The sequence below is a fragment of the Mesoplodon mirus genome (genome assembly GCF_964341445.2).
Source record: "Mesoplodon mirus genome assembly, chromosome: 6".
Taxonomy (NCBI): Eukaryota; Metazoa; Chordata; class Mammalia; order Artiodactyla; family Ziphiidae; genus Mesoplodon; species Mesoplodon mirus.
The window spans coordinates 44,253,644-44,397,822 of record NC_138982.1 but is presented as its reverse complement, the minus strand read 5'-3'; the positions used below and the strand labels follow the sequence as shown (position 1 = coordinate 44,397,822).

Genomic DNA, 144,179 nt, shown 5'->3' with positions numbered 1-144,179 from the left:
CCAATTTAATAATAGATCTGCAGAGAGGAGACAAGTTAGTCTTATATCCAGCATGTTTGTTCAACATTCTTTTCTTATCGATTGTTTCAAAAAATTTCTTCCAGCTTCACAACTCATTATTGGAAATGCCATGCAAATGTTTCAGATTGCTGTCAATTTGGGGAAAACTTCCAACAAAATTTCTTTCCATATGATTGCTAGACTTCAGAGCATATCAAGTTTTCTTCAGCAGTGACTAATCTTAAACACTCGTTGAATTGAGAATTACTCATTGATTCATTAATCAGTTGGTCATCCATGTCCTCGTTACAGAGGCATATCATGAGTTATATGTTATCCTCATAGGTGTCAGTTTATCAACAAGGAATGTAAATCTTTCCCCAACGTGTTCATATGATTCACTCCTCTTCATTAACTGGATTATTAAACAGTCCAAGAATCTATTCATTATTATTCTATTGAAAAGTTATCTCTTCCACTTACTGAATTACTGCTGTAGATATGATTAAACATTTTTTAGTTATAGTTCTATCTTTGATGTCAGAATAATTTCCATTTATTTCATTGCTTTTCTTTTTTCATTGACTTTTTCCTGAAATTTCTCTCAGTTCTTGAATAAATGTATTTAAAGATGATAAATGAGGGACTTCCCTGGTGGTCCAGTGGGTAAGACTCTGCTGTCCCAATGCAGGGGACTGGGTTCCATCCCTGGTTGGGGAACTAGATCCCGCATGCATGCTGCAACTAAGAAGTCTGCATGCCACAACTAAGAGTCCGCATGCCACAGTGAAGATCCCACGTGCCGCAACTAAGACCCGGTGCAGCCAAAATAAATAAATAAATACACACAAAAAAAGATGATAAATGAATGTCACCTTCACATATGCCAACATTGGGAGTCTATTCTACTGTATTTCCTTTATTGAAATGTTCCAAAATCTTTCCAAATTGAATTAAAATGACATATTGAGCTTTATGAACTTTTAAGTAAACACCCTGCTACTTATTTGTATTTGAGTTTCTCTTCTGAGTCTTCAAAAATATATTGTAGAGTCTTAAAGGTTGTTGTATCCATGTAGTGAGACTAAAACAGATTTATAATGGCAGACCAGTCATTATGAACATAATTCCAGTGTTGTGTGCTGTAGGACACATTCACACCGAAATAAAACCTCTGGTCCTGCACATTTTGCACAGTAGAAATATTCCTGGAAGCCATTCCTACACCAGATAGCCAACAATAACTCAACTATACATGAAAGTGATAGTGATTTCAAACCACATAATTATATCCCATTAAGTGGAATAACTAAATTAAATATGTCCCCAACTCAACTTCCCCTTAGCCAAATATCCAAAATGCCCATCAGTACCACAGCATTACCTGGGATGAGGGAGAACGTGATGGAAAAGAAGTTGCAGTGCAAAAAGACAATGGTCTTCACCAATTTCAATAAAAAGTGTTTACTTTTAAGGAAGTGCTTGATTTGAAAGAATCCCAATGGCTAAATCTGGGATAACTTGGGCAACAAAATAAATAATGATAGTAATGGATTGTAACCTATAGGAAAAGCTCATATCCATGAGTTTATAGTGGTATAAATAAAATAATTGATTAAATAAAGAAATGACGGACAAGAGATAGCTCTTACTTACAGAAGACTTTCAATTAATAAAAGTAGAAGGGAATATAGAAATAGAAAATCACCATTTGACAAATACCACAGTACTAATTGTTGCAGGCAAGAAACATTAATGGATGTTAAAATCAGGGGGTGAAAGTGTGATGATAAATAGGATATTTACATAGTATCAAAGTGTCTCATCACATACTTATTAATTACTTGGGGGGAAAAATCAAACTTTACAGAGGAGAAACCTGGCAGCAGCGCCTTAACCAAGTAGTCAGTTAACGTCACCAGGGGGCAGCTTCAAGATGGCGGAAGAGTAAGACGCGGAGATCATCTTTCTCCCCACAGATACATCAGAAATACATCTACACGTGGAACTGCTCCTGTAGAACACCTACTGAATGCTGGCAGAAGACCTCAGACCTCCCAAAAGGCAAGAAACTCCCCACGTACCTGGGTAGGGCAAAAGAAAAAAGAAAAAACAGAGACAAAGAATAGGGACAGGGCCTGCACCAGTGGGAGGGAGCTGTGAAGGAGGAAAGGTTTCCACACACTAGAAGCCCCTTCGCGGGCAGAGACTGCGGGTGGCGGAGGGGGGAAGCTCCAGAGCCACGGAGGAGAGCACAGCAACAGGGGTGCGGAGGGCAAAGCGGAGAGATTCCCGCACAGAGGATCGGTGCCGACCGGCACTCACCAGCCCAAGAGGCTTGTCTGCTCACCCGCCAGGGCGGGCGGGGGCTGGGAGCTGAGGCTCGGGCTTCAGTCGGATGCAGGGAGAGGACTGGGGTTGGCGGCGTGAACACAGCCTGAAGGGGGCTAGTGCGCCACGGCTAGCCGGGAAGGAGTCCAGGAAAAGTTCTGGAACTGCCGAAGAGGCAAGAGACTTTTTCTTCCCTCTTTGTTTCCTGGTGCGCGAGGAGAGGGGATTCAGAGCATGCTTAAAGGAGCTCCAGAGATGGGCGCGAGCTGTGGCTAACAGCGCGGACCCCAGAGATGGGCATGAGATGCTAAGGCTGCTGCTGCCGCCACCAAGAAGCCTCTGTGCAAGCACAGCTCACTCTCCACACCTCCCATCCCGGGAGGCTGTGCAGCCCGCCACTGCCAGGGTCCTGGGATCCAGGGACAACTTCCCTGGGAGAACGCATGGCGTGTCTCAGGCTGGTACAACGTCTTGCTGGCCTCTGCCGCCGTAGGCTTGCCCCGCACTCCGTGCCCCTCCCTCCCGCACCCTGGCCTGAGTGAGCCAGAGCCCCCGAATCAGTGGCTCCTTTAACCCCGTCCTGTCTGAGCGAAGAAGAGACGCCCTCAGGCGACTTACACACAGAGGCGGGGCCAAATCCAAAGCTGAACCCCAGGAGCTGGGCGAACAAAGAAGAAAAAGGGAAATCTCTCCCAGCAGCCTCAGGAGAAGCAGATTAAATCTTCACAATCAACTTGATGTACCCTGCATCTGTGGAATACCTGAATACACAACGAATCATCCCAAATGGAGGAGGTCAACTTTGGGAGCAAAGATATATTATTTTTTCCCCTTTTTCTCTTTTTGTGAGTGTGTATATATATGCTTCTGTGTGTGATTTTGTCTGTATAGCTTTGCTTTCACCATTTGTCCAAGGGTTCTGCCTGTCCTTTTTTTTTTTACTTAAAAATTTTTTTTCTTAATAATTATTTTTTATTTTAATAACTTTATTTTATTTTATCCTCTTTCTTTCTCTTTCTTCCTTTCTTTCTTTCTTTATTTCTCTCTCTTTATTCTTTCGTTCTTTCTTTCTTTTTCTTTCTTCTATTTTTTCTCCTTTTATTCTGAGTCGTGTGGATGAAAGGCTCTTGGTGCTCCAGCCAGGAGTCAGTGCTGTGGCTCTGAGGTGGGAGAGCCAACTTCAGGACACTGGTCCACAAGAGACCTCCCAGCTCCACATAATATCAAATGGCAAAAATCTCCTAGAGATCTCCATCTCAACGCCAAGACCCAGCTTCTCTCAATGACCAGCAAGCTACAGTGCTGGACACCCTATGCCAAACAACTAGCAAGACAGGAACACAACCCCACCCATTAGCAGAGAGGCTGCCTAAAATCATAATAAGGCCACAGACACCCCCAAAACACACCACCAGACGTGGACCTGCCCACCAGAAAGACAAGATCCAGCCTCATCCACCAGAACACAGACACTAGTTCCCTCCACCGGGAAACCTACACAACCCACTGAACCAATCTTAGCCACTGGGGACAGACACCAAAAACAACGGGAACTACGAACCTGCAGCCTGCAAAAAGGAGACCCCCAAACACAGTAAGATAAGCAAAATGAGAAGACATAAAAACACACAGCAGATGAAGGAGCAAGGTAAAAACCCACTAGACCTAACAAATGAAGATGAAATAGGCAGTCTACCTGAAAAAGAATTCAGAATAATGATAGTAAAGAGGATCCAAAATCTTGGAAATACAATAGAGAATATACAAGAAACGTTTAACAAGGACCTAGAAGAACTAAAGAGCAAACAAAAAATGATGAACAACACAATAAATGAAATTAAAAATTCTCTAGAAGGGATCAATAGCAGAATAACTGAGGCAGAAGAACGGATAAGTGACCTGGAAGATAAAATAGTGGAAGTAACTACTGCAGAGCAGAATAAAGAAAAAAGAATGAAAAGAACTGAGGACAGTCTCAGAGACCTCTGGGACAACATTAAACGCACCAACATTTGAACTATAGGGGTCCCAGAAGAAGAAGAGAAAAAGAAAGGGACTGAGAAAATATTTGAAGAGATTATAGTTGAAAACTTCCCTAGTATGGGAAAGGAAATAGTTAACCAAGTCCAGGAAGTGCAGAGAGTCCCATACAGGATAAATCCAAGGAGAAACACGCCAAGACACATATTAATCAAACTATCAAAAATTAAATACAAAGAAAACATATTAAAAGCAGCAAGGAAAAAACAACAAATAACACACAAGGGAATCCCCATATGGTTAACAGCTGATTTTTCAGCAGAAATTCTGCAAGCCAGAGGGAGTGGCAGGAAATATTTAAACTGATGAAGCAGAAAAACCTACAACCAAGATTGCTCTACACAGCAAGGGTCTCATTCAGATTCGATGGAGAAATCAAAAGATTTACAGACAAGCAAAAGCTACGAGAATTCAGCACCACCAAACCAGCTTTACAACAAATGCTAAAGGAACTTCTCTAAGCAGGAAACACAAGAAAAGGAAAAGACCTACAATAACAAACCCAAAACAATTAAGAAAATGGGAATAGGAACATACATATCGATAATTACCTTAAATGTAAATGGATTAAATGCTCCAACCAAAAGACACAGACTCGCTGAATGGATACAAAAACAAGACCCTTATATATGCTGTCTACAAGAGACCCACTTCAGACCTAGGGACACATACAGACTGAAAGTGAACGGATGGAAAAAGATATTCCATGCAAATGGAAATCAAAAGAAAGCTGGAGTAGCAAATCTCATATCAGACAAAATAGACTTTAAAATAGACTATTACAAGAGACAAAGAAGGAGACTACATAATGATAAAGGGATTGATCCAAGAAGAAGATATAACAATTGTAAATATTTATGCACCCAACATAGGAGCACCTCAATACATAAGGCAAATACTAACAGCCATAAAAGGGGAAACCAACAGTAACACATTAATAGTAGGGGACTTTAACACCCCACTTTCACCAATGGACAGATCATCCAAAATGAAAATAAATAAGGAAACACAAGCTTTAAATGATACAATAAACAAGATGGACTTAATTGATATTTATAGAACATTCCATCCAAAAACAACAGAATACACATTCTTCTCAAGTGCTCATGGAACATTCTCCAGGATAGATCATATCTTGGGTTACAAATCAAGCCTTGGTAAATTTAAGAAAATTGAAATCATACCAAGTATCTTTTCTGACCACAACGCTATGAGACTAGATATCAATTACAGGAAAAGATCTGTAAAAAATAAAAACACATGGAGGCTAAATGATACACTACTTAATAACCAAGTGATCACTGAAGAAATCAAAGAGGAAATCAAAAAATACCTAGAAACAAATGACAATGGAGACACGATGACCCAAAACCTATGGGATGCACCAAAAGCAGTTCTAAGAGGGAAGTTTATAGCAATACAATCCTACCTTAAGAAACAGGAAACGTCTCAAATAAACAACCTAACCTTGCACCTAAAGCAATTAGAGAAAGAAGAACAAAAAAACCCCAAATTTAGCAGAAGGAAAGAAATCATAAAGATCAGATCAGAAATAAATGAAAAAGAAATGAAGGAAATGATAGCAAAGATCAATAAAACTAAAAGCTGTTTCTTTGAGAAGATAAACAAAATTGATAAACCATTAGCCAAACTTATCAAGAAAAAGAGGGAGAAGACTTAAATCAATAGAATTAGAAATGAAAAAGGAGAAGTAACAACTGACACTGCAGAAATACAAAGGATCATGAGAGATTACTACAAGCAACTCTATGCCAATAAAATGGACAACCTGGAAGAAATGGACCAATTCTTAGAAATGCACAACCTGCTGAGACTGAACCAGGAAGAAATAGAAAATATGAACAGACCAATCACAGGCACTGAAACTGAGACTGTGATTAAAAATCTTCCAACAAACAAAAGCCCAGGACCAGATGGCTTCACAGGCGAATTCTATCAAACATTTAGAGAAGAGCTAACACCTATCCTTCTCAAACTCTTCCAAAATATAGCAGAGGGAGGAACACTCACAAGCTCATTCTATGAGGCCACCATCACCCTGATACCAAAACCAGAAAAGGATGTCACAAAGAAAGAAAACTACAGGCCAATATCACTGATGAACATAGATGCAAATATCCTCAACAAAATACTAGCAAACAGAATCCATCAGCACATTAAAAGGATCATACACCATGATCAAGTGGGGTTTATTCCAGGAATGCAAGGATTCTTCAATATACGCAAATCAATCAATGTGGTACAGCATATTAACAAATTGAAGGAGAAAAACCATATGATCATCTCAATCGATGCAGAGAAAGCTTTTGACAAAATTCAACACCCATTTATGATAAAAAGCCTCCAGAAAGTAGGCATAGAGGGAACTTTCCTCAACATAATAAAGGCCATATATGACAAACCCACAGCCAACATCATCCTCAATGGTGAAAAACTGAAACCATTTCCACTAAGATCAGGAACAAGACAACGTTGCCCACTCTCACCAGTATTATTGAATATAGTTTTGGAAGTTTTAGCCACAGCAATCAGAGAAGAAAAGGAAATAAAAGGAACCCAAATCGGAAAAGAAGAAGTACAGCTGTCACTGTTTGCAGATGACATGATACTATACATAGAGACTCCTAAAGATGCTACCAGAAAACTGCTAGAGCTAATCAATGAATTTGGTAAAGTAGCAGGATACAAAATTAATGCACAGAAATCTCTTGCATTCCTATACACTAATGATGAAAAATCTGAAAGAGAAATTAAGGAAACACTCCCATTTACCATTGCAACAAAGAGAATAAAATATCTAGGAATAAACCTACCTAAGGAGACAAAAGACCTGTATGCAGAAAATTATAAGACACTGATGAAAGAAATTAAAGATGATACAAATAGATGGAGAGATGTACCATGTTCTTGGATTGGAAGAATCAACATTGTGAAAATGACTCTACTACCCAAAGCAATCTACAGATTCAATGCAATCCCTATCAAACTACCACTGGCATTTTTCACAGAACTAGAACAAAAAATTTCACAATTTGTATGGAAACACAAAAGACCCCGAATAGCCAAAGCAATCTTGAGAACGAAAAATGGAGCTGGAGGAATCAGACTCCCTGACTTCAGACTATACTACAAAGCTACAGTAATCAAGACAGTATGGTACTGGCACAAAAACAGAAAGATAGATCAATGGAACAGGAGAGAAAGCCCAGAGATAAACCCACGGACATATGGTCACCTTATCTTTGATAAAGGAGGCAGGAATGTACAGTGGAGAAAGGACAGTCTCTTCAATAAGTGGTGCTGGGAAAACTGGACAGGGACATGTAAAAGTATGAGATTAGATCACTCCCTAACACCATACACAAAAATAAGCTCAAAATGGATTAAAGACCTAAATGTAAGGCCAGACACTATCAAACTCTTAGAGGAAAACATAGGCAGAACACTCTATGACATAAATCACAGCAAGATCCTTTTTGACCCACCTCCTAGAGAAATGGAAATAAAGACAAAAATAAACACATGGGACCTAATGAAACTTAAAAGCTTTTGCACAGCAAAGGAAACCATAAACAAGACCAAAAGACAACCCGCAGAATGGGAGAAAATATTTGCAAATGAAGCATCTGACAAAGGATTAATCTCCACAATTTACAAGCAGCTCATGCAGCTCAATATTAAAAAAACAAACAACCCAATCTAAAAACAGGCATAAGGGCTTCCCTGGTGGCATAATGGTTGAGAGTCCGCCTGCCAATGCAGCGGACACAGGTTTGTGCCCTGGTCCAGGAGGATCCCACATGCTGCGGAGCGGCTGGGCCCGTGAGCCATGGCCGCTGAGCCTGCGCGTCCAGAGCCTGTGCTCCACAACGGGAGAGGCCACAACAGTGAGAGGCCCGTGTACCGCTAAATAAATAAATAAATAAATAAATAAATTAAATAAATATAAAAACAGGCAGAAGACCTAAATATACATTTCTCCAAAGAAGATACACAGATTGCGAACAAACACATGAAAGAATGCTCAACATCATTAATCATTAGAAAAATGCAAATCAAAACTACAATGAGATATCATATCACACCAGTCAGAATGGCCATCATCACAAAATCTAGAAACAATAAATGCTGGAGAGGGTGTGGAGAAAAGGGAACCCTCTTGCATTGTTGGTGGGAATGTAAATTGATACAGCCACTATGGAGAACAGTATGGAGGTTCCTTAAAAAACTAAAAATAGAGCTACCATACGACCTAGCAATCCCACTATTGGGCATATACACTGAGAAAACCATAATTCAAAAAGAGTCATGTACCAAAATGCTCATTGCAGCACTATTTACAATAGCCAGGACATGGAAGCTACCTACGTGTCCATCGACAGATGAATGGATAAAGAAGATGTGGCACATATATACAATGGAATATTACTCAGCCATAAAAAGAAACAAAATTGAGTTATTTGTAGTGAGGTGGATGGACCTAGAGGCTGTCATACAGAGTGAAATGTCAGAAAGAGAAAAAGGAATACCGTACGCTAACACATGTATATGGAATCTAAGAAAGAAAAAAAAAGGTCATGAAGAACCTAAGGGTAAGACAGGAATAAAGACAGAGACCTACTAGAGAATGGACTTGAGGATATGGGGAGGGGGAAGGGTAAGCTGTGACAAAGTGAGAGAGTGGCATGGACATATATACACTACCAAACATAAAATATATAGCTAGTGAGAAGTAGACGCATAACACAGGGAGATCAGCTCGGTGCTTTGTGACCACCTAGAGGGGTGGGATAGAGAGGGTAGGAGGGCAGGAGTTGCAAGAGGGAAGAGATATGGGAACATATGTATATGTATAACTGATTCACTTTGTTATAAAGCAGAAACTAACATACCTTTGTAAAGCAATTATACTCCAATAAAGATGTTAAAAAAAAAAAAAGTAAATGTCACCAGTCATGTGAGACATCAACATCAGGTACCACCTGATACAATGTCTGAGAAGAACAGAATATCACTATCACATCAGTGAACTCTTTAGGGGTCCAGTGGTTTTGGGCTTGCAAGGCCATCTCTTGAAAATAAGGGACAAATTATTGCATCTCACACCTCCTGCCACTAAGGTAGAAGCGAATACCTGGTAGGCCTCTTCAGGATCTGGAGGCCACTTAGTGATATTGCTCTGATCCATTTACCAGGTAGCATGGAAGGCTGTCAGCTTTGAGTCACGGCAAGTCTTGGATGCAATGCAAAAACCATATTCCTTGAGTCAAATGACTGATCAAACCCTACTGATATTAGAGTTATCTGTGATGGAAAAAAAAATCATGTGGAATTAATGGTATGCTCCAATTGGAGAATCACAATGCAGACCCCTGGGGTCCTGCAGCAAGGCCATGCCATCTGCAGAGGAGAGCTATACACCATTTGAAAAATAGCTCCTGGCATGTCACTGGCCCTGATAGAGATGGAGCATCTGACAAGTGACCATATGGCCAAAGCTGCCCATCATGATCTTGGTGGTGTCCAGCCTGCCAAAGCATCAAGTCGGTAGGCCCAATAGCCCTCTGTATATAATGGAAGTGGTACATCTGGGATTGGGCGTGAGCAAGGCAAGAAGGCAAATGTAAGCTGCACTAGCAGATGGCCCAGATCCCCATGTCATCCACCATTGTTGTACCAATGTCTCACCCTCATAAAATTTATGACCACATGGAGGATGAGTTTTGGCCAAGCTGACAGAGGAAGAAAAAGGCTGAGATTGGTTCAAGGATAGGTTGGCTTGATTTGGAGATACTTGCCAAAAATAGACTGCTGTGGCACTCAGGGCCATCCTGAAAAACAGTGTTAAGGGGAAACCCCCTCATTGGACAGAACACATGGTTATTCACTTTGTATGGAGTGGGAATTGAGGTAGGAATATACAACTCATGGCTATGGAAAATGACTAGGCTGGTTAGCCGGGAGCGCCGGAAAGGAGAAAGATTATAGGACTGGAGCCTGGGGAAGAGCATGTAGATGGACCTATGGGAGTGGGTAAGTTGAGTGAAAACCTTTGTATTGCATGTTAATGTCCACCAGAGAACATCTACTGTAGAGGAGGTGCTAAACCCTGTGAAGGAGGGGTGCTATCCTCTACAATGCAGTTAACATCCTAAATCAAAGACTATTGTTCGATTTGGTATCCCCAGTAGGTAGAAAACAGGGGTTTAGGAACCAAGGGGTCGAAGTAGGAAAGAATGATGGTAAATTGATGGTACCAATCAATGGTAGATTGATAAGTGCAGCAGCCATGAACAGAGAACGGCATACTGACCGTCAGCTCAGGGGTGATGGTTTGGGTCATCCCCTCAGATTAAACACCTTGACAAGCAAAGTCAGCAGAGACAGGAATATAAAACGAGTAATTGTGGCCTTGAACCCAACTGCAGCCTCTTGGGTTACAGATCATCCCTCTAACCTTCCTCTGGCAAGTGGCAAAGGGGACCAACCAGAATCCCAGAAGAGTTGTTCCCAGATGGATTGAACTTACTAAATAAAGCCAGTGGATTTGATCAGTGCCAGCAGTGGACTGTAGTGCATGCCCAGATCCTTCCATTTTGGGCCGAGGCTCCCATTCCCTGAGTTCCCATGAGTGTTGGCTACTGACAGTTCACATCTGAGTCCCTCTTAAGAATTGCTCTCCACTAAAGGGAGCTGTGGGGAGAACAAGTTGGGGCTCTCTTGCCTCAATTTGAAACAATTCAGAAGGACTAACCCAGCATCAGAACTCCCCATAGAATTGGCTGAGGCCTCTGTCGTAACTATGTTACAATTCAGCTCCTCCTCGAGCTCATTCCTGCTTCCTCACTCCCTTACAGGGGTTGTTCCCAGGAACAGTCATCCTACACACAAATGTCTACCACAGTCTGTTTCTCAGGAAACCTGACTCCAGACTCCAGAATTTTCTGCATGCTCTTGACATGAGTAGGAGTGCTTGCCTCTGCACCAATTGGTCCCAACTACTGTAGACGTGGGAGGATGATGTGAAGCAGAGTTCCCACTATCCCTATAGGGACATACAAGCGAACAAGAGGTCAAATTTGTGGTCTTAAGTCACTGAGGTTTGACGGTTGCTTGTTACCACCGTACAATCTAACCCATCCTAGTTGATACAGAACCAATACAATAATTCTGCCTTTAAAATTTTATAGATTTTGGTCCCAGAGGTGATTAGAGGTGGCCAAGGCCAAACCTCACTTTAGGAGGCAGTTGCAGGTCTGAGCTTATCGGTGCCAAAATAGAATCAAGCTAGAAAGAGAGAAATGGAATCAAAAAGGCTAGGTGCCATCTCACTGGACCTTTTCCTGAGTCTGGCTGAGAGTTGCAGGATGGAATGCACTTAGAGTTGCTTGCAGCAGTTGCTGGACGAGTCTGGAACACGAGGATGAATTACTAGTCAGCAGGTCATGGTTAGAGTCGATTGGCCAGCTGTCCGTGTGGTTTCAGGTCATTGCCAAGTGCTTCTGTGGATAATTCAGATGAGTCTGGACTCAAGTTGGAAGTGAGTTGATGCCTGTATCTATGAGAAAAATGAAGACTAATAATTCAGGGCTGTGTTCCATGTTTTTGTTCAGTGGGAGGCGTGGATCCAAGACAAAGGCCTTGGCACTAGACAGTACATTCACACACTATAGAACTTATTAAAGCCCTTTCCAAGGAGCTTTAGGCAATGGTTTCTGCTGATGAAACTTGACCAGGCACGAGGCTTTATGTCATGGCCATGTCTATCCAGGTGGGTGGTAGGGTTTCTTGAGCCTGTGAATGGTCCCTTGACACCCTTGTTAATGCCCTGGAATATAACACAATGTTATCTGGCTCAGGAATGTTCTGTTGGTCTAGCTGCTGAGGAAGAAACCAGAGTCTCACTCATTAATATTTCATGAGGGTAAATTCTTGGTAATTTGTGTGTTGTAGACCTAATCAACCTAAGAGCCATAGGCAGTGCATCTGGACACTTCCATCCAGTTTCTGCACAAATCTTGGCCAGCTTATTATTTTCAATCTCATTTTTACATTTCATTCCCTCTGTTGACTGCAGACAATGTGGGCTTTGACAGCATTAATTATTCTGTAGCCTTTACAACTGTAAGACCTGACCTGTTAAACATATGTCCCTATGGTTGTAGAGTGTTTCAAACCTGGGGATGAGGATATGTAAAATCTTTTGCTGATCATCACAGCATCAGCCCGGGCACACAGATATGCTTCTATCCATCTTGAAGAGATCCATAAATTACTACAACATGTCCGTATGGATAGCTTTTTCTTTATCTGGATAAATTCGCTTGAATATTAATTACAAATAACCCCCAAAGGAGAAAATAAGCTGCTTTCTTTCCTTCTTTTTTTTTCTGACAGTTGCCCTGCTTTCCCTCTTCAGTTGTGAGCCTGATAAATAGGACAGCTCTTAGTATACTGTCTGGCCAGCCTAGAACATTTTGGACATCCTGGTCAAGCCCCATGTCTCCTACCAGCCCCACTTTGTTCCCATAGTCATGTCATGGGCTTTGTAAGCAAGATAAGGAGGAAGCAATTCCTTTTGTGCCAAACAAGATATGGATGTAAAAACCCCTGTCCATCTGCAAAGGTCCTGATCTGAATCTGGGACTCATTCCAAAGTGCAGTCTAAGGAGTGCTCAGCTAAGAAGGTGGGAAAAAAGGTGCAGTCTGAGAGTAGTCAATGGCCAAGGCTGTGCTATTAGCCAAAGCAAACATCTTTTTATGTAGCACCAAGACATTAGACCTTTTAATTCCTCCAAAAGTTCCTCCATTGTCATAAACTGCCCAAAGGCACAGAAAGTCAGACTTTAAAGAATAAAGTGTACTTTATTCTTGGGCCCAAGGCCCAAGTGAGGGCAGCAGGTTTGCCCCCCAGGAGGTAAAGCAGGGCTGCAATGTCCTGTGGAGAACAGATTGCATCCCAGAGACTAATCCTGTTCTGTTCATTCTCTTTCTTAAACTGATGACTGCCTTACATTGTGCTAGGCATTGCTAAGCCCTCCTAACACAATAACCCTGTGAGATAATCTTATCTCCGTTTTGTAGATGAGAGAAATCACAGAGTTCAAGAGGCTGAATTGCTTTGGCTGAGCCTGGATTTGAACCCAGGTCCATCCGCCGCCTAAGCCCTTGCACTTCACCTTGTCTACAGCCCTTCTCTTCTATGCAAAATGGTCCCTTTTTTGCAGTACAAGCCTTAGCAGGAGACTTACTGATGAACCTGTGTGTCTAGGGAATGTAGCAATAGGAAAGAGATCTATTTTATTCATCGGTTGGTTCATTCTTTCATTCATTCCTCCACCCGTTCACTTAACAAATATTTATTGAGCTGTTACTTTGTCCCAGATACTCAGCTAGGTGCTGAAATAGAGAGGTAAACAAGACAGACGGTCCACTGAGGAAATCAGACACTAAATAAGTAAACACACAAATAAATATATAATTCCAAACTGCGATAAGTGCTTTTTTATCCAGCCCATTACCATCTGCAGCAGCAATATTGGAAAAGCAATTTCGGTTTCATGGTTTGTGAATCGGAACTGAGCGAAGGCACTGCTCAAAAGAAATATAATGCAAACCACACACGTGAGTATAAATTTCCTAGCAGCCACATTCGGGCACGTGAGAACAAACAGGTGAAACTGATTTTAATAATACTGTATGTTATTTAAGCTAAGATATCCAAAATAGCTCTTTGACAAGTATCTCACTATTAACGAGATATTTTACATTCTTTTTTTTCAGGCTTTCTTCAAAATCCAGTGTGTGTTTTAGGCTTATAGCACATCTCGATTCAAACTAGTCTCATTTCAAATGCTCAGTAGCCACGGGTTGACCATGGGGACTGTGGATACCGAGAGTGCCGCTGTTGCCTGTACGTCCAGAGTTTTCAACCTTGGCTGACATGGAACGCACCTGGAGAATCACAGAGTCTCATTTCATTGGTGCGGGGTAGTTTGGGATGCAGGAGAGGGCTTGCCCTGGTACCAGTGTATTTTATTTTATTTTATTTATTTATTTTTATTTTTATTTTATTTTAATTTTTTTTTATTTTTGCGGTACGCGGGCCTCTCACTGTTGTGGCCTCTCCCGTTGCAGAGCACAAGCTCCGGACGCGCAGGCTCAGCGGCCATGGCTCACGGGCCCAGCTGCTCTGCGGCATGTGGGATCTTCCCGGACCGGGGCACGAACCCGTGTCCCCTGCATCGGCAGGCAGACTCTCAACCACTGCGCCACCAGGGAAGCCCGTACCAGTGTATTTTAAAACTCCCAGGTGATTCTATTGTGTGGTGAGGGCTGAGAAGCACTGCCCTAAACAGTGCTAGTTTTGCACCCAAATTCTTCAGATTATGCAGGATGTCAGGCTGGAAGCTCCTCTACCCAATCCAGCCTGATATCTTGCCCCAGCCCCCCACCTCTCCTGCAAATCCAGCCCTGACCCCAGGCTCGGGGCCAATGACCTCAGTCCGGAAAGCTGGGTTGAGGAGCTCTAGGGCAGCTGTGGCGGCCCAGCATCCACACCTAGGCTGCCACTCCCCCTCTGCCGTTGTGGCCCTGGCTCTGATTCCACCTTCGCTGTTGGATTCTATACTGTGTCTAAGTCTCTCTTGTCCTGAGAATCTGCCTGGTGTCTCTAGCCCTGGACCTGCCTAGATTTTGTCTGTTCCCTTTCCTGTCCCCCTACTGTCCTGTCCCCTTGCCTCCTCTGTGAGTACCTATTGCAGGACTCAACCCTTTCTCCCACCTGCTGGGATGCCTACCACCTCTTATCAAGTCCTCCTGAGGATTCAAACTCACTGCTCCCCTCCCTTTCCAGGCCCCTCATCCTCGGGATCCCTGGTCCCACCGGCCTCACTGCTTTCCCCTCATCCCCTCCCACCTCCCCCCAGCGCCTGACCCACCTTCCCTCCCTTGGTGGTTAAACCTTCCCTTCCCAATCCATATCAGAGCACCTCAAGCCCAAGCTTCTTTAACATCCAGTCACAGGCTCATTAATCTTTGTGTCCAGGTACTTCAACCTGCTCAGGAAAGAAGAACCTCTGCTTATTTTTGTGCCTCTCTTCTTATTTAAAGTTTTCATTTTACTTTCTTTCTTCAGCCTCCTGCTGCTTTTCCTGCTCCAGGCCTGCCATCCCCAGAGGAGAGAATAGAAAGTCTGATAAACAGCGGAGCAAATGCCCCTACAACCCTCACAAGAGGTGTTTGCTCCTGAGCTGACTCACTACACTTGACGGCTTCAGGGAGCGCAGACAGGGCTGCAAAACCAGGGGAGAAAACTTCTCCAGGAAGTTTGATTTCAAGTTCAGTTTTCCCTTGCTGTCTCTTGTGCAGAGCTTGCACAAAGTTTTTTGTTTTTGTTTTTGTTTTTTTTCTAAGAGTCCTGAGGACAGCTTTGTTACAATCAGCCCTGCAGTCCTGTTAGGAGGGTAGCAGAACCCTTGGCTGGAAAGTTAGTAATTTCCATGCTGTTTTGCATAAGCTTACAGCTGCTGTCTCCAGGGCCAGACTTGTCAGATAAATAAAATTAAGGCTGTGAGGCTGTTACCTAAAACCTACCATAATTCTATTCCCACCAGGGATTTAGGGAAAGATGAAGACGAAGAAGAGAAGAATTTTTAAATCAGTTCATCACACATTCAGAGTCCAGGACTTTGGCAGGCGGCCCTTCTAGTGTGTGAGGGCAGGAGGGATGACTTTTCCCAACTGTGGAAAATTCCTATGGCCCCAGGACACTAGGTGAGATATCTGGGGGGGGGGGGTGGCCACTCTGGCCCTCTCCTTGGCCCTCTCCTAGAACTACTGTACCATAAATTGTCCTGGTCATTGGGCAAACATCAAGTTTATCTCTAGATCATTCAATATTGTCCATTAACCTGAAATGCTAGAGTTTAACAGCGTTAACTGGTGGAGTGAATGTTGTAGAACAGTAGCACAAGGCTTGTGGGGTCCTAGATGGATGGGTTGCTCAATGGATGGTAGGATGAATGGATAGGTGGATGGATGGATGGATGGGTGGGGGCCTGCCAGGCCAACCATGAATAGAATTTGTGTTTCTCTCTTATGTGTCGTGGGATAATATTTGGAAACACCAATCAATATACATTTTGCCCCTGATAATATATTTTTATTTCTTGGCTTTTCCACTATTAAAAAGTAAGAGATAAAAACAGTATCTTCTTCACTGGATTACTGTGAGGATTAAATGGGGGTAATTCCAGAAAGCTGTTTAGTCAGAGTATTAACTCATAGTAAGAGATCAATACCTGGCAGCTCTTGTTATTATTCCCCCCTTTTATGTTAGTGACTTGCCCAAGATCACACAGCTAGTGATGTGTAGCCCAGCTCTGCCCCATTGGGAAATAGCTGCTGGCTTAGATTTCTCCAGGACATCACTTTTCCCCCTTAGAGGAAGAACATCACCACTGAGGCTTCCCAACACCAGTGTAGACCAGTCCTCCTCCCCTCCTTCAACTGGTCACACTGTCTGTGCTGGAAGGAAAAAAGAGGTGTGTGTGTGTGTGCGTGTTGGGGGCAAGGGAAGAAAAGAGGTCTGCTATCCCATCTGGATAATTATGATATATGGGAGGACACAGGTATGATTTCTTGAAAAATCTTATAGGAATGGAAGCTCTCAGTTTTCATTGTGGAAGTCCAGCCCCCATGGCACTGATGGCCCCTCAGATAGGAGGGAAATGCAGAGCCAGGCAGGTGAGGAAGAGGAGCTAGAGGTTCAGCTCTCCCTCTGCTCCTCTGTGAGTCTTTAAATAAGCACACCTGCAGTGAGATTCTATGCAAATGAGGGGCCTCCCTGGCTCCCTTCACCCCCAGGCTGGTTCCAAAAGTCCCTGCTTGCCCTGAATGTCAAGTATGAACCCACAGGAGGAAGACCAGCACTGGAATCTGTGTGTTGAAAGCTGTGTCTCTTGGGCAAATTAATTCTCCCCTGGGAGCCTCTGAGTTGAGGGAGAAGGAAGGGCAGGGGGCGGCCTCTGAGAGGTGGTGTTATTTGAGTCGGGTAGAAAGTTGCTGGGGAAATCTGCATTTTCAGCCAGAGACACAGGGTATAGCTCCGCATTGGTGTTTAAACTTGACCTTAGGGCAGCCTCCAGGGCCCTTCTAAGTCTGAGGCCCCAAGACAAGGCAGGGCCTGAGACTGTCAGAGCTGCTCAGTGGCTGTACAGATGGGGGCAGCTTGGTGAGAGCCAGGCCCCTGCTCCGTGTGTGCCACCGTCCTGCGCGCGCAGACAGCAACGCATGGTCCTGGGCACAGAGGTGACTTGTTAAATGGGCAACCTCCAGACTGCTTGAGACTCAGATTTGTTCTTCGAAAAGTACATGGTACCAATCCCAAGAGGGCTGTTCCTGAAAGTAGAACAGCCACTGCATTTTCTCCATGAAGATTTCGCTGTAACTCATAACTTGCATTTTCCTGGTGCTAAGCAGCAACAGCGAAATCATCATCAGGAATCACAGTTAATTTGAACATTTTAAAAACTATATTTCAGAAAGGGCCTTGAATCTTTAAACACAGCATCTGAAAACACTGGTTTTCCATAAATACATAGATGAGGTAGGTAGAACATGCAGCTTGGATGAGATCCATGAATCATGGACATACGCTAAGAGTCTAGCTAAGCAGGCAATGGAGAAGACAGGTGACAGAGAACCCAAGTGCCACTTAAAGGACCCCCCTACATGAAAATTCAGCTCTGGGAAGCAGTTACATTAGTGCAGGTAAGATTTTCATTATGCGAGATTTTTCTCAGGATTCCTTTTGATAAAGAGTTTTTCTGGATCACTTACAATATAGTCTGATTTACAAAAAACCCATCTGTTCACAACACTCAATGTTTGTAAAAGCAAAATAGTTGGGTATGGCTACAAAAGAAAGGATCTACTGTTCACATGACAGCGACAGGGGCAACACCCAGTTGACCCAAAGGAGCACATTTCCTAGAATTCTCAAGAGAGTCTATTTTCTAACAGGTTGTCCCAGTAATTCAAGACTATGGCCAGTACAGATGAGGAGGTTGTGTAGCTTGGATGTAAAATGATGAGGAAGGAACAGGAACTATTTTGTCACACCAGCATCAAAGATGATGGAGGATATTGGAGATGAACCAGGACAATGAAGTCACGCTTGTGCTGCAATGGAGACGAGGCTTAAGCCTGGAGAGAGGTTACGAGTCAGGAATCAGGCAGTTAAGAACCAGGGGAATCCATGGATGCCAAAGAACAAATCAAAGCTGTGGTGCTGAGATCGGTGAAGAACTAGGGGATTCGTGGGTTCTGAGGCTTCAGCCAGGCATAGGTTCAGAAACCAGAGTTACAGGTAATGTGAAAATTGAAGGGGTCCTCAGCTCCAGCCAAGGAACCCCAGACCCTGTAGGTGCGGGATAGGTGAACTTGAACTCAGAGGTGTGAGATTACTTGTCTGGAAGGTAGAGCCCAAGGTCAGGCTGGAAACAATGACTCACATGTAATGGTTTATAGTTAGAAGAGGTGGTGCTAATAGTGTCCAAAGAAACAGGAAATTAAATCTTACTCTCTGCTGCCTCCCGTCTATCTATAGTCCCAAGCTCTCATCTTTTTGCAACTCTTGTTACCTGAGTGAGGTACATAGCCAACTTGTCAGAGATTGGTAAGACAGATAAGATGCTCTTCTCAAAGCCAGGTCTCTGCACAACATTATTGGACGGAAGGAAGTTCTCCCAGAAGGGAAATTAAATCCCGAGGACTTCAGCATTTGATTTGCCTTTTTCTTCCTGTTGCTGCAAAGCTGCATATTTGGTAAGTGATACCTCAGCTTGAAGAAGACCCAGGCTGCTTCCAACAATGAGAACCGCAAACAGCAGTGGCCTCGTCTGCCTGCCCTATGAATTTGGGGGTTGAAGACATGGGAAGCAGGAAGAGAGAGAGCTCTGCACTCTTCACCATTTTACCCAGAGTTATTCCTGAGTGCAAGTATCCTGAGTGGAATGCCTAATAGGGGGAAGATGATGAAAGATAAGGCTTTCGAGAGGCATCATGCATATTTGGGTTAATGGGGGCAGGAGCAAGAGGGAGAGAAAGGAGCAGGGAGAGGCAAAGGGCCCCAGCCAAGTTAAAGCCTTGTAGGTACTGCCTTCTCCTGTATTAGGTAGCACCCTCTGGCAAGTCCAGTTTTATCAGTGGCCAAGATAAGAACAGAGGAGGCATAGTGATCACGGAGCTATGACGAAAATCTAAAGCATTAGAGAGTGGAATTTGGGTCTAAAATCATCTCAGCAAGATGGGAAAATTTGGAATTTGACCAGATAAATGGAAAGATCTTCACTAGGGTCCAAAAAGCACCCTGACACATACAGAATGGGTGAGGCATAGCTTGACAGCAAGCACGGAGGGTGGAAATCTGGACTTTTTCAGTTGGCTGCAAAATTAGTCAGGACCAGCAGTGAGAGAAGGCTGCCAACACCTTCCCACAGGCTCCTGTTGCCTCAAGGGAAGTGCTGCTCCCGTGGTTGTGAGTTAGTAGTCTTCATCTTCTCCATGCCGGCCAGAGCACCCCAGGGGTCTGCAAGCAGTTCTTTGGAAGGACTTCCACAAAAGGAAGGTAGCAAGCATGAAAGTGGTAGGAGGATTCAAAACTATACCTCATAAGGGAAAACCGAAGGACCTGGGGGGAAGAACGCTGGGGGCAGAGTGGTCTACATAGTTTGTAGGGCCCAGTGCGAAATCAAAGTGCAGCACCATTTGTTCAAAAAGCAGGAAAAGGGGGCTATTAAAGGTACTAAAATATAAAGCTTTTTCCTTAAAATTTTTTTACTTATAAAACTTAATGAGGGTGATGGGACTTCCCTGGTGGCGCAGTCGTTAAGAATCCGCCTGCCAATGCAGGGGACACGGGTTCGAGCCCTGGTCCGGGAACATCCCACATGCCACGGAGCAACTAAGCCCGTGCGCCACAACTACTGAGCCTGTGCTCTAGAGCCCAGGCTCTGCAATAAGAGAAGCCACCGCGATGAGAAGCCCGCGCACCACACGAAGAGTAGCTCCCCGCTCTCTGCAACTAGAGAAAAGCCCGCGTGCAGCAATGAAGACCCAACACAGCCAAAAATAACTAACTAACTAACTAAATAAATAATAACATAATAAGGGTGATAAATAGTAATATATGAGTAGCAACATAAATTTACAAGTTGCAAAAGAACAGCATCTTGGTGTCATAAGTCTATAGAATACAATAAATAATAATACTTTATTGATGTGATATATTGACGGATCCTAAGATTTTTCTGCAAATTCACTTTTACTTTTAGCGATTTCATTTTCAATATAGTTAAAGGCAGTATGAGTGGCTCTTGGCAAATGCAGGACTACAAGCTGACGACTGATCTTTTTCATTCTGAGAATAATCTTTCTGCTGATGTAAGTATTACTGGGCGATTAAGAGTATTTTACAGGCTGTGGCAACATTGGGGTAAACTCCTGATGAATTATTTTGAAATGTATATTGTAGTACATCTAGCGCTGATGATTCTTGTGAAACAATTTTTCTAAAAAGATTTAACTCTTTTTTTTTTTTTTTGTGGTACGCGGGCCTCTCACCATTGTGGCCTCTCCCATTGCGGAGCACAGGCTCCGGACGCGCAGGCTCAGTGGCCATGGCTCACGGGCCCAGCCGCTCCAAGGCATGTGGGATCTTCCCGGACCGGGGCACGAACCCGTGTCCCCTGCATCGGCAGGCGGACTCTCAACCACTGCGCCACCAGGGAAGCCCTAAAAAGATTTAACTCTTAATACAAACCAGTTTCGTGTAGTCTGAGTTTCATTTTAAAGGAATTTTATATAATGACATTTTAAAGTTTCCTCTTGCATTTCCTGTAACTTGTGAAATTCATTCATGAGACTGAAAGTGGCCTCGTGATTTTATATAATTCAGAACATCTGTTTATGCATTCTATCACTGTACCATCAGTTACGAGGAAAATTAATTTTATAATTGTCTTCTTTATTTTAAATTGGTTTATCTAAAGCTTCGTATGAAAATAGTGGTTTTTCCTTGGAATGCAATAACCTCTAAATATAATTTCTACTCTAAGGCTGTGCATATTTGCCTTGCAATTTTGCATCAGTTTTCAAAACCAGAGACCGAACTCTGAAGAATGCTGTAACTCCCTGATATGCTTTCTTGCCATGTGCATGCTTTTATTTTGTAACAATTTACTGACAAAGTTTACTGTCTGAGCTTTGGCTGCTCCTATCTTGGCGTTTGGGCCTCAGAGTTATTATTTGTGCAGATGCTGCAGGGATGGGTTCCGAGGACAGACAGGCAAGCTGGCCTCCCACCAGCAGTCTTGCTGCTGCTCTCATACCGAGTCCCTCGTTTCTCCCAGGGCCTGGCTGCTGCGGCCACCACTGCTGCTTCTGCTGCTACAGGCACTGTCATCACTACCAGCTCCTGCCCCAGCTGCCCAGCCAACCTTTGGGCACACGTGCTGCCTGCTGTCCACTGTGGCAGTGGACTTGGGACCGTCCATATCCTGCTGCACCCTGGGGCGTCTCCTCTGTTCACACTCACTTGCTCCACTGTCCCATCAGACTTCATTTACAAGGCATGAGTTCTAAGATAAAATGATTAAGAATTTATGACAGCAACAGCAGAGCATGAAACCACGTGCAGAGTCCTTTGTGAGGATGAGCCCTGTGTGACTGCACAGGTGGCCCATGCTACTTGTGGGAGAGGGTTAGGCCTGTGATTGGGGGTCCCATGCTGGACTTAAGCATGTCTGGGCATGCATGACTGAGTAGTAGTGTGGGCCCTGCACACTGATTTGCTTGTTTTTTTCTTGTGTAAAATGCACAAGGAAGCTTGTGTCTCAGAAGGGAGGGGGCTGGGAGAACAAGATGGATCAGTTCCTGGACCCTGGCCTAGCCTGCGGCCAGGCACTCAACTGAGCCCTTTGCAGAGGGAAGCTGCAGGCAGAGCTGAAGGAGCCATTTTTCTCAGGGACCCTGTGAGATGTGGAGAACCGCTCTGGGCTACTCAGGGGTTCAGGTGACTGCAGGGCACAGAGCCCCTCACAGCTCCGAAGGGAAATCAGCCAGTTGCTGGACCACCAAGTTCCTCAGGAAGACCCAGCTACTCTGCCCTGGGAGCCACCAGGAGCAACTCTTCCCTGCAGACACCAATGGCAGTAGTTATGGGGTTATCCTGACCTCAACAGGCTTCCTGCTTTGTGCCGAAGGGGCTGGGCAGGAGAGGAGAGACCTGCAGGAGCCCCAGGGAGTGGAGGACGATGTGTGAGCTGGTGTGGGACATGCCTCTCGAAAGGACAAGAGCCAATATGGTTGGGCTGGAATCATTACTGGACTCTGTAACCAGAGGCTGCTGAGGCCTCGGGGTTACAGATAGAATCTTGGTTTTCAGTATTTGCAGTCCCATCAGATGGGGAGGGAGAAAAAAATAAAAAGACCAGCTCTGTAAAGAACATCAACAAAACAGAAATAGAGTCACAGATGTAGAAAACAAACTTATGGTTACCAGGGGGTAAGGGGGGGAGGATAAACTGGGATATTGGGATTGACATATACACACTACTATATATAAAATAGATAACTAATAAGAACCTAGTGTATAGTACAGGGAACTCTACTCAGTACTCTGTAATGGCCTACATGGGAAAAGAATCTAAAAAAGAGTGGGTATATGTATATGTGTAACTGATTCACTTTGTTGTACACCTGAAACTAACACAACATTGTAAATCAACTATACTCCAAAAAAAAGAAAAAAATGAACATCAATGTGTGTAAATAGTGGGGAGATACTCTTTAACCAAGTGTGAACCATCCTAACTGTCAAAGCTGGCCAGGGCAGGAGTGGGCTACCTTGAATCAGTTCCAGCCGAGACTGTGTGACTCTGGGTCCAAAACCTTATACAGAGGATGTAAGGAAGGGACAAGGTTAGGGGAGGGGAGGGAGTGCTTTTCAAAGTGCTGCTGGAGGACCACCTGCATCAGACACATCTTGGAGGGAGGGTGTTGAAATGCAGAGTCCTGATCCCCCCAGAAATTGTAATTCAGTAGGTCTGGGTGTGGCCTAGGCATCTATATCTTTAGCAAATGCCCCCCACAATCCCAATGTGCACTAGAGTTTGAGAACCACCATAGGGAAGTCTTTGCAGCTGTGAGACTTGATGGCCCTACATCCCAGCATGTTTGCCCTGCCCTTGCAACGCCACAAATAACCACAGCAGAGAGAATCTCTGAGTCTACAACCCACTCACGTCCCCTGAGCCTGAACATTAAATATTAGAAAAATGAACAGGAAAAGGAATAAATCTCCCATTAATTTCTTTAGCCTGAATTAAATCTTTTTTTTCACAAAAACTTAAAGGTTTTTAACATCTTTCTGTGCACTAAAATGTGTAAGCAGCTTTCCCCACGGTGGGTGTTCAAAACCCTCTGAAAAGGGGACCCTCCATGCCTGGGGACTGGCCTGGGTCTGAGCTACCACTGCCCACTCAGCACAGAGCTCACACTTGCCCATCAGACGGCTCCTCGGTCCGCTTTTACTCTGTCGTGTCTAGTCTGCACAGAGACCCAACATAATAGGTGGTATCATCCACAATTTGCAGATGAGCAAACTGAGGCTCAGACAGACGGCTTAAAATCCCAGAGTAAATAGTGGAGCCAGGATTCAAGGCTCCACTTGAATCTTGTGGAGGAAGGATTCAAATCCTTGAATCCCGAGCAAAATGGGTTCAATTCCGGGGCTATTCCCGGGGCTCCCTGCAGGAACGCCAGCTCCCACCCTCTGGCTTCAGCAGAGCTTTGTGAAACAGTAGTTACATCCTACCTGCTCCCTCCCCGTCTCACAGAGAGAAAGAACGAAATTGCAGATCGTCTTGTGCCTTGTCAGTAAGATGCTATTAGCTACCGGTGCAAATGTAAACTTCTGTAAGGGTCAGGCAGACTATGTAAATGAATGAATTAATCAAGGTTTAAAAAATAACAGATCCACTTAGCATATTAAGCATATAAAAACAGTTTTTATTTCACAAAGAAATACTTTCTAGTTTTTTAAGTACATGGCTCCTCTGGCTAGCTTTCATTTTTACCACTTTTAGGGAGACATGAGAATATGAGTACAGAAAAATATTTCACTATCATAAAAAAAATACCATTTACAATTGTTTGACAATAGGAGGATGATAATAAAAGGCAACCAATAGTCAACCCCAGTGTTGAGTAGGCAATAAATACTGGTAGGGATCGTGTCAAACTAAAAAGTCCTTGTCTAAAGGGTAGCATAGAATTTAAGATTCATAATTCAACATGAATCCTTTTTGTGTATCAAGAATGTGATTTCAGAAATGATGGAGGATGTATTCACCAGCCAGTAGCTGGACAGCCACTATAGCCCATTTCCCTAATATGACAAAATTACAGGTTTTATTTTATAAACTAATACAAATCATGACCCCCTCCAAGAATCAACGGGGAGGTGATCATCAGGGGAGGGAGGGCCTCCTGACACTCAGGTTGGAAAAGCCAAGCAGAGCATTAGAATCGAAAGCTAGCAAACTTTACAAGGGCATGAAACAGCTAATCACAAAATAGATTTGAAAAGGGCCACAAAGTTCATGCCATCAGATGTTAAGGACCTATCAGCTGGATGACTAACTTCCTTTCTTGCACTCCTGACAGGCAATGCTGTGGTTTTGTGGATGAGCTGATTTATTCATCAAGAGGAGCAGCTGCTTTCAGCCCCAGTTCAATACAGGCCCAATGTTACCAGAGTTCCCTATTTTTTTAAAGAGAAACTTGAGATCAGTATTTTTATATGAAACTTCTAAATTTTCAGAAGTTGGCTTGAATTAAAAATAAACGAATAAAACCCCACATGGACCAAACACAGCAGGTCTGGTGGTCACCATCAAGCCCACCACTCTGCAGCCTCCACATGGACCCCAGGGCAGTACACCAGGATGTCATTATTGGGGTCTCAACATAATCCCAGGGCTGGGAGGGGCTGTTGTTCGAGAGGTGGAGAACTAGACGATGGATTGGAGGACGGAAGAGAAAACTACTCTCTGTGAAGCTTGTGTATATGTCCCCCTGGTTAAATTATGATTCTCGAGAACAAGGACCATCTCTAATTTCTCTCTTCCACCAGCACCTGTCACAGCAAAGGCTCCTGGGATGAAATGGAATGAATGGAACAGAGGGAGGGGTCCCACTTTGCTGACAGGCCCTCTGCGGGCAGATAGGTGTGAAGCAGACCCCTTTACCGAGAGGCATTCTGAGTCTCACCACCTCCTGGAGGTTATGGGAAGGACCCAGATGCTGTTGTCTTCATGTCTGAGGTGGAAAAGAGGAAGACTTTTTGCTGAGAAGAGGGCCCAAGTGAGGCAGCTTCCTAACAGCAGGCTAAGGGCCACCTCTGAACAATCTGGGGAACATTTCCATTTTTCCAGGTTGGGCTGGAGGGACCTGGCCCATCTGCAGATCCCAGGGCAGCAGGTGGTTGGAATGAGACCTGGCCCTCCCTCGAGGTTCCACCGCCAGCAGGAGCGGCCAGAATAAATCAGGCAGATACGATCAGGTGAAGCCACGTCAGGGGCTGTGCCTGCTTTGTGACCGGAATATTTTCCCCCAGGTCTGCTGCTCCCCATCTGAGGAGGAAGAGTGAGCCCTGAGACTCCTTGTTCCTGGACTTCATTCTAGCTGGCTGTGAGACCTGAGAAGTCCCCTCGCCCCTCCAGGCTGATGTGTCCTTGTCACAGAGGTTTGGGAGACATGAGCTCTAAGATCCCTCCCAAGTTTCATGGTTTTTTGATCTTCAAGAGACAGATGCTTTTTCAAGCATCCTTGTGGAGTTCTCCTGGGGTTTTTTACCACCACCACCCCACCCCCGCCTCCTCCAGCCTCATCAAAGATCTGCACCATGTGTCTGTTCCCTCGACCTACTCCCCCCATGGTTCTCACCTGCTGCTCCAGCTGGGTCCCCACAGGGTGTGAAACCACCTATTTTGAGGTGCAAATTTTCCAAAACTTTGGCAAGAAGGAAGCAGTTGTTACATTTGTTTTTTCCTCCTTCCCCTGCACTGTGCTCAAAAAGCCTCTTTTAATTTTTTTCCCTTCCCGAACAGTTTTTCAGAGATTTTATTTAAAATTTGATTGATTAGCTTCCCACTGGAATGGTTCCCCATGCCCGGGTTTCTTCCCTCTTTTGTGTAATAAGAATCACAACATACTCCACATCTACTGTGTGCCTGGCCCCTCTCCCCTCTCCCCTCTCCCCTCTCCCTCCTCCAGCTGGTCCCTTCATCTCACTTCACTCTCACTACCTTGCAAAGCAAGTATGGGGAGTCCAACGTTGCAAATGGAAACCCTGCCAGAGACTCAGAGTGGCCGGCACACACCCAGGGTTCCTCTCACATACTAGGGTGGGACCTGGGTTAGAAGGGGGTCCACTTGTTTCTAAAGCCTGTGATGTACCCCCAAGCACCTGTGGGTGCAGCATGAAAAGACAAGTTTCATAAAGGCTGATATTTTTGTCTGCTTAGTTCAGGGCTCAGTCCCCAGCACCCCCAAAGGAATGCCTGGTATATAGCAGACACTCAATAAATATTTGCTGTAATGAGTGAATGGAAAGTGAAGGTCAAGACCAGTGGTTCTCAACCCAGGCTGAGCATTACAATTACTTGGGAGCTTTAAAAAATGTTGTTGCTTGGGACTTACACCAGGAGATTTTTTGTTTAACTGATCCTGGAGACCCAGGAATCAATATTTTTCAAAGGTTTGCCAGGTGATTCCTATGTGCACATGAAGCAGGATTTTCTATCATAGGCATGAACCAAGGAGACAAATGACCACCAGGGACCTGGCACTCTCACCTACAGCCCCAGAGCAGCTCTTCCCACTTTCTTCCCATCCTCCTCTCCTGTCATCCAAGGAAGAGTTGTGAATTGGAAGCTTTGTGGGATGTGCTTGGGGTGCACCCATTGGTGAAGGGTGGCCTTCTTTCTCTGGAATCGTCCATCCTCAGAGTTAACTGAGATCCTCTGCCCGAGATTTTTTCCTTTGTTGAGAATATCTAGTCACTGTTCCTGTGACCCTCATGCCTAGGCAGTGTAATTTCGACTGGGAAACATTTAAGAACTATATTATAAATAGAAAATAGACATCAGTTACTGCTGAGGAAGGCAAATTCTAAAAGGCATCAAATCCCTCCAATCACAAACCATAAAACACTGATTAAGAACTTGCTGTGTTCTAGACACTGTATCTTGCCCTAAGAAAAGCCCAGAGCTTGCTCTGAGGTCCTCTGTCATGTGGCCTGATATTTGAGAAATTTATCTCAGGATGCTTCAGAGAAATAGTCTGACCTTGATGTCAGAAGCCAAGTAACACCTGAAATTGCAGTAAAGCATTGCCTTTCTGTGTAGAGAAGGCCAAAGGGTGACTTTTATTCAAAGATTTTCCATGCCACATAAGAAAGCACTTTATCACCCACCGTGCTGGACTGATTCCTAATTGTCCCCTTGTCTGCATCTTGTACCCGTAATTTTACTTTTTTACTTTTATTTTTTATTGAAGTATAGTTGATTTACAATGTTGTGTTAGTTTCAGGTGAACAGCAAAGTGATTCTGTTATACTTATATATGTAGATATTCTTTTTCAGATTCTTTTGCATTACAGGTTTGTGTGTGTGTGTGTGTGTAATTTTAAAGCCTTTGAGGGCAGGGTGCATGTATGATATTGATCTTCTTCTAGCCTCCAGCCCCCACCAAAGCCTAGGCATGAGGGTCACAGGAACAGTGACTAGATATTCTTAACAAAGGAAAAAATCTCAGGCAGAGAATCTCAGTTAACTCTGAGGATGGACAATTCCAGAGAAAGAAGACTACCCTTCACCAGTGGGTGCACCCCAAGCACATCCCTGGATTTGCTCCCTGGGCTCTAGGCTTTTAGCTCTAAAATCCTATTATTTGAACACACTGAGAATTAGTTTACTATTTAAACCTGGATGGATTTATTTTAAAATGTTGTGTGTTTTCTTCTTGAGATCTTAAAAGAATGAAAAGTCTTCCCCTGTATGGAATGGTTTAAATGTGGTTTTGTCTAGAAGCAGGATGAGTTCTTAATTCTTCATTAATTTTCTTGCCTCAAATGGTTTGAATAAGCAAGTCAGTTTTTTGCACTTCTCCTTCTTGGTAGGGACCCACTCATTATTTTATTTAACCCTCACAATAACCCTGCAGGGTGTTATTATTCCCATTTTACAGACAATGAAATTAAAGATAAAAAATGTTAAGTGCCTCCTTCCTTCTTTAAATTACATTAATTTTTGACAATGTACAAAAGGTCAAAAAGGGTGGACAATAAGAATGTGCATTACTTAAAGCCCTTGTGTTATGTCAAACCAATACAACTCACAATTTGGTTGTGGTTGTTTGCTTTGTCTCTCCCAAACTTGAACCCTCTGAATGCAGCTCACAATATCTCTTATATAAGGAAGTCTCCCAGGATTCCTGTCAGTTTCCTTTTAGGTGTATTCTCATAGACTCTCATAGCCCTCACCTAGGTAACACAACTATTTATCTGGTGTCTCTGTGTCCCAGTGGATTGAAAGTTTCCCGAGAGCAGAAGCCTTGCCTGTTTTGCTCACCATTATAATCTCTAGCACTTAGACAGTGCTTTTCACATAACATGCACTCAATATTTGTTAATTAATGCAATAGGTATCCTGGTACATCTAAATTTATACTCCTAGATATAAGGTGCACCTAGAGGTGCAAAGGCCAGATCAAAAGCATGAACGATTTCACTTTCAACTGATACTGCAAATTGTCCTTTTAAAAAGATGTATTAATTTATTTCCCTACCAACAATGTATAAGAATGCCTGTTTCACCCCACCCTTGCCAAACCAGTTTGATCTTTGACAATCTAAGTGAAGATGGAATCTCCAAATATTTAGTCTATATTTTTCTTATTGTAAATAAAGTTGAGCACTTTTCAAATCATCTAAATGCCCTCTGTATTTCCTTTTATGTGAACTCTCTGTGGCCTTTGCTCATTTTTCTGTTGGATTGTAAGTCTTCTCATTGTAGTGACTCTTTTCATGTAATAAGGAAAATAGCCCTTTCTTATACATGTTAGAAATAGTTTTTGCAGCTAGTCATTTGACTTGGTTCATGGCATTTTTTTCATGGAGTTGCAAAAAATATATAGTTGACACCTCAGAACTTTAAGTTTTCTAGATATTATTTCATCATTAGAAAAAACATTCTCCACTCTAACATACAAAATTCTCATGTGCTTTCTTCTAGTACTTTTATGGCTCTTTCTCTCTTTTAAAATTAAGTCTTTGACCCATCAGAAATTTATTTTGGATTAAGATACGACATCATATCTTATTTTATTTATTCAGCAAGGTCCTTCAGAGCTGACTCTATAAGCACTGACCCAGGTTGGGGCTGAACTCCACCTCTAGGCCAGCCCCTTAGTTGAAAGCTTTTTTAGATACCCCATCCAGATGATTCCTTCCTAAATTCATTCTTTCACTTGCTCAGTCATTCATTGATTCATTTTTTCAATACCGTGCCTATTATGGGCAAGATACTTTGTTAAGTGATAGAAATTCAGAGACCAAGATGCAGTTTTCTTCCCTTGAGAACCCCAGATTAGGGAGCACATAGTAAACAGATAGCAATTTAAATGCACACAACAAGTGTGGATATAGAGGCACTGGTTTTGACAAAAGCCCAATGAGGAGCACCTAACGCAGCTGTAGAAGTGGTGGTGGGACTTCCCGTGGGGAGTGAACGATGTCTGAGCATCTTAGAGAAAGACCAGGCATTAACCAGGCAAGAAGAATCCCAGGTTGAAGGGAACACATGAGCAGAATTGCATAAGGAAAAATTACAGGGAGTTCATGGCAAGAAGCAGAGAAAGATGAGGCTGGAGAAGCAAACAGGTGCCAAGTAACAGAAGGCCTTGTATGTCATGGGAGTGACTTGGCCCTCATCCTGAGGACAATGAGAGCCAATAAAGGACTTTAAACAAGATAGTGACATAACCATGTGGAAGATGGATTTATGGGAGCCAAGACTGAAAGGAGGAGTACCTGTTGCAAGACCATTGTAATGGTCCAGGTATAAGACAATATAAGTGTAAGTAAAGACAGTGATGTTAAGAACGGAAAGTAGGAGAGATTTCAGGAATAAAGTGGCACTGAACTCTTTGTTCCTCTCATCTCCTCCTGTCTATATAATCTCTCATTGCTTCTTTGGCTCCCTTCCTTACAATGCCTTGCAGCATTTCATTTTCTCCCCCCCCCACTCCCCTCCCAATCCCCTCCACTTGTCAATATAGCAGGATATGTCTTTTAGTTACTAAAGTCTACCCACTCATAGCTCTTGGTCTAGAAAATTATTTCCCTGAGAAGTAAGTAGACAAATTGGTGTAGGTGACAAGGATCTTCCTGGGAGAAAGAAATCAAGTCCCTAATTGCTTTTGTTTTTAAGGCTCAATGTTTTCAGAACTCATGTGATGAATTTCAGTCTTCAAACGTCAATTGGCCACAGGTGTTCATTTCTCTGCCTTACCAAAATTTTGCAAAAATGTTAACAAAGGAGTAAAAATGGACACAAGAACATAGAGAACAGGAGAGCAACAGCCGACATGACATTTAAGTGAATTTTTGGAGGACGGAAAGCAGATGAAATAGTGGTCACTGACTTAAGCAGAGAGGAGCAAATTATAACTTAAGGGTCTATCATAGAAAACTCTGGCATTAGGTAGAACCACAGACTTCTGAGAGGCTAAGGATTTGGAGGCTCTGCTGAGAAAAAAGGATGAGACTGGTTGGAAACAAGAGTCATTGTGTGAAAGTCTGCATATGGTGTGTTGGGATTCCTGATCCCTTCCTCATTCCACATAGCCAGAAAACTGATATTTGCATCCATGCCTCTGAAAATTGTGGCTCAGTGTTTGAAAATCCTAAAGAAAAGCCAATCAGTTGATAGGCTTTATCCACATACCCTGGAGCTTTCTAGTAGTTTTCAGTGTCTCCCTCTTAAAGTGAATAGATAGCCAAAGATATGACATGTTGAGGAATGCTTCCAACTGAGAGAGACAAAATCTTCAGAAAACAAAAGGTGATTGAGGAAAACAGACAATACTGGGAGCATAAGAAATGATATTGCATCATAAAATAAGAACATGGTGCTATGAGAAAGGACCAATCACAGAACAGGGGAGTCTCTAGCAAAGAATAAATAAATGGAATTGATGTGATTAAGCACATGGAAAACTTAATTGATTGGAATAAGTTAGGGATGATGGAACATTTGGGGAAATAATAATGGATTGTAGAAAAACAGGTAAATGTAAAACAAAGTAATTATAAACCTCAGGAAAATCCAAGGGCCATGCAAGGGTGGAAGCATAATCTAACTCATTATTTGGCTCAACAGTGAAAAATATTTGCATAGTCAAAATAACGAAATATGAGTATCAATTTAACCAAATATTGTGATGTAACTATGTTTAGGAGGAAGGGGAGGAAAAATGGGGAGGAGTGTTTGTATATGAGAGGTAAGTAAGTCTTTACCTACAATGGTAGGAAGTTGATAGGAAATGGCTAATAAAATTGATAGATTAAGAATTAGGGAAGAATTGGAAGTCAACTACTAGCAAAAGAGTTGTGGGTAGTTGCCTCTAGAGAGCAGGATTGGAGGATAGGAGGGTTGCAAAGAATGTTTAAGGGACTGGTATTTTCACTATGGGCCTTTTAGTATCTTTTGACTTTCAAGTCATGAACATGTGTTACTTTGATTTAAAAAATTAATATTAATAAAAAGACCACTGCTAAGGACTGAGACAGACTTACTTGAAATCAATGAACAACAGCAACAACAAGACACCATAGGCTCCCTAGGGCATGTGGTAAGCACTCAAAAAGTGTCAGCAATTATTACAATAGTGAGTAGAGAAGTCAGCAGACTTTGCAAGATCATTCCCGTCCATGACTGGCCTTTGCCTACAACTTGCAGGGATTTTTTATGTGCTAACTGCAATACTTAGATTTGACTTGAGAACTGGGCACTGTAGCTCAGCTGAAGTCAAGAGAAACCCTTAACTTGGGGAAAGATAGTTTCTCTTGCAGTGGAGAAACCTGGTAGACACCACCTTAGCCAAGTAATCAAGGCTAACGTTTCCAGTGACATCAGGTGACTCTCTTCTGTAAGTGTAAAATTATTTCAAATTAAAAGTTAAAAAAACCCAACCTTATAGAGAAGAAAAAGCAAAAGCTGGGAATAGACAATTTATAGAAATAAAAAATGATCAATAAACATAGGGAAATAAGCCTAGCACCCCTAGAAATCAGAGAAATGCAATAAAGATTATGAGGTATCTCAGGAGCTCCACCAGAATGGCAAAAAAGTTGAAGAAAAGAAAAACAGCTACTACTTATGAGAATGTTCTGGAAGGACCTCCTCCCAAATGCTGTCTCTCATTATAAGTAGAACTATAATAGTAATCCTTTTGGAGATCAACTCCGCTTTATCTTTTAAAATAAAAATTCCACATGTTCTTCCGTCCAATAGTCCTTTCTCCTTGGAACCTATCTGATAGAAATAGAAGCAAGAATCCATGGGGATATAATGACCATATATTTAATGAATTTTTCCAAGTGGCCAACCAAAACCACAATTAAAATCCAAACAAAAGGAAAACAAATAAAAAAACAAGACACCAGGGACTAAACCAATGAAAGGAGGCGTTAGATCTGTACAAGAAGAGCATTTTTTCATATTTTTCCCCTGCCTCCCTGGTGTCTGGCCCAGGGCCTGGTCCACAAGGTGGTTATCGTGGGTTGCGTGGAATGAGAAGGGGGTTGATGTGGTGGAGGGCCGGGGGAGACATGCAGAAGGGGAGCAGGGAGGTCAGAGAGCAAAAGTCTGCAGTTAAAAAAATATCACCCCCAATAAAAATAGCATGCACAAAAGTCTCATTTATGTCAAATGATACATACATATATACAACATTTATGCGTATGCAAACTACTGTCAACAAATGGTTAATGGGATCATCTCAGGGTGGTGGGATTTTCAGTGATTTTTTTTTTAAGTTCTTTCTTCCACTTTACACATTGTTCAAATTATTCCAAAGAGCATACGTTAATTATATAAACCAAAACAGCAATGAAGCTGTTTTCACAGTGAGGAAAAAACAAAACAATTTGCCAAGTATCCATCATCCATGAAGCTACCTGATGATTTCTTGAAAACAAAATCGTAACCAGCCCTGCCCTGGAGCAGACACGTTGCTTTATTTTACTATGTGATGAAGGAGGTGGTGTTCCTTTTACATATTTGAATGCTCCCTCTGTCTTGCTATGAGGAGGGTTCCTTGGCATTTTGAGAATTGTTAAATGAGTATATTGTCCCCATTTCTAACCCTGGGATCATTTCTCTGATTTCGTTATAGTCTGCTCCATCAATTGTGCTATTCCCCCACTGCAAAACAGGACACTAGCCCTGAGAGGATTAAAGCCCCTGCCCAGGATCACACAATTGACAGCGCTCCAGACACAGCCCTCGGGAGCCAGAGATAAGCTGGAATGACAATTCTGAACCTTCTTAGTCTCCCAGGCCAACTTCATCCTGCTGCAGTATAAGCATCTATGCAAAGCCCCCGTCCCCTCCGCCCTTCTCTGCAGTGGAGCTGCAAGGGTGGGCTGCAGGCCCAGGACCCTCCACGGATGCTCTCTGATTACAGAACCACCATTAGTCTCCTTCCACTGGCCATGCAAATTCAACTTAGGCCAGTCAGCAAGACTTGGAGAGTGATGATGTTGGCTAATTTCAGACCCCCGTCACCGCTGCAGCCTGGCTGTGCTTTCCTTGAGGCTGTTTCATCATAAGCTGCTGAAAATGAGTTATTTAAGCCAGCAAAACTCCCACAACTGGAGGAGTGCCAGGCAGAGGCCTTGACATCAGTGTTCCGGGCCCTGGGAAGGATGATACTGAGACCAGAGCAGCAGTGACCAGTTCCTCCAGCTGCCCACAGCTGCTGCCCTCGGGCTTACTTTGCACTCAAGATAACAGGCTCTTAGAATAATAAAATCAGGGCATCTTGGGATGTAGAACCGTTGATTCTTAGATTCAGACTCTTGAGCGCAGGAACCAGGGAATCTAGAATCTCTCACTGGAAGGTACCCGGGGGGTCACCTGGTGCTGGCTCTCCTCCTAGGTGACAGGTGTTTATTCTGGGGAAGCTGAGTGCAGCAAAGGTGTGGCCACCGTACCTCATGTCTGTGGGAACGTGCCCAAGGCAGCAAACGTAAGAAGGATTGTTGTGGCTCTACCTTCTGAAATAGTACATGAGGCCAAAAAATGTCCCTCCTTCTTGGTCGCTACCTGAACTACCCTGCCCCAGAAGTCTCTGGCACTCTTATACTCTCTTGAACCACTGGAAAAGGTTTGAGGAGGAAGAGGAGGCTTTGGAAACTCTGTAATATGCCTTTAGCACTTTGTCCAAGGAGCTAGTCTTACAGACCATCCCTCAGAAAAGCAAGAGAAAACGGTAAATTCTTACCTCTCTCCACTTCAGAACTACGGACTATTTTCGTTGACATTTTTGCCCTTCCCCCCAATTTTTTTTTTTTTTTTGGCTCTTATATCTAAAAACAAACAACTAAAAACAGCCTGTTCTGTGAACAGTATAGAATCTGAGCTAATTTGGTCCTCTCCTTCCTCCCTTGCATCGCAGGCTCTGGACACAGCCCGTGAGCATTAGAAACTAGCTTGTCACCCACTCGACTCCCCAAGTCTCATTCTTAAAGGAAAATATTTATATTATGCTACAGAGAGAGTTTCCATGGCAGTGACGACTGGAACACTGTTGCCCTGGCAACCACATGAGTCCATCTTGAATGATCTGAAATCCCCTTCATAGACAAATAAGGAAAGTCTGTCAAAAGTGCTGTTCAGCTGGTTCAGGAGGGGTCCTGAAAGACAGCTTTCTCGCCCCCCAAGTTCTCCCGCTGAGGCCTTCTCCTCGGTCTCTAGCTCACCTTCTTCTGTACACTCTCTCGGGAACTTTCTCTATTTCCTGCTCTTCCAGGGCTGGTGTTGCCCTTTTCCTGATCCTCTGTGGAGACACTGCCCAGAGCTCCACAAAGGGCTAAGGACTGGCCTGCAAAGACACGCCAAAGATAACAGGAGGCAGAATCGACACACAGTTCATCCTTTTTATAGAGCTTGCTGTCTGTCCCCTGGAGACTGGGGGCACGTTCTTCTCTGTCAGCCCAAAGCAGCTCTGACGAGAGAGCTTTACAGGAAAAGACAGACCAGTCTTCCCTGAGGTCCCACTTCTGGTCATCACACACTGGCAAGTCACCTCTCTGGGTCTTGTCTGTAAAATAAGGGAGATGCATGGAGCATCCTCTGGCTCCTACATTCTAGGAATTTTTATGAATCAAGAATATACCATCCTCCATCTCCCAAAGGCACCTGAGATGCCTCTTGGCAAGACTGCTGGGGATTCAGACAGGACCTTGGGACAGGAGAAGTGCTGGAGGGGAAGCAGCCTGCCCACACTGCATGCGTCAGTGCCTTTTAAACCAGAAAACACAATGTGCACACATATGGAAGCATCATCATCGTTATCAACCTCCTTATTAGCACAGAAAGCACTAAACTATAGACCCCCATCTTCAGGGCCACTCTACCTCAAAAGCTTTTCCTACAGAAGGTGCTCCAGCAAGCTGAGTAAATAGTTAAATGAGCCTCCTGTTCTGGAGGAAACCTCTTCAGCACAATTCGTGCCTATCTCTGGGGCTTTCTTTGCTGCCTTCCTTATTGAAAAGCAGCTTGAGAAGCTAGAAATGCTGACTTGTTTTGTTTCGTTCTTCCTGCTGCTTCTAACTGATGGGGAGAAAGCTTTTTCAAGAGAGGAAGAAAGCAGTTTAAATCATCTTTATCACCATACTAGCAGGCAAGGACTCCACTCTACCAGTCTGGTATGGAGGCTAGGAGAAATGCAAGGAATCAAGGAAAAAGAAAAAAAGAAGAAAAAAAAGGAGAAGCAAACACTCCCACGAAGGAAGCTGAGATACCATTTTCACAAAGCCCTTCTTGGAAAGCAGAAAGTCCATAAAGCCAGCTTAGACTTTTTCAGACTTCAGACCTAACTGAAAGGCAGGAGATGCAGGAGTTAGGTGTGGGCTTTGGAGTCATTCAGAGCCAAGCTAAGTAAACCATGCTTCCAACTTTAATCTCTCTAAGTCTTGGCTTTTTCATCTGTAAAATGAGAGAAGCAATATCTACCTCACAGGGCCGTGTGATGGTTAGTTTTTTGTGCCAACTTGGCTAGATTCTAGGACCCATTTATCTAATCAAACACCAGCCTTGGGGTCTCTGTGAAGCTAATTCATAGGTGTAGTGAGCGTCTATAATCAGTTGACATTAAGTCAAAGAGGTTATTCTCAGTAATGTGCGTGGGCCTCATCCAATCAGCTGAAAGCCTTAACAGCAAAACCTGAGGTTTCCCGCAGAAGAAATTCTGCCTCCGAGCTGAGCACTGGCTCCTGCCTGAGGTGTCAGCCTGCTCGATGGATTTCAGACTCGATGGCAACATTATGTCCTGCCTCAGCTTTCAATCTGCTGACCTACCCTAGGACTTTGGATTTGCCAGTCCCCACAATTGCATGAGCCAGTTCCTTAAAATAAATCTCTGTGTGTGTGTGTGTGTGTGTATACACTCGTATATATACTTGTCTAATATGAATATATATTTATATAATATGAATATGCAGATACTTATAGAATATGAATATACAGACATACCTTGTTTTATGGCACTTTGCTTTATTGTACCTCACAGATACTGCATTTTTTACAAATTGAAGGTTTGTGGCAACCCCCTGTCAGGCAAGTCTATCAGTGCCATTTTTCCAACAGCATTTGTTCATTTCATAGCTCTGTGTCACGTTCCGGTAATGCTTGCGATATTTCAAAATTTTTCATTATTATTTTATTTGTTATGGTGATCTGTGGTCAGTGATCTTTCCTGTTACTACTGCAAAAAGATTACGATTTGCTGGAGGCTCAGATGATGGTTAGCATTTCTTAGCAATAAAGTGCTTTAAAATTAAGGCAGGCACATTTTTTATACATAATGCTATTACACACTTGATAGACTACAGTATAGGGTAAACAATAAAGGTAACTTTTATATGTACTGGGAAACCAAAGAAGTTCTCGTGACTCTCTTTATTGCCATATTCACTCATTGAGGTGGTTTGGAATGAAACCCCCATTATCTCCGAGATACGCGTGTATATGCATGTATATATTGTGTTTATATATGTTCTGTTTTTCTGGAGAACGCTAACAGATACAGGCTGTTTTCGGGATTGAGATAGCATACAGGTACTAGACATGTTTGCAAGGCCCACCCGATGGCAGTCCTGCTGATCGAGAGAGCGCACTTTGCCCCCCATCCCTTCACACCTGCTGGCCACAGCTGATTGCCCTAGACAGGAGTAGGCACCTGGCCTAAAGGCAACCAGTCACGGCCTTGCCTGATCTGACCCAAAAGAAAGATCCAGGCCAATTCGTTTTCTTGTCTTAGGAACTTGAATAGAAACTAAAGAAAGAATTCGCCAGCTGGTAGAGGACAAGTCAGGTCAATGGTAGAGCAATTGCAAAGGAGCATAACTGGGAGTCGTGGAATAAGACTCTCATGGGATATGACCACATAATGGTCTGCATTTTTGTGAGTCTGTTACCAATCTTTAAAATTTGGGAGATTTCACATTAAAATCCAGCCAGTCAGAAAAGAATTAAAAATTTAAAAAACATCCAGCCAGAAGCTCTGTAACACAGGGTCTGCATGGTGGCAATCCACTGGAGCTGGGGTGCCGCCCCTTTACACGGGCTATGTGTTTTCCCATCTGCCCCACCACACCCTGCTCTGCTCTGTCTGGCCAGCCTCATGCTTATGTTACCTGCCTGGCACATGTAGGTATTGCTGCTTGCAACCCCTGAATTAGAGGGCAGGTCCTTAGACAATTGCTTCTCAGGAACCAGAGTTGCTTTGAATCCAGAACCTCCAGAATTATGGAGGCAAAACCCCAGTCAGATTTCCTTGAGGCTCCCCTTAATCTTCAGCATGGAGCCTTATAATAAATCCTCTTTACTTGAACTAGTGTGAATGGGTCTCCATTCATTGTACTAGCAAAAGTCCCATGCACACAAGGGTAATAATGAAAACTCTCCCTTTCTCTGCCCAAGTCTCTCAGAGGCTGCAGTTTGCACAATGGGCTGCTCTCTAAGGAGAACTCCAGGGAACATTGGCTGGTGATGAGGAGCTACAGCCTCAGGGATCAGCTGGGCACTAGGAACTGGTTGGGTCCTCTTTTGCCAGAAGAGATACAAGGGTAAGAGCTGCGGCAGGCTGGCTCATGGGTCAACAGTTTGGTGACTATCAAATGAACTCCCATGAGGTACCTACCTGGGGTTCCCTGAGACCAGGTGTAAGCGAGGCACAGATTGGTCTTCCAGATACCTGGGGAAGCCAAAGGTGGTGCCCAGCAGGACTTTGGGAAAGCTGACCCATGCCAGCAACAAGAATGAACCTTAGCCCTAGCACAGGAGCTGGGGTGTGGAGGACCCCAGCTAGACTGTGGAAGGGGTCCCGAGGAAGCTGGGGCAGTGGGCTGTGGGACATTTGAGGGGTGCTGGCAGAGGCTATTTATCAACCAGTAAGGAAGCACGCTGACCACTGGCATGGCTGACCCTGTGACTATAAGGGCTTTAACTCACAGACTAACCATCCATTAAAGAGTCATCGCGGATACTGGGGCCTTGTCATTACTAGTTTGCTGAGAGTGCAGCACTGGCACCTTCGTGGGGCACTGCTGGCACTGCCCCGAGAGTCTTCCTGTGCTGTCTCTGCACAGCCATCTCCAGCAGCTCTGCTTTGGCAAGGGTTTAGGTCCAGAGACACATGGGCTCCAGGGGACTGCACTTTGCTATCGCTGAGTCCCAGGTGCTCTGGACGTGAGCCCCCAACCTCAGTGCGCAGTGAGGTTTTTATCCTGCCTTCTAGAGACAGATGGTGCTGCTGACAGTCATGGAGGCCTGACCCACAGCCTGGACCCAGAGTGAGAACAGGACCCCTATACTGAGATCGCGGCAACAATGTCAAGTTTTCAGTCAGTAGCGGGAGTAAGGAGCATGGTTATCCGTGAAAGGAGGAAAACAGGGTAGTCTTCTTGACATTGTCCATGATCGGATGAGTGGTAAACCACTGTACCTGAGTTGGGTCTCTCTCATTTGAAAACAGGTTTTTAAAATTCAGATTATTTTCTGAATCTAAAATAACTTTCAAGGTAGAGAATTTGGAGAAGACACAAAAGAATAAAGAAGAATGTAAATATTAATGTTGCATGGTGTAAAGGATATTGCAGCAGTGAGCTGCTGCAATACTGATCCATCTCAGGGCAGCCTCAGAGCTGGCAAGTAGTGCTGGGATATAGTTCAGTCTTAGGTGAAACCCACCGTGAGCTCTTTCCCCTGTGGAGCCAGCTGCAGACTCCTTGGACTTAGGTTAGCCTGGGAACACCCAGTAGCATCCATCATGCGCCAGGGTCTGCTCAAGCTCTGGAACAACAATAACCTCCATTCCTGAAGGCAATAATTACCTTCTCTCAGAAAACTCCAGAACTGGCTCAGCAGCCAGATAAATCCCTAAATTCCTTCCAACATTGCCTTAAGTCAAGCATAACCTTCCAGGAAGCAGCCTCTACCTACCCACAAGCAGCTGTAATTAATTCCTTCCATATTGTGGCACACAATACACCCCCAAAGCCAATGGCTCTTTTTAAATCCGAATGGCCCCAGTGCGTGTCTCCAAGTCAGCCCACTACACCCAGGTCTGTGTTGGGAAGGCCGTGGCCTCCCTCCCAGCTCACACCTCTGCCTGGTGTGTGTCCCTACACTCCCTGGTCCGGCTCCAACAGCTTGTTTTAGGTCAGCCAATTCAGCACATGTTCCTACAGGGCCCTGTGACACGTGATAAAGCAAGTTCTGAGACACTACTTTAAATAAGTTGCTCATGTAACAAATCTCCCAGGAGAACATCTTTTCTTTCCTATATGTCAGCAGCCCCTGAGTCAATCTCTAACCAAAACATACTCCCACAAGTCCTGCTTAAACCTCCAAATTAATTTCATCTGACAATAAACCTCGACTAAGCACCTACCATGTTCCAGGTCCTACATGGGTGTGGTGAAAACCAGCCGATTAAGACGTGTTTACCATCAATAAGTCACAAGACTCCAGAATGTGAGTGAGAAAGGGCCCAAGATCATCGGGTGCAACCACTCCTTATGCTGGGGAGGAAAATAAGGCCCAGTGTGAGGACATGTCTTATTTCTCCAGGGTTCCACAGTTATTGTCAGAGCCGGGCCTAGAGCCCAGTTCTTTGAACTCTTTGGCCAGGTCTTTGCCATTCCACCACGAAGCGGCAAACTTGAGGTTTCCAGGCAGGTGACATAAAGGAGAGAAGTGGGCTGAGTGGGGACCCCTCTAAAGGCAGACTCTTCTCAACCTTTCCTACCTCATCCAGCCTGCTTATCCACCAGACAGGAGCCTCCCTCCAAGATACAAACTCTGCAGGTAGGGCCAGAAGAGAGTGGATAAAGTCAAGCTAGGTCCATCCCTTAGCTCTGCTGGTTTACAACCCTAATCATTGAAGTTTTTTAACCTCACTTATGTGATCTACCCAAAGGTCTCACTTTACTATGCAAAAGAATCATCGTGGCGGGTGTTTTAAAATGTGGATTCCTGGGGTTTCCCTGGTGGCACAGTGGTTGAGAGTCCGCCTGCTGATGCAGGGGACACAGGTTCGTGCCCCGGTCTGGGAAGACCCCACATGCCGTGGAGCGGCTGGGCCCGTGGGCCATGGCCGCTGGGCCTGTGCGTCCGGAGCCTGTGCTCCGCAACGGGAGAGGCCACGTGTACTGCAAAGAAAAAAAAAATGTGGATTCCTGGACCCTCCCTGTGATGCTGAGCAAGAACTGATGACTCTGATGTGGCTGATACCCGGGTGAAACCATGGGTAATAATTAGTCAGATCTCACCTGCTTTCAGTAATCAATGTCGTTTTAACACTTGCATGCCCTCCAAGTGGCATGGAGTCTAAACAATAAGATGTTTGCCTGAGTTATTTTCCAGGAACTTGGAGTCAGCTCTGTCTAGTTCAGCTGAGCTGAGAGTCAGCTATGTGTGTCTAGTTCTAGCTGAGCTGGTTAAGACCACCAGCTGGATAGGACCACCGACCCTCCAACTGGGCATGCGTGAGTGTCCGCTTGGTGACCTTTTGACATCAAAGGTTGAAAACTCCACCCTCAGGATGTGCAGAGGCCTGTAGCTTAGTTATGCCTGCGCAGAACCTCGATTCCCACCTCTTTTTGCAATCACCTTTCCTCGTGCTCCCCACGCCTCAGTCCACCCTGATGCTTTATTCCTATAAATAAGCCTATAAATTTAAGCCTATAAATACCCCCGCCCCTTGCCTTTGGGGAGGTGGGTTTGCGACTTGTTCTCCTGTCTCATTGCTTGGCTGTCTTGTGAATAACCCCTTTCTTTGCAGCAAACCCCATCGTCTCAGCATTTGGCTTGCTATGTGTGGGCAAATTGAACCTGGGTTGGTGACACCGGCTGGGGAAAGCCACTGAGGAGGGGACAGTGGACTGGGTGGGTCTCGGGGAGGCTGGGAATCTGGAGCTGGCTGGTGAACCAGCTGTGTGACTTCACTCTCCCGAGTGTTGTCAGATGAGGAGGCCGGGTGGGATAACCCCAGTAGACCCTCCAGTTCTGACATCCTAGGGTGGGTCATGTGCTGAGTCCCTCATGCTCAGACCCCTTGGCTTGGCGGGGCAGACACATGCAGAGTGACTTGGGGGTGTCGGCCACACTGAAGTCCACCTGCACGGGGCTCCTTGGACAGTACTCTCTCCTGCAGAAGAACCTGGAGATGAGTCTCTGGCCCAGTCGAAAGATCCCAAGCCTGTTGACAATTTCCCAATGTGTGTGTCCTTCCTGAGAACAGAGCTAGGCCAAGGGGGCCTATCTGTCCAGGTGGGTCAGGTCCTCTAGACTCAGACATCTTGTTTCCTCCTCTTTCTCCCACTGATGTGTCTTTACTTCTGAAATGTTCACACACGTAGGAGGGGATGAGCCCATTGACACGATCCTCCAAGGGGAGAGGAAAGTGGGGTCCTGGGGGAGTCATCTTTGGACCAGAGAGCCCAGAGGCACCGTGGAGGCGAGAGAGGGTCAGACCCCAGTTCCAGTCCCGGCTCTGCCACTTACCAGCTGAGGGTAATCCAGATGACTCAACTTCTCTGAGCCTCATCTGAGAAAAACAAGTGGGAATAATCAAGTTTACCTGCAGGGTTGTGGTGAGAATGAAATCTGATTACACACATGGAGCGCCTGACCCTTAAAAGGGGCTCAGTAATCCTGCCCCCGCTCCGCCTGCAACCCTCTCTCTCGCCCCCAGCCTCTGCTGGGGGAAGCTGTTGCTGCTTCATCACCCCCTCCCCACCAGTTTAGGAGTCATAGGGAATAGAACAGGAGTGGGGGAAGGACACCTTCTCTCTTTAGTGTTATTGAAAAATATTCAAAAGAGACGTTTACACCAAAGCAGCAAACTCTGGGGAAACAAAGAGAAATGAACAAAGCAAATATAAATCCATAAAATGAAATGCAAATTACAGCTCCTACAAGAGCCTCTGATAAACCCGCCATGGTTCCCAGGGACAATGGAGCCCGTTGGAGCTGCAACCTGTCCCCAGCTGAAAATTGAAGCCGTGTCCCTCCCGTGGGGCCTCCTCTGCCTCCGGGCTGCTTTCTCAGCTCAGGAGGGTGGGAGGTGCCTGAGTTGGGGGCCCAGAATGCACTTGACTCCTCTGTGGCTCCAGGCCCAACACACACAACCCTCTCCCACATCCCTACTCCCCCATTCCTATGGTGGCCCCTAAAAGGACGAGGACTACAGCCCGCCCGCGCAGAGCTGCACAAAGCCTGTCACGACTCTGGGCTCAGGGGGACCGGCTCCTGAGTGGTGGGCGTAGGACAAACAGCGGGAGCAGAAGGCTGACAGCACTGCCTTTTCTGCATCTGGACCAGGCCCTGCGGCGCAGCTGCCGGCGTATGGAAGGACCGAGAACGAGGGCAGCAGGACCCCATCCTGGAAGGCAGGCATGGCTTTTGCCACCTGAACTCAGCCTGGCAGGGTTGCAGGGCTTAGAGGGCCGGCTCTGGGCAGCAGGCACCTCAGTGGCAGGGCTGGTTGAACCACGGCCCTGACGAGCTTGGGACAACTGGAGAGGAGGACACCCAACCCCCAGCTCACTAAGACTGAAGGAGGAGACCCTCAACCACCAAATGCTTCCAGGCAGAGAGGCAGGAGTAACACCACCCCAAAGGCTGCCTTTGCTGGCACAGTGAGAGTTAAGTAAGGCCTCCGGGGCCCGGGCCTGAAAACGTGGCCTGGATCTACTCGGGGATCTGGAAAACTGGCCAATGAGAGATTTAGGGAGCTGAGGATGCTTGGCAGGGAGAAAGAAGCCTGGGGCACATGGGTTTACATTAGTGGGGGTCCATCTGTGGAAGAGGAATTTGCCATAATTAGGGACACCTCAGGGTAGAACCAAAAGGTAGGAGGGGCGGAGAGAATTTTCCACCACTCTGAGCCGTTAACGATGGAGCACTGAGGCCTTTAGAGGCCTGGTCTGTTTTGAAGTTCAAAGAGAGATGCCCCAGGTGAGAGATATTGATGGGCATTATACCAGTTATGAAGCCAACAATAGGCCCAGATAGAGCCCTCTGTGATATTTTGAGCAGGCTAGTGGTGCACAAGCATGGCTGAACACGTGCGTGTGATCTTTCTGGTCAGAATATACAAACGAGCATCTCCGGGAGTACAGTCCAGACCCCTGCCCTTGGACATTACCAACTCTGGACTCTCAGAGCTGCTCCTGAATCGGTCCAGCTCTCAGCTCAAAGGTGTCTGTTTGCAGACAATGCCTGGTAATCTGATGCTCTGCCTGGGCCTTCCCTGAGCCTGGGGAACAAGCTACTGGATCACAGGAGTGCAACCACGTTCCCGCCGATGGGGGCACAGGCAGACTCTGCCAGAAGGTAGGGATGGTGTGTCATCCGCCATGGAAAACTTTCCTGATGGGACCTTCTCTTTGCATCAGGCCCCAGTCCAGTGGGTCCAGCTGCTCATCCAACCCAACCCCCAGCCTGTCTGAATACCTGTTGTTTATAGTGTCCCAGCTAGGAGGCCTAATCACCTATAAACAGAGCGAATCCCACGAAGAGACAGTCCAAATGGCTACTCCTGTCCATTCCCTACATACCATTGCTTTTCCTTGTCTCTTGGCTGGAGACAGCTCTTTCTATAATCTTAAACAAGGACGTCTCGTATCATGATGTTTCAGACCAGACATAGGGAGAAAAGCAGTTTCTACCTTAGAAACACAAGTAATAGGGAGAACCAAACATTAATTGCGTTCAGAGATGTGCATTATCTAATTTACCTCTCACAACAATGCCTTCAGATGGGATACATTCCATGGGCCTTTGGATCAAGTAACTGTAGCAGGGAATGGTTCTCCAATTTGTTTTGATAAGGCAGCTCAACTTGTTTGGACTTCTTTGCTGCATCGGGAAGTTATCATCTAGATTTCCCCAGGATGGGATGAAACGTCTTCCAACCCTTCCAGGGAGGGGAGACAAGATGGCTGTGTTCTCTATGCCAACCCTCTGTGCCTTCAGACAAAGGGGATCCTGGTCTTTCCTTCTTTTATTTTGAATGACTAATGATTTGAGCTTTGGTTTTATGGATGGAGTAGATATTTGTGGGTTTTTTGTATGTTCACTTTGGCTATCCAGTATTTTTTCCTGAAAATGCCCTGGTTTCCTTTTGGGGAGTCACCTCTCCCCCATCGTGGGCAGAATGGTGCGTGGTGTATTGGTGTGTTTTGCCTCCAAATACAGAAGCCAAGGAGTTCCAGGAGATTCCCTTCATCAGATTCCTCCTCTGTTGCCTCAGTATAGCCAAGGAGGTGGGTCTGTGATCTAAGACCAACCAATCAGACTCTCGCCAGGGGCTTTGGCTATTGAGCAGAGTAACGCAAAGACGAGACACCGCAACCATCAAGTACGTCCTGTCCTGGCTCCTATCCTGCTTCCAGGCTGCCTTCAGAATTCCCATCACTTCCATGAGCTCCCTGACAACTTCCCAATACATTTTCTTTTTGGCTTAGATCATGCTTTAGGACTTGGTCAAAACCAAGGATGACTCCCTTCCCTGGCATTATTTTGTTTCTTTATAGTAAGCGATAGTATGGAAGAATCAAGTCATCAAGAGATTAAAAAGTCAAGGTACTTTCTGCTGTCCCCTTCCTTCACCCTCTGAGACGTTGCTTAGTGAATGGGCTGAGAGAAGCGCAGCTTCGATGGACACAGTCAGGTAAGTGCTGAGGGGCAGAGCAGCACAGCAGCGAAGAGGGCTGCCTGAGGGAGGCTCTCGGGAAAGTATACAAGAGTGCGGGGAGGTGGCCACCTGGTCAGGTCCCAGCTCTATCACAGACGGTTGTGTGACCATGGCAAATTCCCTAACCTCTCTGTTCTGTAAAGTGAAGGAAATAATGGTAACTACCTCCTGGGCCCATCATGAATGTTAGGAGGCAAAGTTTGTAATGGACATTGAACAGTGTCTGACACATAACATGCTAGAAATTCACTAGGAGTATTATTGCGAGGCTGTGAGACCTCACTGCTGGAATCAGTGGAACCTGGGCTGGAAGATGAGTGTCAGGGATGCTGGACGTCATCCCTGCCCTGGGTGGGAGACTGGACTAGACCACGGTACTGAGAGCAGAACATGGGCTTTGGTGACAGATGGCATGCAGCGAATGCTGTGACTTTGGACAAACCACAAAACCTCCAAGTCTCAGTCTTCATGTCTGTCAATGAGATGATCTCTCACTCCACAGTATGGTCACAAAGATTAAATAGTCACATGTATAGATTCTGTCTTATCATGTGTATATTTTGGGTGTCTTTAAAATTAGTGATAATGAAAGGTATTTAAAGAATGATCATCTATAGATGGTCCCTGACAAACAATGGGGGCAGAGTTGGTATGATTATGACTCCCTTCCCTCCCCCACAAATGCCCGGTGGCTCCTGACACCAGAGCTGGTCTTCAGCCACCTTCTGGCTGGTCTTCTTGTCCTTTTACAAAGAGTACTCTCTCTTCTCAGGCTGCTTTGTGTGACTCACTCTTCTTTGCAGTGAATGTTCTGCTGGAGGCTTCCGTTACAAATGATGAGAAGAAAACGACCACATTGGTCTAAATAGGGTTTGACAGGCAGGATTGTTTCACATTGAGGTTTACTGCTAAAGAGACAGAAGACGGGCCCCGGGGCATGCTATGGCTGGCCTGCCTCTCTCCCCCTGCCCAGCTCTTTCCCTGGCCTGTGTCCCCAATATATTCAGTTCCAAGGACCAGGCCTACTCACTCATGCATGCTCACCTGCACCTGGCTAGCTGACTGGAGAGAAATGCTATTTCTTCTCTTGGAGTTTGTCTTCCACTTAATGTGGGATGCTTTAATTGAACACCTACTCTGCGCAGGCACATGTTGGAGATCCAACATGGATTTGAAGCCATCCTCACTCCCTAGAAACTTAGAATTCATCAGGAGATGAAGGCAGATCCATGCACAGCTCTGAGCCTCTATGACGGCACAGAGCAACTGCTGTGAAGTATAAAGAAAGAGACTTTCCAACCAGAGAGGCCCTAGAAAGGCTTACTACAGTTGCCATTTGTTGAGCACCTACTATGTGTGGGTACTTCCTTTATCTCATTTAACCTACGCAATCGGTGAGGCATGGGATTATTACCACCCCCAAATAAATAACCACACTACTGATCCATATAGTACTGCCTGCCCACTGGAACAAACAACAACCCAGATTGATTTAGCACCTGCTGGGAGCTATTACTCAGTTATGCACCATTAATAAGCCCTTCAACTCTAACTAGCTGAGCACAAACACATCCTTCATGCTACCTCAAGGCAAGTTTGTTCTTGCCTCAGTCATTGTACACTATCAGAGCTGCAAGATAATGACTGAGTTCAAGTGCCTCTTCTTACAGATCCCATACTGAGGTTCAGAGAGGGGAAGTGTCTGGCCCAGGGGCTCCAAGAAAGGACCGCAGAAGAGACGCTGTTTCTCCACATTCCATACCCATCGAGGGGCAGAATGAAGATGTGCTGAGCACATCTTCTGTAGATATTTGTCCTGAGCATGTTGCATTTCATCCTCACCACACCCCTGATTAGAGAGCCTGCACCCCATTTTCAGATGAGAAATCTGATGAGCTGAGGAGCCATGGGACGTGCCCAAGGTCATATGAGGAGCACAGCCAAGGTGGGGACATTGGCTGTTTACAACATCCCACCACAGAGTAGGAGGAGCCAGGTGTTTTTTCCCCACCCCTTTTGGGCTTGCAAAGCAGGCTGAGGTTTGGCAGGGATCCAGGAGGTCTAAGCTTCAGTTTCTCCAGCACTGGACCTTCCCACAGATGGACATCCTCAGATCTGCCTGAAGTAATGACCAGCCCTGGGCAGGCACAAAATGACACACTGAGGGCTGTGCAAAGTGCATTTACATCTCTTGCTTTGTTCCTGGATGACTCATGCAGTGGCCCACACAACAGAATGAACGTCTCCTCCAGCTCTGGCAAACTGCTTTGCTTTCTTTAAACAACTCACAATCAGCTTGTAAATGGCCCTGGCTTATTCTGGGGACATGGAGCCATCCTGTGGTCACTTCCCTGGACAGGCTGGAAGCTGTGGTCAGAACCCCAGGAATGGGAGGCCTCCCTGAGGCCAACCCCGAGTCCTGCCCTCTGTTTCTGGCCAGACTTTCTGCCCCCGCCAGTAACATTTTGTCACAGCCCTGTCTCCTCCGAACTGTTGTTCTACATACGAGCAAGTGCTCTGGAAGCCCCGTGACCGCTGCCCTCACATGGCCCCTCTCCCCTGGGTGGCCAGGTTACTCACCTCTAATGTTTCAGCTCCAGGCCCCACTCTGCAAGCCCTCTCTGCCCCCGCCCACCCCCAACTCCATGTACACATCTCATAATAATAATAACCAGCCACCAGTTACAGAGTATTTGTGATGCGCCAAACACACAAATATTTTTTTCTAGGAAAAAAATATATATACACACACATTTTATATGTGTGTGTGTGTGCGCATATACAAACACATACGCACACATAGGCACATTCATTTAATCGCCACAATCCTATAAGATAAGCATTATTATTATCTCCATCGTACAGATAGGGAAACCAAGGCATAGTGATTTGCTTGCGATCGCTGTGCTAGTTAGTGGCAGAGCCAGAACCTGAGTCTCTTCCGTCAGGCTCCAAATCCCTCATCCTAACCACTGCACCTATGTTCTCCAGCACAAGTCACACCTTGTTGTACTTGCTGATTTCTCTGGGTGCATCTATTCTGCGGGCTACTTGAGGTGAGGGCTTCATCTTCTTCTTCCCCTGGGTGTCTCTGTGTTCCGCTCAGTGCCTAGACCACAGCAGGGTTCCATGCGTGCTCGCCGAAGGGGTGCATTGAGTTGACGTTCCTGGGGCAATAGCCACTTCACGTGGCTCCCACTCAGCTTCACGCCTCTTGTTTTTCCAGTTCATCCACGACGTGCCCCTGGCCCTGTTCTCTGTGCTGAGGATGGTCGGTGCTGCTTCTAGCCCTGGCCTTGCCTCTCTGTTTGGGGCTGAGTGCTTCATTCCGTGGGGGCCTAGGCGTGCAGTGGACACAGACAAGCATGCACTCCATTCCTAGTTCAATTTTTCTTTGCCTTACCAAGGCACTAGGTGTATACACATACATCCAACAGATACATTTTGGACATTTACCTTAAATCAGGGGCAGTTCTAGGTGTGGGAACATAGGGGTGAACAAGAACCAATCCTCACAACCATGGCAATTATGTTCCTAGCAGGGGAGACAGTAAGCAAATAGCAACTGAGCCTGTAAATCAGCGCCAAGTGATGGTAAGTCTGTGAGGAGGAAGGAAGCAGCAGAAGGGGAGAGAGCTGGGATGGTGAGGCAGGCTTCCCTCAGAATACGTCGGAGCAGGGACCTGATGGCCCGAGTGAGGGGGACAGGCTGAGATCTGCGGGAAGAAGGCTCCAGGCAGAGGGAAGAGCGAGTGCCACGCTCTGCGGTGGGCTCGTGCGTGGAGTGATGGAGACACAGCCGAGCACCACTGCTGCTGGAGCTGAGCGAGGGAGGCGGGAGCGGCGGCATGTCCTACAGATGCCCGCGGACCTGTGCTGAGGACTTGAGGCTTCGTCTCAGTCGATTAGGGCTGCTGTAACAAAACACCACAGACTGCGGGGCTTATAAACAACAGAAATCTATTGCATACAGTTCTGGAGGCTGGAAGTCCGGATCAGGGTGCCAGCGTGGTCGGGTGAGAGCCCTCTCCTGGGTCGCAGACTTCTCATTGTCTCCTCACGTGGCGGAAGGGGCCAGGGAACTCTGTGGGGTCTCTTTTATAAGAACGTAATCCCACCATGAGGGCTCCACCTAAGCACCTCTCAAAGGCCCCGCCTCCTAATCCGCCCCATTGGGCGTTCGGATTTCAACCTACGAATTCTGGGGCGGGGACACAAACACTCAGACCATAGGCGGGTTTCATTCCAAGCGCCTTGGAAAGTTCTGCAGTGGCTGGCACAATCCGACCCATGTTTTACCATGTGAGAGCCTGGGTTTCTGTGTGTGATGTCTCCCTCAGTTACCGAGATCAGTAATGACGTTCGGGTGTTTACACGTAGTCCTTTCTGTTACCACTGCCTTCTCTCCACAGCTTCCTCCCTACACAGCCCCCTTGTGTCTCCACGTGCCACAGCCAGAATATACAGTCTATCGAGGGACACAACTAAACAAACAATGGCAGTGCTGCTGATAAGGGCTGTGGTCGGGGGGCGGCGTCGGGGTCTCTGGGGGCCCAGAAAAGGGTCAACTCAGTCAGACCCGGCTTTCTCAGCTGGAAGGTCACATGGCTTCTGGAGGGGGCAGCTATACATGAGGCCTGAGGGATAAGCAGGAGGTGGCCAGGAAATGAGGGGTGCAGGCAGGGGAACCACACATGAGCAGAGAGGCTCCTGTAGCGATGGGCTTGCCTGCACCCCGATTCCCTCACCTGCTTCTCCTTTAGTTCCTACCCTGCCCGCCCAATGCCAGACCCGGCCAGACCGGGTCAGGGCTCGTCTGCTGCTGAATATTGCTGGAGAAATTCACCAGCACCGGTTCCAACACAAATTCACACTCTCATCCCAGCTGGAGCCTCGGCCTCTCAGCACTTCTTTCCTCAATAATTAACTGCTGCCATACTCCCAACTGCACAGACGCCAGACATTCTTTTTCTGCTTCCCTCACTTGCTGAGGCTGATCTGACCTCAGGTTATAATGTGAACTCCCCTTCCTCTCTTCTGATCTTCACCTCCTAGAATGTCTGCATTTTCAACCCTCATCTCCCTCAAGTGGTCTCAGAAAAAGATGTGCTCATTTTTCCTGGTTAAGATGAACCATTTATCTTGCCTTGCCTGGGTGGACTGTATTTCGGGGTTAACCAAATAGCCCAGGTGAATAAGAGAAAGTTCTTTTTTATAGAAGAATTTGCACTTGAAAATGTGACCAGAATGCAGAATTAGAAAAATCATCTTTTTGCAATCCTATATGGTTCAGTGGATGAACCAATCAGATTGCTATGTTAACAGGAACTGCCCCGGGAGCCATATGGATATCACCACCTGAGCCCACTGTTTGGTCTTAGTGAGATCACTAAGGATGGGAAAACAAACACATGGGCCTCCTGATGAGATGAAACAGTAGCAGATGGCACATACTGGAATGACCTGGGGAGCTTTAACAAGTACTGATGCCTGGGGTCCATCCCCACCACTCATGATATAAAAGGTCTGGGGTGCAGCCTAGGAAGAGAGCTTTTTAAATAAGTGCTCCAACACATTGTAATGAGTAGCCAAGATTGAGACCCACACCTGCCACGTGAAGCACAAAGTACAGCCATGGGTGGTGCTTGCCCCCGCAAAATTGATCTTAAGCCTTTCAAATTAATCTCTAGTTAAAGAAATTTCAAGGGATAGAGAAACAAGTGACACTGTGAGGAAACAACAAGACATACGCCAATGTCATTCATTCGGCCGACCAATTGACTCATTTCATTTTTCAAGAATGAAAAGAGGAGAAGGAGGGACTGTTTCAGATTAAAAGACATTAAAGACATATGAACCAAATGCAGCACATGGATGCCCTGGATCTTGAATTGGACAAATCATTTTTTACACAACTGGGGAAACTTGATTATGGAGTGGAGCGAATGACTATTTATTAGGTGTGTAATTACATTGTGATGATATAAGCAATATTGAAAAAACAGGTTTTTAGATGTAAAAGGGCGAAATGATAGGAGGTCTGGGATGTGTTTTAAAATATTTCAGCAATAACAAAAAAGAATCGATGAAGCAACGGTGACAAAATTTTAGGGATGATTAAATCTGGGTGAGAGTATTTGAATGTTCATGTGTTAGTCTCTCTAATTTTGTGTATGTTTGAAATTTCTATGATATGGTTTTAAAAAGGTGAACCCCTTGCTTTTCCAGTATCAGGTGATCTGACCTCCACTTACTTTTCCAGTCTTATCCTCTGTTTAGATCTTTAAATGATCAAAACTAAAACCACTTTTGGTTCTCCACACATACCTGTGCCCTGCTCATGAGATCTCTTCTGCCAAGGACACTTCCCTCCTCCCATCTTGGATCTGGATGCTGAAATCCTGTCCTTGGGAATTCCCTGGCGGTCCAGTGGTTAGGACTCTGCCCTCTGCCTCACGGGGCCCAGGTTTGATCCCTGGTCAGGGAACTAAGATCCCACAAGACGGGCGGCGTGGGAAGGAAGGGAGGAAGGAAGGGAGGGAGGCAGGGAGGAAGAAATCCTCTGTGGCAGCTGGACTCCAAAGAGCCTCCCCCATGAACCATGTTTCCTGGTCATCATGCCCTTGTGTAATCCCTGCCCACTCAGATCTGGCCTGCTCAATAGAATACAGTAGAAGTGACATTGCCTAACTCCCAAGGTTAGATCATAAAAAGCCTTGCAAGTTCCCTCTTGGTCTCGTGGAATTATGCTCTGAGGGAAGTCAGCTGCCATGTAAGAAGTTCGACTACCCTGAGTTTTCCATGCTGTGAGGAAGCCCAGCTAGCCAAGTTGGAGAAACTATGTACAGCCCAGGCTGCTCCAGCCACCCCAGGTGAGGTGCCAGACATGTCAGTGATGATGCCATTTTGGATACTGAGCCCAATAAAGCCTTTGGATGACTCCAGCCCCAGCTGCAACCTGACTGCAACCCCATGGGAGAACCCAAGTGAACACCTCCCAGGGAGCCCAGCCAACCCACAGAACAAGGAGAGAGTGTAGTCAATTATTGTTTGAAGCCACTACGTTTTGAGTGGTTTGTTACACAGTGATAGATTCTGGAACACCTTCTTTCTAAGTACAGCTCAAATACCCCTCCTCAGTGCAGAGAGTCCTGAGTCCTTGGACAGAATGAATTGTCTTCTCCTATGTGCTCCCAAAGCTCTGTGCCTAGCAGAGGCTTATCGCAGCCTGACACACAGTTTAGGTGGGAAGGGCGAGGATGTTGCCTCATCATCTGCATCAGCGGTCCCCAAACTTTTTGGCACCAGGGACTGGTTTCATGGAAGATAATTTTTCCATGGATGGGGCGGAGGGTGGGTGTTTGGTGGGGGGTGGTTCAGGCAGTAATGCCAACGATGAGGAGCTATGGCAAAAGGCAGATGAAGCTTGGCTTACTAGCCGCCGCTCACCTCCTGCTGTGCGGCCAGTTCCTAACAGGCTGCGGACCGGTAGCAGTCCACGGCCCTCGGGTTGGGGACCTCTGATCTACGTGACTCTGCCAATCACTGTTCGTGGCAGAGCAGATGGTCAGACAGTGTTTGCTGAATTGAATTGATTTCCTCTCCCTTCTCCAGTCCCTGGATGGAGACAGGCAGCCTCAAGAAGACACTGACACAGAGCATCAGGGAAACCCCAGAGCACACAGTGTCAACTAGTAACCTTGAATGTGCCAGATCAGTCTTGGCAAAGCTTCCAAACCAGAGGGAAGAAAAACTTTTTTTTTTTTTTTTTTTGTGGTACGCAGGCCTCTCACTGTTGTGGCCTCTCCCGTTGCGGAGCACAGGCTCCGAACGTGCAGGCTCAGCTGCCATGGCTCACGGGCCCAGCCGCTCCGCGGCATGTGGGATCTTCCCGGACCGGGGCACGAACCTGTGTCCCCTGCATCGGCAGGCGGACTCTCAACCACTGCGCCACCGGGGAAGCCCAAGAAAAACTTTTGAGACAATTATTAAAAACTGAGCCAAAGAGAGATGGAAGAGGTAGAGGTGACTGCCATTCCCTGCTCACTGACAATAGACAAACATTTGCGGGCCAGAGATTCCCGTGCCAAGAGCCTGGAAATTTCCCACAGGTTCTGGTCCGGAAGCCTCTAGTTCACAAGGGATGTGAGGGACACCCAGGGGCGTCCGCCACAGGCCCAGCTGAGATGGGCACCGCACACATAGTTTCCTGGACAATTCCACCCAGGTCTCTTAACTATCGTTGAGCCTCAGAATCAGAAAGCCATCGAAGCCCTCTTATGGGCAGGAAGAAATCTTCTATGTCACACCCTCCCCGCTTTCAAAACACACTCCCAGACCTCCCTCTAATCACCTTAATTCCCTGCCCATTAAACAACCCTCCCACTATTCTCAGCCACATCCTGCCAAACAATTTTTAGCATGTTTTGCGAATTGCAGCTGTCACACTCTGCAGATGACAAAAGTCTCTATTATAGGACAGAGTTCTAATTAATCTGCCCTCGTCCTCTATGTGTACCCTTGTCCTCTAATTAATCTGATCCTTGTCCAGGATCCAGGAAAGATCCTGGATTTTTCTAAGGATTCAGCCTGTTACACAAGTGGTTCTCCATCTTGGCCACACATTAGGATCCTGGAAAGCTTTGAAAAGAGTACTTCTGCCTGGGTTCCATCCCAGGAAAATGAAATCAGAATCTCTGGGCAAAGGGTCTAGGCATTAATGTTTTTAAAAATTTCCCCAAGTGATTCTAATGGGCACCAGAGATGAGAACGATTGTTCTAACAGAACACAAACATTGATTATGTCTGGGGTTCCAGGCAAACCCAGGCAGTTTCCTTCCCATTCCTATTTCTCATTTTGGCTACAAATGATCTTTTTGTAAAATATGATCTGTCCCGATAGGACAGAAGGGATACCAGACAGACATGAAGTTGTCATTGAGAAGTCATAACTAAATTTGGACCAATAACGTTTCATGGGTTCAACTCTGTCACTGAACATTAATTTACTGTTCAACTATGGGGTATTTTGGGGGGTGACAATTCTGAAGCCTGTAGCATGAGAAAATATTATGCTATTGAATGAGAAGCTGGAATTTTCTCTCCTTTATGATTGCAATTGCATAAAAATATATGTTTTAAAGGTCTGAAAATGAATGCACAAAATGATCATAATTAGGGTATTGGATGATTTTTTTTCTTTTCTTTCAAAACTTCTTTTGCATTGATCATCACACTTTTAAAATTTAAAAAAGAAGCAAAATAAAGTCTAAATACTTGGATTTATTTATGAAGAGACTGCCTTTAGCCAACGACCAGGATGAAGACAGGTTACTGTGCATGCAAGTCAGACAAGTCTCCCCCACCTCGTTCTCCCCTCTGCAAATTGCACCAGGAGAGCTTCAAGGCCTCTTGCAGCACCACACTCTGATTCCAGACTCCCACAACGCTGTTTCTATGAGACCAGTTAAGCAAATGTTAACCAATATGCTTCTCTTGGTGAGGAGTCAGGGCCAAGCGGGCTCTGAGCCGAGCTGTTTCACCTCCTCACCTTCTGAGCATGCACGCCCACGGTTCTGCCCTTGTCTCTGCCTACACGGTGCCTTGCGCTTGCCAACTTCCCTCTGTGGTCCCTGTCGCCCACTCACAACTGCAGGCCTCCTTCCGGGCCGCCTCTACACGATGAGCAGTTTGCCAGTTAATATACATCAAGCTGCCACCTTCAAACAGCTCGGAGAGCCCCATCTGTTCTCAGGAGCATTCTAGCTAGAGGGACCACCCACCACCCACTGCCAGCAGCTCAGAGGGTCCTTTTGAGTGCTGGGCAGGGGGGTCCCCTCTGAGCCCAGTGGGACTTGGCTGGGAAGAGCCAGAGGCAGGCGCATCCCGTCACCCGGCTGAACTAGGGGCTTTACGCTGCACCCAATGAGGACCTCCTTCTCACTGTTGGAGGTTTTGTGGGTCAAGGTCCATCCCGAGCCACCCTCCCGTGGAGAGATCTGAGGGCTGAGGACAACACAGCCCTGGATGCCAGCACAGGGTTCAAGGAAACAATCCAGTGTGGATCTGGGGTGCTTGTCCCTTACAAATCATCACATGATAACTGCTGCCACTCATTGGTCCCCGTGTGCTGGCTGCTCTAAACTCCTTATCGCATGGAATGTTCTCAATAACACTGAAGGTAGGTACTGTTATTATATTTTTAGATAAGGAAATTGAAGCTTAGTCAAGTTATTTTCCCCAAACACACAGCTAAGTGGTAAGACCATGTGAAGTGTTGGTTCTGAATTCAAACTGCTTGGATTTGAATTCTGGCTTTGTCACTTACTAAGTGTGTGACTTTGGGTGAATCGTAAATTTCTCTGAGCATCAGCTTGCTCTTCTATTACATGGGGTAATAACCCCCATTTATCAGGTTCAATGTGCAAGGATTAGGTGACATGATCAATGAAAAGTGCTTAGCTCATAGTCTGGGCTCAGGAGATACAAACTATCATTTTTAGCTGGATCTGAACCCAGATCCCTCTTCCAGGTGCTCAGAAATGACCTTCCGTAAGTGTTCAGTTTGTCTGATTTGTCCGATTTGTCCCTGCACACAGAGTCTGGAGAGCTGGACTCCAGGTGTCACGTTGCCCTTCAAAGCCCAGCCTTGGAGAAAGGAATAACCGAACATGTGTACTGAACGCATCTTATTTTAAAGGACCCCGATCCCACAGCCTTCTATTTCTAGATGCACCATCTTTCTTATATTATCAGAAACTTGGTTGCCCTGGGCCAAAGGGATGAGGTAGGATGGGGGGAAGTGAGTGGAACATTTAGAAGAAATAAAATGAGACCACCCATCCGGAGACACACCACAAGGGAGAGTGGGATAGTTTCAGAGCCTGTTGAAATGGGCGGTCTTACATCCCACCCCCTCTGCCCCATGCTACCCAATCCATGCTGCAGTCAAATAGAGATGGGAGGAACACTTGCAAAGCAAAAACAAAACCACTTAATATATAAATAAAATATAGTATGAACACCCAGTTGACCTTTAAGATTGGAATAATCTGGAGGGTGGAGAAGCATTTTTCCTGCCCCAACATTCAAGTATGAATGGATAGCAGCAGTGGCTGCTGGGAGTATTCTGGACTTTGTGAACTTGTGGGTTTGCTCTGCCCATACAGAAAATCATCTAGTAAGGGCTGAAGTGTGTGTGTGTGTGATGTTAGTGATTTCAGAGTCCAGGCCACAGGTAAACAAATTGAGGGATTGGTGACATCCCTGTGGAAGGGGCCTCAGAGGTGTACCCTCCCATCATGTCCTTCTGCAGGCCACTGGCTTATTGCATCCAGAGAAGAGGCAAGTTTCTTTCTTTGTCACTAAACATTGCTGTGCACACGGTTTACAGCCACCTGGGAGCTGGGACTGTGATGATGGTGAGCTCACTCCCACATGGCAGCACTGAGGGACCACTGAAGAAACTCTTCCCATTAACCTTTGACTCCAGTGCCCACGGGGCCTGGGGCTTCTGCCAGAAAAAGGCTGTGTGGGTGTAAAACTCATATTGAAAGGACTTTCTTCTTCTTTTCTGTTGCACTTCATTCTGAGCAAGACTCACTGGCTTGTGACTAGTACATGCTCTGGAGAGGAATGCAGGCCTTCTGCTCTTTTTTATCCTTCTGGTGTAAGGTCGTCCTCCTCCCTTAGCTCTCTGGGGCATTTCTTCTGCCAGGTGGCCTGTCTGGCAGGAATCCTCCCTCTTGGAAGTCAGGCATTTTCCCTTCTTGCTCCTTTGGAATAACTGGCCCTCCCTTTGCCGTGGCTGACCTCCCTCTGCTTCCTGGGAAGGCTCACGTGCCTGGCCTGGCCTCCATGAGTTTCCGGTCCCGACGTGGAACTCTAGGCTTTTCCATTAGCCTTTGTCTACCTCCCCATTCTATTCTTCCACTCAGACAGCCTTCACCCTTTCCCTCCACCTGCCACGCTCCCACATGTGGACTGAGAGGAGGGAAAGCGGGTCTGTGGGGAGGGGTGGTTGGGAGAGAGACAGACAGACAAATAAAGACAGAGAGAAGTAAAGACAAGAGACGCAGAGAGAGCGCTGCTGCCTGGGTTGCCTTTGGTTCTCCAGGTCTTGATTCCAGGATTTCCAGAATGCCGCTATAATCGTATGATGCTTTTTTTTTTTTTTAAACTGGAGTTAGCTAAATTTGCTTTCTATTTATTGTCTCCCAAAGCGTCCTAATAAATATCTTAAGCCACCCCCTCACTCCACAAAGGCTCTGCTTGTGTGTGTCCCTCTTCTCTGAAGTCTCCCCGCGGGTAGAGTAAGCTGCGCCCCCCTTCCCGAAGCATCTGTACACAACCTGCTGTACACAGCCTGTGTCGGGTAACCGTCTCAGAAGCCCTTTGCCCACTTCCTTTCCTCACGCTTTCAGGGCAGGGACTGAGTCTTTTTCCAGACCAGGGACCAGGTATCTTTCATGTATCAGGGTATCTTCAGAAGCTCAGAACAGCACCTGGTATATGGTAAGTGCTTATTAATGTTGGATGAATGAATGAATCAGTGAAAGAATGATTCGTCAGTGCAGCAAGACAAAAGTTGTATAAAGCTCTCTAAAATAGCTCTGGAAATTTCCATTCTAACTTAAGTTTTAGGCATGCCATTTGGCCCAAGAAGTATTAGACTGGCAAGGATGCTGCCCGGTAGAGTGACTGCAGAAGCCCATCAAACAGGGCTTAGGAACAGTTGCTATCTGTTTTGAGAATGTTCCCATGCCCCTTCTCCTGGTAACAGACACCATCCCCCTGGACAAAAAGGTAAGCATGTGACCCTGTCCTGGCCAATGGGTGTCCTTGCCCGACCTGTAGCACTTTTGTTCCCCCCCAAGATGCAAAGTGGCTACTTCCTGAGGACAGATGGAGACCAACATGCGCACTGAAACAGACAGGCAGCAAAAGGGAACAGACGGAAAGTTGGACATAACCTTGGACTCTTGAGCTTGTTCTTTTGTCCTCTTCCTGCTCTGGGAGCTGCCCCTGAGGCCTTACCACCTTTGAGAGCCAATAGATTCCCTTTTTTGTTTAAACCAGTTTGAGTTGGATTTTTGACACTGAGAACATAAAAAGCCCCGATTAATCCAACATTAACTCTCCTGTGGGAATCTAGACCTGGTTACCAAGGCTGTCCCCCGAAAGACTGCAATGCCAGACTTTCCTTCCTACCTGTCTGGCCAGGAGTCATTTGCGGGCTTTACCTTTCTTCTGGCCAAGGCTGATCCAAACAAAAAGGCCTCTGGGCTAGATTTAAACGTGGCCTTTATTATTAACCTCCTAGAAGCACGATTAAGTGAAAAATGCAAGGTACAGAAAAGTGTGTAAAACAGACAATGATTGATGTCCTGAAGCAGGGGTGGACATGGTATAAAAGCATAGAGTGGGGGCTTCCCTGGTGGCACAGTGGTTGAGAGTCCACCTGCTGATGCAGGGGACACGGGTTCATGCCCCGGTCCGGGAAGATCCCACACGCCATGGAGTGGCTGGGCCCGTGAGCCATGGCCGCTGAGCCTGCGCGTCCGGAGCCTGTGCTCCGCAACGGCAGAGGCCACAACAGTGAGAGGCCCGCGTACCACACACACAAAAAAAGGAATAGAGTGCAGCTACGAAGGTAATTGGAAGTACCATCTGAACGTAAGCTCTTTAAGGATAGAATTTTCGACTTCTTTTTTAGTCACTGCTCTATCCACAATACCTAGAACAGGCACTCAGTGAGGATTTCTTTTCTTTTTTTGTTTTTTTTTTTGACAAAAGCAGTTCATGTCATTTTATTCCCATTTAAACTCCACAGGAGCCAGAGACGAAGTGTCATCTTCTATTCCAAGAATGAAGTCTTCAGGTAAGGTCTCAGGTGCTATCTGAGCTAACTGGTCATCATAAGAACATAGCGTCCATAATTTCCCTAATTCATAGGTTTCTCTGGTTTCCGGAAGCATCAAATGAATCACCATGCTGCCAAAGTCCACACAGAGCCCGTCATCAGTGTCCTTCCCTTCGATGTTAACATGAGGCTCACTTTTACATTTCAGGTGTTTGTACATTTTCACAATGTAGTAGGCCATGGCACTTACGTGTCGAGTGGAAGTTCCACTACCAATTACAAAGTTATCTGTATATTTCATTTCTGGAGGAACCTCAATGACACAAATGTCTCTTGCCTCAGAAGTGAAACCAGCATATTGATGTCAAACTTGGGACCAGTATGATCTGCGGTGCCTGACTCGGGCGCCCCTCGCCGGCAGTCCCCTCTGCCCGCCCCTCCGGGCCGTAGGCCGCGTGCTCGGTCGGGGGCCAGGAAGACCCTGCCGAGCGTCCTCCCACCGGAAGCCGCCCAGCCGAAGGCGGCGCCCCGCGGCCGCCGTGGGCCACGCTCCTGGGGAAAAGGCCTCAATGAGTAGTTCTTAATTGAGTAAACAGAACAGAATGAAAAGCATATCCCTGAAGAGAGAGATGAGAATACGGCATTGGTGGTTGCCCACTGGTAGGGAGGGTGGGGAGTCAGGGTAGAGGAGGGCTGAGAGGAGACAGAACCCCATTCTGTACTGTGTGCAGCTTTTGCACACGTGCACCACCTTAAAAAGTTAAAAAAAAAAAGGGGGGGGTAAGAACAGGAAAGCAGGACACCGTGGGCCTAAAAACAAGTTGGGAAAAATGTGAAATCTGGTCGAGCATCTCTTACTGATACCATCCTCCATTACAGCGGAGGAGAAAAGCTAACTAGAGGGTTAGCAGTCCCTTCCCCTTCACACGGCAGCCCTGAGGGGCTAATCTGCTCTGGCTATAAATATGGCAGCCTTGAGGGTTTCCTTACATACGCAAATAAGGCTCCCATAAATAGCACAGCCTAGTCCTTTGAACACTGAAGCAACGGGCCTTTGTTCTGACAGCCCTTCACATCTTGTCAACCTCATGGGAAGTCATTTCTGCCTGTTCTCCACTAAGCTGGTTTCACTGACACCTTGGAAATGGTAGGCACTCTTGGATAAGGAAAGTCTCTATGTGTTTAATTCGGGCCAATTCCTGTTAAAAGCAACATTCTTCTATTTCCAGCAATATTCCCAAATGCCTGATTTCAGTGCTCCCTTCAAAAGGTGGGCAGCATACGAAACACAGAGAATTAATATTCTTTATCTTTAACAGAGAATTTAGTAGTTAATATTTTGACAGAGAAGTATAAATTTACATGAAATATCTCATTTATATCTCATAACAGCTTTATGCAGAAGATGGGATCATCCTATTTTATAGGAATTGGGGCTTAAAGAAGCAGGTGGGAAGCAAGGATTCCAACCAGGCCGGTCTCTAAAACACATGCTTTTCCTCTCCACTGCCTCCCAGCATTTGTGTTATACCTGCAATTTACAAAGCAACTCACATACACTATCCCATTTAATCCTCACAACCCTGAAATCTAAGAATTATTTTAAATTTCCATTTGCTATGGACTGAACATTTGTGTGCCCCCTGCAAATTCATATATTGATGCTTAATCCCCAGTGTGGTGGCATTCGGAGGTGGGGCCTTTAGGGCATAATTAGGTTATGAAGATTCAATATCAAAAAAACAACCCAATCAAAAAATGGGCAGAAGACCTAAACAGACATTTCTCCAAAGAAGGCATACAGATGGCCAACATGAAAAGATACTCAACATGACTAATTATTAGAGAAATGCAAATCAGAATGACAATGAGGTATCACCTCACACCGGTCAAAATGGCCATCATCAAAAAGCCTACAAATAACAGATGCTAGAGAGGGTGTGGAGAAAAGGGAACCCTCCTACACTGTTGGTGGGAATGTAAACTGGTGCAGCCACTATGGAAAATAATATGGAGGCTCCTTAAAAACTAAAAATAGAGCTACCATATGATCCAGCAATCCCACTCCTGGGTTTATATCTGGAAAAGACAGAAACTCTAATTTGAAAAGATACATGCACCCCAATGTTCACAGTAGCACTATTTACAATAGCCAAGACATGGAAGCAACTTAGATGTCCATGAACAGAATGAATAAAGAAGATGTGGTACATATATACAATGGAATATTACTCTAGCATAAAAAGGAATGAAATATTGCCATTTGCAGCAACATGGATGAACCTAGAGAATACTATACTTAGTGAAGTAAGTCGGGCAGAGAAAGACAAATATTATATGATATCACTTATATGTGGAGTCTAAAAAGTAATACAAATGAATCTATACACAAAACAGGAACAGACTGACAGACATGGAAAACAAACTTATGGTTTACCAAAGGGAAAAGAAAGGGGGAGAGATAAATTAGAAGTATGGGATTAACAGATACAAACTACTATCCATAATATAGAGAAGCAATAAGGATTTACTGTATAGCACAGGGAACTATATTCAATATCTTGTAATAACCTATAATGGAAAATAATCTGAAAATATATATATAACTGAAGAAAAGAAAAAGTTTCACATCAGTGTGTCGCCAAAGACACCAGGCTCTTTTTCCAAGAGTTATACAAAGTCTTGTTAAAACCTAGAAACATTTAATTACCTACGGCATATACAAATAACTCAGATTTCAATTGGGTCAAGGCTTAAGATATTATTAAAATTATCTGTCAGGGGACTTCCCTAGTGGTCCAGTGGGTAAGACTCTGTGCTTCCAATGCAGAGGGCCCGGGTTCAATCCCTGGTCGGGGAACTAGATCCCGCATGCCACAACTAAGAGTTTGCATGCGGGCTTCCCTGGTGGTGCAGTGGTTGAGAATCTGCCTGCCAATGCAGGGGACACAGGTTCGAGCCCTGGTCTGGGAAGATCCCACATGCCGCGGAGCAACTGGGCCCGTGAGCCACAATTACTGAGCCTGCACGTCTGGAGCCTGTGCTGCGCAACAAGAGAGGCCGCGATAGTGAGAGGCCCGCACACCGTGATGAAGAGTGGCCCCTGCTTGCCACAACTAGAGAAAGCCCTCGCACAGAAACGAAGACCCAACACAGCCATAAATAAATAAATAAATTAATTAAAAAATTCACGACATATGTCAATATTAAAAAAAAAGAGTTAGCATGCGGCAACTAAGAAGCCCACATGCCGCAACTAAAAAAAGATCCTGCATGCCGCAACGAAGATCTCGTGTGCCGCAACTAAGACCCAGTGCAGTCAAAATCAATATAAATACATAGATAAATAAATACAAAATAAAATTATCTGTAAGGATAAACCGTAAAATAAAAAATTAGGTTGTGAGGGCAGAGCCCTCAGGAACAGGAACAGAGACTTCCTTTCTGCTCTCTGCCTGTGAGGACACAAAAAGATGGCCGTCTGCATCCCAGGAAGCGGGCTCTCACCAGAAACCAAATCTGTCCATGCCTTGACCTTGGACTTCTCAGCATCCAGAACTGTGAGAAATAAATGTTTGCTGTTTAGGCTACCCAGTCTAAGGTAATTTGTTACAGTAACCCAAACTGACTAAGGCATCATTTTACAGAGGGGAAAACTGCAGCTCAGAGACGGGCACATAGGGGCAGCATGGTATAAGACAGAGAGTGCTGGTCTGGGGAGGAAGGCCTGGATACTACTCCTGGCTGTACCCTTGATGAACTTGGTGACCTTGGGCAAGGTATGCATGCTCTCTGGCCCACAGTTTCCTCTTCTGCAAGGCAGTGTAATGGACTAGATGCTCTAGCATCCCCAGCAGCTCAGATAGTCTTCGATCTTAGGAAACCTCTTGGTGTTCCTTGCAATGAGGTTAGAACTTTAGTTGTGAAGGGGGAGCCAATGAAACTGACACACACAACTGGCCCTGGTGGGATATTGGCATTTATTCCTATGCTGCAGTTCACACTTCTAAGTTTCTACAGTTGCAATGTCTTAATCATAATGACACTGTTTCTAGAATGCCATTAATATTCCCATCAGAAATGGAAATGCCAAATTGCTAATCGCATCCCGGGGGCTTTTCATCTCATGCTATCATCGCTTTAGATCATTTTAAAAATCATATTTAAGTTTATTAAAATATCAACCATTTTTCATTTAGAAACAGGAAAGTCTACACCAGTGTTTATACAACGGCAGGAAAAAAAAAAAAACTCTGTCCACTAGCAACAAGCCAGCCCACAACTCCACAGAGCTGATGAAAACATTTGAAGAACCCAGCTCTGCCTGGCTGCCTGGCTGGGGCTTCCCTTTACGAGAGGGCATTGCCAGCAACAGTGACAGGTTAGTGCTGAGTTAAAGTAGCAGCTGGAATCAGCACAGGTGGAGGCTCATGACCCCTGTCTGTGGCTCAAAACTGGAAGCTATGGTATCTTGCCTGGTAAGGAAGTGGGTGGAGCAGAAAGAGAATGGGCAGCCCGGGTTTGAATCTGCACTCTGTCGCTTGTGTCTCTGAGATACTGGGCCAGTTACTTCATCCCTCTGAGCTTTAGCTTCCTCACCTATAACTTCTCATTTAGCATTTCTGGCTGAGGACTGCTGCAGTGATGGAACAGGCTTAGTAGGTGCACAATAAACGTCCACGTAACCACAAACATCTGCCCTGGACAAGACACAGCCTTTGACCTCAAGGAGTTCACGGTCTAAAGAGGAAGAGAAACGTGGAGAGACAATGATGACTGAGGATACCGAGGACTGGGGTAGTGGCAAGGACGGAGAGTTGCAGGAGCTCGGAAGAGAGCGTGTAGCCTTATGGGAAGAGGCGATGTGGTCAGAGGAGACCCTCTCCTCCCCCCAACTTCCCCCCAGGAGACATCTGAGCTGATAGCAAAGATGAGGAGGAGACTCATGGGGAAAAAAGTAGGAGGATTACTCCTGGCAGGAAACAGCCTGCTGCCTTTGAAGAATTATCAGCGATTCACCGAGAGTGCAGGGGATTAGAGTTGGGGATTAGAGTTGGGGGTGAGGGAGTTGGGGAAGCGGAAGGAGCTGAGGCCTGTGAGCCCCTCTGTGAGCCTGGGGCCTCCCCATTCCCCCCTTCTCCACCTGCGTGTGGGCACCGCCCTCTTGGCTGCATGGCTCCGTGCACACGCTGCACAACGGCACCCCCAGGCCCGAGGCACAGGGCGCTGCCTCAGCAGGGACGTGTGTCATGGTCTGGGAAATCTGGATTTTGATCAGAACACTCCGAACCTGAGAAATGAACTAGAAGGGTTTAAATCAAGGAAGTGACACAATCACAGCTGTGGTTTAGAAAGAACACCCTGAACACAGGAAGGCTTCTGGATTGGTGAGGAGTGAGAGAAGGCTGGAGGCCTGGGGGAGGATACGCTGAGGACACGAGCACAGGCACGGGGGGCGGGGGGGCTGGCAGAAAGGGAGGCTACAAGGAATCCACAGAAGGTAAACTGGACAGGATTTTGTGACCGCGTGGAGATGGCAGGAGGTGAGGACACGACGGTGGCTGGGGCCTGTGGATCTGCAGACGTAGATGTGGGAGTCATTTATGTGGAGAGAGGGGAAGGTGAATCCGTCGGAGAGTCAAGAGGGAAGAGGGGGGCTTCCCTGGTGGCGCAGTGGTTGAGAGTCCGCCTGCCAATGCAGGGGACACGGGTTCGTGCCCCGGTCCGGGAGGATCCCACATGCCGCGGAGCGGCTGGGCCTGTGAGCCATGGCCGCTGAGCCTGCGCGTCCGGAGCCTGTGCTCCGCGATGGGAGAGCCCACAACAGTGAGAGGCCCGCGTACCGCAAAAAAAAAAAAAAAAAAAGAGGGAAGAGGACCCAGAACAAAATGTCAGGGGCCCCTGAGGTAGAGACAGGAAGAAACGTGCAGGAAGCAGGGAGGAGGCCGAGCAAACCGGGCCCTGTGGTGTTTCTTTTCCCCACTGAGTAGGAGGTGGAGGTATTTGCAGAGGCTGGGGTGTGTGGTAGGGCTTAGGGTGGCAAGGAGGAAACAGCTACTGGGAGGGGGTTGGAGAGGCAGCGGATCGGGGATGCTGGGGAGGACTGCCAAGCACGGGTTGTTTTCTCCTGGCCTAACAGCTGCCGTCAGTCAGGGGACCAGATGGAACAATGAGGTAAGATCCTCCCAGCACACAAGCTACACTCTGGGGGCAGAGCAGGTGCTTTTAGACACAGAATTTATTCGTCTGAACCACTAGAGGGCCACCGGTGCCATTTGCTTGTGGGAGTGTGGGAAGAGGCTCCCAGCCAGCCTCCCCAGCTACCAGCAGGAGCAGGCCTGGAGCAAGAGTGCAAATGGAGGCCCATACACCCCATACAGCAGCTGGCTAAACATGTAGAAACTCAGCGAAGCTATTCCCCCAACGGGCCTGCTTTCCTAGCTGGGCCTCACAACCTATTCCCAAGCACCACCCTTGCATCCCAGAGGCTAAAGGAGGTGAGCTCTTCCCTGGGTCAGCCCGGCCACCTGTGAGCCTGTGAGCCAGGATGGGGCAAAAGCTGGACCTGGGCCCAGGACTCCCAACTGGTGACTAGACCCTCGGGACTGAAACGGATGGACACAATCAAGGTCTCCCAGGGAGCTGAGGCAAGCAGATTCCCCTCCCTGTGTGTCATTTTGCCGACTCAGGATTTCCAGGCAATTCTAAGCACCTCCCCAAACTACATCACCAGAGTAGAGAGAAGGGGAAGAGCATAGTTATCTTGTGGAAACGTCTCTGGCTATATACCTACTCTGGGTGATTTGAAGTGACTGTCAACAAAGCAGTCCTTCTGGAAGCAACCCAGTTTCCTTCAACTAGTAAACGGTAAAACAAAATGTGGTACATCCATACAGTAGAACACCACTCAGTAATTAAAAGAAAAAAACTACTATATGCAACAACTTAGATGTATCTCAAAAACATTTTATGTTAAGTAAAATAAGCCAGGCACAGAAGGCTGCATACTGTATGGTTCCACCTTTATGACATTCTAGAAAAGAGGAGCTATGGGGAGAGAAGACAGATCAGTGGTTGCCAGAGCAGGAAGGGCACAGGGGATTAGCTGCAATGGGACATAAGGGAATTTGACTGGGTGATGAAAGTGTTCTATGTCTTGATTGTGTTGGTGGTTTCACAGCTGCATACATTTGTCAAAACTCATCAAACCAAATACTTTTTAAAAGGGTGAATTTAATGAAGCTAACCCCCAAATAAGTAAATTAATCTGACCCTCTTTCTCTGGTTTCCCAGGACAGAGGCTGTGGTTTTCTCCCTCTTCCTTGGTCTAAGGGGTCCATTTCAGCCCAAGTGACCCTCTCCTGTAATTCCCCTTCATTCAATTCGTTATCAAACCAGAGGAAGACAGATGGACAGAGACAGAGACAGCGGGAGGCAGAGATTTAGACAGAAAGACAGAAAACATTCTATATTTTGGAGTCTGTGATATGTAGAATCCTCCTAAGCACCGGCCCCGAGGCAGGGAAAGGGTCCTCTTTCCAGGGTGTAAGAATAGCACGAGACTGTCATGGCTGAGAGCATCTCCTTTGATAAGTCTGTGTACCTCAACTTCTACCACCCAATAGATTCTCACTTACACAAATTCTTTGATAGTAAGCGTTCTGTGAGCATTGAATTTTTGCTGAAATCTTAAATGTGAATTTTTTAAAGACTCCCATAGGTAGTCACTTTAAAGTTTATATTCTTCCTGATTTATTTGTTTTGCACATTTGAAACTTTTCATGAATTGAATTTGCTTAAAAGGGAGTATACCTGAAGGATAAGCCATCAAACCTCCGTTTTGCTTGACAGACCTGCCAGATGTGTCGTTCTTTTGTGGCAGGGCCCAACTAGAAACCAGAAAGATGGAGGGCAGAAAGGAAGAAGATGACACAAAACAACGGATAAACAGAAAGCGCTTCTATTTGTCTTTCTGATGCACACTCACAGACACTCGCACATTCCTCCCCAGCCCAGCACTCCCATGCTCACTTGGATTTCACTAACATTACATGAAATCACAGGAGCCACCTACTCTGAAAGTATGCGTTCTACGTGTGATAAAAATGAGACAAAGGACTTTTTCAAAATTGTCATATCATGGGAGAGACTTTTGGCATGATCCTGTCACACCAAAGGGCTGCTGTTGACTATGGGAGCCCAAGAAGTCTGTAAATGACCCCCACAGTCACACAGCCCTTCAGGGACTCAGTTTATTCATATGTAAAATGGGAATAACAATAACTGTCTTCTTTTTCTCACATAACCCGTGGTTAGGGGCACGTGTGGAATTGCACGTGAAAGAGCCCTGTAAACGCTGGACTAGCACCTACCTACATAGTGCCTATAGCAGCTGCTGCTGAACGGCTGTGCGACACAGCCAGCGTGGTGTGAAAAGCGACTCCCTCCCCACTGCAAGGACCCCTGGCCTTTAGAGGAGGCTCCCGGAGCTTGTCAGTGGTCGAGATACTTTTGTTTCTAGTTTATAACCAACCCGCGGGAAGCCCCCTTCGCCTCCTCCGCTCACCGGAACACAATCTAAAGATTTCTCTCGCTGTCCTGAGTGCTGAATCCTGCAGGACCCGCCAAGCCAGGGTCATCGGCTTCCCCGTGAGCTCGGCATAGCATGCGGGTGTGCTGAGAAGCGCCTAGGTCAGCACCCCAGCCGGGACCCCCTTGTCCGGCCCCAGTCAGCGCGCCGGCTAATGCGGCCTATTCAGGGAGGCGGGGCGGGAACAATGGGAACAAATCTGTGCCTACCGCGCTCCCAGGGGACAAAGTGCTGGCAGCCTTTCCCTCGGAGCTCATCAATTCCGGAACCACTCAACCAGGGTGCTGAGCCCCGGCGGCTGCTGACTCACAAAGGGCCACGTGGACGCCGGGGAAACAGGAACCCATTTCGCCCAAGTGAAAGGAAATGCGATCCTTTAGCGGAGATAAGAGAAGACCGAGGGGGCAGCACAAGGCCTGACAGAAATGAAGTGAGAGAGATCACGTTCACCTTTCTGTGCAAGTAGCTGCTCCCCTCCCCCTCCGAGGCACGAAGCTTTCTGCCCTCCTGCGGCCCCGACCCCACCTCGCTCCACCGCGCCCTCCTCCCCTCCACCTGCTCCCCAGACACCATCTCATAGCCACTCACAGACACGCAAGTCACTGGTCATTAAAGTGGGGAGGGGCTGAAGAGACCACCAGCCCACTGTTCCCAACCTTTTCAGCATCAGTGGCTCCTCTTAAGCCTCCTCCTGTAGGAATTCCATATTTGGAGAGATTTTAGAATAGCTGCCTTTATTGAGTACCTGCTCCTTTGGGTCGTTCCCTGGACAAAGAATTTCCCCCTTACTATCTCATCTAGTGCCAGCAAAACTACTGGGAAGTGGGTGTAATTATCTCTATCTTACACATGAGGAGGCTGAGACTAAGAGAGAGGTGTGTTTGCCTGAAATCCTACAGCTAGAAAGTAGCAGAGTTAGAATTGAACCAAGGTCTGTGTGGCTTCAAGTCCCCACAGGCTTCCAGCATTTGAGAAGAAATAGCTCATGTTCCCAGCAATTGCACTGCTAGGTATGTACTCAAGAGAAATGAAACTATGTGTCCACATAATAACTTGCACACCAGCGTTTATAGCAATACTGTTCAAATGTTCATCAACTGGTGAATGGATAAACAAAATGTGGAATATCCACACAATGGAATATTATTTGGCCATAAAAAGGAATGAAGCACAGGTACATGCTACAACATGGCTGAATCTTGAAAACATTTGGTTAAGTGAAAGAAGCCAGTCACAAAAGACCACATATTATATGATATCTTTTACATAAAGTGTCCAGAATAGGTAAAAACATAGATACAGAAAGTAGACTGGTGATCACTCAGGGCTGAGGGACAATAGCAGTGATCCCTAAAGGATTCAGGGCTTCTTTCTGAGGTGACAAAAATGCTCTAAAACTGACTGTGGAGATGGTTGCACATATCTGTGAATATGCTAAAAACCATTGAGCTGTACCTTTTAAACTGGTGAATTGTATGGTATGTGGATTATATCTCAATAAAGGTATTTAAAAAGAAATAACTCATGTTATGACTGACAAGGTATCCTGACTCTGTGTCATGAAGGTTGAGAAGCAGAAGCTGCATGGTACAGTGGAAAGAACCAGAACTTTGGAACCAGCGACCTTGGGCAAGTTGTTCAGCCTCTCTGAGCCCGAGTTCCTTGTCTGTAAACTGGGGTTAGTAAGCCCATCTCACCCCGTTGTTACAGTATAAGGGAAGGCCCCCAGCCCCTCCAGGTATACAGTTCCCTGATTTTGAAGTTTGAGGCTAGAGTGAAGAGGCAGAGGTGGGAGGTGCCTGCGGGCAGAGTGGTTTCCCCTGCAGAGAAGGGATCCTTCTCTCCAGATGTACCAAAGGCTAATCAGGCAAAGGGCTGAAAAGAAAGCTTGGTGATTCACTGCCCTCTGTTGCTTAAGCGACCCCAAATAAGAGAGGCTGAGAGGAAGTGAGAAAACAAGGTGTGTGTGTGTGTGAGGTCTCGGGGCGACCCTGCTGGCCCTGCGACTGGTGGGAGCCAGAAGCAGGAGGGAGGCAGATGGGAGAACTAAGGGAAACCAGCCTCCCGTGGAAGGCAGCTCTTTTTCAAGGCAGCAGGGTGGGTTGGGTGATTCTGATGTATTTCTGCCCGACTATGAAGCATCTGCCAAAAATGCTGCGATGCTTTTCTGAAAACAACTGGGGCATTAGAAAGAGGTATGAAAAAGCTAAACAAGTAAAATAACAAAAACCAGAAAACAGAGCAACTTGGTAACAGAGGTACTTAAGGTGTAGGAGATGGTACCAGCGTGTTGGCCGCAGTGGGAAGTGCAATCGATCTTCGTCATTCACAGATTCTGTATTTGTGAATTCACCCACTCACTAAAATTTATTTGTAATTCCCACATCACTGCTCATGGTGCTTTTGAGGTCATTCCTGGACAGAGCACAGCGGCAAAAAATTTGTTGCCCTGTGTGCACGTTCCCAGTTGAGGTAGAATAAACGCTCTGCCTTCTTGTTTAGCTCTCATACTGTAAACAAGAGTCCTTTTTGCAGTGTTCAGTGTTATGTTTTCTGCATTATTTTCCTTTGGTTCGTGATTTCACTGTATAAAATAACCCACAAAGGCAGTGCTAAATTGCTGTCCAGTGTTCCCAAGCACAAGAAGGCTGCGATGTGCCTTACAGAGAAAATGTGTGTTATATAGTCTTCCTTCAGGTATGAGTTAGCTATGAGTTCAAGGTTAATGAATCAACAATGTATATTAAATAAGCTGTCTCTAAACAGAAATACACATCAACAAAAGGTTATGTATTGATTAGTTGACAAGAATGTTGTGACCAGAGGCTCACAGGAACCCAGTCCTATATTTCCTTTAGGAAAAACTAGTTCAGTACTCTATTTGCTGTTCAGGGTTCACATAGGATTCTATAGTCATAGAATATAACTACTACAAATAATAGATGCTCTGTATTTTTCATATATTATCTCATTTTAATGCCCACAAAGTGTTATATTTTACAAATAAGGAAATTGACATTATATATATTAGATTATGTGACTTCTCTAACCTGTGAAATTGGCAGGATTTGAACCCATTTCTAACTCTTCAGTGGGGAAGGGAACTCTCTAGCCCTTGAGGTGAAATGCCAGTTCTTAGGGAAGTGTGATCAGGCTCATATCAGGGCTGGTAGGAGGGCACAAGGAGAGCTGGGCTTGGTCAAGAACAGTATAGATCTGAGAAAGGAGGGTGAAAGAACTAACACGACCCTCCAGATGTAGTCTGCACTGATCCGACTGTAGCCAAGACAGTGGGGAAAAGCCAATCTGCGATCAGCACAGAAGAGAGGCACCAGTGTGGTGAGGAGACTGGGAGCCAACCATGTCCAGAGAGGAGCAATGGAAGGACTAGGAATTTTTCAGCCTAGAAATGAGAGCATGGAGGCAAACAGGGAGGGATCTTCAAATATCTAAAGGGTTATCTTGGGAATGAAGAACTAGATGGAAGGCAGAACTAGGATTGAGGGCTGACAGTTAGTTACAGGGAGTGGATTTTGACTGGGTGTGAGGAACATTTTCTGATATTCAGAGCTCTCCAACAAGCCAAGATTGGAAACTGGTGGTCCACAGGCCAAATCAAGCTGCAGACATGTTTTGTTGCCTCACAAAAACCACAAAAGTGTTTTTTAAAAATTGTATGTAAATGCCCTGTGGGACATGTATCCCAGTGCCACAGCCTGCAGCACTCGCTTTTAGCCCCATGTCACTCATGTGTAACTTGCCTTACCCGTCATGTATGGGGTTGACTGATTTAGCAAATAAAATACAGGATGTACAGTTAAATTTGAATTTCAGACAAACACTTTCTTAGTATAAGTATGCCCTGCAATACTTAGGATATACTTATACTGTATTTGTATCCCAACACTGGAGACTTACTAATACTGTCCTGTATTTAATCTGGCAACCCTACCCTGGTAACTTTAAATGGGACTCCCTGACATTGCATTTTGAGGAAGTGGGCTCCACCTTTGGGAAATAACCAGAGACTTGTCTCAGAGGAATGTTCAGGATGGAAGCGGAGCTAAAATGGTCTAAGAATGCTTTTGCCCAATTTTCTTGAAACCCTCCATTTCAGAGTGACAAAACAAGAAAAGGTAGAGGAAGTTAATAATTCTAAGTAACACCCCCAGTGCTCTTCTGGGTGTGCTTGATGGGAGAACGCTGGCTTCTTGCTCTAATGGCAGAATATCATACCAGAACTGGGACTGATTGCTAGATAAGGACATAATGTGTTCCTGACCTCTAATATCAATTGCTAGTAAAATTCCTTTTAAGTGCAAGTTGACTGATGTCTCTACAGCTGGGGAGAAAGGTTGCAATCTCTTTCTGGATCAGGGCATGAACAAAAAGGCATCTAATATCTCAAAATTATAATTCAGTTTTATCTGTCAAAAGCCATCCTCTGCTTCTCTGAGCTGTGGTTAGTCATCCTGACACTTGTTTTCCTACCCTGCTGCCAGAACTGTTTTTCTGGTTGTTTTGAACAGACGGTGGCCGACTTACCATGGACTGGAACGTGGCCGCAGTTGATACGGGAGGAGAGACTGGCCCTAACTCACTGACTCAGTTTCCTGGGCAGAAAAGGAGGAACGGTATCTCTGAGCCACTTCCAGAAATTGTGCCTCTAAAAATGAGTGTCAGTAGTCCTTGGTCATCAGCTAGTCCTTCAGCCTCCAGAGAATCCAAATGTTGATGTTTGACGGGATTTGAGTAAGCATTTGGTTCAACTCGCTCGTTTTGGAGATCAGAAAAGTTAGCTTCAGGTAGGGTGACAGGGCCCAGAGTCCTTTGCAGCTCAGCGAACGGCCTCCCATTCCTCCGCCCCGGTTCATCGCGGGTCCTTCCCTTATTTTCACTCAATTTTCTCAAAGCCCCTCACTCAAAACAGACAAAATGGCAAAAGGCAGGGGAAGTTAAAAAAAATGCATAAAAATACTTGAGGGAAAGTATCTATCACACATTAGAGTGTAGACTAGAGTACACACAAAGGCCGTGTCCCCAGCCATCCTAACTTGTCCTTCTGGGGACAGCTCCTAGGAGATGGGCTTTGCTGTCTCTTTTAAAGACAGGTGAATTCAGCATATCCCCAGGTTCACTTGGATGCTCACAGAATATTCCTTGCGATACTGTTTCTTTCATCATTCTTCATTAAGATTCAATAGGTAAGATCTCAGGGGTCACTCAAAGTAAGTAAAACTCAAGAAAACTCCATGTCAACTATTGTAGAGTAGGGACAAATTGTTTAATATGTCCTTTTTTTTTTAGAGGAACTGAACTTAGGTTGAGAAGTAAGAGACCTAGGAGTCTCTGGATCTTAAACAAGGGAATTCCAGTGACTCGTGGCTCTGTTATTTTCCAGTAGTAGCCCTGTTCTTACTGGCTATTCTTGATAGGTGTTCTGTCTCCTCAAGCAGAACTTCAAGGGGACCTGTCCTTCCTACCTTTTAAATTTCTCAGGGTCTTATTCTTACATTATGCACACAGATCCCCAGCCAATATGTGTTGAATGAACGAGTTGGAACTAAAAAGGACAAGGACTTTGGAAACATAAATATCCTGGACCAAATCCAGGTTTCTCCATTTACCAGCTGGTAAACTTGGGCAAATTTTGAACTTCTCTAGACCTCAGTTCCCTCATCTATAAAAAGCAGATAGACCCCCTCTCTTATAGGGCTGTTGTGAAGAGAAAATGGGATAATGAAGGCACACGATAAATGGCAGCTGTGATTATTGTACCTGTTGAGTTAATACAGACCTTTTTTTTTACATTTAAAAAATCAGTTTTATTGAGATATAACTTACATGCAATAAAATTCACTGATTTTAAGTGTACAACTAGATGAGTTTTGACAAACATATACAGTTTTGTAAATACCACCACAATCATGATATAGATTTCCATCACCACAAAGAGTTCCCTTGTGTCCCTGTGTAGTCAGTCCCCTCTCTCCATCCTTGACCCTTGGCAAACACTGATCTACTTTCTGGCACTATAGTTTTACCATTTCTAGAATTCCATATAAATGAAATCATACAGTATGTGGTCTTATGTTTCTATCTTCTTTCACTTAGCTTAATGCTTTTGAGATTCATTTATATTGTTGTGTGTTATCAGTACTTCATTTCTTTTTACTGGTGAGTAGTAGCCCATTATGTCGCTATACCACAATTTGTTGATCCATTCACCTACTGATAGATATTTGGGACTTCCAGATTTTTGGCTATCATGAATAAAGACTGAAGTACAAGTCTTTGTGTGAATATCCATTTTTATTTCCCTTGGGTAAATACCTAGGAGTGGGATTTCTGGGTCAAATGACATATTAATTTTCTACTGCTGTGTAACTACATATCACAAATGTAATGCCTTAACACAACACCCATTTATTACCTGACAATTCTCTATGTCAGAAGTCTGGGTGGCCTCGACCAGATTCTTTGCTTAGGGTTTCACAAGGCTGAAATCAAGGTATTGGTCAGGCTGGGTGCTTATTTGGGAGATCTGGGAAAGAATGTGCTTCTTCCTCCCATTGCAGGGGGGTGGGGTGGGGCTCTTTCAGATCTTTAAGATTGCCCACATTCTTTCTCACACAGCCCTTGCATCTTCAAATCAGCAATGCATGTTGAGTCCTTTTCACACTTCCAGTCTCTCTGGTTCTTTTTCTGCTACCAGTCATAGAAAACTCTGCTTTTAAAGGACTGGTGTAATTAGATTGGACCCACCCAAACAACCTCCCTTTTGCCATGTAATGTAACTAATCACAGGAGTAACATCTGGGAGCAAAGATCATAGGACCATCTTAAAATTCTGCCTACTACATATGGTAAGTGTATGTTTAACTTTATAAGAAACCATCAGACTGTTTTCGAAAGTGGCTGCACCATTTTTCCTTCCCTTCAGGAGTGCACGAGAGTTCCAGTTGCTTCACATTCTTGCCAACACTTGGTACTGTCAGTCAGGTTTAGCTGTTGGTGAGTGTGTAGTGGTATGTCAAGGTGGCTCAACTTGCATTTTCCTAACCCTAAGTTCTTTCTTATGCTTATTAGAGCATAAAATTTTGTTTGATGAAACGTTCTGCTGCTTTAAAAAAAGATTTACATGCACTGGCTTAGATAAACTGTGTGGTTCTTACAGAATCTGTAATCTGTGAAACTTTTTTATTTCACATCTTTATTGGAGTATAAATGCTTTACAATGTTGTGTTAGTTTCTGCTGTACAACAAAGTGAATCAGCTATATGTATACATATATCCCCATATCCCCACCCTCTTAAGCCTGTCTCCCACCCTCCCTATCCCATCCCTCTAGGTCGTCACAAAGCACCAAGCTGATCTCCCTGTGCTATGCTGCTGCTTCCCACTAGCCATCCATTTTACATTTGGTAGTGTATATAAGTCAATGCTACTCTCTCACTTCACCCCAGCTTCCCTATCCCCCCTGTGCCCGCAAGTCCATTCTCTACGTCTGTGTCTTTATTCCTGCCCAGCCACTGGGTTCATCAGTGCCACTTTTTAAAATTCCATATACATGTGTTAGCATACAGTATTTGTTTTTCTGTTTATGACTTACTTCACTCTGTATGACAGATTCTAGGTCCATCCACCTCACTACAAATAACTCAATTTCGTTCCTTTTTATGGCTGAGTAATATTCCACTGTTTATATGCTCTACATCCTCTTTATCCAGTCATCTGTCGATGGACACTTAGGTTGTAAATAGTGCTGCAATGAATATTGTGGTACATGTATCTTTTTGAATTATTGTTTTCTCAGGGTATATGCCCAGCAGTGGGATTTCTGGGTCACGTGGTAGTTCTATTTTTAGTTTTTTAAGGAATCTCCATATTGTTCTCCATAGCAGCTGTATCAATTTACATTCCCACCAATCTTACAGGAGGGTTCCCCTTTCTCCACACCCTCTCCAGCATTTATTGTTTCTAGATTTTTTGACGATGGCCATTCTGACTGGTGTGAGGTGATACCTCATTGTGGTTTTGATTTGCATTTCTCTAATGATTAGTGATGTTGAGCATCTTTTCATGCATTTGTTGGCAATCTGTATGTCTTCTTTGGAGAAATGTCTATTTAGGTCTTCTGCCCATTTTTTTATTGGGTTGTTTGTTTTTTTTGATATTGAATTGCATGAGCTGCTTGTAAATTTTGGAGATTAATCCTTTGTCAGTTGCTTTGTTTGCAAATATTTTCTCCCATTCTGAGGGTTGTCTTTTGGTCTTGTTTATGGTTTCCTTTGCTGTGCAAAAGCTTTAAGTTTCATTAGGTCCCATTTGTTTATTTTTGTTTTTATTTCCCTTACTCTAAGAGGTGGGTCAAAAAGGATCTTGCTGTGATATATGTCATAGTGTTCTGCCTATGTTTTCCTCTAAGAGTTTTATAATGTCTGGCCTTACATTTAGGTCTTTAATCAATTTTGAGTTTATTTTTGTGTGTGGTGTTAGGGAGTGTTCTAATTTCATTCTTTTACATGTAGCTGTCCAGTTTTCCCATCACCACTTATTGAAGAGGCTGTCTTTTCTCCATTGTATGTTCTTGCCTCCTTTATCAAAAATAAGGTGACCATATGTGCGTGGGTTTATCTCTAGGCTTTCTATCCTGTTCCATTGATCTATATTTCTGTTTTTGTGCCAGTACCATAGTGTCTTGATTACTGTAGGTTTTTAGTATAGTCTGAAGTCAGGGAGTCTGATTCCTCTAGCTCCGTTTTTCTTTCTCAAGATTGCTTTGGCTATTCGGGGTCTTTTGTGTTTCCATACAAATTGTGAAAATTTTTGTTCTAGTTCTGTGAAAAATGCCATTGGTAGTTTGATAGGGATGGCATTGAACCTGTAGATTGCTTTGGGTAGTATACTCATTTTCACAATGCTGATTCTTCCAATCCAAGAACATGGTATATCTCTCCATCTGTTTGTATCATATTTAATTTCTTTCATCAGTGTCTTATAGTTTTCTGCATACAGGTCTTTTGTCTCCTTAGGTAGGTTTATTCCTAGGTATTTTATTCTCTTTGTTGCAATGGTAAATGGGAGTGTTTCCTTAATTTCTCTTTCAGATTTTTCATCATTAGTGTATAGGAATGCAAGAGATTTCTGTGCATTAATTTTGTATCCTGCTACTTTACCAAATTCATTGATTAGCTCTAGCAGTTTTCTGGTAGCATCTTTAGGAGTCTCTATGTATAGTATCATGTCATCTGCAAACAGTGACAGCTTTACTTCTTTTCTGATTTGTATTCCTTTTATTTATTTTTCTTCTCTGATTGCTGTGGCTAAAACTTCCAAAACTCTGTTGAATAAAAGTGGTGAGTGTGGACAACCTTGTCTTGTTCCTGATCTTAGAGGAAATGGTTTCAGTTTTTCACCATTGAGAACAATGTTGGCTGTGGGTTTTTCATATATGGCCTTTATTATATTGAAGTAAGTTTCCTCTATGCCTACTTTCTGGAGGCTTTTTTATCATAAATGGGTATTGAATTTTGTTGAAAGCTTTTTCTGCATCTATTGAGATGATCATATGTTTTTTCTCCTTCCATTTGTTAATATGGTGTATCATGTTGATTGATTTGCATATATTACAGAATCCTTGCATTGCTAGGATAAACCCCACTTGATCATGGTGTATGATCTTTTTAATATGCTGTTGGATTCTGTTTGCTAGTAGTTTGTTGAGGATTTTTGCATCTATGCTCATCAGTGATATTGGCCTGTAGTTTTCTTTCTTTGTGACATCTTTGTCTGGTTCTGGTATCAGGGTGATGGTGGTCTCATAGAATGAGTTTGGGAGTGTTCCTCCCTCTGCTATATTTTGGAAGAGTTTGAGAAGGATAGGTGTTAGCTCTTCTCTAAATGTTTGATAGAATTTGTCTGTGAAGCCATCTGGTCCTGGGCTTCTGTTTGTTGGAAGATTTTTAATCACAGTCTCAATTTCAGTGCTTGTGATTGGTCTGTTTATAGTTTCTAATTCTTCCTGGTTCAATCTGGGAAGGTTGTACTTTTCCAAGAATTTGTCCATTTCTTCCAGGTTGTCCATTTTATTGGCATAGAGTTGCTTGTAGTAGTCTCTTGGATCTTTTGTATTTCTGTGGTGTCAGTTGTAATCTCTCCTTTTTCATTTCTAATTATATTGATTTGAGTCCTCTATTGTTGCGTCTGGCTAAAGGTTTATCAATTTTGTTTATCTTCTCAAAGAACCAGGTTTTAGTTTTATTGATCTTTGCTATTGTTTTCTTTGTTTCTATTTCATTTGTTTCTGCTCTGATCTTTATGATTTCTTTCCTTCTACTAATTTTGGGTTTTCTTTGTTCTTCTTTTTCTAGTTCCTTTAGGTATAAGGTTAGATTGTTTATTTGAGATTTTTCTTGTTTCTTGAGGTGAGTTTGAATTGCTATGAACTTCCCTCTTAGAACTGCTTTTGCTGCATCACATAGGTTTTAGATCGCCATGTTTTCGTTGTCATTTGTTTCTAGGTATTTTTGATTTCGTCTTTGACTTCTTCAGTGACCTCTTGGTTATTTAGCAGTACACTGTTTAGTCTCCATGTATTTGTGTTTTTTACTGTTTTTCTTTCCTGTAATTGATTTCTAATCTCAGCTTTGTGGTTTGAAAAGATGCTTGATGTGATTTCAATTTTCTTAAATTTTCCAAGGTTTGATTTGTGACCCAAGATGTGATCTATTCTGGAGAACGTTCTGTGTGCGCTTGAGAAGAAAGTGTATTCTTCCACTTTTGGGTGGAATGTCCTAAAGATATCAATTAGGTCTATCTGGTCTATTGTGTCATTTAAAGCTTGTGTTTCCTTATTTATTTTCTGTCTGGATGATCTGTCTATTGGTGTAAATGGGGTGTTAATGTCCCCCACTATTATTGTGTTACTGTCAATTTCTCCTTTTATGGCTGTTAGCATCTGCCTTATGTATTGAGGTGCTCCTATGTTGGGTGCATAAATATTTACAATTGTTATGTTTTCTTCTTGGATTGATCCCTTGATCATTATGTAGTGTCCTTCCTCATCTCTTGTAACAGTCTTTATTTTAAAGTCTATTTTGTCTGAGAATTGCTACTCCAGCTTTCTTTTGATTTCCATTTGCATGGAATATTTTATTCCATACCCTCACTTTCATTCTGTATGTGTCCTTCGGTCTGAAGTGGGTTTCTTGTAGACAGCGTATATAAGGGTCTTGTTTTTGTATCCATTCAGCCAGTCTGTGTCTTTTGGTTGGAGCATTTAATCCATTTACATTTAAGGTAATTATCGATATGTATGTTCCTATTCCCATTTTCTTAATTGTTTTGGGTTTGTTATTGTAGGTCTTTTCCTTCTCTTGTGTTTCCTGCTTAGAGAAGTTCCTTTAGCATTTGTTGTAAAGCTGGTTTGGTGGTGCTGAATTCTCGTAGCTTTTGCTTGTCTGTAAAGCTTTTGATTTCTCCATCGAATCTGAATGAGATCCTTGCTGGGTAGAGTAATCTTGGTTGTAGGTTTTTCCCTTTCATCACTTTAAATATATCCTGCCACACCCTTCTGGCTTGCAGAGTTCCTTCTGAAGGATCAGCTGTTAACCTTATGGGGAATCCCTTGTGTGTTATTTGTTGTTTTTCCCTTGCTGCTTTTAATATGTTTTCTTTGTATTTAATTTCTGATAGTTTGATTAATATGTGTCTCAGCATGTTTCTCTTTGGGTTTATCCTGTATGGGACTCTCTGTGCTTCCTGGACTTGACTATTTCCTTTTCCATGTTAGGGAAGTTTTCGACTATAATCTCTTCAAATATTTTCTCAAAGCCTTTCTTTTTCTCTTCTTCTTCTGGGACCCCTATAATTCAAATGTTGGTGCATTTAATGTTGTCCCAGAGGTCTCTGAGACTGTCCTCAAGTCTTTTCATTCTTTTTTCTTTATTCTGCTCCCTGGCAGTTATTTCCACCATTTTATCTTCCAGCTCACTTATCTGTTCTTCTGCCTCAGTTATTCTGCCACTGATTCCTTCTAGAGTATTTAATTTCGGTTACTGTGTTGTTCATCACTGTTTGCTCTTTAGTTCTTCTAGATCCTTGTTAAATGTTTCTTGTATTTTCTCCATTCTATTTCTGAGATTTTGGATCATCTTTACTATCATTACTCTGAATTCCTATTCAGGTAGTTTGCCTATTTCATCTTCATTTAATTGGTCTTGTAGATTTTTACCTTGCTGCTTTGTCTGTAACATATTTTTTTGTCGTTTCTTTTTTTTTTTTTTTTTTTTTTTGGGAGTGGGGCTGTATTCCTGTCTTACTGGTTGTTTGGCCTGAGGCGTCCAGCACTGGAGTTTGCAGGCAGTTGGATAGAGCCAGGTCTTGGTGCCGAGGCGAGGACCTCTGGGAGACCTCACTCCTATTAATATTCCCTGGAGACTGAGGTTCTCTGTTAGTCCAGTGGTTTGGACTTGGAGCTCCCACCACAGGAGCTCGGGCCCGACCCTGCAAGCTGCATGGCGTGGCAAAAAAAAAAAAAAAAAAAGAAAGAAAATGAAAAAAAGTAGCAGTACAATAACAAAGAATAAAAAACAATATAAAATTAGAAAGATAAAAAATATATTAGGAAAAATAAAACTATAATTGAAACAACTGCAACAAGGTAGAATAAAACCACAACAGAAAAAAAAAGGGGGGGGGGCGGGGAACAAGCCCAAAGGAGCAGAACAATAACAAAGTATAAAGAATAAAATAAAATTAGAAAAATAAAAGATTTATTAGAAAAAATCAAAATATAAGTGAATCAATGGCAATGAATCAACAAGGCAAAACGGAACCCCAGTCTAAAAGAGGAAAAAAAAAACAACAACCCTTGGCTATGGGGGCAGAGTTTAGACGGGGGTGGAACTTAGGCAGGGGTAGGGTTTAGGGTGGGGAGGTGACGTTTGAGTGTGGGGCGGGGCCAAGGCTCAGGACCCCAGGCTCAGCTGGAAAAGGCCTTGGGGGCACAGCCAAGGTGGGGTGGGGCCTCCGCTCAAGACCTGCGCAGAAAGGGAGAGGCAGCACATGGAAAGAAGGGCCTCTGGAATGTGGAGTTCTGGAGTTTGGAGGTAGGGCGCTGAGTGAGCATGTGTGGGTGGGGTTTAGGCCCCACGGGTTAGAGGGGGACCGAGTGTATAGGTGGGGCCCGGGGTGGGGGTGAGGAGCAGGGCTTGGGTTCTGCACAGCAGGAGAGAGGCTCTGAGGACAGAGGATTAGGCCCAGGAGCCCAACAGGCTTCCCGGTGCCTACGTGGACAGGGAAAACGCTGGCCCAGCTCCCTTCCGTTCCTCTGTGCCCCTCCCCCACCGTCTCCCCCCGTCGCTGTTGGCCCCCTAACCGTGGGTGGGTCCTGCTGGGTGTAGGAACTCCTCCCCTACCCCAGCCGTCCCTCAGGGGTGCCGGTCCTAGAGGTCCAGCCTTACCTTTGCTCCCCTTTCCCTCCTCCCTCCCCCTCCCTCAGGACCCGCACGGCTGGAGGGGGCCTAGGTGGGCAGAGGATCAGGCCTGGGATCTCAACAGGTTCCTGGGGGCCCAAGTGGACAGGGGAACCTGGCCGCGCTCCCTTTTGATCCTCTGCCCTCCTAGTGGTCCCCCAATTTCCCCCATTGGGCGTGGGATCCTTTTCCCTCCCCTAGCCGCCCCTCAGCTGCGCCAGTCCCCTTCTGCCTCCACTACTCCTCCCCCCTCACTCTGCCCCACATCCTACCCGGTTGCTGGGGGTTCCTCCCATCCCCTTCGGTGTCCGTAGTCCCCCACCGGTGCCTGATAGGTGCCCTAGTTGTGAGGAGACGCGAATTCCGCATCCTCCTAGTGCACCATTAATACAGACCTTAAGCAACAAGAACCACCACATGGCAGTACGATTTTCTAACCTTTTAATCCAGTCCCATTTCGTCTGGCACAAAGATATAACCTGAAGGATGAGTTGCTTTGTGTAACTGCCCGCTGTGGTGGGCACTATTTTACTGGTGCCTACAAGTGTTTAAGGAGAGGCATTATAGTAAACAGTGGAATGCATGCCAATTGTTTTTATTTATGATGCTTATTTGGAGGACAAGGCCAGCCAGCATTTGGCCCCAGGAAGAAGCTTATGGCTGCATCCATATCATCACTCCACAATGCGGCGGAAAGACTGGATAGCTGGGGAAGCTGCACCCCAGTCGATGGGCTTCCGGTACTCCTTCTTGTCTAGGAGGTACTGCCTGCCACGGTAGTTGGGAAGCTCGTAGAAGATCCACGCACCCTCCAGCACCTTACAGGAGTGGACCTCTCGCATGTGAAACTGCTCCATGATGGAAGGGCAATCTTCAGTGGTTTCATACATCTGACCATTAAAATCCCCTTTCTCAAAGATCTGAATCTTATACTGGCCTCCACTAGACTAAAAAAACAAAGGGGGAAATGAACAGCAAACATTAGCGAAATCAACAGCAGGCCAGGAACTCAGAGAACAGTGAGGTTTGGGACCCATCACCTTGAAAGTGAGATGATCTGAATGCCCATCCCCACTGTGTACTGACTGAAACAGCTGACGTTCAATAAGAAAAACAATTCCTTAAAATATACAAGAGGTAGAGAAAGTACTATGGAAATAAGTCACGTAGTCTTGTGATGAACTGACCTAAGATTTTATTGAAGCCTCAGCAGCCCACAAGAAACAACTACCCATTAAGAGGTGGGAAAATCTTAAGAAAATTCTTTCACATAAAAGCAAAATGGCAGGGGAGGGGGTAAGAGACAGAAAGAGAGAGAGCACGCACATCCTCTGCAGACTCACCAGGTGAACAGCCCTGCAGGAGCTGAGGCGGTCATTGAGGCCCATCCAGTGCTGGTACTCAGAGTAGTCACCCCGGGGTAGGATGTACATGTACCCAGCAAAGTTGGGCCTTTCATACACAGCCCAGGTGCCTCCTTCCACTCTAATGGAGTTGCAGCGACTCAAGTACATGTGGAAATCTGCACAGTCGCAATCGCTGTCATAGTGGCGGCCTTGAAAGTTTTTGTCTTCAAAGAAAGTAATCTGGAGCACAGGACAAAGTGGAAAAACTGAGGGGTTAAGTGGCTGTGTTCATAGAAAAATGAAAATTATGAACATATTCCCCACTTTAGGAATTCCTTTCTCCTCCATTTTGAGGAGAAAATATCTAGTTCTACCATACCTCACAACATTTGCCTTCTGGCAGACAACTTTAGTTGTTAACAACAGGAATGAGCACTTTCTGAGGGCTTAAAATGAAGCAAAACAAAAGAATGCTCTACTGTAGGCCAGCATTTTCAGACTCAAGCTCATGGCTTCTTTCTCACTGTACTTATGTAATAAATGTTCCACTTTTCTATCTGTCCCACCGACACCTACTAGACTTCTTCCAAGGGCAAGGACTAAGCCTTATTTCAGCTATGGACCCTTATACCCTGCACTTGACAAACCCGCAACAAATGCTAGATGAAGATGAGTGAGTTCCAAATACAGAAATCCATTCTAGGTGATATGGAAGAGATATATAGAGAAGAAGAAAACACAGACCTTAGCTTTAGAGCTTATTTTAGATGGATATAGAACATACAGACATGAAAATATATCATGTGTTCTGTATTATTATTTTGTTGCCAACAAAGTAGCTGCAAAGCAACAAAATGACAAGGCAAGAATGTCCTTTGCTTCAAACTCTTACCAAGTTGCATCACAATCTTTGGGGTAAACCTCTGAAGCCTGTGATGGCACTGGGAAATATGCCTGGGAATAGCCCTGAGAAATGGGAAATACTATGCCTGGGCTCTAGAGCTGCACCTCTACAATCAGCCCTACTATTTTAGTCAAGCCACCTCTCAGGGCTCCAGCTTCCCATCTGTCGAATGAAAGGACTGGACTAGATTCGAAGCCCTGGCTGTAAAATAAAACTTTTCTGTTTGAAACAGGCAACAGAGTTCCCGGGAAGTCCCAGGGATTCATGATGCAGTTTCTGAAAACCACTAGACCAAATGGACCACAGAGTCTGTCCCTTCTTGTTCTGTAATTCCACATCCAAGATCAATGCCAGGTTATAATTTAAACTGAAATCACAGGTGTCATTGATTTGAGCAGTTAATTCCCTGGTGTTGTGCCGCCACCTTGTGGCTAATTTGCTTTATAGGTTTAGAAGGAGAAAAACCATGTCAGCCATTTCAGATGAAAGCAGCAGACAGAGCCAGTTATCTGGAGAGGATTTTTGAGGAGAGGATCTTTGAGGCAAGGATTGAAGGATAAGTGGGGGGTTTTCCAGAGGCAGAGCAAAAGGGACAGCTCGTTTAATGGAATAAAGGAGTGGAAGGACATGGCCCACTATAGGGACAAGTAGTTCATCAAGCCTGGTGCAGATTGAGCATGTGGTGAAGTGTTAGGAAATAAAGCCAGAAGTGACACAAGAGCCTTGCTAGAATCCCTCTGGTGATGATGTGGGAAATGTAATGTAATGGTTTGTACCTAGAAATAGCTGATTGCTATGGGCGGAGGTGAGAGATGCTGAGGACCAACCACAGGCAACTGCAATGTGAATGACGATGAGGACAGTCACAAGAAATGAGGATTTGGTGACTAATTAGATGCAGGGAATGAAAGCAGACACTAAAAATAGTTCGCAGCTGGGCCTCATTCTTTTCTACGCAGGTGAGCCTTTCTACATAGCAACCTACTAATAGCTTTTCCTTCCACTGTGAACTTTCTCCTTCCTGCCCTTCCCATTTCTCTCAACTATTCCCTTTCCTGTTCCCTAAAAGGCTCCTTACCCTTCCTGCCCCTAAATCACCTACTTCACCTTTCTTCCCTTCCCACAGTCATCTCAATCTCTTCCTGCTCCCTTTCCCATTTTAGCACAGCACAGATTTAGATACGTGGTACAGGTGAGAAAACAAAATCGCAGGACCACTAGTTAAATCTGGGTAACATTATCCACTGCAGAGGGTTGTTCTGAGGGTCCGATGGCACAGTGCCAATAGAGCAATTTTAATAGCTGCCTCATGATTTCCAATAAGCTTTCGCTACAACTGTTACAGATAAAGACGTTAAATGACTTGGCTAAGGTCATTAGCTAGTTACAAGTTGGTTGCAGGCAAACCAGTGGACAGCAGTGCAGACTCCTGGTTAGTAATCTGTTCATTTTATTTTACTTCATCTCCCTCTGTTGTCTTCCTACCTGCACAGCTAACTCTGTTCAAAATATACCATTTACTCTTAGCAATGGAACAAGACCAATTCTGAATCTCACAGGCTTTTCTCAAAACCTGTGGCAAGATCTTCAAGAAACCCAAGGTAAACTCTCTAAGAATGGATAGATTCTAAACTTAATTAAATTTACCTTTGGTTTTTGGCCAACTGTTCACCAAAAGAGAGGCTCTGCAAGGGATATGCCATGGGAAATTAATATCATCTTTCTTCCTTCATTGTTTCTCACACTTACTGCCCTCTGCACACTTACCTGACTGACTTCAGTATATGAAAAGTGGAAATATATATGATTTTTTCCTTGCTGTCCACCTTTCCAGCAAACCAGCCAACCATCCCAAGGCTGAAACAAAGCACTAGCATTGCCACAGAACCATTACTGAGCTCCAGGGCCAAGCTCTTCTTTCAGTAGCAGACCTTCCAAGTTTCAGGGCCCAGAGAACGTTGCACCTTTACTCAATCTCCATTTGTAGAAGACCATGAAATCCACTTTATGGTCAGCTGAGAGGTTGGGACTCTTGGACAAAAAATTTTGTAGAGAAGGCTAAGAAATGTGCAGGAGATTTTCCTAGAAGTTATTACAAAATTACTCTGCCAAGTTAATTTTTTGAAAAATAGCCTACTAATCCAATATAGCAGAGGGGAAAATGTCTTGACTATTCCACAGGTAACAAGAACAAACTTAGTAAAATGCATGGCTTTTGCCCAGCCCATAACTCTTCTGAGTAAACTGCTAGCAAGACAATGAGAAAGGGAGAAGAAATAAAAAAGTAAAAGATAAATTACTATTACTATCTCCTTTGGCTTAGCAAGCAAAAGTTTTTACTAAGTCAACAGACCAGCTACAAGAAATAAAAGAGTGCATTACTCCTACACTGGAAATCATTGAAAGTGGGGCTGTTCTGTAACAACCTTCCCTCCAGGCACGTGGATAGCCCTCTAAGGACTTCAGATGCTTTTTAGTGGGATTTTCATGGCATATTTTTCAAAAACCTCAGAGCACTAAAGACACTGTCTCATTTTTCTCCCCAAACCTTCTGGATGCAAATACGACTATTAGTTCTATTTTCCAAACGGGAAAAAAAATCAGGCGCTCAACAGTTATGCAACAAGTTAACAGGTGCCTCCTGAAAAAATGCAATGGAAAGTGCCTGACATTGCCTATGTAGTTTTTGTGCCAAGGTGGTTAGTATGAATCTAAACATGAGAAAACAATTAGACAAGTCCAGATGTCAGGACTTTTTATAAGACACCTGGGTTTGGACTTTGAAAAATGTCAATGTCTCACAACAACAAAAACTAGGGGGATTGCTCTATATTAAAGAGGCTAAAAAAAAAGAGGCTAATGAAACTTCACACCAAATGAAATTCATGACCCTTGACTGGATCCCACATCAGGGGAAAAGCCAGCCATGAAGCACATTTTTGGGAGCAACTGGAGGAAATGTGAATATAGTCTAAATATTAGGTATTATATTCTGATAAATCTGGGGAACCTGATAATGATATGATGTTTATACAGGGAATGCCCTTGATTTTAGGATATACATGCCTAAAAACTTAAGGCAAAAGTATAATGAAGTCTGCTATTTATTTCCAAATGGTTTAGTAAAAAGAGAAAGAGAGACAGAGAGAGAAACCAGATATGGCAAAATGTAAACAATTGGAGAATATAAGTAAGGGACATACAAATATTCATTTACCATCTCTTACTTATTCTTTTAAGATTCAATGGGCTTGAACATTTACACAGGAAAACATTAGGTGGAAAAATCAGGGACCAGAGGCTTTGCTTTAGACCTACAGTCAGTGAAGAACTAGAAAGAGAATGAAGGTGTTTTCCCTCATGCCCAAAGAGAATCAATTTCCAGTCCAACAATCGTGAATCACATATTTTAGAGGCAATTTTCCTAACCTAAGTAAGCAGTTTTGGGGGGGAAAGGGATAAGAGTAGCGGCTGAATGAAGGGGATACGTAGGATTTAATTCACTTGATTGGTCCATCCGTTTTGGCCATTTAGAATATTAATGGTTGATGCTAAATTTCACAAGACAGATTTTTAATTGAATACTGAAAGTTTTCTACTCCACATAATCCTCTTATCTGCATGTCTTATTCCTGTGGAAATACAGAGATTAGTTGCTGGAAGGCAGAAATCATGACGATATTTACACATTACATACCTGTACAGTATTCAACATAGTAAGTACCACACATGAAGATAAACCCTTAATAAATTATTTGGTAATTCTGTTAGAATAGAAAATACAATAAGCATGCCTTAATCTTTTCTTCAATCAATCCCAGCCTTCTAACCACTATCATACTCACCTCCAGGTGAAGAAACAAAAGCTTTTCTCCATGTTTCTTTCAATGTATCATTAGGTGAAAAAGTGGGTAGGCTAGAAATCAGCATGACCATTTACTTACCTTGGTTCCAGCTTTAGACATTTTTGGTGCATAGATTGGTTTCCCCAGTGCTGAAATCCAGGAATAGCTACAGAGAGTTAGAGGCACAGAGACATTTATACTGGGTTGGTTTCAAATCAAACATTTGCTTAGTCAAGAGAATAGGATCCAAAAATTGAGTCAGTCATTTAGAGGCTATTGATGGTTTCTAGAAAAACAATCAGGATTATGAAATAAAGGAAAGCTTCAGTACCCTCTTTAATGCTTACCAAGCCTTGCTGCATTATAGACTTTGCTGACTCAAGACACCAAAACCCAGCCAAATTTTTCAAAATTGAAAACAAAAAAGTTCCTCTTACTTGGGCAATTTGGTTTTCTAGCAAGCAGCCACCTTGAAATCCCCCATGTCTTTTTTTCTTCAAAAGAACTTGCAGGAGATGAGTAAAAAAAACCACCCTCTAATTCTGAACAGAAGTGAAACATGTTCCAAAGCAATAAAACTGACATGACAACTAAAGGCAATGCATGATCTTGTGTTTGGAAAAAAAGTCAACACAAGTGACATTTTGGGGATAATTAGAAAATTTTAATACAGTCTATATATTAGGTACTACTATTGTGCCATTGTTAAACTTCCTGAATTTAATCATATGTACTATGACTATGTAAGAGAATGTCTGGTTTTAAGAAATACATGCTAATGTATTTAGGAGTTAAGGTCCCAGATGTCTTCAACCTACCCTTAAATTGTTGAGCAAAAATAAAATAGTAACACTATATAGAGGGTTGGTAAAGTGAAACTGGCAAAATGTTAACAATTGGTGAATCTAGACAAAAGGCATGTGGGAATTTACATTCCTGCCACTGTTATTTAAGTGTGAAATGTTTTCAAAACACACACATACACCCAAAAGTTCCAGTCCACAAGAAAGGGTGCTACAATGTGTAGCCCGAGAGACAGAAGGTTACTGTGGAAATCCTGAATTTGCAAAGGTTTAGCTAAGCCCAACTTGCCACCTGCTAGGCGGCATTTCTCTGCCATGATATCATGTTGGAACCTGTGTAAGGAACAGTTTTTGGTGCTTCATATACCTCTGATTTTAGGAATGAGATTACACCTTACTGAAACTCAAAGAAACAACAAATCAACTGTTCTCCATTTTAATTTTCCTGGTCAAATATATTCTTCTCAAAAGCCCAACTTCCTCATCTTTCCCCTTAACAAAGCCTCCAGCAAATATTTTTATAAATGGGATACCCCTAAAATATATTTTGGTCAGCCAGAAAATGACAAATGTGCCTTGATATGAAGACTGTTGAGTTACAAAGTATTAAGTTATATGCTTAGTTTTCTGAACTTTATAAACTTTAAAGAAAGTATCTAATTAATACCATTAATTTCATTAAACAATAGCAGTTTCCAAAAAGACACTTCTATTATTCCAGTGTTTCTTTATTTGGTAATGCTCTCCTTGCTTGAATTTCATCAAGCAAGTTTAAAATAAAAACTCCAATTATAATTAAAACACATTCTGAGGGATAATTTTCATTTTAGAAATAAGAGATCAAGCGCTTTTAGATATAATTACTAATTAAATGGCCAAAGAGCATATGAAACAATGTTTATCAGCAATCAGATTCATTAAACTGGTAACTGTTTATCTTAAAGAACATAGCTTTCCCATCAAATGTAAACTTTATTTTGATATAACATCACAGAATGACATTGGAAATCTTTTCTAAAATTAAAAGTAAAGCTTTATCTTTTTATTGAAAGGAGAAGATTACATTTTAGAGTTTGTTTATTGAAAATTTAAAGCAGAAAGTGAAATGAAAAATAAAGATTTTATACAGTTTCATTGTTGCATACTTTAAGGACTAAAATATCTTTGTATAAAATCTTTCCTGCTATATTTATACTCCAAAAATCATACTTTCATTCCAATTCTTTTCTAAAAGGAGTAGTAATTTCCTTTTAAATAGTTACAAAGAACTATAAAACCTATGCTCAATCACTTTAATATTAACATATATACAATGCCTTCATCAACTTTTTCATTTTAGCATCACAAAATGAGCCTTCTGATGTTCTATAAACTATATGTTTATATAATAGAAGTTTATCTAAAATTCAATGTAAACAGTAGCAAATGACATTGGAAGGAAACTTAAGGAAAGGTCTTAAATAGGAAGAAAAATACCCAAAGTCTCTTAAGCAGCAAGAGCACCTTCCCAGTTTAGTTTCAACATGTGCACCATCTTGCATTCATCCTCATGTTTCCAGGGCCCTGAATATGAAAAAAACAAAACAAAACAAAAAAACTAACTTTCTATCACCTTCGTGTAAAAATAGGAAAAAATCCTTTTCATAAAATCACATAAATCGGTCAGATGATAATTTAGAGTGATAAAATATGTGAAGTTAAAAGTTACATTCCTTTTCTCTGAGGGTCACATTAGTTCATAATAGAAGAAAAGAAATTCATACATAAAGTAGCAGGCTGTGGGGTTAGTCTAAAGTAAGATCTTATCCTCTTATAGTTCCCATTTCCTTTGTATAATCTTCAGATTTCCAATTCTTTTTTTTTTTTTTTTTTTTTTCTTTTTTTTTGCTGTATGCGGGCCTCTCACTGTTGTGGCCTCCCCCGTTGCAGAGCACAGGCTCCGGATGCGCAGGCCCAGCGGCCATGGCTCACGGGCCCAGCCGCTCCGCGGCATATGGGATCCTCCCAGACCGGGGCACGAACCCGTATCCCCTGCATCGGCAGGCGGACTCTCAACCACTGCGCCACCAGGGAGGCCCAGATTTCCAATTCTTAATCTCAGTATTTATTAACTAAATATTGTAAAATTCTTTTTTTATAAAAAGTAATACACACTTTGAAAATGTAAACAATATATAAACAATAAAGAATAAGTTTACGCAGCTTTGGAAAACAGTTCAGCGGTTCCTCAAAAAGTTAAACATATGATCTTGCAATTCTACTCCTCTGCATAGTATACTGAAGAGAAATAAAAACATCTCTACACAAAAATTTGTACACGAAAGTACATATAGCAGCATTATTCACAATAGCTAACAAGTGGAAGCAACTCAAATGTCCATCAACTGATGAACAAATAAAGTGCGGTATATCCGTACAATGGAATAGTATCCAACCATAAAAAGGAATGATGTACTGACACATGCTACAACATAGATGAACCTTGAAAACATTATGCTAAGTGAAAGAAGGCAGACACAAAGGCCACATATTGTATGATTCCATTTATATGAGATGTCCAGAACTGACAACTCAAGCGACAAACAGTAGAAGTTAGAAGTTGCCAGGGACCAGGTGGCAGAGGAGATATGGGGAGTTGGAGGAATTGGGAGTGACTGTCAATGTATACGGGCTTTATTTTTAGGGTGATGAAAATGTTCTGGATTTGTTAAATGGTGATGATTGTACAAACTTGTGAATATAATCAAAGCTGCTGAATTCTTCACTTTAAAAAAGTGAAGTTTTGGGCTTCCCTGGTGGCGCAGTGGTTGAGAGTCCGCCTGCCGATGCAGGGGACATGGGTTCGTGCCCCGGTCCGGGAAGATCCCACGTGCCGCGGAGCGGCTAGGCCCGTGAGCCATGGCCGCTGAGCCTGCGCGTCCGGAGCCTGTGCTCTGCAACGGGAGAGGCCACAACAGTGAGAGGCCCGCGTACCGCAAAAAAAAAAAAGTGAAGTTTATGGTATGTGAATATCTCAATAAAAATTAAGAGTAAGTTTTCTTCTACCCTAGACACCCAGTTTCATTCCTCAAAGACAAACACTGCTAACAATTTCTTTATATCCTTTCAGAAATTTTTAAGGCATATAACTAGCATAAAAATATGTGTGATTATCCCTTTCCTTTTTTCAAACACACGAGGCAACATTTTACGCCCCCTGCCAGCTTTCACCATCACCCCCTAGAGGTCATTCAGGATCAGCACATGCGGGTGTGCTTCATTCCTTTCAAAGATGCATTCCGTGGCATGGATGAATCAGTTCATTAGGCACCTGCCCTCTAATGGGGAGCATGTGGCTGATTTCCAGCCTACAGCTATTTCAAACAATGCTGCAATGAACATCTCTTGTATATGTATGTATGTATGTACTTATTTTTTATTGGAGTATAGTTGTTTTACAATGTTGTGTTAGTTTCTGAACATCTCTTTTAAACAGATCTTTACATACATGAATGTATCTGTAAGATAAATCTAAGTGAAATTGCAAAGTCAAAGAATGTGTGCATTTTTAATTCTGATTTTGTCAAACTATCCTCCAAAAAGGTTGCACAAATTTACACTTTCCCCAGAGGTAAGTGAAATGTCTTATCAGTGTTGTATACTATGTTTTTGATCCTTGCCAGTGTGATACATGAAAAATAGTATCTTACATTTCTTTAATTTTAAGTGAAAGTGAGCATCTTTGTGTTTGTAAGTACCTTTCTGTGAACTACCTATTTATGTCCTTTGTGTTTTTCTATTGTTAGTCTCTAAAGATACTTTAAAATAGCAAAATAAGCTAATTTCTATTTAAAAAAAAGAATACTATGTATTTGGATTAAATAACTTCCAATAAATTTGCCTGTATCCATGTTCTCTTCAATTGAATCTGTAGGTCTCCTAGAGTTTAGTATTCAAATCTTCATTTGGATTAATTCTGGTAATTTATTAATGCCCATATGTATAATTAACAAAGATTAGCTAATTTATTAATTGATTTATGTGTGGGATTATGGGAAAGAGGAAAAATGTGTCAGAAAGGGTAAGACTTAAAACCATATATGGGGAAGTACAGAACAGCTTTGGACGGTATAATGTGCCAGGCAAGAGACAAAAAAGACAAATTTGGCTATTATATTTGCCCGTAACTCTATAGGCTCCACCTGAATATTTTGCTTGGCCTTCTCACTATAAAATGTGGTATATATGGGTGTTTAAAAATCTGTATATGCTGGTGAGAGCGGTGGAAAAAATCAGCAATAGTTGGTAACATAATATTCTGTGTGTTTTTTTGGTATGCTTGTAAGATCTCCCCCAAATAATTTGTTTTAAGTGCTCTCCATTATAAATGCCTACCAGTGTTTTGATGAGGAAGTCTTATCCTGCTGCTTGTTTGGAGCCTGCTGCAGGGGGCACAAGACTGTCCAGCTGCTGCTGATGTCCTGTATTAATCAACCACTCATAAAACTTGTTTTCCACAAGTACCTGTAACTGCTTCCTTTGATCCCTAAAATTGCAAAAAGAATGTAGCAATACTAATTCATATTAATTTTACTCCAAGTGATTATAAAATACTTTAATGGGATAAATGTTAGATTATTTCTAGTTATCCATTTGTTCTCTCCGAATAACTGCTCTGTTCAGTTCTATACACTGAATCACCACCACCACCACCAAAAAAAAGATTGGTCAGATACAATTCCCTCTTTGTAAAAACTTATCAGTAATTAAATATTTTGTTCTACTGTGGTTATTCACTCAACAGATATTTACTGAGGACCAAGTGATGCTGGGTAGTGTTCTGACTGATGAGGATAAATGTGTAAAGAGAAGAGAAATGGCCTCTGTCCAGGCAGGTTTGCACTGCATGATTCTAGAGGGCACCATTCACATTGTGACCTATGTAGTCTGTGCTCCTTGTGGACTGAATATTCTAGTAGGGGAGATAGGTAATAAATAAAATAAATATGTGTATGAACTTAAGTAGTTATAAGTGCCTTGGAGAAAAAGAGAGCAGAGTAGGGAAATCAAGAGTATTTGGAATGCTAATTTAGAAAAAGGATGGACAGAAGCCTAAGATGATGCATAAGCAAAGATCTGAATGAAGTGATGGATTAAGCAAAATAAATATCTGGAGAACATTCCAGGCAGAGGAAACAAAAAGTGCAAAGGCTCTAAAGTGAGAGAATATTTAACATGTTCAGGATAAGCAAGAGAAGAGAAGCTCCTGACAGCCAGGAGCTAGCTTAGCACCACCAGCTAGGCCTAGGTGTAGCTGGGATCTGGCCTGCTGCTCTTCTGTTGAACATAAATAATCCCATAGCACACCAACAGGGGACAAGGCCACTATGCGACAATGCTAGATCAAGGCAAAAAAACCCTCATTCTATAATCATATCTCAGGTCCAGACAAACAAAACCATTTTGTGGTCCAAACCACAAAAATGACCGAGCATCACCCTTTCCTGGCTAAGGAGTGACTGCTGTTTCTTTACAATTATAGTTTTAGCCCCTTTATTCCCTCCTCTTTAATATAAAAATTATTACAATACCAAATCATAGAATTACCCTCACTTCCAGATTGCATCCAACCCACAACAAAACCTTGCTTCCTACACCCCTCCCCCAAATCACCTAACAGCCAAAATCCAATTATTAGTTCTTTTAAACACACTTTTATAGAGATGAAACTAGTTCTCTCCCTCCTTGTAATGAGTAATAAAATCCAACTTTATTCTACAGATACGTTCCTGGTGGTGTTTGGCTGGACGGCAATGACTAAGTAACACTATAGTATGGTGGGAGGGAAGTGAATGAGGAAAAGAATGGCAGAAAATGAGGCAGAGAGGGCCTGGTAGGTACTGTGAAGGTTTTATATTTTATTCCAAGTATGATGGGGACCCATTAGAGGGGAAGGAGCAGGGAAATGACATCATCTTATCACTTTAAAAGGATCGTGTTGGCAGTTGCTTTTCAAATTATTCAATAATTCTTCTGTCTTCCCATGTTCCCAAAATTAAATTGCATGCTCTTGCTGGTTTCTAGTGTTATCATGGATCTCATCACTTGAACATGCTATGATTCAGAGTCAATATTTATTAAATGCTTACCACATTCCAGATTCCACACTTGTGTATAAGCTTTTCATATGTGTAAGAAAATCTTGCCATCTAAATACTAGCAGCATCCAAACAACAGAATTGCTTTAAAAGAACGTTCTTCCAATGATCCATTTTTATATCACATCGGTGTAATGATTATATTAGGTACGACAGTAGTTTACAGAAAACAGTAAAGACACTAAGAACCCAGGTTCTGGAACCAGGCTGACTAGGTGTGAATCCTGGCTCCTGTGTGACTTTGGATAAATTACTTAAATCTCTTGGTTCCTCAGTTTCCTCATCTGTGATAGGGAACTATTAGTAAGAATAAATGAATTAATACATAGAAGGTGCTTAGAACAGTACTTGGCACATAGTAAGTGCTCAATACGTATTACCTATTATTATGGTCATCAGCACTATTCTGCTAAATTGAGAATGACTGATCTGTAGTATTAGTATCCTGGTGGCTCAATCCATGAGATACAAACCAGGTGGAATGTTTGTAACAGATAACAACAGTATTACTACAGTGGATTCCCAGGTAAAGCATGAGTTGTGACTGTTACTGATGTTTATGTTTTTGGCAGGTAGCAACTGTTTTAAAGAATCTAAATGCAACTATGTAATTATATATTATATACTTCCTTCCCTAATCCATATGCCACAAGAATGCATCCAGAAAATAGCATGGCTGGATCAAGTCTTTTTTCAACTATTTCTCTTCGAATGAAGCTAATGCTAATAGGGCAGGCCTCAGATATTGTGGGTAAACAATCTCACCCAGAAGATGTGTCTCACAAACTCATCACTAAGCAGGGTGCCTTACACTCACATTACTACACACAGTACAGCACACACCACTACAGTGTCTTACACACACATTGTTACTATAAGTTATCTTATTAAACTTCTATATCAATCTCTTCAGGTAGAAAATATACTTTATATATGATATAGCTAAGAGCTAGACAGGTCAGATGACACATTCAATGTCACACAATAAGTGGCATGATCTGTACTAATTCCTGAGTCAGAGTACTTTCCACTACAATATAGACACAGCTATCCAAAGAACAACACTAATTTTAACATCTAATAAAACCAAGAGATCTAATTAAAATAAGCATTTTTACTTACACATCAAATCACAGTTCTGGGTCATCAGAAATAGAAACATTTTTAGAATGGCTAATTTTCCAAGATAATGACAACCAGAAGAAACAACAACAAACAAAAAGACTGATACCAAGCAAATGGAATCCAATTATTAAAGTAATAGTTTTTCTAAGTCTCAAGGACCAAGACATTATCAGAATATAGGACATTTCATGTAAACATCCTAGAAAAGAACTTGATACCCTTTTCTCAAACTAGCTCCAGCTCCCAAATGGACAATGCTGTAGAAGAAGCACCCCTCCATCGTTCAGTACTGTTTCCTCTCCTGATATCTCTAACAAATAAAATTTAATTAAATACCAAAATACTTGTATAGACAATAATTACTTATTCTGAACATCCACTACTTTTAAGTTGTATATGCTATTCTGTCCAGAAGAAAACTGATCAAATGTTTCTAAACTGGGCTCCAATTTTTGGAGTATCTTTAATTTTCTTGTCTTTTTTTACAAAACCTTGCACCAAGTCCAGCCTCCTGTCAAAGTATTTCTGGTCTCCACCTCCTTCATCTCCACTCTAGTCCAGTTTCTTAGTCTAGAATATTGTAATATCACCCTGACTTCCCTCTTTCAGATCTAAGCAGAGGATCTTCATATGCGCCAATCACATTTTTTAATCTGCCATAGCATCTAATAAAGTGGTTTGCCTATTGTAGGCATTCTATAAATGTTCCTGAATAAATGAAATGGCTTTCAACCCATTGTTCAAAACCCTTTTATGGCTCCTATTACTTAATTCCACTTAAAGCTAACCTTTATTGCCTGATACTCAAGATTCTACATAATCTGGCTCAATCTACCCATCCAAGTTTAAATATCATTATCCATAACCAGAATCTTGTTTCAGCAACTGATTTCCAGGACACCTGAAGTCTGCTTCTGCTTCCACATCTGCTCCTCTAGTGCTGTTAAAAGTATGCTGCCCAACCCTCACTTCTTCTCCAAACTCTGCTCATTTCTCAAGGTCCAACACAAATTCTATTTTCTCCATAAATCTCTGACCACCCACACTGATGTTTTCTGAATCTTTATATATGGTTTATATATAGCGTGTCCCTGGCTTCTAGAGTTCAAAGATCAAAACCCTTGAAATCAAATTTTGTGGTGGACATAATAAACTATAACCATCTACTATCACAAGCATGTTATTAAAAATAAAATATTTTAGTACCCCCAAAGTAAAAAGTAATTTCAGAATAAAAGACAGTATTCTAAATTGACTAAATTTAGCATTATTTTAAAATACTGTACTTATTTTTCACATTTTACCATGGATTAGGAAAGCTCTGACAAAAACTGGCATTAGTCCATGGACCAGCATTAGGAGTCCACCCTTGCAAGTCTGCCTGTGCAGTGGTGGAGCCAGGAAACCTGTATTTTCAACAAGCTCTTTGGATGATCCTGATGCACGATGTAGTTTGAGAACCACTAGTAGAGCGCAGAGAAGTAAATTAAAAGCTAAAACCAATCTATTTATGATTGACCTTATATATGAGCTTTCATTCATATAAATCTTATATCTGCCAGTTAAACTTAAGCTACCTAAAAGAAAGGAATCTAATACTTGAGTATCCACTTGCTCCCATCTCCCAACCAAACTGTGCCTGGAATACTGACCTTAGTGAAAGACACACTATGTCTTTTTGATTTCTTTAGCACAATTATAAACATGTGCAGATTAATTTGCTTTCCCATGGAGTTTTACATAAGACAAATGACTACTTTTAGAAAATACTCACTTTGTCAAATGAGCCTCCTTCACAGTTTTCTGCCAGGTCTGTATCTTTTTTTCTCTTTGGTCCAGTGCTTTCTGATATGCAGATGGAAGACCCCCAGGTATCTCTGTTGTGTCCCCTTCCATTTCGAAGGGAATAATAAACACATAGAATTCACACGGTGCTAAGAGTCGGAAGACACTTGTGCTGCTGTTCTCTCTGCACACAATCATGGGATTATCCCAACAGTTAGGCACAGTAGCAAGGCCAGTCCTGGCCATGTGGTCCTCCAGCATTGGGTAATGGGTATGAAAGGGGGCAAAAGTTACTCTCTGGTTCCCAGAGAGAATAAGTGGTCGTGTAGGAGTCAGAATGTGAAAGATGCAACCTGTTGTAGAAGAGATGGACAGACGATGGCAAACAGCAATGACTATAACATTGTCACAGCTGTGGAGATGAAGAGCAGTCTGTACAGGGCCCAGGATGAAGGTGCTATTCCTGCACTTCTCAATTGTCACAGATCTGAAAAATGAGGTAAATTCCTCTGAATAAGAATACGATGAAAAATATCTGACTACAATATTATTCTCTGATGGCAAATAAAAGGACAAATCCTGGTCCAAAGAAAACGTCACAACATCAAAACACTATGAAGACTGCTTACCGTAAGGGAGACAGCAGATATACAAAAGTCTCATTGCAACGATGAATCTTTACATGTGCCCCCACCAGAGTATCTGAGCTCTTGGCCAATGTCTGCTTGTAAACCTGGCTCATCACCACCAGGCGGTGCATCCTAGGGGCCACGTGAGTATTACAAGCAATCTTAGCTCTTTTGGTCGTCCCTTCAACTATTTAAGAAAAATATAAATCAAAGAAAAACAATCAACCATACAAGGTTACACATGTCTACATGTATACATGTCTAAAATTAGACCCATGTGAGGTTTAAAAGAATGTTAGATTTGGGTGCTGGGTATGCTGTATTATTCTCTGTCTTTTTCTGTATATTTGCAATATTTCAAATTTTTTTGTTTAAAAAAAAAAAGGTTAAACCTACAATCCATTCAACATTGCCTATAGATCTAAGATTTTTTCATGCCTACCCTTGAACTTAAGTAATGTGCCTAAGGCCATATGGCTAGTAAGTGGCAGAGCTGGCCCAACTCAAATAGTATCTTCTCCAACCAGCCTTAATTTATCATCCCAACTCTTAAATAATCTCTTTAAATTGCCATAATACTAATTCTGAACCCCTCCTAAGTTACTTACCACATCATTCCATGAATTGTATTTGGGTTCAAGTCTTTACTTCCAGGATCATTACTAACTGAGAGCACATCTTCCTCTCGAGCATGGTGCCTTAAACACAAACTCACCCTCAAGAAATCTGTGCAGGCTGCCCTCCTAACACAGTCCCACCATTACATCATTGCCTTCTCAGACTGTACTTCCCAGAAAACCATCAGGATACCCTTGTAAAGAAAATTGGCCAAATGTGGAGAGGTCACATAGTATGCTCTTCTTCTTTTAAAACAATTCTTATTGTTTCCTTTTATTAGAAAATATATGGCTACTGTAGAAAAATTTTAAATACTAGTAGTAAAACAAGATAAAAATTATTTGTAATCCTACTATCTAACATGTTTTGGTATAATCCTAAAAGGTCAGATGTCCTTTTTCCTCCAGTGCCTACCCTAACAACGTTTAAAAACTTACTTATATTCTTTTACCAACATTGAGAATTATGTAGTATCTCCTGTATATTTGTAGGAGCCTTATATATCTGAGAATCTAAGCTCACGCTAGAGCAATAGCTTGGTTGCATATAAAATACTTGGATCACTGTAGATGTTGCTCAACCATTTTCTGGTTTTCAGAATTATAAACATTTGATATGAAACTGATTTTTTTTTTTTACACTTGCACGGAAACTATTTTTTCTTTACCTTTGAAACTCAGAGATTGTGGAAGTATATCCTAGTTTTTTCCCATTAATTTTGCTTGGCCTTAGTACAGGTACCTACTTCTCTTTAAACTTCTATCTGGGCCCCTCTTCTCTTAAAACTTATATGTGGGCCCGAAGAAGTCATACAGTACCTGAACCTATCCCTTTAGCCATCCCTGGACTATCAGGAATAGATACATTTGCAACCAAAGCGTAATTCTCTCTACTATGAATTTAAATTTCCAGTTTAGAAATAGCTAGTCTGCTTGTGTCTGTGTATCTAAAAAAGAACCTCATCTTTACACCAACTCTATGAGGTTGTAACTATGGAATGGCCAATTTCTGGTAGGGTGCGTAGAAAATAGGAAAGCTTCAAGCAAGTGAGCATATGAGAGTGAGAGGGGAAAAAGAGTCAGAAAAGAGAAGAGCAAAGAAAAGGACCGACTGAAGTTGGAGTTTCTACTAACCGCAACCAAAACAACCTGGACTAATGAATTAACTCTCTCAGACTGTTGCAGCCTTGAGAAAAAGTCATATACAAAAGAGACGTTCCCTTTTTCTGTTTTATAGTAGCAATATTTTTTAGGTCTTCCACAAAAGACATGTGATCATTAATACACCAGAAAACACTAGGTTCCTTAACCTGTCATTCAATTTAATATAGATAAAAATATTAATAAATACCTTGGTGAGCCCAAGCCAATTTCTTCCCAGACTTGAGGCAAGCAGATATACCAAATGGATTCCCAGTTAAACAGGCTCTCAACCAGGCTTCCAGCTTGTAGAAAGAAAAGGCCTTAGAGGTCTTTGAGAAGCCACTTTCTGCATGTAGTGGTTGCCACAGTGCAAGTTCATAAAGTGGATATATCTTCCTGGCTCCACTCACTGTACCTTCAATAAGAAAGCTGAGTGCTGCAACAGCTTCTCGAGAGACTAGACTACTATGGATCGAATGAAATGATGCAGTGAGTTGTTCTGGATCTACAAGCAGTTCAAGGAGATCTGACAGATGATCACAGACAAAAGCTTGGTGACTGTAATCATTCCAGTTCTAAAAAATATCAAAAGAAAGCACTTTTAACAGAACAATGAGATTGAAACTCATTGTTTCAACAGAACAGTAAGACCTGAGACTTTTATATTCTAATTATTTTGTATTTATACTTGCCTCATCCTCCCAAAAGCATTTAAAGTGGCTATATAAACCTTATAAAGATTTTCTGTGCACGTAATAGGTATAAACAGATTCTCTCTCTACCTTAGAAAATTCAAAAGTAATACTAGTAGCTAACCCTCAGTGTGTGCCAAGCACTGTTATACAAACTTTAACATATTTATAACTAGCAACAGTCTTAGTATAGATGCTATTACCATGCCCATTCTACAGATGAAGAAATGGAGATACAAAAAGGTTCAGAAACTTGCCCAAGGTCACACAGCTAGTATTAAATATTCTAAAAGTTTCAGATCAAACATAAAAATAACCGCCTCAGGGCTTCCCTGGTGGCGCAGTGGTTGAGAGTCCGCCTGCTGATGCAGGGGACACGGGTTCGTGCCCTGGTCCGGGAAGATCCCACATGCCGCGGAGCGGCTGGGCCCGTGAGCCATGGCTGCTAAGCCTGCGCGTCCGGAGCCTGTGCTCCGCAACGGGAGAGGCCACAGCAGTGAGAGGCCCGCATACCGCAAAACAAACAAACAAACAAACAAAAAAACCGCCTCAGACATTCATTTCATGAAGCAGTAGGTTTCTTTTTAATTTACCTTCTCAAATTACCGAAAGAATTTCAAAATCTAATGATACAAGGCAACTGATCTTACAGTAACCAGATTTAAGAGAAGTTATAACCTTGGGGGCTTCCCTGGTGGCGCAGTGGTTAAGAATACGCCTGCCAACGCAGGGGACACGGGTTCGAGTCCTGGTCTGGGAAGACCCCACATGCTGCGGAGCAACTAAGCCAGTGCACAACTACTGAGCCTGCACTCTAGAGCCCGTGAGCCACAACTACTGAGCCTGCATGCTGCAACTACTGAAGCCCGTGTGCCTAGAGCCTGTGCTCCACTACAAGAGAAGCCACCACAATGAGAAGCCTGTGCATAGCAATGAAAAGTAGCCCCGCTCGCCGCAACTAGAGAAAGCCCGCGCGCAGTGACGAGACCCAACGCAGCCAAAAATAAATATAAATAAAATAAATAAGTTAAAAAAAGAAAAGAGAAGTTATAGCCTTGGGAATAAGCTTTGAGTTGGCAGACGTACCAATAATTTGGCTTATTCATTTGACAGATATGTGATATGAGCAGTGTTAAGTGATGAATTATGCAAACTAAATAAGACATAGTTCCTGTCCTCAAGGAATTCAGCAACTATGTAGTGAAATGACAATATAAACAAATAACTATAACACAGTGGGATGAGACCTATAGCAGAGATCTGTAAGATGTTCTATGAGCATGAGAAGAACAAAGAACTCCATTTGGGGAAAACAAATCTTAGTGGAGCGCTGTTTGAATAGGTTCTTGATTGACGCTGGTAGTTATGCAAACAGAGCAGGGAAAAAAGCATTCTAGGCCTAGGGAACAGCAACTAAAGGCCCATAGGACTAAAATCACCTGCTGTGTTCAGAGAAATGGAAGTTCTGGGTGGGGTGTAGGGAGCATGCTGGGAAGTGGCAGGTAAAGGTAAAATGGTAGGTAGGGACCAGTCATGAAAGGCTCTGTATGAAATACTAAGATATCTGGACTTTATTTTGTGTGCCAGAGACAAAATAAACTATTTTTGTAAATAGCTATAGCATTTTTCTCTTTAATAAACTCTCATTTGGATGCCAAAGAACATTTCAAAGCAGAGCTGTCCACAGCCTCACCTGCTCTTCCTCCCTCTTGCTGCATCTCCCTCCCGCACGGTAAGTAGGCCTAAGAAGGCTCCAAACAGTGCAAGATGAAAACAACAATGACAATGAGAATTCACTGATGGAGTTCTGACAGGAGATGGATACAACGGATCTGTATTTTAGAAAGTCCAGTGTACTAGGTGGGCTATAGATTAAAAGCAGGATGACCAAGTAGGATCTAATTATAAAAATCAAAGCAAAAAAAAATGACATTAGGGCCTATATAGAGGAAGAAAAAGGATAAATTTTATTTTGGCTGCACCTCGAGGCTTGCAGGATCTTAGTTCCCTGACCAGGCATCGAACCCAGGCCCCCAGCAGTGAGAGCACTGAGTCCTAACCACTGGACTGCCAGGGAATTCCCAAAAAAAGGACAAAATTTTAAAGAGTTATTTTGAAGGCAGAATCAGTAAGACTTGACAACTAACTAGGTATGGATGGTGATGGATAAAGCATGGGTGGCTGGTGGTAACTTTCACTGGAATGGGGAGTACAAGATAATTCAAGTGAAGGGAGATTCTACTGTAGGGACATACAGTCATCTCCCAAACTGAAGTACAGGGAGACCTCATCAGAACTGGAACTGGAAAGCCATCTTGAACCTGGTTCTCTCTCAGGTCTCTCTGCATGTTTGTTCCATTCTCTTCTTTTTCTCAGAGTTGCTAATCCCTCATAACTCCAGGTCACTCACAGATGTGGTAGCTACTCTGGTCCCAATGCCACATGAGCTACCAGCAAATACCTATCATCAACTGGGTAATTTCTTCAATCCCTGGGGTACTGATTGGGCCAGATCATCATTTCAAATCAGACCAATTTCAAATACATACCTAGGAATGGGTTATTCTAGCCACGTGTCCATCCCTGGTCCAATCAGTTGCTGGGAGAGGTCATGCTATAGCACAAACTAAAGTCACCATATACTGGTGCTTACGATGCAACAAGTCTCATGCTATATATTACTGAATTCTCACAGCCATTCAGAAATAGGAATTATCATCTCCATTTAGAGAAAAGAAGCCAAGCTAGAGAAGTTAACTGAGTTGCCTACAATCATGCGAAATCAAATTCATTAACATTTGCAAAAATGGGAATGCTAGTAAGAGTAGACTGAACGATTTGCCTGAAAATTATCTAAGTGATTTTTGTGTCGTTGACGGAACTGAAATCACTTCTCTATCTTGATTAAGATTGCACACATTGATTTCGTTTTATAATTAGGAAAAGAAAGAAAAAACAAAACAAAACAAATCAAGCCAACAAACCTCTGGCTTATATAAGTAATTCAAAGTAATTTTTAATGAAGGCAAACTGTCTCCCTCACAAATTGTCCCTTTCAGAGAAAGAGATCATAATTTAAACAGTACCTTATTATGACAACTGGATTTTTCAGTCAGGTCAGGAGACTGAGATCTGTGTCTGGGACTAGGCCACTCTTCTCCAATCAAAGATGTCCTCAGGGAGACCTTGTTTAACTGTTGTATATATAAGAAGAGCAGAAACTGTAGGGTGTCCACTGAAAGCTGTCCAAGAAGAAAATAAATGATGAACCCATGTCTTAAAACAACATCAACCACTATTAGATATAGTAACTAATAGATATAGTAAAAGAAATTCACAACAGTGTGCTGATCCTAAGAAGACAAATGTGGAAACGTTGCTAGCATTGGATATGTATGTCTCTGATACCCAGATGTAGGAGTTTCTAAAACTAATTAAACTGGAGTCACTTACTTTCTCAGAAAGCTATGTAGCATCTATGGCCATAGTCATTCTCTCCCAAAACTGATGAAGTGGAAAGGATGAAGTACATGTTTTTTTAAAGTATATTATTTCAGAAGTTTAAAATTACAGTTAAAAAAAAAAAACTTAGTAATCTGAATAAACAAACAGATGAAAGAAAGGAAGAAGGAAATTTAATCAAGACACAGAGGTTGGGCCTCCCTGGTGGCGCAGTGGTTGAGAGTCCGCCTGCCGATGCAGGGGATACGGGTTCGTGCCCCGGTCTGGGAGGATCCCATATGCCGCGGAGCGGCTGGGCCCGTGAGCCATGGCCGCTGGGCCTGCGCATCCGGAGCCTGTGCTCCGCAACGGGAGAGGCCACAACAGTGAGAGGCCCGCATACCGCAAAAAGAAAAAAACAAAAACAAACAAAAAAAAAAGACACAGAGGTTAGTTTAACCTGATCACTTATCAAGAAAGTTCAGGATATCAGTGCAACACCTGAAATTGTACGCAATTTTTTGGTGTATATGCATTTTGTGGGGAGTAGGCCTCAGGTTCTCATCAAATTCTTAAAAGGGTGTTTGACTTAAAAAAAAATACTACGGGTCTGACAGATGTTAAGTCATTTCTTATTTGAAGAGGGGTGTGGTTTGAAGCTCAGGATTTGAAGCTCATGATTATCTTCATATACCCATTCCCATACACACACAAGAGAGGCAAAAAAGTGAAGTAATACATATGGGACTACAGCTATATTCACCCTGATTCCCAACATAGCTAAAAATCAGTATGCCTAGGGAACTTAAAAATATGGATTCTCAGGATCACCTAAACCTACCAATTCAATCAGCTGTCAATGTGGAACCTCATGAATCTATATATTTTAAAAAATTTTTACTTTCTTTTTTTTTTTTTTTTTTTTTTTGGCGGTACGCGGGTGTCTCACCATTGTGGCCTCTCCCGTTGCGGAGCACAGGCTCCGGACGCGCAGGCCTAGCGGCCATGGCCCACAGGCCCAGCCGCTCCGCGGCATACGGGATCCCCCGGACCGGGGCACAAACCCACGTCCCCTGCATCGGCAGGTGGACTCCCAACCACTGTGCCACCAGGGAAGCCCTACTTTCTTATTTAAACTTTTTGAGGTAACTGCAGTTTCACATGCAGCTGCAAGAACAGAGAGATCGCATGTACTTTTTATCCAGTTTCTCATCTTGCAAAACTATCATACAACAGCACAGCCAGGGTACTGACACTGATGCAGTCAGGGTACAGAACACTTCCATCCACGCAAGGTTCCTTCATGTTGCCCTTTTATATATAGCCTCTTATTCACGTGGCATCCAACACAGGGCCTCTGGTTGGATGAGTGTCTAGGCTGCTGTCATCTAAGCAATGGCTGAGGGATCTAGGCATCTTCTGTCTTTTGGAGCCACTATTATACTGGCGGCTCCACTTCCCACCCTACCTCACCCCTTCTTTAGCCCCTAACCACTTATCTGTTCTCTATCTCCGTAATTTTGTCATTTCAAGAATGTTACATAAATGGAATCATACAGTATGTCACCTCTTGGGATTGACTTTTTTCACTCAATGTAATTCCCTGATTTTATACATACTCCCATTTAACAATTATTTGCTATATTATCATTATTCCTTCATATACCTGCCTCTCCATGAGACCGTAAGATCTTTCTCTTTTTCATTTTTATATTCCTAGTAACTAACATAGAAACTAGTACATAGTAAGCACTCAAAAAAATTGGAGCTTCTTGAAGGTTTTATTCATCTCTGTATCCACAGCACCCACTACTGTACCTAGCACATAGTAGGCACTCAATAAATGTTTAATTAATGAAAACTATAATGTCCTTCTCCTCCTGGTTGCTTGCCAAACTTTTTTTCAATCTCCAAAACCTTGTTTAGATATTACACCATGTGGTAGAGACTGGCTAGATGCTAACTAAATGCCTTTCCTTCCTGAGCACACAATTAGATGGCATTTCCCAGCCTCCTTTGAAGTTGCATATGGCATAACTGGATTAGTCAATGGAATGTGGGTGGGTTTACATATATTGCTTTTAAGCCTCCTGAAAACTATCCCAAAGAAATGGAAGTGAAGGACTCAGGCCCTAGTGGGAATGGCTGTGGCAAACTGTATTTTACTTGCAATTGTTCACTTCCTCATCCTCCAAGAGGCTTACACGGCCCTTCCCATGGCCATGGGATTTCCCTGCCTCCTGTGAGGTAGTTTACTTCCCATCTTATTAATTTCAGGCATGGACATGTGACAAAGCTTTTGGCCAATGGAACAAAAGTAGTTGTAGTTTATGTCACACCTGAGCAAAAGTTTTAAGAGGCATCAAGACTTTTCTCCTGCTCTGTTGCTCTTCCCTTCTATCCCAAGAATAGACATGACCTACATAGAAGCTGTTTATTCAGCCTGAGTCTCCAAATGGGCAGACACATAGAGCCACAGCCTGGAAAAGAGCCATAGCTAAGGTGCAGCCTAAATGTAAAATAAGCAAGAAATAAACCTTAGTTACTGTAAGCCACTGAAATTTCATTTTTGTTTGTTTTTAACCTAGTATAATAGTGGCTCCAAAAGACAGAAGATGCCTAGATCCCTCAGTCATTGCTTAGATGACAGGAGCCTAGAGACTCATCCAACCAGATGCCCTGTGTTGGATTGCCACGTGAATAAGAAATAAACTGTTACTGCACCAAGCCACTAAAATGCTGGGATCACCTGTTACTGTAATAGCCTATCCTGATTAATATACTTTCTCTGTGAAGTCTTTCCTTATCACCAGAATTAATCATTCTCTTCTCTATTCTATTTCTGTACTTTATGCATACTTTTATTGTACATTCCATACTATTAAATAGCACTTTTTAAACTAAAGTATAGTCAATTTACAATATTGTGTTAGCTTCAGGTGTACAGCAAAGTGATTTGGTTATACATATATACATATGTAATATATTTATATATTTTTTTATTCTTTTCCATTATAGTGTATTACAAGATATTGAGTATAGTTCCCTGTGCTATACAGCAGATCCTCGTTGTTTATCTATTTTATATATGGTAGTTTGCATCTGTTAACCCCATACTCCTAAATTATCACTCCCCCTCTTCCCCTTTGGTAACCACAAGTTTGTTTTCTATGTCTGTGAGTCTGTTTCGGTTTTGTAAATAAGTTCATTTGTACTATTTTTTAGATCCACATATAAGTGATATCATATAATATTTGTCTTTCTCTGTCTTACTTCACTTAGTATGATCATCTCTAGGTCCTTCCATGTTGCTACAAATGGCATTATTTCATTCTTTTTTATGGCTGAGTAATATTCCATTATATATATACATATATATCATATATATATATATCAAAATATATCACATCTTCTTTATCCATTCATCTGTTAATGGACACTTAGGTTGCTTCCATGTCTTGGCTATTGTAAACATGCTGCTGTGAACACTGGGGTGCATGCATCTTTTCAAATTAGAGTTTTCTTTGGATATATGCCCAGGAGTAGGATCGCAGGATCATATGGTAGCTTTATTTTTAGTTTTTTAAGGAACCTCCATACTGTTTTCCATATTGGCTGCACCAATTTACATTCCCACCAGCAGTGTAGGAGGGTAACCTCTTCTCTACACCCTCTCCGGTATTTATTATTTGTAGACTTTTTGATGATAGCCATTCTGAACAGAGTGAGGTAATACCTCAATGTGGGTTTCTTTTTTATTGGAGCATAGTTGATTTACACTGTTGTGTTAGTTTCTGCCGTACAACAGAGTGAATCAGTTATACATATACATATATCCACTCTTTTTTAGATTCTTTTCCCATATAGGTCATTACAGAGTACTGAGTAGAGTTCAGTGTGGTTTTGATTTGCACTTCTCTAATAATTAGCGATGCTGAGCATCTTTTCATGTGCCTGTTAGCCATCTGTATGTCTTCTCTGGAGAAATGTCTATTAAATAGCACTTTTTTACACACCAGCTTCCCCTACTAGTCTATGAGCTCCATGCGGTCAGAGCCGCTGTTCTAATCATCTTTGAATCTCAGCATATAGCAGACGCTCACTTAAAAAGAGTCAGGTGCTTGGACCGTAACATGTCAGCAGTTCATAAGCACTCATGTACCTCAATAGTTTTAATGTCAATGAAAATATTTCTCTCTTCCAATTACAGGGTTTCTATAACATTACTGCTTCAAAAATAAGTGAATAAGGATTGCTAAGTAAGGACTAACTCACTAAATATTGCCAAACTGGAACTGCTAAAACTTAAATGGTGCTTTGGCATCACATGGTCATTAAAACCTTAAACTGCACACTCTACAGCTAGTACAAAAATTTTCAATAGTTTATTTCCCAAAGTAATTAAACACACATAAATGTACACATAAATCCATACCTGATTTCTTTGCTTTTCGACTTCATCCTCAGACGTGCAGCTGGACAGAATCTCAGACCATTCCAGGCGCTCCTTCGGTGTCTTCACTGCAAGACTATCAAATATTTCAAAGTAAAGCCATGCCAGATCCTTAGCCAACTGCAGCTTTCCACACGCAATGTGCCTCCATGTAGACCAGGACAGGCGTGGGTAACCTCCCTCTGTGGCCCGGGTTCGCACATAGGTGGATATCTTCCTGAGATGGTGAAGACTGAACTTGGATGGAGGGGGGACCTGCAAGGCGCCCACTATAAAGGGTTCTGCTTTCACCCAGAGTTGAACTTCGGACTGATCCATATTATCTCTAAGGACATCTGTGTGAAAAGGCTTCTTTGCATACCTAGGAAACAAAGTTTCTTCACAAACTAATTTGAAATAAAACTCATTTACACAGTTTCTTGTAAGGTGACCCCTCCCTTAACTGTTTTTAAATGTACTATGTCAATTTAAAAAGTGGATCTAGTTCATCAAACAAAAGCAGAATAGATTTTTGGTCAGATCTCATTATCATCTATTTGAGCAAGAAAAATATTGTGATAAAACTATCTCACTTGATTTGTTCAAAGTGGTTGTTCAAGGAAGAGTGTGTAAATGCATGAAGTATGAGATAGATGCCTGCTCAGGACAAAGAAAAGACGAAATGGGAAAGAGCCATCCTATCACCAGAAATCTTGCTCTATCCTGAGGGGAAACACTAGTCAAAATAAGGGGAATAAGATTTCAAAGTCCAATCACTTACACACAGAGGATGACTGACTACAGATGTGGATGTGTTAGCTGACCATATGAGCTCAATAGGAAGCACTAACACAGGGTGGCAGACTAGAATGCTCAGGTAAATGTCGGCTGCAAAAATAGATCGAGGAAAGTCAAAGCATCTTTAGTCTCTATAACAGTGAACCTGTTCTGGCATATTCTACTGTCCTTAGTTCAGATGCAGTATTTTGAGATTTTGTTTGTTCATTGTTTGTTATAACAACAATACATGATTTTTAGGAAATATTTGTTAAATATCTAAAAATAGAACGGGAGGAAATCATCCACAGTCCCACCACCAAAGGGAAACTAGTTAATACTTTACTGTACGTCCTTCCTGTCTTTTTTTTCTACACAGGTTAGATATTAGTTTTTGAATTGTCATAGTTGTGATAATACTATATATTCTGTATTAGCTTATAATACAATTCTGTCTTATTTTAAAAGCTTAATATAGCACTCTAGATAAATGTACCCCAGTTTATTCAACTGTTCTATTTTCAGACATTTCGTAGGTTTAAAATTTTTCACAAAAACAAGATAGGCAAAATATTGATCATTGTTGAAGCTGGATGATGAATACCTGGGGGTTCACTTACCTATTCTACTTTTGTGTATGTTAAAATTTTCCACTAAAAAATGTTTACGTGTTTTCACTTTTATAAATAATGCTATAATTACCATCTTTCTGCATATTTTCTGCATTATGATTAATTCCCAGAGAAAATTTTCAGATGTGCATTTGTGAAATGAAGTAACTGAGATTTCTGAAGCTCCTGACATATATTACCATTGTTTTCCAAAATGATTATATCAAATTGTTCAATTTGATTATATCAAAATGTTTTATTGCTATTATTACGTTTTGCATTTTACTTTAAGAAAATGGTGCTTCTTTTGGGAATTCTCTGTTCAAAAAGTAATTGACATCAATTGAGTGCTTACTATGTGCCAGGTAGCATTCTAAGTATTTCATGTTCTTCATCTTTCATCCGCACGACCACCTGGAGATACATATGATTATCCCCATTTTCAGATGAGAAAACTGAGGCTTAGAAAAGTTAAGGGACTTACTCAAAGTCACACACTTGAGTTGGCAGAGCCCTGGATTAGAATTCAAGTCTGTCTGACTTGAGAACTGTGTTACTTACAAATGTATTTTAGGAACCCAGTTTTGGGAGAATCTGGAAAATAGGAGTGAATCCAGAAGAGAATTACCAGAATGACTGGCCTTAAATGGAAGGCCACCTAAGGACCAGGTGTAAAATCATGGAAGCATAAACCCAAAAGAAGGGTGTGAGAGGGTAGATGGCAGCTGTGTTCCAAATTGGGAATGGCTTAACGTCCCTCTGAGTAACACCAGACGATGAAAGTTCTGTGGGGAAGATCTTAGTCCGCTCCAAAATGAAAATAGGCTTCTCTGTGAGGTACTGACACCTGTCCCTGAAGTTAGCAATCAAAAGCCAGAACCTGGGGATGAACCCTCTATTCTAACCACGAAACTAGAGAGGGCTAAATTCGTAAACATAAACTGGGGCTCCTTCCCTCTTCAAAAGCTCCCCTGGGATGCGCTGGGATCCGGCTTATTCAGGCAGGGAGATCGGCGCGAGGCCCAGGCGGTCCTACCGAGGCTTCGCCGCCACCTCGTCCGCTCTCTGGGGTAGGACGCGGTCTAGGATGGGGCTCTGAGTGGGCCGCCCGAGCGCGCCCCGATCGCACTTCGGGAACCAAGAAGCCCCAGCTGACAGGGTCCGTAGAGGACCCAAGACCTGGCGAGCGCGAAGGCGGCCTCCCCAGCCCAAGCCCGAGGCGTGATGGTTTCCTCCCTCCTTCCCTGGCACCGGCCCGCGCGCGGTTACCTGCAAAGACGGGAGCCAACCGACCGCATCTCCCAGCGCGCAGCCGCGCCTCGCCCGCCAGACCTGCCCGCGCCCGCCGCCCACCCACTGCGCAAGCGCAAGGCCTCGCACCACAGAGACCTGGAGGACAACGTTGCTAGAGCGGCCCGGTACTTCTTCCGCGATTTGGGAAACAGTTGGCTGAGGCCGAGAGTTCTTGATGCTGGAACGTGGAGCCAGACCCGCTCGCTTTGTGGTGTCGCGCTGTTCTACTCAGGGTATTAGGAAGTTTTCCATTGCTCCACAGAGCTGTGGTCAGCCACTAGCTGCTGGTAAGGTCAGCACGCTTTGATCAGTAACAATAATGATAATGACAGTTTACATTTATAGAATGCTTATTGTGGGCTGGGCACCGATTAAAGCACCTTTACGTATCTTATCTCAGTCTTCCTAAGAGCCCTCTAAGTTAAGTACGTTTGTTTTACTGATGAGGGCTTAGAGAGGTGAAAGTAACACAGAGACCGAGCTAAGACAAAAACCCAGGATGTCTGAAGCGAGAGCCACCAGGGTTAGCTCCTTAACTTTAGCTTTTCCTCCATGTTACCGCCTTCAGGAAGCTTTTTTTGATTTCACCCAGCATAGGAACATAACTCCTTCCTCTAAAACTCCATTTTATGATTTTTGGTCATTTCCTGCTTTTTTTTAAAATTTAATTTTATTTTTTATACAGCAGGTTCTTATTAGTCATCAGTTTTATACACATCAGTGTATACATGTCAATCCAATCTCCCAATTCATCACACCACCACCCCACCCCCCCGCGGCTTTCCCCCCTTGGTGTCCATACGTTTGTTCTCTACATCTGTGTCTCAGTTTCTGCCCTGCAAACTGGTTCACCTGTACCATTTTTCTAGATTCCACATATATGCGTTAATATACGGTATTTGTTTTTCTCTTTCTGATTTCACTCTATGACAGTCCCTAGATCCATCCACGTCTCAACAAATGACCCAATTTCGTTCCTTTTTATGGCTGAGTAATATTCCATTGTATATATGTATCACATCTTCTTTATCCATTTGTCTGTCGATGGGCATTTAGGTTGCTTCCATGACCTGGCTATTGTAAATAGTGCTGCAATGAACATTGGGGTGCATGTGTCTTTTTGAATTATGGTTTTCTCTGGGTATATGCCCAGTAATGGGATTGCTGGATCATATGGTAGTTCTATTTTTAGTTTTTTAAGGAACCTCCATACTGTTCTCCATAGTGGCTGTATCAATTTACATTCCCACCAACAGTGCAAGAGGGTTCCCTTTTCTCCACACCCTCTCCAGCATTTGTTGTTTGTACATTTTCTGATGATGGCCATTCTGTCTGGTGTGAGGTGATACCTCATTGTAGTTTTGATTTGCATTTCTCTAATAATTAGTGCTGTTGAACAGCTTTTCATGTGCTTCTTAGCCATCTGTATGTCTTCTTTGGAGAGATGTCTATTTAGGTCTTCTGCCCATTTTTGGATTGGGTTGTTTGTTTTTTTAATATTGAGCTGCATGAGCTGTTTATATATTTTGGAGATTAATCCTTCGTCCGTTGATTCATTTTCAAATGTTTTCTCCCATTCTGAGGGTTATCTTTTCGTCTTGTTTATGGTTTCCTTTGCTGTGCAAAAGCTTTTAAGTTTCATTAGGTTCCATTTGTTTATTTTTGTTTTTATATCCATTACTCTAGGAGGTGGATCAAAAAAGATCTTGCTGTGATTTATGTCAGAGTGTTCTTCCTATGTTTTCCTCTAAGAGTTTTATAGTGTCTGGTCTTACATTTAGGTCTCTAAACCATTTTGAGTTTATTTTTGTGTATGGTGTTAGGGAGTCTAATTTCATTCTTTTACATGTAGCTGTCCAGTTTTCCCAGCACCACTTATTGAAGAGACTGTCTTTTCTCCATTGTATATCCTTGCCTCCTTTATCATAGATTAGTTGACCATAGGTGCATGGGTTTATCTCTGGGCTTTCTATCTTGTTCCATTGATCTATGTTTCTGTTTTTGTGCCAGTACCACACTGTCTTGATTACTTTAGCTTTGTAGTATAGTCTGAAGTCAGGGAGTCTGATTCCTCCAGCTCTGTTTCTTTCACTCAAGACTGCTTTGGCTGTTCAGGGTCTTTTGTGTCTCCATACACATTTTAAGATTTTTTGTTCTAGTTATGTAAAAAATGCCATTGGTAGTTTGATAGGGATTGCATTGAATCTGTAGATTGCTTTGGGTAGTATAGTCATTTTCACAATATTGAGTCTTACAATCCAAGAACATGGTATATCTCTCCATCTGTTGGTATCAACTTTAATTTCTTTCATCAGTGTCTTATAGTTTTCTGCATACAGGTCTTTTGTCTCCCTAGGTAGGTTTATTCCTAGGTATTTTATTCTTTTTCTTGCAATGGTAAATGGGAGTGTTTCCTTAATTTCTCTTTCAGATTTTTCATCATTAGTGTATAGGAATGCAAGAGATTTCTGTGCATTAATGTTGTATCCTGCAACTTTGCCAAATTCATTGATTAGCTCTAGTAGTTTTCTGGTGGCATCTTTAGGATTCTCTATGTATAGTGTCATGTCATCTGCAAACAGTGGCAGTTTTACTTCTTTTCCAATTTGTATTCCTTTTATTTCTTTTTCTTCTCTGATTGCCGTGGCTAGGACTTCCAAAACAATGTTGGATAATAGTGGTGAGAGTGGACATCCTTGTCTTGTCCCTGATCTTAGAGGAAAGTTCATTTCCTGCTTTCTTAGTTCGTTTATGGTCTCTCTAGGTGTGGGAGATACAAAGGTAAATAAGACCATAAAATGCAATTTAGTTCCTCTTTTATGAGGCCTCTCTCCCCTAGTAGGCATCTTCCTGAAAGCAGTAACCTGGTCTACCTCTTACCTCTGCACTGTGTCTGGCACAGTGCTAGGCACTAGGATTACAGCAGTGAACAAAACACATAAGGTTCTTGCTTTCTTGGAGTGTATATTTTAATAGGGAGAATAGATAATACATTAGGAAAATAAAATAGAATAATTTCAGATGTTAGTAAGTGCTATAAAATTTGGGGAAAGGGGTGAGTGCCAAATCTGAGCTGAGGCCTGAAGAATAAGAAGCCAGCACACGAAGATCACAGTCGAAGCGACTTTGTCTCTGTCACAAGCTCTGTCCTAGGTTGCTGTTCTAGACAGCTGTGAACAAAACAGTACAGATTCATGCTTTCATGAAAGTGGCATTCCAATGTGTGTGAGTGTGGGGGGCAGGGATGGAAATAATAAAATAGCACACTGTAAGAATAGAGACTCAGTAGGGGCCAATTTTGATTGGTTGGTCAGGGAAGTCTGCTATGAGGTGGTGAATTTAAGCTGTTATCTGAGTTTAAAAAGGAGTCACCCATGTTAGGATCTGAGGAAAGAGCGTTTCAGGCAGAGAACAGCTAGAACAAATGCCCTAGGCAGGAATGAGCTTGGGGTATTCAAAAAAGAAAAGAAACCACTTTTATTGGAACGTGGTAAGGAGTATACTAGGTGAGGGTACAGATCATATAAGATTTTTGTTCTTTTTCCCCAGCTTTATTGAGAAATAATGTTTCTATAAGCTAGTATAAAGACTTGGGATCTTATTGCAAGTGTAATGAAAAGCCATTCGAGGCTTTTAAGCAGACAAATTATATGATCTGACATGTTTGTAAAAAATCATGGCGGGGGAAGGGACGGGGTGAAAAAAAGATACTAAGATATTACGAGTGGAGGCAGGGAGGCCAGTTAGGAAGCCCTTGCCAGGTGGGAGATAACGTGACTTAGCCCAGAGAGGTAGTGGAGATGTAGAATAGTGGACAGATTCAAGATATGGTTTAAAGGTAAAGATTTGGATAGGGGATACAGGAGAGAATCAAGGAAGGCACCTAAAGTTTTGTAGTGAACAACTAGGTGGTGCAATTACTGAAATGAGCAAAAATGGGGGGGGGGAGGATCCTTTCTCTTCTTAACTGTAATATTTATTATTCTTTGCGTGCTTACTATGTGCCAGACGCTGTGCTAGACGGTTTACAGATTTTCTCCTACTAAAATTTCACAACACTACCAGTAAATGCTTTGTCTCAGGTTTGTAGATAAAGCAAATTAGTGTCAGGCTGGGAGCGGGGAGGGAACCTGTTCTCACCGCTAGGAAGTGGTGGAAGCTGAATCCGAACCTAAGTCTGCTTCCAGGGCCACTCCTCATCAGGCCTCTTCTTTGCGAAACCGAGACAATTTTCTCCTGGGTTTGTTAGAATATAAAATATGATCTAAGCTATGCATCAGCCGTACCGTCCGCGTGGAGTTCTTGTCCCCGCCCATTTCGCCCGCGTTCTTCCTCCCCGGCGTACAGCGCCTAGCCCTTGGTGAATGAAATTCCGAGCCTCGTAACCAAGATAAAACCTCCCTCCCGCAATTGGTCAGTGCTGGAGGAGGAGCCCCGTGATTGGTGGAGAGTCCAAGGAGGCGGGCGAAGGGAAACTTTTTGTACCGCGATGCCGGCTCTTGGAACCCTTTCCCCACCACCAATCTTTACGTAATTTTCTGCGACTCGCAGGTGCCGGGGCTGAGCGGATTCCTGCGGAGGCACGATTCTCTGACGTTTCCCCTTCTAATTGGTCGGAAGCTGCGGCTGTAGTTCCGAAGCCTAACTGGCCGGCCTCACCGCCTCGGAGGTGAAGTGTACTGCGCTGATTGGCTGTGAGGCGCCGGCCGCGTGTGATGTCCCGAGCAGCGATTGGCTCTGGCCCGCTGGGTGCTTCTCTCGCCGGGACTCGGGACTCCCGGGAAGTGGACTGGTAGAGGAGGGGGCAAGCTAGCTGTCGCTCCCGACTAAGTCGGAGACTCCGGCGTGAGGCGGCCTCTCAGGGCCGGGGGGGCTGGCGAGCCGACGCGGCGGCGGCGGCGGAGGCTGTGAAGAGTGCGGGGGTCAGGGGCCCGCACAGAGAGACTATGGCCCCACAGAACCTGGGCACCTTCTGCCTGTTGCTGCTGTACCTCATCGGGGCCGTGATCGCTGGGTGAGGAACTGGCATCCGCGGGCACGGGGCCCTTAAGTCAGTCTTGGCTGGGGAGGAGGCTTGAGGGAGGAGGGGGCATTGTCACACTGCGGGAGTGGAGAGGGGCGTTGCTGTGGTGAGGCGGTGGAGCGGAGGAATGGATAGCGTGGGCCAGGCTTGTGGGGGTGGAGAGGAGAGCAGTGGGTGATACGGGTGAGAGGGGCTTAGACCCAGAAGCCCTAGAGCTAGATTTGCCTAGAGAAGTGAGGGTTGGATGCAGTGCCAAAAGCAACGTGGTGGGAGGGGGCTGCTGAGCTGGAGAAGAGGACGATGCAATGTTGAGCCTGCAACAAGCCATTGGGCTGACATTAAGTGGGTGGGTTATGATGCCAGGCCAAGTGAGGAAATGGGGAGGACAGGTTAGGGAGGCCATGCTGGGACTGAAGGAAGTTGCATTGAGGGAGCAAGGCAGACCCTTGGGAGAGCCCTTGTACTTCTCAGCTTCTTGAGATACTGAGCCTGAGTTGTCATCATGCCTCACTGTCTCTCCATGGAGCATTCTTAGGAAGCTGAATGGTATTATGAGCGGGGAAAAAACATTTCCACTACTACACCAATAGGTGGTAGACTGGGATTCTAGCCCACCCCACTTACGGATTATGTGACCTTGAAGGAACATTTCAATTCTCATCTGTGACATGAGGATGATAATGTGCCACCTGTTTGAAGGAAGTAGGACCACCTGAACTCTTGAGATTCTCCGGCCTTTAATAAGATCCAACATCGTATAGGCCTGCTGACCACAGGGTATGATATGCCAGGCTCATATTTTAGAATGTGGGGAATAGTAAAGTCTTAGCTTTTGACAAATGTATAGGTTGCTCTGAATGTAGAAAGCACTACCTAGCAGAGCTTTAAACTTTAAATACTTGTTATTCTCTTAAAAGTTTTTTCCCTGTGCATATATGCTTCAACTTTGTTGGGTTTTTTTTTTCTTGTGAAACATATTAAATTTCTAAAATAAAAATTAACTTCTCCTAGGTAATGCTTTATTGGGTTTTTTAACATGTTTTTGTTAGTACTTTTTGCACTTAAAGCAATGGGTACCTTAAGTTGTTTAAACAAGATTTCAGGATAAATACTGTTAGTACTGTAGCTATAAACTTCAGTTTTTCATAAAGGATTCTCTTGGGGACCGTCATGTTGATGCTGAGTTATGCCAGCCATCTTTTCCCTGTATTTTTCTCAGCTGTTACTTAACCATTTTTATATTAAGTATAGCCTAAGCCTCACTTTTTATATAGCTAGCTCTTTTGTCATTAACATTAGTGAAACCTTTGATTTATTTAGTTCTTGTCTCAAGAGATGTCAAGTTTTTGCAGATTTTTGGGATGTGGTGATAAAGCACCTAAATAATCCTCATGGAACCCCTTGTCAGTGATAATTTTTAAAATTTATACATTAAATGGTTCTCCTGAAGTGTGACTAAGAGCTTATGAAATACATTTTTTAAAGTTCTGTCATATATTACGTGGATCTTGATACCCCAATGCATTTTTCCCCACTGCATTTTAAAATTGCCATCATTACTACATCATCTTCCTGTGAACGACTTTCCCATCCCTTTGGTTGAGAGAATGCATTTTCAGAATAATTTCTGCTGGCTCAAGTGACTCTGGCAAAAGGAATAGACTTTTGTGAGCATGCTTATTTATTCATTTCATTCAACGAATATTTATTGGTGTCTTCTATGGGCTGGCTTTGGTCCCTGCCCTGAAACTTTGTTAGTCTTATTCTGTCTTCACAGTGGCCCTTCCTGCAAAGATTCCCTTTACAATTAATTTGGTTCCAACATAGCTCCTGGCAAGGAGGTCAGTGGATCTCCACTTTATCTTCTAGCTCATGCCACGTACATATTTGCAGCTACTGAGACTTATAGACGCCTGCATATGGGTTCCAGCAGCTGTCTCTAATTAAGACTTAACCTAGACAAACTAGTATAACTAGTATAACTAGTAATGACTGCAAAATTGAAATTTTCTCTCTCAGCAAAAAACTCCACAACTCATACATTCAAATGGGTGTTATTCTCTCTTCAAGCTTTTTATTTGGGCTTTGACTTAACCTCTGTGTTAACCTCTGAAGTTAACTTCAGTCACTTCATCTTTAACATTCCAAGAGTGCTACTGTGAGAACATTTCTGTGACATAATCTTTTTGAACAAAGAAATTCATCCGTTGAGACTGACCTTTGGAAGCAGTCAAAAGTCATTTGAAGTCAGTAATAGGGGAGAAAAAAGAGAGTCAATTTGATTATACAGTTCTTGGTTGAAAATGATGTGTGACCATAAAATAAGAAAATGACTTTCTTGAGTAAGGGTAGTTCTAAGAGAAGAATGCCAGAGATATTTTGAATAATTCTAGTATTGTTCAAAAAGTACATAGCCTCTCATTGTGATTACTTCAATATGAGACTCATTACAAATTCTGGTGTGTTCTCTTTTTAGTCATTCTTTTTTGTGTGTCACGTGGGTACCTTCATTTTCCTACCTCTTTGCTCAGACACAAACCTAAATGTAAAGGAAAAAATTTCACTTTTAAAAATGTAGTCTATTAACTCTTTAATGAAGTATCTTCTCCCTCTCCCCCACCCTCAGGCGAGATTTCTATAAGATCTTAGGGGTGCCTCGCAGTGCCTCTATAAAGGATATTAAAAAGGCCTACAGGAAACTAGCCCTGCAGCTTCATCCTGACCGGAATCCTGATGATCCTCGAGCGCAGGAGAAATTCCAGGATCTGGGTGCTGCTTATGAGGTGAGTCAGGAAAAGGATGAAGTATGAATAAAACCTATAGATTCAGAAAAAAACCATGTAACGCTGAGTAACACTCCCATTTTTCAGGTCACTTTTTTAAAAAAAATTGACAATAGATAAAAGTAGCACTTGATGCTATATTGTACATTAATGTTAGTACGTGCTACTTCTTGCCCTTTTCATTTCAGTATTTGTCTTATTGTGGAGAGTAATGTTGAAAAAGACAAATGAAAGAAAATAGGATTGGTAGGTTAATACGTAGATTGATGATCAATCACTCCGTTTGAGAGTTGCAGCCAGAAACAGAAATAAAATCTAAATGAGGATTGCAAATCCACATGTGCCCATGTGGATCAGGCAGATAACATGCAGGGCAGGTATAAGATACAACAGGAGAGTGGATATTCTACCTCCATGTTAGGGATCAGTAGCGATTGAAGAGGACTGTGACAGGCTGAAGACTTCTTGCCCCATTTCAAGGGAACAGCTGTTATTCAACACCAGCCGGTTTTTGCCGTGTACAGATGCAAACACTGTGTTTGCACACTGTGGCCAGATCATTTAATTTTTCAAGAGGAGTGGAAATGCTGATTTTTTGGTAAATTCTCCTGGTTGTAAAATGTTGGTAACTAATTCAATTTAAAATTTTCTTTTACATGCAGATCAAAGAAAACACAGCTATAGTTTGAATTTGCAACCTGTAATCTAGAGGTCAAAATACTTTCATGTGTATCATCTCATTTAATCTTCATTAGGACACCATGAAATATAGGAGAGCTGGGCATTTTCTTATTACCATTTAAAAAAAATTTTTAACAACACAGAGGAATATTTACTGAATGCTTAATAATCTTTTTACTATTTGAAAAACCATTATACACAGAACCTTTCAACACTATGGTGAAAAAATTTTACAAATAAGTCACTGATAATCTTTCATATGTATTAATTTAGGAGTTAGCTGTATTGTGTGTGTTGCAATTCACCTTTCCCCTAGAAATAGAATACTATTATTCTGTGGTTGTACTTTTTCTTTTCAGCTTTATTGAGATATAATTGACAAATATAATTGTAAGATATTTAAAGTATATATTGTGATTACTTGGTACACATATACATTGTGAAAGGATTTCACCCATCTAGTTAATCCATCACCTCATATATTTATTGTTTTGGTGAGAACATTTAAGCTCTGCTTTCTTAGCAAATTTCAGTTATACAATACAGTGTTATCAATTCTAGTCACCATTTATTCACATTTTCTAAAAGGGCACAGAAAAAAATAATTTGACTCCAAAAGTCAGAGAGCTACAACTTCTGAATTCAAATTAAATCCCTATATAGTGAGAAGACTGAAAACAAATCTGAAAAATATTTTAGTGGAAAAAACCCAGAAGGAAGGGATCCCAAGGCCTCCTAGGTTAAAGAAGTGAATGAACCCAAACAGTGACTTACATACCCAGGTGAAACCTAGAACTAATGGGGTTTCCCTTTCTTCTCTCAACACCTATAGGACCAAAATTCCTAACCGCAGGCCCACAAATAAACTTGAGAGGGTTGGTGGACCCTCTTAAATTACTGTATGTAACATTTCTTTCTTGTTGATAATATGGATTCCATATTTCGCACTGTGTTTCCCATGAGTATTCCCATTGCTTGCTAGGAACCCAATAATCAAAAATATTTTCTGGGGAAACTGTTGCTAAGAATTTACCATGCTCTTTAAAGACTCTACCATGTTCTTTAGCCATGACCTAGGCAAGACTATACATAGATCATTCATGAAATTGCAGTTTAACTCTTAAGAGCCTTTCTGGTCACTAGTTCAAATTTTCTTTTTTCTTTGTATCATTCACTTGATTGCCTGCCTTTGGTCCTTAGATAAATTAGTGTTCACAAATCAGAATCCCAGTAAAGTTGAAGAGTCTTTTGTGAATACAAATCTGTCTTCTCTACTGAGCTGGGATTACTACTGGCATTTTAATTAATTGAGACTCTGGTTGGTTGGCCAGTCAACTAAGAAACTCCTTTTTTTCTTTTAATAATAAAAGTTTCCAAGACTATGGAATAAAGTTGCATTCCTTAGACAGAAGAAAAGTGAGGAGTAAGTGAATGGTAATAGATAACTTTAGGAGTAATTTGGGGGTAGTTATTACAGAAGCCTCCTATGTCCAAAAAGAAGCTGACTTAAAAAATAGTCTTTGTTTTGGGGTTTTGAAATAGTGTTTCTTATGGACCCAAATGTGGGGTTCATTTCTTTGCCAAGACAGGAACAGAGAAGTAGACTTGAAAGTGAAAATATTGGAAATCCAGATCACATAATAATGAGTTTTGTTTTGTTTTGTTTTTTAAAGTTAACTCTGCCCATTTCTACTTCCCCAAAGTGGCTATTTTTTTAGGATATTTACCAAACAATTTTTTTCTCACCTGGTCTATCACAGTGGCTTTAGTTGAGTACTCTGGTCACTTCTAGACTAACCCATTTGTCTTTGCTTTTAAGAATGCTCACTCTCTTGTACACTGAATTTCTTTTTATCCTTCTAAATGTATCTTAAATGTTAGTAGATTTTTGCTGTGGCACCTTACACGTCATTCAGGCCCTGAGCCAAAAGTGTGTCCTATTTACATACGCCAATCAGATCTTCCCTTTCTTTTGCTGAGTCAACAAGCCCCATCTACTTCCAACCTCACGTTTCCTGAGCCAACACAAGTATGGGTTTCTATAACTTTCTCCTTCAGTCTGCTATCTAAATAGACATTTAAGAATATCAAATAACATAAAGTTATTCAATTTTCAAAGTTATATGTGTGCATATATTTCAGAATGCTCTAAGTAAATGGGAAGCTGTTTTTTGGAGGGCAAAATTTGAGAACATTGAAGCTTATTTTGTTTTACATTCTTTAGTTCTATATATGGAATGGTCTCAATGAGAAAGCGTATACCTATGACTGAGTATGTAGTTTTCTAAAACCATTAAAACTTCAGAGAGTCTTTTCAAGTTGTGAAATTTAGCTTGAGCATCCTTCATAGAGCAGTGTCCCTTTTCACTCTTTGCAGTTCAAACTCAGGAGGTTATGAGCTGTGTGTGGCAGACAGCATTCTTCCCAAATGGATTTCTACATGTATCAAAAGAATGAAAAGGGAATATGAAAATATTGCAGTGTAGAGCTTTCTGGAGACCTGTCATTGGAGTCCCTTGACTTGCCAGTCTCTTAATGTGTGTGTGGTAGTGGGGTGTAGGGGTTATGGTATAGACGTGTAGGGCTGAGCAAACTTGACGGCTGTCCTAATTTACTGCTTCTGTGACTAATGACAGTCTCTCATAGTCATGTCCTAGTTTATAGTTTAGAGAGAGAATATAACATAGTGGTTAACAGCCTAAACACTGGAGTCAAACTACATGGGAAGTAAACCTGAGGAATTCATCTCACCTCTTTCCTGTTACTGCCCTCACATTCATAGCCATGTCGCTAATCTCCAGCATGATATTTATATGGCTAGGTGAGTTTTGATAAATTTAAATTAAAAACATGAATTGAGCATTGTGCAAAGTTACAAAATGAACACTGATCAAAGAATTTAGTCTGATAAAGAAAATAACTTTATAAACATGCCTTAATACCATACATAATGAAAACTGAATTCCACTAAAATTTTACACACAGTATCAGAGTTTAAAAAAACAAAAACAAAAACATACATGTGAATTCACCTTACCTGAATATTACCAACTCATAATCTTTTCTTCCACTGGCTTTTGCCCCCAGGTTCTGTCAGATAGTGAGAAACGGAAACAATATGACACTTATGGTGAAGAAGGATTAAAAGATGGGCATCAGAGCTCCCATGGAGACATTTTTTCACAGTAAGTAATTTATGTATCTGCAGGGTATTAGTGTCTGAGAATGGATCACTTAGTGATTATTAAAGAATTATCCTTGCTCCCTTGTTCAGAAGCTTTCAATGAAGAGTACAACTCAACTGATCCTTGACCAAGAGGTCATTCATCATCCTTTCTGTGGGAATATACTCCTCTATTTTCACAAAGCTCCAGAAAAGACAGGTGGCACTAAAAGGGATGTCCATCTAGCCAACCATATCAATTAAATCAACCCTGACTGTGTTGTGGGGGATATATGTTGGAAACCAGTTCATTTTATCTCCTTGCTGTCTTAGAATCTGCAAACCACTTAATGAGCAAAGTGATTCTTATAAGCGGAGAGAGAAATTCCTACTCTCATACCCAAAGCTGACTCTTCATCCTATCCACAAGAGAGGGATGATTATGATAATCAGCATTGTTGGAAGGAGTTGGGTTAGAGGCTCTTCATCCCTTGCTGGGCCCAGCTTTCTGGGAGTGCTAAGAGGCTGGAATAATAAACATCTTTCCTTCCCGCTCTTTGAGCCCCTCTTTGTTGAGCATTTGAACTTTCATATGTCCTGATGATGCATAAATAGATCTTGATCCGGGGTTTCAAGTCAAGTTATAAATAAAAAGATGTTTGAATATGCATTTCTATGGGGAGAGGATGCATTGCTTTCTTCAGATTCTCTTCAGATTCTTCAGATTCTCAAGAGAATTTTCTTCAGATTCTCAGATTTCTTCAGATTGGTGAACCCTTCCCCAAAAGAAGTAAGAATCACTGTTGCTACAACAGCTTCCCTCATTTAGTGTTTGGGGGTGACAGTAGATTTTCAGGACTCACAACGATGTGTGCGTAATGTTATTAGGAAATCTTTCTCTTCCCCAGGAGTGATTGGGCTGCTTTAGCCTACCAGGGAAGTGTCCTGTTTGAACCCCTTAGCAGTAAGAAGTGATACCCAGGGATGCCAGAAAGAAAAAAGGCTCTGCCCTTGCTCTTTCCCCACCAAAATCTCCTTCTCTGCTTTTATTTAAAATTCAGGGAATCCATTCACCAAGATTGGGTTTTGGTTTTGTTTTTTGGAGGGGTTGGGGTTGTTGTATATTTGTCATCACTATGCTAACATCTGAGGCTCTTAATAACCAAAACTTAACATCAAGATTAGAACTCCTATACAATTGAAGGTCACTGTTTATAGTAATCTCAAAGTGACGCTTCTGTTACTTAACACAAATTAATTTTGGTCTTATGAGACCAGAACTTCCTTTCCTGTAAGATCCAGAGTTTTACTAAGGCTGATGCTTTTTTAGTTTAATTATGTATCCAAGATTTTTGTACAAAGCAGTAGCTTGTTTCAGCAAAGTTAGTTTCTAAAAAAGCATGTAAAGGTGAACACTACAAACGTCCAAAATTACCATTAGGTTTGGCAATACATGGATTTATATAGACTATACCCTTTCTCAATGTCTCCATTATATCCTGATATTTGTCAGTATTGAGAGAGATTATTTTTTCATTGATTAAGAATTCATTGGCATACTGTATGCACTGTACTGTGTGTTTGGACAGTATTAAAAAGTAAATTTTTTTGTAGTAGGGGCAATATAGTTGACATTATATAAATTAAAAATTGTGTATGATGTATGACTCCAATGTATTAAAATGGCTTTCAGTTTTGCTTACTGGTGGGACACAATATTTTATCAATGTGAAGAAAACTAAAATTATAAGAGGTGAACTCTGATTTCTTTTCGTGATGATTTTACACTTACCAACAGCTTCTTTGGAGATTTTGGTTTCATGTTTGGAGGAACCCCTCGTCAGCAAGACAGAAATATTCCAAGAGGAAGTGATATTATTGTAGATCTAGAAGTCACTTTGGAAGAAGTATATGCAGGAAATTTTGTAGAAGTAAGTCCAAACTATACAGCTATTCATATTGACTCCCAGAATGTGTTCTTATGACTAAAAACAAGAGGTTTCTATGTACCTTCTCTGTCTTTTAGGGGGTGGGGAGGTGTATAGAATTGAATTAATCATAATCCTTGGTTCATGATATGCTGTTATTATTTCATGAACTCATCACTCAGCCCAAGAACTAAATAAAACAATACCAGGAGTTATATCTACCTACATGCTACTTCCCTATTCCGTTCACTTGCCTCCTTTCCCAGGTAACTGTCTAATATCCTGAGTTTTGTCTTTATTGTTCCCTTGCCACTCGTGTTTGTTTGTTTTATTACATATATAGGAATACCTGAATAATATATTGTTTACTTTCACTGTTTTTGACTTTGTAAAAATGATATCGTACTATACATTATCTTCTGAGACTGGCCTTTTTTACTCACTCTTAATATTGTCGGGATTCATCCATGTTGTTGCTTATAGCTATAATTCTGCTGAATAGAATTTCATTGTGACCACGTTACGTCAATAGGCATGTAGGTTACCTCCAGTTTTTTTCAATTCCAAGCTGTGCTTTTAGGAAGTCTTGTACATATATCCAGGTAAAAAGATTAATTTCCCATGTTCCCTTGCAGACCTGTTGTCTGTCATCATTGCTAATACATAATGTGCATCACTCTTTGCAGTTAGCATGCTCCTAAACAAATTCCCTTTTAATCTAATTATTGTAAAGGATGTATATGACCTTGCTATTTAAATGCCCCCATGGTAAGTTCTTTTTAAGAAAAAATTACCTTGAGAGAGCATAGTGGTTAAAAGCACAGTTTGGAGCTAGACTGCCTGGTTTAGAATCCTGGCTCTACCGTACATTGGTTATATGACCTTGGTCGTATTACTGAGCCTTTCTGTGCTTTCATTCTTTCCTCTGTAAAATGGAGATAATAGCAGCATCTACCTCATAAAGCTGCTATGAGGATTAAATGAGTTCATAAATATATGTGATTAGGGCCTTGCTTGGCACATACTAAGTGCTATAAAGTGTTGGCTCTAATTATTGTTATTGTTATTTATTCCGTTGACCTGGGCTTTCATATGTTCATAGACTTTGAGGGATTTTTCTCCAAGCATTCATGTCATCTCACTGCATGAGCATGTGCCCTATGATTAGTAGGTTTGACTAAACAGGCAAAATCAAGAGTACATTTCTTCAAATATTTTAGTTTCTAGTGATTTAGAGGGATCAGAATGTTTAATTGCAATCAGCTACAAGGAGATGATCGTTGTGTCTTTTCTTATGGGTTAGAGTATCTGAATCGAGACAGCACTGGAAAACACTGCCAGATTGAGTTGCCTGAAACAAGGAAGTGTTTTCATGAGGTTAATCATAGCTAATCCTGGGGTGGGAGCCACATACCAGCTTTTGAAGGCTGTGGTTGTTCTTCAGGGCTTATGCTTTACACAGCTCAGATTTCTCAAGAGATAGTAATTCTGTGCACTACTTTAACTCAGTAGTATTTTGTCATGGCTTAGAAAAGGTGATTCCATACATACTATCTTTCAGTTCTTTCTTACCCTCCTCTCTCTTCTCCAACTTCAAAATTTGAGTCAGTTAAAGATCCATTTGCTCCACTCCTATGTGGGAGCTGACTTATAACTTCTCCAAGACTTCTCTCAGCTGTGGGTCTCCCTGAGGGATGGCTTGGGAGAGAAGGGGAAGTGCCAACCCCAGCAGGTGCACAGAGCCCCAATCTGGTGAGGAAACCAAAGGCCGTGGGACACAAGAGAGAAGCTGATCCTGTGTGTGTACTTGCTAGGTGGTTAGAAACAAACCTGTGGCAAGGCAGGCCCCTGGCAAACGGAAGTGCAACTGCAGGCAGGAGATGCGGACTACCCAGCTGGGCCCCGGGCGCTTCCAGATGACCCAGGAGGTGGTCTGCGACGAGTGCCCAAATGTCAAGTGAGTGCAAGCACCTTCTTTGCTCTGCCAAGGGACACTTTAATCATCTCCTTTGTCTAATAAAATGCCAGTGGTCCATACCTAGATTTTTTTTCCCTCCCTCTCCCCCATCCTTCTCTCTCTCCCTCATGTTATACCAGAGGATAGAGCAAAGAAATGTACAGTTTAATTTTTTCCGAAAGTGTCTATTCAGAATATCTCCTTTTATGTTTATGAACTAATAAGCAGGGCCCTTTATTTCTGAATATACTTAACAAAAATGTTGATATTTTTCCGTTTTCCTACTTGGAATGTTTCCTTTTTCCTACTTGGAATATTTAGAGCAGTCTTATGTGTACAGCTAACATTTCAGATTAGAGAAGTACTATTTGCTGATTTATGTTATAAATACAACTATTTAATTGAACCTTCAATTGTATATATTAAAACTAGCTCAGTTATTTGTGGGATCAGTGAAAAAAATCAAATAGGATAAACTCTCCTGTTAGATTTTCTGATAAACATGATGCTGTCCTTTCAGGTGCGCATTTATGTAAGTGCGAGTAGTTTTCTCTGTTACTGATCACTCACTTCAAGGGAATCAGTCTACTGCAGGCTTTTTTGGAGTCAGCAGACGCATGGTTATGTGATATATAGTAGCTTTGCCCTGGCTTTTGGCAGGTGGAAGGTGTAAATGGATATCAGGTGGTTTTGTCATTTAGGGATACAGGATAGTCTTCCAAGAAAAAGGTCTGATTGAGTAGATAAACCTTTATTATCTGTATCTGGGGTTTGGTTTATATTTTCTTTCTTCTTTTTTTTTTTTTCTTTTAAATGCTCTTTGTCTCAGACTAGTGAATGAAGAACGAACACTGGAGGTCGAAATTGAACCTGGGGTGAGAGATGGCATGGAGTACCCCTTTATTGGAGAAGGTGAAATATTGATATTGATGTTTTATTATTGTAACTTTATGCTCCCGCCTGCTTATGAACACCTCCCACCCCCAACCTCACCCCATACATACCTCGTGGCCACCTAGTAAATGCATATATCATTTCCAACACACTTCAGTCAGTTATAGGACACAGAAAGCCTTTTTATGACCATCCTTAAGCATCCTGGTTGGTCCACTTAAGTAGTAGCATTACTGTTTATCCTTTGACTATCATGGCCAAAAGTTACTGTCAGGTAGCCTAAGTTAGGTCAAAGTTTAAATATTCAGAACTTAATGGATTAATTTTAACTCAGCAACAAAAGAAGATATGTAACTCTAGTTGGCATTAATAAGATGCTCTCAGACCTCACTTAGGGGTTAAATTTAAATCTCTAGAAGAAAAATAGCTTTAAAACATCAGATTCAGGAGACCAGTGAATCATTCTTTGTTTAGGAAATAAGTCACGTTATTTATTGCTGTGTCTGAGTGCCAGGTGATCCTCACTAATAACCTGAGACTTGATATAACCAGGTAGACACGCTGCTCTCACAGATAGGCTTGACAGTCAAAGCCTAAGGTAGTGGCTTTAGAAAATTCTCTCAGCTGCTAAATAGATGTGCAGTGTTCGACCTGCATGGCTTACAGTGTGTTGTAATCTCTTCTCTTCTGACAAGGTGAGCCTCATGTGGATGGAGAGCCAGGAGACTTACGGTTCCGAATCCAAGTTGTCAAGTAAGTAACCTCAGTTTAGAGGCCTTCTCTTTAGCCCTCGCTTTTCAGAGGAGCAGGTTAGAGAAATATGGGTAGCCACCAGGGCACTTCCAGACTTTTTCCTCTGTTTCATGCCCTTAATACCCTAAATGTGTAACTCTACAGCCATACTGAAAATTCGGGGTTGGAGCCTAGGATTGAGTCCATTTATTTATTTACTCAGGACTTCCAAGTCCAAAAGATGTTGGGAGGAAAGCATCGGTATTAAGAGTAAGGAGCTGTGAAAGAGGGGCCAACAAGGAGACCAGAGATTTTAACTGAGGAAATACGGCCCCACACAAGAATGGGAGACTTTTCCATAGAAAGGAGCTTCTCTGACATAATCTGCAGCTGCTGGGCAGATTCTCTGGTTGGCTTCTCTTCAACATGCAGTTCTACTTACATAAGAATTTTACCTGGGACTCAGGTTTTCTTGTTTATCACTTGTCTCTTTTTTTTTTTTTTTGCGGTACGCGGGCCTCTCACTGTTGTGGCCTCTCCTGTTGCGGAGCACAGGCTCCGGACGCACAGGCTCAGCGGCCATGGCTCACGGGCCCAGCCGCTCCGCGGCATGTGGGATCTTCCCAGACCGGGGCACGAACCCGTGTCCCCTGCATCGGCAGGCGGACTCTGAACCACTGCTCCACCAGGGAAGCCCATATCACTTGTCTCCTGTTACCACTTTGGAAACCAGTGATACCTCTGCTTCTAAGGATTCATTGAAACGAGGTTCCCACCCAAATATGGAGAAATGGGCCCCCAGTGCCAAGGACTTTTTTACCTCATAGCACTCTTTAATCTCGGTGATCTTTCCCCAACCTTCCTCACCTACCTTGTCTTTCCCATCACTTCCCGGAGAAACTAGCACATGTGCTGTTCCCTGAATAAACCTGGTACCTTCTCAAGTCCTTATCATTGCCAGAATTCCCTCTTGCCCTATCCCCACCCTCCCCTGCACCCACCTTATTTGCAGCTTCAGAGCTGATCGGGCCTTACAAGCCCAGCTCTAGAAGCCCCCCAGGACCCGTCCCTGATGCCCTTCTCCCCCAGTCCCACAGCCAGAAGTTGTCCTTCTCTCTTTTCCATAATCTAGTTACTTGTATTTTAATTACATGCTTTGACTTCAGCTGATTGTAAGCTCCTTAAGATTAGAGTTTAATAAATCTTAGGCTACTTTACAGTCTTGATTAATACTATACACGAAGGAGTGTCTAATAAATGCCTATTTCTTGAAAGAGTGGCATTCATCCTTTTCCATGATTTTTCTAAAAACTTCTTGAACTCTTCCCAAAGGAAGACTTTGGAAGTTAATGATCTTTACCTTGTTCTGTTCTAGGCACCCAATATTTGAAAGGCGAGGAGATGACTTATACACAAACGTGACAATCTCCCTCGTGGAGTCTCTGGTGGGCTTCGATATGGATATTGCTCACTTGGATGGTCACAAGGTAAGCAAACCAGTTCTCCCACTTCCTGTCCTTTTAAAGCCTTCACATGGCTGCTGTTGAGGTTACTTCAGCCACTTCAGTCATTTGGAGCCACGGGGACTAAGTGCTCAGGCTTTGTTCTGTCATCTTTCCTCACTCTGCTGCTGAACGTGTAGCAGTAACAACGCCACAGACCCCTCAGCTACTCAGAGGTGATTGCACAGCCTTTGGCAGTCTCGTCTTTACAGTCTCCGTTGGCAAAAGCCTTACTTCTTTACGTGTTTCGTTTTTCTTTTTCTTTTTGAAAACCTTCTCTTTCTTTGGCTCGCACTGTCCTGATGATGTTTCCCCCGCCCCTTCATCCTGCTGCTCTGAGCCATGACATGGGCTCTGGGCACCAGTACTCACTGGAGGCTGTGTGTTGTGCTTCGAGAGTACCAGTCCCGCTCCAGTCCATCCCCTTTGCTTTCCAGGTACATATTTCCCGGGATAAGATCACCAGACCGGGAGCCAAGCTATGGAAGAAAGGGGAAGGGCTCCCCAACTTTGACAACAACAACATCAAGGGCTCTTTGATAATCACTTTCGATGTGGATTTTCCAAAAGAACAGTTATCAGAGGAAGCAAGAGAAGGTGAGGGTATAATGTTTACTGTTCAAGGAAAGGTGAGGTCTACATTAGAAGGATTAGAGGCTTAGGGGTGGTCTGCAATGACTGATTGAGAAGAGGGCCCAGTCAGTGGGTCCTAAGTAAAAAGGAAAGGGTGAGAGAGATCAAAACTGGAAAGAGGACAAAGAAGAAGGAATGGAAGACAGCCAAAGAGCTTTCTGTCCATTTCAATTGCCTCTTATCGGATTTTGTGGGTTGTATGTGTGGTATATGTGCCTGAGACACAAAGACAAGGGGTTACCTTGGACGTGCATGTATGGGTATCCACATGCGATAAAGTTAGACATTGCTAGTTACTTGTTTAATTCAGATCCATGGTTGTCATAAGGCCTTTTGTGAGCCTCCCCATGAAACATGCTCTTCAAACTCTGGGGAAGTCACTTTTTTGTTAACGGAGTCATTTGTTCATTCTTTCCTCAGGTATCAAACAGCTGCTGAAACAAGGATCAGTGCAGAAGGTATACAATGGACTGCAAGGATATTAAGAGTGAATAAAATTGGACTTTGTTTTAAAATAAGTGAATCGGCGATATTTATTATCTGCAGGGGGTTTTTTTGTGTGTGTTTTTGTTTTCATTTTCAATATGCAAGTTTGGTTTAATTTTTTTTTCTTCTAATGATCGTCATGAAATGAATAAGAGGGCTTAAGAATTTGTCCATTCATGTTGAGAAAAGAATGACCAGCAAAAGGTTTAATAATACCTCTCCCTTTGGGGATTTATGTCTGGTGCTGCCGCCTGAGTTTCAGGAATTAAAGCTGCAAGAGGACTCCAGGAGCAAAAGACACAATATAAAGGGTTGGAGTTAATTGTTAGCTATTTCATTCGAAATGCCAACTGGAGAAGTCTGTTTTTAAATACAATTTTGTTGTTAATTTTTTCTTGACTCCTGTTTCTTGTTGGTGTAGTTACCCTCTTGTCTCTTCCATCTCCATTTTGGTCATTTTTCCTTGATCAGCCTCATTTCCCTCCTTGGGGCCTGTGAGCTAGTTGGGTTTTCCTCCCATCAAGCAAGATGAATATACAAACCTGTGGAAGAGTGATGAAGATCCAGTCCCCGTACCCAATTAAACACACATGGCACTTTCTAGAAAGGAGCCTGAAGAAAATTAGAGATTGGAGTAGGTGAAACAAGATCACACCACCACCTAATTGTCCTTGAGAAAGTATATTCCCTCTCATTTAATTTGGGAATAATCAAATCTGACATGGAAACTTTACTGTTTAGAAAGCACTTTTCATGTATCCAATCTCAGTTGACCTCATGTTTGAAAAGTCTTCGGCTTGTGTTAGGAACTAGGATTATTGTCGGCCCTAGGAAATGAATTTGAAGCAGTAGAGTTGCAAGTTGCATTTGCTTCTCCCAGTGGCACCTAATTCAGGTGGTATGTGACATCAATATATTTGACTTTGTAACCTCCTTCCCTTTTCTACATTATACAGTCAAATTACACTCTTTGTGTTACTTCAGCTAGTGAATGTTTCAGTGTTGTTGAACAGCTGCTGTTGCAGAGTGTGTGTGGAGCTGCCTTCTAGCCATCAGTGTGGTTCCAGCAACATTCCCACCTTTGGCTATGCAGCAGCCCGTGCTGCTATTGCCTTTTCATTTATTTTGCGCTGTTTTATAAAAATTAGGGGAAAGGCGGTGGGGAGGAAATTTCATCCATTTAGAACAGTTAAGAACAAGCACACCGGGACTTCCCTCCCTGGTGACACAGTGGTTAAGAATCCTCCTGCCAATGCAGGGTACATGGGTTCGAGCCCTGGTCTGGGAAGATCCCACATGCCATGGAGCAACTAAGCCCATGCACCACAACTACTGAGCCTGTGGTCTAGAGCACACGAGCCACAACTACTGAGCCCGCGTGCCACAACTACTGAAGCCTGCACGCCTAAAGCCCGTGCTTTGCAGCAAGAGAAGCCACTGCAACGAGAAGCCCACGCATTGCAACGTAGAGTAGCCCCCACTCGCCGCAACTAGAGAAAAGCCCGTGCGCAGCAATGAAGACCCAATGCAGCCAAAAATAAAAAAAAAAAAGAACAAGCACACCTTTTAACCTCAATCAGACACTTTTTAAAAAATTTATTTATTTGTTTTTATTTTTGGCTGCGTTGGGTCTTCGTTGCTGTGCGCGGGCTCTTTCTCTAGTTGTGGCGAGCGGGGGCTACTCTTTGCTGCAGTGTGCGGGCTTCTCATTGTGGTGGCCTCTTGTGGAGCGCGGGCTCTAGGCACGTGGGCTTCAGTAGTTGTGGTGCATAGGCTCAGTAGTTGTGGCTCGTGGGCTCTAGAGCGCAGGCTCAGTAGTTGTGGCGCATGGGCTTAGTTGCTCCGCGGCATGTGGGATCTTCCTGGACCAGGGCTTGAACCCGTGTCCCCTGCGTTGGCAGGCAGATTCTTAACCACTGCACCACCAGGGAAGCTCCCAGACACTATTTGGACTTGAGTGATCCAACTGTGTGTTCACTTGTGAAGAAAAAGAACAAAATTCAGAGGCTTATTTGAAATGCTGAAAATCTAAGAAATCAAACGCACCATATAAATACACATGTGTGTTACATGAACTTTTGTACATTTAATATTCATTATGTACTGAGTTGCTCTAGTTAAAAATTTCTTAGGAATAATTATCATCATTTCTCTTCTATATCTTAGCCCAGGAGAGCTCTTGATCATTTTTTGCACTTGCTGATTTTTTCCAAGATTTTTGCAAAAGTCGGTCACATACCAAACTAGAGTTATTATTCTTAGCTAGAAAGACCCCAGATATAATGCTTTTCTATAAATAAGAATGTTCATGGGGCTTTGTCACTACTGTTTATCCATGATGGCCATGAATGAATGAGTTAAAAAAGAATATTCTTTTACCATTGACTCTTTGTGAGCTTCAGTTTACTTAAGTGCTTTCTCTGAAGCGCATTATAATGTGGAAAGACTTGTATCAAAGTTCCATAGATTTTCTTGTAATAAAGCATAGTAACAGGGTGGTGTGGTGGAGATGACAGGAAGATCGTAAAACCAGGCTTTAAAGCCCAAGCTTTTTGCACTAAGGTACAACTGCCTTCCCAGAAGTTAATGCTGCCCAAAAATGGAGTGGTGGTCCCCGAGGCAATAAGCTCCCTACCAGAAATGGGCTTGGGAGGTTGTAGTGGTCAGTATATGTTCCCTTCAAGCCAAAGATTTCTATGTGTTACAGAGTTTTCAAGTTAAGAACTGAAAACTTGCTCTCTTACTCATTTAGTAACAAGTATTTATTGAGTCCTTACTATGTGCCGGTTTCTGTTCAAGTGCTTTATATGGATGAGGTTGTTTGTATGGAAGAGGGAGTATTATCCTCAATCTGCAGATGAGGAAATGAGTTACATCTCACAGCTTACTAGTGTGGGTCTGGCATTTGAAGCCAAGCAATCTACTTCAGAGAATGTGCTCTTAACTACCATGAATTCATGATTTCTACTTAGAGAAAATAAATGGTGTGGAAGAAGTATTCTAGGCAGTTATGGTGAGAGAACAAATAATAGTGCTCACCCCTGCAAGGAAAAATGTCACTCCAATGAGATATGTAATGAAGCAGAAAGGGTGGTTGGCCTGGGATGGGATTCAATTCTGTGACACTGGGCAAGCCAGTTAACCTCCCCGAACCTCAGTTTTCTCACCTGCAAAATGGAAATAATGAAGGGTGATATATTTTAATTTGAGCTTTTGTGATTTCTAACATATTTTGGCTACACATTTATTCATGTTTAATTCCTGGTCCTCAGCTGCATTCACTATTGGTTATGTTGCCAGATTCCTGAACCCTAGATGGGTGTTAGTGCTCAGAAATCACTGTTTTTGGAAAAGGGAACAGGATATGGAAACAAAACCAACTGGAAAAGTTGCATTGTTGTTCTTAGAAATGGAAGGAAGATTTTACTCTATTCCTTGACAAAAGATAAGCTGCAATTAGCTCCAGTAAAAACGTCTACCTTGAACGAAGAGACATATCCAAGGACTCCAGGAGATAAGCAGAGAGGAAAAAATGGTTTGATGAGTGTTCATTTTTTAAAAAATTCTAGACTTTTAGTCACTGACATGGTACCAGTACTCTTGATCAAGGGTTGACTACAGGTCACAGGCAGTGGGTGCCGGTACAGCTTCCACAGTGATTTATGTGTCAAAGAGCCCAGACCCTTTCTCTTTCCACTAAATGAAATCAGTACTTTAGGTATGGTACCTCTATTGATGCAGCGAGCCTGAGAATGACATGAGTAGAGGGCAGTGCGGTCACAGAGCTGAGTGTCAGTGAGAACCCTCTAAAGCTGCTCTGACCAATATGGGAACCATATGTGCCTTAGCACTTGAAATGCGGCTGGTACAAATTGAGAGGTGCTATAAGTATAAAGTACACGCTAGATTTTGAATACAGTACAAAATAAAGAATGTAAACTCAATTTTATATATTGATTACATGTTGAAATGATAGTATTCTGGGTATATTTGGTGAAATATATTATTAGAATGATAAATACATTATAAAATTCACCTGAGGTGGTTTTGGTTTTTTACTTTTTAAAATGTGCATACTAGAAAATTTTAAATTACATGTGTAGCTCATATTATCATTTTATTGATAGTGCTGCTGCCGGGTTACTTCTCAACACGAGAGAAGTTGACTAGTACTTTGGGATGAAGGACCTCCTTTTCCTCCCTATTCAATTACCTCTCATTCAATTCAGTCCAATGGTCCAGACTGTCAAGATGTTTTGGGATCCCCACTCAATCATCCAATATTCTGTCTGTGCCTCTCAGCTTGATGTTATCTGTCCGCTGTATTGGCTGAGACATCAAGATTTTTATCCAAACAGTGAAGACAAGTGCTGACCAAAGAACTGAAGGACAGCTCTTGGATTTTGCCACTGAAAGCCTCTCTCCGTGTTGCCATTCATCAAAACATTGGCATATAGGTCATATCAACCTCCATGAAAATAACTAATTTTGCATGTAGCCATATTTCTTATCATGTCCACAACGATATGCTGAGAAGCCTTGTTGAAATCCATTTATACAACAGCCTGTTAGGAAATGAGGTGTATCTGACGTGACTTCTTCTTAGCAAGCCCATATTGGGTCCTAGAGATCAGCACATTCTCATGTACATGCTTACAAATGATGCCTAAGTTGACTGTCATCTTCTTAGCTTTTGGAAGAACTACCCGTCTCCAGTCTTTCAGCCTCTTACCCCTCCACAGTGTCTCAAAGTCACAGCCATGTTTAACAACCTCCTCTATATTCCTCTCAGTACTCTGGGATTTTGTCTAGTCTAGAAGACATGATTTCCTTTGAAGTGTTAATAAGTGTTTCTTGTAATCAGCTCTTCCCTCTTGGTCTTCCATTTCCTCTTACTGATGTTCATTCTACCCTTTATGTTTCAAACGTCATTCTTTCTGACAGAATATAGATGCAAAATTGGAGGTTTTATATACCATAATTATTTTTTAAGGGCTTTAATATTTATTGAGTCTTTCCAATGTATTAAACTTAGCTTTTGTAACAGAGATAATTCTCTTTTTTTAATCTTTTTTTTAACGTCTTTATTGGAGTATAATTGCTTTACAATGTTGTGTTAGTTTCTGCTCTATAACAAAGTGAATCAACTATATGTATACATATATCCCCATATCTCCTCCCTCTTGCGTCTCCCTCCCACCCTCCGTATCCCACCCTTCTAGGTGGTCACAAAGCACGGAGCTGATCTCCCTGTGCTCTGTGGCTGCTTCCCACTAGCTATCTGCTTTACATTTCGTAGTGTATATATGTCAATGCTACTCTCTCACTTTGTCCCAGCTTACCCTTCCCCCTCCCCATGTCCTCAAGTCCATTCTCTACGTCTGCGTCTTTATTCCTGTCCTGCTCCTAGGTTCTTCAGAACAATTTTTTTTTTTTAGATTCCATATATATGTGTAAGCATACGTTATTTGTTTTTTTCTTTCTGACTTACTTCACTCTGTATACCATAGTTATTTAAATGTATATACTCTAGAATCAAACCCCTTAGAATCAAATTCCAGTTCTACCACTTACAAGCTGTGCCTCAATTTCTCCATCTGCAAAATGGTAATATAATAGTACCTCTTTCACAGGGTCATTGAATAATTGGACAGTCACAACTGGAATTGCTGGCTTGGGGACATATAGGCAAAAAGGAGCAAATTAGTATCTCTATTTTGCTTAACTAAGGTTTGTAAAGTTTTTTTTTTTCTAGTTCTTCCCCTCTGCAATGCATGATATTTGTACTGCAGTACTATAGTAGTGTTGTGCTAGCTTTAAAATCAGCCCTGAGACTCCAGAGTTTTTTTTTTAAGTTATTTTCTGGTTATTACCACTAAAAATCAAGTTATTCATTAAAACAACAAGAATGATAATTTTCAATGCAAACTCAAATAAGTGATGCACCTCGACTGTGTCTGCCCTCTTCACTTAGCCCCACTTAATCCTAAAGTAGAGAAGGTAGCTTCCACATGGGCTGGATTTTGATTTAGAGATAATTCTGCCAAAAAATAAGAATAAATAAAAGATGGCTCCTGAGATCTAATATCAGTTGTGGAAACCATTGTGAGGAGCCAGACTAGATGATTAAGAACAGGTCAGGTAATTAAAGCCTCTGCCTCTTCTAACAGGTCACTAACCTAGGACAGCAGAAAATTGATAGACAAGGTTTTCAGCAAGGCATTTGGTGATTCAGATCTTTATATCTTTGGGGGCAAAATAAAGGCATATAGTTGGATTCGTAACTCAATAATTATGTTTGAACATGCTGTTGATTAATGAATCAATGTCAGACTGGAAGGGAGGTGGTCTCTGCTGTCACAAAACAGAGCTATGTTCTCAGTCCTGATCTATTCATTACTTTTATTAGTGGTGAGCATTCAGGAAGAGAGTTTAAAATGCCAAGCACCTAGTGTATGTGTAAGTAACAGTTTTCACAGCTCTTATATGCTTGTGGGTCCAGAAAGTCCAAGGAGAGAAGCAGGACACCTTAAAGCTGACCAGACAAGCTTTGACTCCTGCACAATGCTTATGGTGGGGGAAGCAACTTAACCTGGAAGGAGAGGGTTGGATATACCAGCTTCATCCACAGCACTGATGGCAAAGCATGACTTGGCAGCAACACTGTCAAGGTGTCACTTGAATTGATGTCTCCCAAAACAATTACAAGAGGACTTGCACTGAATTTTGAGGGGAAGTAACCGTAACAAACTAAAGAGTCAGTTGAATAAAAGTTTTATACTATCAGGGCCATTATAAGAAGCTATAAGTCTTCAAATTGTAAGAGTTAAATGTCTCCATGTTTTGAGGTTTGGTAAAGGAATTTTGACACTGGTGGGGGCAGGGAACTTCCCCTAATTCTGCTCAGCAACTGCTACAAAAGGGAAACCAGGTGAGCAGCCTTATGATGCCCTAAGAGTGATGTCCCAGTTACTATTACCATGTATCAAATTACCCCAAAACTTAGTGGCTTAAAACAGCAACATTTATTTTTCTTGCAAATCTGCAGTATGGTCTGGGCTTGATGAAGCCAGCTCCTTTGTGCCATGTGGTGTCCACCGGGACAGCTCAAAACCTGGGGACTGGAATCTTTTGAATGCTCTCTACCCACATGTCTGGCAGTTGATCCTGAGAGGACTCAAGCAGCTGGAGACTGGAACCATGAGGCTCCTTGAGAATCTCTATCCCCATGTGGTCACTGTGGCATGGCAGCTTTAGCATAGCTGGACTCCCTACATGTTGGCTCAGGGCTCCCAAGATATGTGTTCCAAAAGACTGAAAAAAGGAAAAGCTTCATTTCTTTTTATGACCTAGCCTCATAAGTCGTGCAGCATCCTTTCCATCACATTCTATTCATGGAGGCAGCCACAAACGCTCACCCATATTCCAGGGGAGAGGAAGTAGACTCAACCTTTTGATGAAAGAATCTTCAAGGTTTTGAAAGAGTATGTAGACCTGCAACTATTGCTGTGGCCCTTTTTGGAAAATGCAGTTTGCCCCAGGTGATCACATGAGGTGAACATAAGAGCAGCAGCCATGACCAAGAGACAATGTCAGAACAGCATGAAAGAGGTCAGGGAAACTCAAGAAGAATGAAGGGACTATCTGCAAATCCGTGAGCACCACCCTGTCCCCCTGCCATCCAGGAAGGGAAGGATTCTGGGAGCAGAAGTTTTGGAGATAGGACCTGACCATTCTGGTCAAGGGGTTTATTCCCCTCCCTGCTGGGGGAGCCTGGAAAATGTGGATTACACATCAGTGACCTTCCATGAGAACATGAGGGATGCTGATCAAAGCCATGGACACTCAAAACCGAGAGGGTTGTCAAGAGTTGTCAAGATCTGGTTCCTGACTACAGTTGCCGAAACCTCTCAGAACCCAGTTCTGGGAAAAGAGGACTACTAATTGTTTTTTAAACCAAATAGCACAAGAAAAGTCTCTTAAAGTCAGTTGCATCTTCTAGTATTCCTCAGGAGTCAACATAATATGATCACTGAATTCATTTCCACCAACTGCCAGGCACTGTGCAAGGTGCTGAGGATATGTAAGGTGCTCAGATGTGATTCTTAGCATTGGGGGCCTCACATTCTAGTGCAGGGGGCTCCAACACTTACCCCTCCCCAAATAATTCATGCTCAATGCAGAAAATTTGGGAAACCACACACACAAAGATGTGACATTTGAATATACTGAACCTGAAAATCTGGGGAAGAACTCAAAACACAGCGAATCCAAGAATGTACATGCATGAAGAGAATTTGAACAAGGAAGGAGATGCAAACTAAAAACTGTCACAAAATACCACACTATGAGTTGTTTTGTTTTATTTTTTAATTTCTTTGATGGACTTTGAAGCACAAACCTTAGGGTGTATCTGAAGTTTCCGGCCCAGACCTTATCAGTGTGGCTCACTTTCAAGGGGAACTGGTTGAGCTGAGAAGTATCCATGGCTACTAGCTATGGGCATGTTGTCCCTGGAATTTTGGTGATAGTGTATGAATCCCAGAATGATCCTGGAATTTCAGATTATCTGGTCAAACTCTGGGCAATTCTTGGGTCCACTTAGTGCACAGATATTTTATCTTTTACTTAACTCTTGCTGTAGAAACTGAGAGCCCCATCAGTGATATAGATGTAGGTTAAAGAAGGATATCCTGACTGATATCTTCCACAATTTCCCAGAAAGCAGTCTGTGAAATTGCAGTGTTATCAGTTTGCTCAACTGTGATCATGATTAGCCCCAGGTCTACAGTTCTGAATCCAAGTGCAGATCTGCTGATTATCAGCAATGTGACCTCGGAGAAATATCTTAACCTCTCTGAGCGTCAGTCCCCTTACCTACCCCATATTCTGAAGACTATACAACATGATGTATTTAAAAGTACTTAGCAAAGTACTGGTGTGTAGCAAACACTCTTTAAATATTAGTTATTGCTATGGACTGAAGGTTTGTGGCCCTTAGTTCCCCACCCACCTACCCCCCACCAAATTCATAGGTTGAAGCCATAGTGTGATGGTATTCAGAAGTAGAGTCTTTAGGAGGTAATAAGGTCATGAGGGTGGAACCCTCATAAATGGGATTAGTGCCTTATAAAGATAGATGTGAGAGAGATGATCTCTCCACCATGTGAGGATACAATAAGAAGACAGCCATCTGCAAACAAGGAAGCCTGCTCTCACCAGACACTGAATCTGCCAGCAGCTTAATCATGGACTTCTCAACCTCTAGAACTGTGAAAATAAATGTCTGTTGTTTGAGACAGACAATTTATAGTAATTTGTTATAGCAGCCTGAACTAAGACAGTTATTATTACTATTATGCAATAAATGTGATTAAACTGTTTTTGAAGAAATTTGCATTTCTGGTAAAACATCACATTTTTGAAATCTTAGGTTATCTTTCCCCAATGTCAAACAGTGTAAAACATTCATTGACCTGCTCATGTGTGGATTTCTGACCCTGTGGTACTCCCCACTTTGAAAAAAACCAGAAATGTTCCTGCTGAAGAATTTCTGCAGGGAGCTGATGGAAAATGACGCTACATTCTCGGTCGACTCCAGGTCCAGAAATACAGGAACTGCTAGGAGGAGGGATGCATACAATAAAAAATTAATAAAAGAAACCTCAAATAGAGTTGGGAGACCAGAAGTGGGGAGCTCTCAGGCTCTGGGAGGATAACAGAGCTCAACAGAAAAAAAGACTCCTCTTTCCTAGCAAGGACTCAGCCAATGGAAAACCACGGGCTTTTTATTTACTACACTCCTCCCAACTTCCTGTTCCTCTCTGTAAAAGAGTTCTCCTTCCCTTGCTGTTTGGGGACTAGCCTGTAGCTCACCGTGGTTGTGGACACTGAAATGCAGTTCTTTGTTGGTCGCAAATAAACCCATCTTTGCTGGAGAATATTTAGCAGTCTATTTGTTTCAGATCAACATTTTGGTGGCCCGAACAGGGACCAGAGAAGACTCCGGATGGTTCTGGTGCTGCTGAACAAATAGGTGTGGTATCCACAATTGAGCCCAGAGTGGCTTACTGCTTTTCTCATGGACCCTAGAGTTTGAAGGTACATATTTCTCCTGGATCCAAGCTCACACCCCCTTGTGTTTGAAACTCCCCTTTATTCAGGATCTATTTAAAGGTTTCATCTTTCTGGTTAAAGCCTTATTCTCTATGTGAGTACTTGTTTGGCACTTTGGTCTGATCTTAAAATCAGACTGTTTCAACCGAAGCTGGCTGAAAATGCCTTCGGCCCAGTTCCTTTGCGAAGGGGCTGCCTTTGGTCTGTTTCCTCCAAGACCAAGCTATCTCCTTAAGACTGGCTGGGATTGGCTTGCAAGCTGTTTAAATTGTGCCATTTGTGCTGTAAGCTGTTTGGAAATTGTTCCTTACTCTAGAGGGAAAAGCCTCTGAGAAGTGAGACCCCAGTTATCTAAGTATTTTGAGGGTGCCCCCTATAGGAACTCTGGTCAGTTTTATGTTAGAAAACCAAGGTTCTTCATCAAGTGCATTTCTAACTAAATGGACCCACCTGACCAAAGGCAATTTAGAATATCAGTGGCCATTATGGGCAAATTTTGAAATCTACAAACTTAATTTCCTTGCAACCAAATTGGACTGCAATAGCTCACTTTCCAGAACTGAGCGGAATGCTTATTTCAACTGGCATTTGGAGGCTTCCCAACATTATTAGGCATCTCAAATTGCCTCTCTGCAAAATAAGACTTTAAGATTAACTGAGGCAAGCAAACAATTAAAGAAAGCAAATGGCTCACAAATCCCCAGACTCTTCTTCTTTGGCTTCTTTGTCTCAGGCTCTGCCTCTGGCACTGTCTTCTTCCTGCACTTCTACAATGCCTATGTCTATACCCTCAAATCGCTCACACTAATTCTCCCACCAAACTTTCCCTTTTCTCTGAAACTCTCCCCACTCCCTTTTCCTCTGCACTTGTCAGAACCTGTCTCTTTAAAGTTAAGCCTTCTGAGGATCCAGCGGCTAAACTCTTAATTTCTTATACTCTCTGGGCTAAAGTTGAACTGTGAGCCATGGTCAAAGTTTTTCCAAAAATAACTGAAGATCCTCACAGATTTGCTGAGGAATTTAATTCAAACTTATGAAACTAGTTTCTCTGACTGTATCAGCTAGTTCATATGCTCGGTGGTGAAGGCCAGGCCCAGCACTGGATGAAAACTACTAATTGGGAAAGTCCTGAAAGGTCTCTAGAATTACAGCTGGGAGACCAGCCTACTAACTTATCATATGATCAGACTCAGGCAATTGCTAAACAATTTCATCAAGCATGCTATGGCTTTTCCAAAGCCTGTTGATGGGAACAAAATTCAGTCTTGCACACAAAACTGATGAACCTGTGCATGAATATTACAGTAGGCTTCAGATTCTGGTCTTCCTTCAGATGTAGATTCTGCCCGGGTAGCCTTTAATTCTATGTTTATTAATGGGCTGAACCAGGACCTTTCCCTTCTAGTAAAAAGGACCAGGATAGAAGGGAAACTATGTCCACTCCAGATTTAGTGAATGTTGCAAATTAGCTCTCTCGTACTCTAGATGAGTCACCTCCAAGGAGGACAGCCAAAATCTTAATCTTCTCACATGTAAGGGTATATCCATTCGGGGCACATAGAATCCCAGACAGGTTACAAAGTTTCAAAGACTGGTTAATAGGTAAGAAAGCAAGAATAGATGAGAACCAAGGGTTGGTGTTAGGAAGGGTCTATGGATCAGCAGTAGAGTTTATCTGGCAAATTGGCAGGGCTGTTGGCTTGCCTTGTTTATACATATTTCATGTAGTGCCTCTCTTTTGACATAAAGGGGTTGATTTGAAAGTAACATTTTTACAGACAACATCTAAGTAAGCGGTGGGGGCTGGGAAGGTGAATACAGTTGTGGCATTGTCTGTAGAATTGGTAGGTCAATAGTTACAAATATGGACCATTATAGAAGGAGTCAAGAAAAAGCAAGGGATGGGGTGATACCCTCATGGGAGAAGATTTGGACTCAGTAAGCTATTCCAAAAGCATGTCTATCACAGTATATGGTATAATTTGGTGCATTGAAAAAATTAGTAATAGGGATGATAATTGGATCAATATTCCTGGAAAAGACCACCCCAGGAGGGGAATGGCATATCCAGCAATTGGATAAATTTCCTGTGGATGCAAGGGACCAAGAGAGTCTTATGATAGCATTATTCTGCCAGGGAGGTAGACTGGTTATAGAGAGAACATAGCTAGGGAGAGTGAAAATCAGGGCAAGATCCCAAGGCCATGCCCAGATGATTTCAGTTCAGTCTTCCATCCAGACTTTGTTTTGATAGATCCATTCAGAAACATGAGGATGGCATAAAAACATCTCAGATACAATCCAGGCAAGGAAGAGCATAGGGAGGTGGGAACCATCAAGGATATGGTCTTCTTAAAATGTTATAATTCCAACAGTATACAGAAGAACTATTATTATGCAAATACCTATAAGCAAGAAAGCAATGCCTAGAATTTCAACTTTACCAAGAAAGCCCATTGTCTAATAAAAACTAGCCTGGTCCCAAATCTTGGGATAACCGTCCACTACATATGTTGTCTGCTCCACATCCATGTTGGCCATCAGTCATGAGGTTTTTTTTGGATAACTTTAATTTGAGGACTTTTGTAGGCTGGGAGGTCCAGACAAGTGCAGGGGTCTTCTTTAAAGGAGAAAGAAACATGAATCCATGGATCAATGCCTTTGAGTTTAGCTGCATAAAGATTAGTTAACAATACCTGATAGTGTCCCTTCCAGTGAGGTCAAAGGGCATCCTTAAGGAGCATACACAGTCATTAGGCTG

At 43.0% G+C, this 144,179-nt stretch overlaps 3 protein-coding genes and 1 pseudogene across 7 annotated transcripts; 1 reads left to right on the top strand and 3 right to left on the bottom strand.

Annotated features, from left to right (window-relative positions):
- Window positions 1-59,776: 59,776 nt before the first annotated feature.
- Window positions 59,777-65,473, bottom strand: LOC309805943 (mitochondrial assembly of ribosomal large subunit protein 1-like; annotated as a pseudogene). The gene is made up of 4 exons: window positions 65,300-65,473; window positions 65,030-65,174; window positions 64,659-64,718; window positions 59,777-60,451 (listed from the first exon to the last, which is right to left on the bottom strand). The product of its transcript is annotated as a mitochondrial assembly of ribosomal large subunit protein 1-like (transcript).
- A 16,953-nt stretch (window positions 65,474-82,426) lies between these two features.
- Window positions 82,427-90,398, bottom strand: CRYGS (crystallin gamma S). Its single transcript, XM_082625587.1, has 4 exons — window positions 90,315-90,398; window positions 88,135-88,201; window positions 83,284-83,526; window positions 82,427-82,887 (listed from the first exon to the last, which is right to left on the bottom strand). The coding sequence occupies exons 1-4, from the start codon at window positions 90,377-90,379 to the stop codon at window positions 82,615-82,617; spliced, it is 648 nt and encodes a 215-aa protein (XP_082481713.1). The 5' UTR covers window positions 90,380-90,398; the 3' UTR covers window positions 82,427-82,614.
- TBCCD1 (TBCC domain containing 1) lies at window positions 90,315-111,595 on the bottom strand. Of its 4 annotated transcripts, none has more exons than XM_082625583.1 (7): window positions 111,497-111,595; window positions 108,843-109,221; window positions 104,053-104,208; window positions 100,483-100,849; window positions 98,515-98,701; window positions 97,875-98,372; window positions 90,315-90,401 (listed from the first exon to the last, which is right to left on the bottom strand). In XM_082625583.1, the coding sequence occupies exons 1-7, from the start codon at window positions 111,523-111,525 to the stop codon at window positions 90,386-90,388; spliced, it is 1,632 nt and encodes a 543-aa protein (XP_082481709.1). In that variant the 5' UTR covers window positions 111,526-111,595; the 3' UTR covers window positions 90,315-90,385. The 4 variants fall into 4 exon arrangements, with proteins under 4 accessions (XP_082481709.1, XP_082481708.1, XP_082481711.1 ...); XM_082625582.1 differs by lacking the exon at window positions 90,315-90,401 and adding an exon at window positions 93,228-93,363 and having other exon boundaries at window positions 111,497-111,594; XM_082625585.1 differs by lacking the exon at window positions 90,315-90,401 and adding an exon at window positions 93,228-93,363 and having other exon boundaries at window positions 108,843-108,936; window positions 111,497-111,574.
- Window positions 111,596-116,259: 4,664 nt separating this feature from the next.
- On the top strand, window positions 116,260-131,695 carry DNAJB11 (DnaJ heat shock protein family (Hsp40) member B11). The gene is made up of 10 exons (XM_082625586.1): window positions 116,260-116,534; window positions 119,170-119,326; window positions 123,095-123,192; window positions 124,969-125,101; window positions 126,913-127,055; window positions 127,885-127,967; window positions 128,645-128,702; window positions 130,057-130,168; window positions 130,621-130,780; window positions 131,237-131,695. Exons 1-10 carry the CDS (start codon window positions 116,467-116,469, stop codon window positions 131,299-131,301), a joined length of 1,077 nt encoding a protein of 358 aa, XP_082481712.1. The 5' UTR covers window positions 116,260-116,466; the 3' UTR covers window positions 131,302-131,695.
- The last annotated feature ends 12,484 nt before the right edge of the window (window positions 131,696-144,179 follow it).

What these genes read in the sequence shown, in the direction of transcription:
- CRYGS (XM_082625587.1), bottom strand. Translation starts at nt 90,379, where the DNA reads ATGCAAGATGGTGCACATGTTGAAACTAAACTGGGAAGGTGCTCTTGC. An exon ending in TGCTGCTTAAGAGACTTTGG is followed by an intron (nt 88,202 to 90,314) that starts GTATTTTTCTTC and finishes AACTCTCTGTAG; the next exon opens with CTATTCCTGGATTTCAGCAC. An exon ending in CCTGCAGGGCTGTTCACCTG is followed by an intron (nt 82,888 to 83,283) that starts GTGAGTCTGCAG and finishes TTGTTTTTTTAG; the next exon opens with TCTAGTGGAGGCCAGTATAA.
- DNAJB11 (XM_082625586.1), top strand. Translation starts at nt 116,467, where the DNA reads ATGGCCCCACAGAACCTGGGCACCTTCTGCCTGTTGCTGCTGTACCTC. An exon ending in ATGCAGGAAATTTTGTAGAA is followed by an intron (nt 125,102 to 126,912) that starts GTAAGTCCAAAC and finishes TGTACTTGCTAG; the next exon opens with GTGGTTAGAAACAAACCTGT. An exon ending in GTACCCCTTTATTGGAGAAG is followed by an intron (nt 127,968 to 128,644) that starts GTGAAATATTGA and finishes TCTTCTGACAAG; the next exon opens with GTGAGCCTCATGTGGATGGA.
- TBCCD1 (XM_082625582.1), bottom strand. Translation starts at nt 111,525, where the DNA reads ATGCGGTCGGTTGGCTCCCGTCTTTGCAG. An exon ending in TCGAAAAGCAAAGAAATCAG is followed by an intron (nt 104,209 to 108,842) that starts GTATGGATTTAT and finishes CTTCTTGGACAG; the next exon opens with CTTTCAGTGGACACCCTACA. An exon ending in AATCCAGTTGTCATAATAAG is followed by an intron (nt 100,850 to 104,052) that starts GTACTGTTTAAA and finishes GATATTTTTTAG; the next exon opens with AACTGGAATGATTACAGTCA.